This window comes from Pelecanus crispus, chromosome 8, assembly GCF_030463565.1.
Source record: "Pelecanus crispus isolate bPelCri1 chromosome 8, bPelCri1.pri, whole genome shotgun sequence".
Lineage (NCBI taxonomy): Eukaryota > Metazoa > Chordata > Aves > Pelecaniformes > Pelecanidae > Pelecanus > Pelecanus crispus.
The window spans coordinates 8,207,501-8,345,964 of NC_134650.1; the positions used below are offsets into that span (position 1 = coordinate 8,207,501).

The 138,464-nt window shown below is 49.9% G+C and overlaps 4 protein-coding genes across 7 annotated transcripts in view; 2 read left to right on the forward strand and 2 right to left on the reverse strand.

Annotated features, from left to right (window-relative positions):
- The window catches only part of GRIA1 (glutamate ionotropic receptor AMPA type subunit 1), a 132,628-nt gene extending 123,291 nt beyond the window's left edge, over positions 1-9,337 (forward strand). For all 4 annotated transcript variants that reach the window (XM_075715445.1, XM_075715446.1, XM_075715447.1 and 1 more), the window contains 2 exons: positions 6,681-6,815; positions 9,149-9,337. In XM_075715445.1, the coding sequence (XP_075571560.1) occupies positions 6,681-6,815; positions 9,149-9,337 (324 nt within the window). The remainder of the gene's footprint in view (positions 1-6,680; positions 6,816-9,148) is intronic.
- Positions 9,338-45,666: 36,329 nt separating this feature from the next.
- LOC142594222 (LON peptidase N-terminal domain and RING finger protein 1-like) lies at positions 45,667-59,086 on the reverse strand. The gene is made up of 12 exons (XM_075715753.1): positions 58,696-59,086; positions 54,881-54,999; positions 54,092-54,214; positions 53,193-53,324; positions 52,304-52,439; positions 51,421-51,514; positions 49,635-49,749; positions 48,880-49,001; positions 48,307-48,465; positions 47,231-47,393; positions 46,994-47,140; positions 45,667-45,864 (listed from the first exon to the last, which is right to left on the reverse strand). The coding sequence occupies exons 1-12, from the start codon at positions 59,084-59,086 to the stop codon at positions 45,667-45,669; spliced, it is 1,899 nt and encodes a 632-aa protein (XP_075571868.1).
- Positions 59,087-70,527: 11,441 nt separating this feature from the next.
- Positions 70,528-88,378, reverse strand: FAM114A2 (family with sequence similarity 114 member A2). The gene is given in 20 exon segments (XM_075715105.1): positions 70,528-70,629; positions 70,725-70,803; positions 72,953-72,968; positions 72,971-73,138; positions 73,141-73,179; positions 73,182-73,291; positions 77,655-77,748; positions 79,046-79,099; positions 79,681-79,753; positions 80,546-80,685; positions 80,904-81,029; positions 81,734-81,813; positions 83,378-83,501; positions 84,129-84,287; positions 84,453-84,587; positions 85,503-85,615; positions 85,903-85,998; positions 86,470-86,569; positions 86,786-86,997; positions 88,349-88,378. Coding segments are annotated over 18 exon segments (1,896 nt in total). The 5' UTR covers positions 86,996-86,997; positions 88,349-88,378; the 3' UTR covers positions 70,528-70,629; positions 70,725-70,744.
- Positions 88,379-89,766: 1,388 nt separating this feature from the next.
- Positions 89,767-96,615, forward strand: MFAP3 (microfibril associated protein 3). Its single transcript, XM_009493212.2, has 3 exons — positions 89,767-89,787; positions 93,104-93,565; positions 94,955-96,615. Exons 2-3 carry the CDS (start codon positions 93,286-93,288, stop codon positions 95,698-95,700), a joined length of 1,026 nt encoding a protein of 341 aa, XP_009491487.1. The 5' UTR covers positions 89,767-89,787; positions 93,104-93,285; the 3' UTR covers positions 95,701-96,615.
- The last annotated feature ends 41,849 nt before the right edge of the window (positions 96,616-138,464 follow it).

Below are 138,464 nucleotides of genomic sequence, written 5' to 3' on the forward strand. Positions count from 1 at the left end.
AAAGTATTAAAGATATTCAAATTTCATAAGAAGGACAAATTTTCTACAAACATTTTTTGGTAGGTTGTCATATTTTTTTCCACCTGGCCTAATTGTCTGAATTTCACCAACTGCTTTATCGCATTGTAAAGCATTCTGGGGCTGACAGATGCTATTTAAAATCAAATTCTGCTCTTCTCTGCAGCATTGTACATATCCAAGAATAACCCTTCTATAAGGCATGCTACACAATATGTCATTGGTCCCACTCAGGCAAAAATCTAATTGACTTGTATAGTGCATGCATTTTGCAAAGTAACCAACTGAGCAATAGTCACCATATGAATGAAAAGTAATTACTTCTGCTGGGAAACTGAAGCCAGGACACAGCTTCCACAATACCTTCACCACAAGCCTGCATGCCTCAGTGCTAGAGAAACCCCATAGCTGATAAAATGCCCATAAGGAAATGGATGTGAAATCAGTTTAGTTTAAAACAAAATCCCTACAGTACTGTACTTTATCACTATTCTGGTGGGAAAAAAAAAGAAGAAGTAGATGTAGTGCTTCATTCCACACAATAGGATAACCAATAGGGGCAGAAACAGAAGGTTTGGGACACATGGGTTTATGTGGATCATATGACCTCAATATTGATCACATGTTATTTGCATGTGCTTGAAAAACTCGATCACACACATGTGAATCACATGTGAATAAATGAGATTGGATCCTACAGTCATGAGAGCTGCTTGAAACTCCATGTGTGAAATCAGTAGGCACAAGCCTTAAAACCACATAAGCTTTTAATGGGAGTGGAAGATCGCAGTGAAGAGTCTCGGCTGTTACACTAAAGGGTCGCATCTCTTTTCCTTGCTCAGTGTCCCCACCGTGTCTGCAACAGCAGTGCAATATGAAACAACAGTAAGCGAAATCAACATTAGTATCACCAGACCCCCTCTCACACCTACAGAAAGACCAAGCAATTGCATTGCTCCCTTGCTCTCATGAATGCAGCCAGGCAAACATACCCACTTGTTGCCCACCTGTTTTTTATCCAGAGCTTCTTGGGCTCTTTTGCACCTACCACAAACAAGCCAAGCTGCTCAGCTGCTGCATGAGCAGTTCTTCCCCCTTTCCCCATGGTGCCCTCAGTGCCGGGGAAGAGGCAGGCCAGGCAGGGCTGAGCACCAGGCACAGCTTTCCCCATCCTGTCCATGGTGGGCACAAAACCCACGTGCACTTTGGGGGCACAAGCTGGACCGTGCACGTCTCCTCTAATAGCCAAGGTTCAGAGCAAAGCTTGAGAGGTTGGAGGCCATTTCATATCTTTCCTCCCACAGGCATGACAAAACCTTCCCATGTCTGTGTATTGCCGAGCTTAGCTTAGTTTGCAGTTAGAGGACTTTCAGAAGCATAAATGAATGCTAATGAAGAGGGGTGAGGGGCTAGTTGGATATAAGGTTGGTACCCAAGGTTTCTAGCCAGAGCCAAGTAAAACCTCTTGTGTTTCCCAGGCTTATGTTCATTGGCCCCAGATGATGTTCCATGCCTGTAGCTGACTTCTGTGCATCCTACTTTTAATCTGACTGTTTTACCCATCTATTGCCCACCTAGTTCTCTATCCAGAGAAATCCCTATAAAGAAACAGTAGCTACATTACTGTATCTGAACTAAAACTCCAGAGGCAAACACTCCTGCTTTGCTGAATATTTGGATATGTTATGCCATCCCAGGAGGTGCTGGGCAGCTGCATGCAGGGGCTGTTGATCCAGGACCACCGCAGCCCCAGCTGCATTGCCAGACAGTGGAAAATCCCAGGCAGTGTCCTGCACCGGGCAGCAATGTCCCTGCTGCTCTTCTCCCTACAGTAAACCCGTGGCAGCCACCCCTTCCCACAGACTCAAGGTTTCCCCATGCACACACACCTCCAGCACTTCACATAGCTAGAAACCATCCACTAGTTCCTGGTCCTGTCTCCCAGCCTTCCTGCACTCCCTCTCTACTTGCCACAGCAGAAATAATCCCAGAAGAGAGACAGACACTGTGCAACTAGGCAGTTCCCTATAAGGACCACATTTTATGAACAAGCACGGGATGGACAGCTTATTTTGCCGGCTATGAAATGTGCTGTGGGCTTGAAAGGGATGCCTTGGGTTGTGGAGGGTGATGACAAGGTGGACACTAAATGCCAGGCCAGATGGATGTGAGTCTCCTCTTTCCTCGGGCTTTTGCAAGGCAATGGGAGAAAGGAAGTTTTTTTCCAGACCAGGATGGCAAGGTGCAACCTGCTTGTAGGGGCAGCCAGATCACTTCATGCAATTAAAGGACCTTCATCAAAGCCACAGGGATCTCCCAATCCTCTTCTCCAGTTGCAAGAATTGTGCTTTTCTTTAAAAAAAACAATAAAAAATAGGGAACAAATCCTGCTACCTCCTTGCCCTGCCTTTGCAGGGAATTGGCTGGTTCTCAAGCTGAAGGTGTCTTTTCATGCTGGACACCCTCATCCCTGCAGCCAGCCATCCATGTGCTCCTACCCATTCCCTGGCAGATCCACAGCAGCGCTCAGAGTCCATGGCCAACATTACGTCCTTCATTGCTGAGCTTCAGGCCTTGCCCCAATAAAGTCAGCCCAGCGTTTGGTGTAAAAGCTCAACTTCTGAAGCTACCACCTGCTCTAAGGACAGTTCATCTTCTATGGAGACCGCAACAACTTGAGGTGCCATCACCCTGTGCTGCCAATGAGCTCTGTCATGCAGGATAAAAGAAAGGACCATCCCTGCTGGGAAACTGGGCAAATTTGGCCTCAATGCCTTTCAGCCAAGGAGGATAAATAATGACAAAGAGGATGATGGACATGGTGCCACGTTTGAGAGGAACAGACGGGAAGGTGCCTGGTTGCTGCAGCAACAAGGCCGCGCTTTCGGAAAGATGGGTTTTTCTTTCTCTTTTCACCTGCCAATCTTCCCCCCACGTCAGCGCTCTGCTGCTGCGGGAGACGAGCAGTGACATTTACACTCCCACTAACAAGCTGGTTCAGTGATGGGCAGCTCTGCAGGAGAGCATCTGGTGTCACAGAGCCCGAGCGGAGAGGAGGGGAGGGTCTTCTCAAGCAGTTAGCATAATTTGGGACTTTTTAGTATTATTATGAGCATTATTAGGGCAGGAGCATGCACAGAAACAGCAGGCAAAGCCTCGGTGGGGCATGCAGTGTTCCCTGCCCTTCGTGTGGGTCTGGTTCTGCAGCTGATGGGAGCAATGAGATGCCACTCCTGCTCGGAGAACGTCTCTGCATGTCCTGCTGGGAGAGGGAAGAAAACAAAAAGGAAAAGAAAAAGGAGAGGATGAGCAAGAAGTCAAGCGACAACAGAGGAGCAATTTCATTTCTGAGCCTGGCTCATGAAAGCAGGCTGTGTCATCAGCCATGCCCCGGCAGTTTGGTGTTCCTCAGTGCCCTGCTGAAGCTGCCCATGTCTCTGGCTGCTTGGGAGAAACCTTGTTATGGTGACAGAGGTGAAACTCATGCTGCTCTGTCCCTCCCGGCAGGTTTGCGCACCGCTGTGCCTCACTATGTTTTCCTTTGCCTTCTGATATGACAACTTTCAGTTCACTCAAATTGTCCCAATAATAATAGTAATAGTAGTAATAACAGTAATAATAATAACAATGCTACTGCAAAGTAAATGCAAGAAAAATACAACAGCTCTGAAATTAATTGTATGAAATAGTGGTGCAGGAAAATGTTTTGGGTCATCTCCTCTCTCTTACTGGTCAATTTGCTACTGGCATCAGGAGGAAAGTGGAAGTTAAAACCCAGCAGCCCTTCCTGGCTGCCAGACTGCTCTGACATTGCAGCTGGCTGAGAAGGTGCCCTGTTGGACCATGACCCCCAAACTTGGGGTGGAAATACAAGAATATCGTGGCCAATAAAACTTGAAACTTGTGTATTTCCATGCCCGGCAGAGCCAAGGAAGCCAGGTTTCCTAACGATCTATGGCTGCAAGCCAAAGACCCATGTGGAGCCTCTGATGCCTAGTATGGATTGCACAGATACGTTTATGTGAGTGAGAGCATTAATAGGTTTTCTCTTCTCTACAGTGTCATTCTTTTTCACAAACCTGGAGGTTCCTGATAGCTTGGAGATCTTCACCCTTCTGTCAAATCAAGGTGGAAGTATGGGCTGAAAATTATTAGTAAGACATAGACAAATAGGCTGCTCCACATCCTTGCCTGTCCCCATCCTTCCCTCTTAGCACAGAACGTGCTAATCAGACACTTTTCATTAAGGAGTCAGGCTAAAAGATTAGGATGTCAAGGAGGGCAGCCCACCTCTAGTGTCTTTGTCCTTCCCTGAAGCTGGTGCAGCCCCCTCAGACTGAATTTGAAGAGGCAAAGTACCTGATGTGTCGTAACCCAGTTTTCTCAGAGTAATTGCTCTGCTTTTCTAAATCTTCACTAAAAAACTCCCTACATTTTTCACCTGGTGCTTAAAAGTATACCCAGTAATCTGCAGAGAAGAGATGACTGAACGTACAGTCAAGCTTGGGGAAAAAAATGGATGAAGGCAGGTTATAAAAGACCAGATAAATAATCCTTCAAATATGGAAACTGCAGAAATTAAGAGGGTATTTGCAGAAATCTCATTACAGAGAGCACACAGGAAGTATCAGCAAGATTACAAACTGACCAGTGTATGAAGGTTATACAAGGGAGAAACCAAACCTGTCTGCCAGCAGCAACCGTCACATCTGCAGCAGTGCAACGCACACAGTGACAGCAGCGAATCTCTTGGCAGCAATGTCAATCAGAAAGCATGGAAAATGAGATCACTTGTGCAGTTTTTTCCAGTGATCAAAACTCTTCAGGGGTTTACCCCTAACAAAACCTCAGTATCTTTCAGCAGAGGGTTCAGGATGGCAAGTTGCTCCCCGTGGCACAGGAGTCTGTGGCGAGAGCTCCAGCTGGGCAGAAGCTTTGCAGCTCACATGGGCAGTGGGGCCAGATGAAGGAGCAGTAGAAAAAACCCTTTTTTTTTTTTTAGTGTTCTTGACTGGAACCCTCTTTTCTTCCTATTAAAAAAAAAAAAAGTTAAATTCTCTCTGTTACAGGAGGGTTTTTTTAATTTTGAAAATTGAAATGGTTTCATGCTTTGTGGGTTAACTTTTTTGTCATCAAACCCTAATACTGCAAAAGAGAGAATCCTTTTCAAAATGTACTTGCCTGAAAGACAGTGCCAGTGCCAGGCAGACTGCTCTTGAATCAAAACCTTCCATGCTCATGTTGCTGTTTGGTTTTGGTCCCTTTCAACATTCATTCCAATATAGTTTTCTGCTTCCTGAATCCTTTCCCTTCCTGAAAAGTGTGGGTTGCTTATTGTAAAACCTGCCAAGCAAAGGAAGTGAGTCAACTGTCCTACAAGGGCAAGGAACAAGCTATGCCACCCACCAGTCCACGTGTCCATGGAGTAGCAGGGAACACCAGGAACCATGCAGAGGCTTCATTCCTGACTGCAGACACTTCTACAGGCATAAATATTATCCTTTAACTGTGTGGCTGCATCTCAAATGATCCATATGCAATTTTCCTCCCATGTCCAGGGAGCAGGGCTGTCAATGCTGGTTAGACCCTGGTTGCTCCAACAGATTGGCACTGACCAGTTGTGCTTGCCCTGGGGAATTGGTACCAGCAAATAGGTATCAAGACGATATTGCAGAGCAGCGACAAGCATGGAGCAGGGGACCTCTGTCTTGTTGCACTACAGAGAAAGCGTGTCCTAGAAAAAGGAGCCTGGTACATGGAGCTGAGCCAAGCTTTTGGGTCCTGCTGCTGCCCAGATTATCCCAACACCCCAACTCCACCTGGTCAGCATGGAGGAGAAGGCTTTGAGAGCTGCACTGAGTGACATCAGGGTTAGATGTTGGAGCTCGGTTTCCCTAGCAGTGAAATGAGTCTTTCTGAGACTTGTCTCTTTCCCAGAGAGCCGGGACAATTCATTAGGCAATTGTAAAATCAGAATGTAGCTGCTGACTGTGAGTTGCAGTCCATTAATAGCCCTATTTATTGCCAACCAAATAATTAGCTTAGACATGCATCAACGGATCTTGATTGCATATGAAATAAGTGCCTTATTACACAGAAATCAAATGAGTTTCTGAGGACAGCTCAGGTGTCACCTCAACTTCAGTATTGAAGAGGAAAAGGAAAAAAAAAAGAAAAAAACACAGCCATTTCGATGTGTTGCTCAGCAACAAAATTTGCGGGGGAAACAATCTAGGAATGAAGGAATGAGCATTTCCAAGAGAATGGGTTATTTCAGGCAAGACATCAGGGACAAGCAAATGTCACAGAGGCGGAGAACTTTTTTTTTTTTTCCTCCTTTAATCAATAATTTAAACCAGGCATTTTGGGTAAAATAAGCATTTAAGTTAGCTGATTGAAAAATGGAGATCCCAAACCTTTACAAAGAGTCACATTGCTGAAGAAATGTTTATTTGTTTGTGTGAGGGAAACATTAGATTTACTAGACACAATTAAAAATTGAAAATGCTCTTAGAAATGTCACCTGTTCATTTAAAGAAGGAGATGATGTAATGCCAACATTGCTATATTGTGCAGCATCCCTTCCGGAGCACTCTCATGTTAATTTTGTTGTTCTCCTTCCCACGTGCCCTCCCCTCCCTCCCTTCTCCTTTCTCTTCTAGGACAAGACAAGTGCGCTGAGTCTCAGCAATGTGGCAGGGGTTTTCTATATCCTCATCGGTGGGCTCGGACTAGCCATGCTGGTTGCCTTAATCGAGTTTTGTTACAAGTCCAGAAGTGAATCAAAGCGGATGAAGGTGGCAACCCATTCCCCGGCCTTTCACACCTTCTCTCTGATCCTACCCCGGCTCCAAAGCTGCCTTCAGAGACGGATGCAGCCCAGATCATGGGTGGAAAGCCAAGACATAGGGATAATGAAGTGACCTTGTCACTCAACTAGAAAGGAATAGGAGCGTCAGAGGAAGCTAAAAGAGGGTCAAGTGGGCCATAGCAGGGAGCTGATGCAAGATCAGACATGTTGCATAATGCTAGTTCAAAATCCAGATATAGAGCAAAATCATAGCACAAACGATAATGGGAACACATTGCCATTCCTTAAAATTAAAGCAAGCAGACTATGGCAATGCATGTGCAGCATGGATGAAGTATGCCAGGGTTGGTGTGATACAGCCATTACTGCAATAAAAAAAAAAAAAATCCCCCAACTCAAGCAGTTGACAGCAAGATAAAACTGGGGTAGTGCAGTAATGAAACAGATCCTGTTGTTTCCTTTGTTGGCACCATTTGCAGGTTGGCAACAGTAATCCATGCTCAGAACGTTGTTGCCCTGGAATGTACTGATGTGGGTCTCCAAATTCAGAATTAGGGGTCCTCTTAGAGAGCAACTGGCCTCTAATGTCTCCTGTAAGACTTTTTTTTTCCTCTGCCCTGTCATGGTCTTGCAGAAGTGTACTTCCTATGACCCAAGAGATTTGTTTCAGGCCTAAATTCTGGTGTGCCTAAATTTCAGAGTGTCATGTCAAGAGCGGATTAGATTTGAGAGCCTTGAGGATACCCATTTAATGCAGCATCTGTGGAACAAGTGCATCTTGACTCAGATGACTAGCAGAGGCCATCCCTTATACAGATACCGTTGTGTACAAGGGTGCAGCAGGATCTGTGCTCTAAGAGTAACACATCCCTTTTCTTCCTCATCTTGGTCAAGATGCTCCCATGAGCATGGAAGTCAGAATGAGTATATGAAGTATGCAGTGAGTTTCATAAAATTTAGAGAGATTTTCACTTCTCTGAGCACTGAAACTTACCCAGAATCAAAAGGAAAATAAGCAATTGTTTCTTTGGTTTTTATGTCACCATTTCACAACATGCTTAATGTTTTGTCAGCAATAATAACATTCCTAATTCAGTGAAAATGTGCAGTAGCTCTTTTCCCACTGAGGTTCAGAAAATTCTACAGGCAATGAGAGGTACATTGAGCACAGGGATAAGATAATGCAAGCAATTAATGTCCCTCAATATACAAAAATTCAATTATAATTGCTGTCTACACTGTAAAGCTAGGTATGTCACAAATGCACTGCAAAAGAGTGTCAGAATGCAATAGCTTCATAGTTTTAGTCTTAAGGAGATTCTGCCCTGGTATTGGCTTCCCTGTGTTTCTAGAAATGACCCACTAATTCTCATCAGTGTTAGTTTGCAGTGCTCTTGCCATGTTAAAACCAGCCACTATGGGAAGGAATCATTGCTCTCAATGTTAACATCAGCTGGCTCCCACCATCAGTGGCCACCCCACAAGGCCATTCAGCGGAGCCCAGGCAAGTGCCCAGAAAGATGGGTCAGATCCCCCTCTAAACCCAACCTCTGCTCAGCAAGCCCTGACAGACCCCCTGGGCGAGCTGCAGATCCCACCAGCACAGGAGGCTCCTCCATGCCTGGCAAGGCACTAAGTTGACTGTTTCTGAATAGCTGTTCCAGATTTATCTGGTTTGGATAATTCTTCACCTGGATATCCGAGTCCAGAAAAGATGATGGTGCCGTTAGAGATAGCTTAAATGCCAAGAAACCAAATGAACTTCATCTCTTAGTTTAATTGTTCTAAACAGGTGGTTTCCTTAGATCTCTGAAAGCAAACATTTTGGGCAGTATCTGGAACAGGAAAATGAGATTTGGGTTCCTGAATTAGGTTTGCATTTCCTGGTTACCTCAGTTGTCACTGTAGACAAAAACATAGGCACATGCTCAATTTCTCACATGAGGAGAGTTAACCATATGCTTGCAGTGAGTCAGAGTCCACCACACATAACAGTACTGAAGTAGTAATAGCATATCTATGGGGGAAGTGTGTATAATACCTCTGCTCAGATCCAGGATGTTCTTATGTTGTAGAGTTTGAATAGTTTTTGCATATGGCATGTATGCTTTGTACCCCAAAATACTGCTGAAACATTTAATGTTGAATGTAGAAGAGGTGCGAATTAACAGCAGATGCATTAGGGACATGCGGAAAGTGAGAGTCTGAATGAAGACAAGGAGGGAGAGAACAGTGACAGAAAGACAACACTGGTTTATATTGTAATTTCTCCAACATTGCTAAGGACAGGGGGAGACCCCCCCCGTCCTTCCTAAAAAGGGCTTTTGTTTAATCCCACAGCAATCAATCAATGAAGCCATACGGACATCAACCCTTCCCAGGCCAGCTGCAGCAGGAGGCAGTGGAGAAAACGGACGTGTGGTCAGCCACGATTTCCCCAAATCCATGCAGACGATCCCGTGCATGAGCCACAGCACCGGCATGTCCCTGGGAGCTACAGGATTATAATTGGCCTTTTGACCCATTGCCTGGGTGAGAGCCGGGGCAGCCCAACTCCACCCCCTCCAGAGCCAAAAACAAACCCAACACCAACAAGACAATGACGATGGCAGAAGGGACAATTGGATGGATCTTCTCAAGGAAATCAAATCTATTTCCCTTTTTATTTGCAAACAGATCCACCGGCAGGAGAACAGAAACAGGTCTGTACTGCAATAAGGAGAGTGTAATGGGATTTAACAGACTCGTGAACCGTCTGATCAAAGAACCAGTGGAACACTAATGAGGACTATGCCATTTTGTTTTAACTTGGTTGTTAATAAGTCTTAGTGTGTGCAATATATATATTTTTTCTTACTAATTCCTGTGGTGTCAGGGTAACATCAGCCCTTTCCCCCTTCCCTGCTCAGTCCTTCAATCTGGTTTAGTTTGGGATGCAAACCATAATGTCTGAGCTACTAACAGCAAAAAAGAAAATACGATAAATGGCAAGTTGAATTCCCTGCAGGGCATCAGCATTGGCCTCTTTTGTCCATCGTGATTCTGCCTTCCATTGTTCTGTTGTGAACTCGGGCTGTGGAGTTATTGCAACAAGGCAGACAGAGCTGCGAGCGTCTCTCCCTGCACCTGGAAGGACTTGATGCAAGAAAGAACCTGAACAGGGGCAAAGTTATGAGTGAGTTTGGAAACCCCAGGTAACCTGAGGACAAAGTGATAATTCTTGCAGAGATGACGACTGGCAGTTCAAGAGAAGAATCATGAGCCTGGAGTGGAGAGCGTCATGTGTGGCAGACTAGGGCAGATGGTTGGTCTAAGATCATGGTCAGCTGCTGTTTATGGAAGAGAGAAAGTAAATGCTGCATTCCCCTCACGTGCGACTCTCCTGCCTAGGTTATTGGGGGCTAATAAACAATTGTGAACCATTTCTTCATTGCTTAGCTTCTGTGTGTGCTCCTTTTCTGGTGGTCACATAAGGGAACCACCCTGAGCCGGGAATAGACCATCTCAAGACATCCAGTTCTAGATGGCTGCCTATTAACCAGTAAAACATGCTAGAAGTCATGGGGCTGCAATGGGAATATCCCTGCCTTTTCGCTCTGAAGTCCCTTTATGGCCATTTTTCTAAATTAGAGGGACATTTTGTAGACAGTTGGCCAGAATGGCTTCCTGGAAGGAACTGCTGAAGCAAAACAAGGAGGAGACCCTACAAGAACTTCATTCAAGCATCCATGACATTCGACAGCATCAGGGCTGGTCAAACTCAGCCTTCCCGTCAAGTTGTGGCCTCTCTGGGTACAAAGCCAAAAGTAGCAGATTCCCAGTCATGCATCCTTAGGGAGGGGGAAGCATCCACAAGCCAGGAGAGCAGGTTGCTGACCCCAAACTCAGTATTGCAGAATCCCACATTGCCAGACAGGCAGCTGGGAGTCCAGCCAGAGGCATGGAGATCAAAGGGGCAAGGATGGTTTTCCAGAACTGCACAAAAGGTTCGTTCTGTGAATCACTGGCATGGACAGACAAATGCTTCCCACCCTGGTGGGCCTGAGACACCTCCCCAGAACTGAAGGATTCCCAGGGGAGCATCTGGAGAGAGAGAAGATCTGTGGGGCAGAGACCACAGTGAACCCACGTAGCCTTGTCCCATCTCACAGGTCCATCACTGATGGCAAATGAAGTTCAAAGCTTCTCACAGGACCCAGCAAAAAACTATCTGGGGACTGAGCTGCTATTGGAGTGTTCTGAGCTGCTTTTTCTCTTTTTTTTTTTTTTTTCTTTTTTTTTTTTCTGCAACGTAGCAAGAGAGGAACAGGAAAAGAAGGGAGGCAGGTGAAGGGAAAGTGATGCAGGCAAATGACTGGCACAGGTCTATGAGGAGGATCTGTCTATGCAGCTGTCCATAAGTACAGCTGGAAGCTGCCTGAATACCAGTTTCCATTAGTGTACAAATGTGCAGAGCAATACATTTACCACCTTTAACACCAGCCTGGTCTGAAGTATCTGTTTCATTTACCCACTTGTCATGCAACACTTTGGAGACCAGCAAGTCAGAGTCAAGGTCCTAAGCTCGGGCACAGCATGTCTTGTGCCAATATGTTTTCCTCTCTCCACCACTGGAAACCCTTGTGATCTTCATCTTTCATCACCGAACATGAACTCTGTTCTCAGCCACTCCAAACACCTCTTCAGGTCACTTTGTGTTGGTTATCATTATTTTTAATCTGCTTTTCTTAATTTTAACTTAAGTTTTGAGTAAGTGCTAGCACAGTGGAGGCATCCAACAAGCTAGCCTGTTTCCATGCCCAGAGCCCTCGGATGCATCTCCTGACCCAGCTCTTGCCGCGTCCCAGACATTGCCACAGCAGTGCACTGCCGGGTGCTGCGGTGGGAGCAGGCTGCCGAGACACATCAGTGCCCCGTCCTCCTCCAAAGACAGGACCGCGTGGCAGCAGGTCGCGGGGAGCCCAACCGGGCAGTTAGACGGTCTCATGAGAAGCAGCGAATCTGTGCTAGGACTGGCCACCTGTGACATGAAGATGTGAGATGCAGTTTTCAAAGGCTTTTGATCAGTGGAGGAGTTTAAAAAAAAAAAAAAAAAAGATGAATAGGACAAAAGCGTGGAAAATGTTAACTTGTAATATGTATTTTTACTACACTTTTCTTAAAAATAGAGTAATGGTAAAACTCTTAAAGACATTGACATTTTTTCTCAACAGGAATCCACATTTAACAGTTTTGGCTTTCATTAAATTTTGCTCTTTGGTACCTGGATCTTTTATTTAACAGCTATATTTGTTTTAACTCTCTTTTGGTTTTTCTTTCTTTTTTTTTCTTTTTGGCAGTACTGCAAAGGATTTTGCTTTATCAAACACAACAGTGTTTTTCTTTTCGCATTTTCTTTTTTTCAAGCAACATTTTTATTGGTAATTATTATTTACACAAAAATGAAACTATCAGCTGGAATTTTAGCACCAAGGATTCATGATCCATTTTTCATACTTGTCCATGCCATTTTGTGCCAGTGCTGGATGTGTGGAAATGAAAATGATGTTACCCCTCAGGCAATATTACCCAACCTGAACCAAACGAGATTTCCTTGATTATTGCTGTGTCTGACTTGTGAACAGCAGCCAAATAAACTGCTTCAGGTTGAAATTGGGAATCTATCTAATATTTACCCAAGAGTCAGGAAACTAAACATTCATTGGGCTCAAAGTTAATGATTTTGCTTCATTTGGACTTTCGTGGGGTTATTTTTTGAGGAGGGCTATTAGAGGACTTCAGTTTGTTTTTACAGAGAGAGAAGACATGGTCAGCTCGGAGATAATTCAGAACCAGCACTGGTCCAAAAATCCTCACCAGGATCAGCTTTCCTGGAAGCTCCCATGCTGTTTCAGAGGCTTGGACACTTTGTCATGTTTCTCACTCAGTTTTCACACAATTAACCTGCTAAATTACTCATCCAAAAGTCTGTTGAAGGGGGAAAGAGAGTAGGATTTTAAGGGCCTTGGACATTTATGCAGGTGCTGACAGCTGCTGAGGTTAACTGTAATCATTAATGTCATGCTCTCACATAGCGCTTGGTGTCACAGATCTTGAAGAACTTCCCTTCCCCATATCGTCATTCCCATTTATTGGCTGGGGAAGCTGAGACACAAGAGTGCCTTGGACCAGGCGTCCCAGCTCACCCTACAGGGCCATGGTTATAGATTCAAGGTCTCCAACATTCACAAGGGTTTTTTTTTACCCGCTGGTAAGTTTTAAAAGTAGAGTCAGCAAGGGGCAGAATTAATACGTTTTGAAAGGGGCTGTGAACCCTCAGGCTTCAAAGCACAAAAGACTCTAAATCAATGGGGCCTGAAGGAGAGGTTTCCCATGGGCAGGCTATGCTGGAACATCCTATTTTGGTCTTCCACAATTGCTTAGGCATCCAGTACTGTACTGTGGGCTTGGATCCTGTCTCAAAATGCTCTTACTTGCTGAGTGGTTCACTCTTGGTTCCCAGTGAGGTTGCAGAAATGCACAAGAAATGTTCCGTTATATCTTGGCATAAACAGGACAAAACTCCCTAAAAGCAAATACTACTTGTAAGAAAGTCTCCAGCAAGAATTCAGAACCATCTTCAGCAGTTGTTGAAACAAAAAAAAACCACCAAACATTGAACTGCAGCAGGTGAGGAACAGGTGCATCACTCAGTCCATTCCTTTGCTATGGGATGATAACCCTGGCATCAGGACACAAAGCTGGGATGCTCCAAAAAGATTTGGCTGGTCTTGTTTTTCCATGTGCCTACCTACCATCAAATACAAGGAGAATTTACTCATCTAAGTTCAGTGAAAGGAGAGGCAGGGGCGCATCTACCTGAAAGGAAGTTGTAGTGAGGTGGGTGTTGGTCTCTTCTCCCAAGTAGCTAGCGATAGGACAAGAGGAAATGGGCTCAAGTTGCGTCAGGGGAGGTTTAGTTTGGATATTAGAAAAAATTTCTTCACGGAAAGGGTGGTCAAGCATTGGAACAGGCTGCCCAGAGAGGTGGTGGAGTCATCATCCCTGGAGGTATTCAAAAAACGTGTAGACATGGCACTTTGGGACATGGTTTAGTCTAGTCTACCCTTAATTGGTTTAGTGGCGGGCTTGGTAATGTTAGGTTAATGGTTGGACTGGATGATCTTAAAGGTCTTTTCCAACCTAAACAATTCTATGATTCTATCAATGTTTGCTGTAACCCAGTGGGTACCACTAACCTGTTCAGCTCCAGCAACTCAGCCACATATCTCCATCAAAAGTTTTGGGAGACATGGGGAAGTTTTCACTGTGAACACAGGCTTATGTTCAGTTTTCAGTGATGTGGTCTGTCACCCAAGTCTCACACATGGCTCTGGGTCCCCAGGAGAACATTTTTGTGCACGTTTCTAACTAATGTGTCGGTCCCCCATGGAGGCACATGTCAGAGCTTAGATGACCCATCACAGTGGTGTGTGGTACCCTTAGGACACTGCTGGTACTCTTCACTGCCATGGCACGAGAAGTAACAGCTCAGATTGGGGCTTAGCTAGTGGAGGTTGCTCTGTAGCACCACCTCGGAGACTGGAGGAGATGGGTTCAGGCCCTTCCCATCAGCAAAGGTGCCAGATTAACCCCAAATACCTTTTAGAGTCCTGTGTGGCCTGCCATCTGATGGCTTTTGTAGCTGCTGACCTCTCTTAAATATAGATTCCCCAGTTGCCTTCATGTTACCTATGGGCACAAATCAATTTGTCAGCGACCAGTGCTGGTTTTGTGTCTTGGCAGCCCACTGCTGGCTGAAAGCCCCATGCTTGCATCTCTGCTACCCAGTTAATTAATTATTTAACAGAAATACAGGCATGCCACTGTGCCATGCACAGCTGCCCACCAGCTTGCAGGAGGGCAGGGCTTTTGGGGCAAAACCCACATGCAAACCACAGCCCAAAAGATGTCAGACAGTGGCAGACAAAACTGCTTGGGCTCTATGTTGCTCCAGCTTCATTATGAAGATGACACCCCTCCCAGCTTCCTTCTTACACAGAGCTGCTCTGTTCTTTTCCAGGCACTTGGTCCTGATGGTTTGAGTGTATGAGGGATGAATTTAGTGTGCAAGGACCTGGAAAATGTCCTCCTAGGCATGGAGGGGTAGCTTGAAACTGATCTCTCCATCAAAATCCTGACCATTCCCACTCTGGGATTCTCCACTCAGCCCGGACCTGCAGCATCACCTCCCATTTCCCTTCTGTCCATCCCCATCTCTCTCTCATCTGTACATCAATCCCACACTCAGCACTGCCAGCTACTCCTCTCCAGGACCTGGAATAGGCTCTGGATATGTACATGGTGGTTGTCTTATTGCAGATAAGTCTATATCACCATATAGCTCTAGAAAGCAAACGAACTCATCTTCCTTTGGGATGGGGGCAGAGATGTGAATCCAGCTCCACACTGGGCAGAAGTGATCCCATAACCCATCATACTGTACTCAGGCCGCAAGGAGCTTTTCTGAAAATGGGGTGTTACATGGAGCCACAGTCTTGCAAAGTGCTAAGTTATCTGGCTGTTCCCAGAGTACTTAGACTAATCTCCCTTTTGCTGGTGCGCACTTATCCTGAGGAGGCATCGCTGTCTGGCTGCCAGGAGGTGCACCTGGCCCAGGGATGGAGAGAGGCAGGGTGCTGGGCATCATCTCCTCCTACCTGGTACCTGAGTGAAGTCACCTGCCAAACATGTGCAAGGGGAGAGCTGTCTCTAGAGTGGTGAAACACAGTAATCCTCACTCCTGGAAGGGGTATTGAGAAGTGTAATTAGCCAATGTTTGCATATCCCTTTCTCATGCACTTATTATACAGTACACACACACACATGCATACACAGATATTAGGAGATGCTTTTGATGGCCCAAATTAGCTGTCAAGGTACCTTTTCGTTCCTAAGGATCAATATGGTATAATGTAACAGCCACAAAGTATGTTCATTACACTGCAGGGCTGGTTTAACATGCTCTCTGGATCCCTTTGGCAGTAATTCCTCCTCTGGTCGAGCTGGCATCAAAATTAATGGCATGTCGTGTTCTATAAGTCCTGACTTTTTAGATGAAAGGTACACGGTGTTGTTCGCATCAGTATTACAGTGTAATAAATCAATGCTTTCCCATTGGAAGGATTTCAGATGATGTCACAACTTGCTCTCAGGAACTCAAAAGACAACCGGTCTGCGAGGCCATGGGCCAATTAAAAAAAAAAAAAAAAAAAGCCATAAAAGCAGAAAAAAGAGAGGGGAAAAAAAATTTAATTGCAGTATTGTTACCTGCTTTGTGTAGGACGCTGGAGCCAGGGCAGCAATGCGAGAGTTTCATCAGGCCCCATCACACAAGGTGCACAGCTCAAGGGAGCATTTTCCCTGCACTGAGGAGGTTATGGACAAAGCTGACAGAGGATGGGCAGGGGAACACAGCCTAATTTCACTTGGCCAAATAGGAGTGGAGACAAAAGTAGAGTTTGCTTTCTGATTGCCAGACTCTAGAACAAACTGCTCCCGATTTTCAGAAAAGCAGCGGGAAAGGGGAAGAAGAGTAAAGACTGAGCATGCCAGGACAGAGCACCCAGCAACCCCCCGAAAGGTGCCCACAGAGTTGTTGTCCCAGCTTCTCTGGTAGCAGTTGCCCAGAGTGCAGTTCACTTAATGACATCTTTACAAAGTAAAACTTAAATTCCCCTGCTCCCAGGAGCACATGCGCAAGACGGGAAGAGGCTGAACTTGAAAGGGGAGCCGTTTTGCTGCTTCAGATTAGCTCAATCTGTGTGACAAGTTTTCCTCACTTCAAAACCAATGTTGCTGACCTTGAAATCTGCATTATTAATATTTCAACATGAGTCCCATCAGGAGCTGCTGAAAGAGCTCTCCTGGACTTGTGACAGCTCGTCCTGTTTGATTCTAATCATATATGAATGCATGAGTTAAGAAGACATCATTAAAAGTACATTAAGTTTAATTATGCTAGCAGCCACAGACAGTGGGAGCATTGGCTTAATGCAGAATGCATAATTAGATCAGACCTAATCCATTAGATTCATATTTGTTAAAGAAAATGTTCCTTGTCTACAAGTGTCACTACAAAGTGATCCATAGGGTTTGGAGGAATGGCACCATTTTCTGGGGACTACTGCCCTCCTGCCCCCTCTCCCTGCCTCGCTGCCCATCACCCCTGTGCACGCTGCGGAGCCATCACTCAGCTCATTGCACAGCCAGCTTAACACAAAAAACAGAGCAAGAAGATCCTCCACTCTGGCAGCCAAGCCCTGGGGAGGTGCTGCGGTGGTTTAAGCTTAGGGACCCAGATCTCTTTTGCAAGGAGCTGGCAGCGCCAGAGCAGTCTGTAGATGCAGCAGTGCACTGAGTCCTGGGTGGGTGGATGGCCTCACAACCCAGTTAGACCAGTGCAGCCGTGCTCAGGGATGGGAATGGGTGGTTCCAGCATGGCTGATGCCCTTTCACAGACTCCAGACGCTGTTGGCTGCAGAGTGTGTTGGAACAACTTTCCAAACAAAACAAAAAAAAAAAGACAAAACTAAACCAAAATAATGAAAACAAAAGTGTTTCAGCCGCTTCCAGGGCTGGTCCAGCCCTCTCCACTATCACCAGGAGGGCAGTGGCAGGGGCCTGTGGCTGTGGCAGCAGGGAAGGTGGCATGCCCCTTTTCCCAGCAGCACAGCATTACGAACCACCCACCGCATTGCTCTGCAAAGCCATGGCATTCGAGGGAAACCACCATCGCTGGTGGGCTTGAGCTAAGCCCCGAGATGAGCAGCTGTGGGTTGCCACCCCCATCTTCACCCCACAGCAGGGTCACAGGGATAACTGGTACCAACAACCTCTCAGACCCCCAAGCAGCATCACCACACTAGGGATGGCAAATCTGCCAACTCCTGAGCCCCCCGCGTAATCAGGTTGCTGTGGCTCAGTGCTTCTCAGCTGGGATACAGGGGATCTTGTAGCCACATGCTTGTCCCATGGAGCAGTTTCAGCAGCATCTCCCAGCCCAGACCCCGCAGCAGTGGCCATTGCCTTGCCGGGGCATTTCCCAGCTCCTGGGGGCAGCCCAGAGGTGACGCACCTCACCAGCATGCTGCTAAACCGCAGTGCTCATGGGTCCACATGCTCACTGCCATCCTTGCTACAGAGAGTAGTGAATTTGTTGTGAGCCTTTACCTGCCACGGATTATTCACACCCATCGTCCCACAGACCAGCTCAGCTCAGCGCTGGACATGGAGAGGGTCTGCACAAAGCTGAGGTCCAAGTCCCACCTGAGAGTGATTTCAGCTGATGTCCCCTCCAGCCTGGAGTCAGAGTGGGCTGGAAAGCGAAGGAAGTCGAGGCCACCACTCAACACATGCCTGGCAGCTGTGAGCAAGCAATTGCAGTTCAGGAGGGAACCCGAGAGCCCCGCGCTCACTGGCACTCATTGGAAGCAGGCGCCGCTTACACTTAACGGCTCAACTGAGCCCTCTAACACCTGCCTAAGTGCTGAATATTATTGCTGTTAAAATATAATAGCCTCTTGCTGCCTCTCCTCTGTGGAGCTGGGTAAGGGCTATGATTGGGAAGCCACAGCACAGAGGCACAACCCCACAGGCAGGGAAGATGGGCAGGATTAAAACCTTTCTGAAGGCACCTTTCGCAGCCAAGGGCCAGCTCCAAATGGACCACCATTACTGGTTAGACAATAACTGAGATTTTCAGTAAGTTTTCTGAATAAAGCATCTGCTAACTTAGGTTTGGGGAGGCCTTTTTGGGTTGGCATTTTTTTCTTTCTTTTTTTTTTTTTTTTTTTAAAGAGGGAGAAAATCACTGTCAGTCAGCCCATTTTGTCCATATTTCATTTTCATCCTCACCACCTGCACCCCCTCTCTGCCCTGCTCACGTAGGCAAGGGTGACACGGGCGCAGGCACGCAGGCAGGTTAGGCTGCGCCACGGGGTCCGGGAGGGGATGGGATGGGGGTCAGCAGCCCGGGGCCCCCTTCTGCCCCCCATTTTGCAGTGCTGTGGGACACCAGCCCTGTCCTGCCCACAGGGTCTCGCAAAGGGTGTTGGATGACCCCATGGCTATTTACTTGCCATAGAGGCGGTTTCCGTGTTCTCTGTTTTTCAGGGTTTTTAACTGACAATGGTCATCAGCATTTCTAATTTCAATCTAATAAACATGGGGAAAGACCAGCTAAAGGCTGTTGTGATTTCCTTTCCCATCTGTGTGCTGAAGTGTGTCTGTTTGCCAAGAGCCATCATAAGCCAGAGTCCTGGTTCAGCTGAGAAGTAGAAAGAGACATGGCAAGGACTTGGTAAAACTTTCTTCTTCTAAGGAAGCAGATGATTTATAGTGAATTGTATGTACTCTTAGCTGATGAGGTACTTTTTGGCTGGGGGATATTTGGGGAGATACTTGGATACAATCTAACCTCATAAGGCCTTTTAGAGAAACCCTTGATCTTTCTAAATGGGCAGCAATTGATATGTTCAAATGAGCATCATGTGCATGTGTATTTGCACACGTGTGTATTTGTGTGTCATTTAAAAATAAAACTGCGACCCCACAAAAAAATCAAAGATGAGCACAAACAGCAGCTCTTTGGAGAAAGAAATGTGAGGACCTTTATATCCTCACTATCAATTCCCTTTAGTGTGGTAATCCATGTGGCAAGATGAAAGGGCAATCAATGGTGCTGCTAATTGTTTTTTCCAAAGGAAAACAACTAAACTATTGCATTCACTGAGCAATCAAAGGGAAATCTAAGTCAACTCCTCTGTGGCCAGTTTGCCTCCAGCCGACCACTGGCACCCCTGATGGGAGATGGGCTATAGCTGCAACCCTGGCAGCTACAAGCCATATATTCCCAGAGACCCATAAGCAAATTTTAGGCTCTAACAACCCTCTCTGAGACCCCACCAGACATCTGGCAGAATTCAGCAAGATGTCAAATATTTCTCTCTACGCTGCAATATATTTTGACAGGATCTTGACACGGCTACATGACCACAGTGTGATCAGTTCTTAGGTTTCATTTGAAGAAGTGTTTTTGCTCTGGTGTAAGAGAATCTACCCACCCCTCATGGACCATATGCCATCTTTTTGGTACATTTGCTGATTATCCAAAAAGCACTAAGAGAGCCTGAACACTGTCCCAGTGACTCCCGGATCCTCTTTCACAGTAATTGGCACAGAAAGGGCTGCAAAGTCCCTTTCTGAAAAGGGAAAACGGAGGCACAGAAAGATTCCCATGGGATTGGGGCTACACAAGAAGCCCGGGCAGAGGGACAGGTCACTGCCTGGTCTCCTGGCTCCCAGAGGGCTTCCCTCTTCTGCAGTCAGCAGGTCACCCCACCAAGACTGTCCTGACCTTTTCATGGAGCCCAGAGCTCAGTATTTCCAGAAACACAGGGGCATGCCCACATTGCCAATCCTCATGCTTTTTTAAAAGGATTTTGTGATGCCATGAGTTTGTGCCAGGTCAGTGGGGAAGGGAATAGCCTGTGGTTTGATGCCATAAGGCAAGAGAAACTCCACTTTAGCCTCCCTCTTTCTGTTGTGTTTCTTGAAGGGACCAAACTGTTAATTCAGAAAGATATTTTCAGGCTTAAGGGAAGCAAAGCCCAGATTTGTAGCTTTGCAGTAAAAGCTCTGAGTCCAGCCTGCTAGGTCCTATAATTAGCTAGGACTTCACAACAGCGGCACTACCTCTCTCCACAGCTTTCCAGGACAGCGTTTTCATCCCAGGTGTTCCCAGTGTCACCTGATGCACACAGAGGACCACACCTGTGCTACACAGTGGGGTGTAAAGGTCTGTGTCTGGAGGTGGGTGGAGAAAGGGTTAACCCCACCCCCAGCTATTAGCTGCAAAGCTGGGCCGGACTGGGATATTACCAGGAGCTATAAAGGTGTGCTGGGAGGGCTTTGCTGGGAGAGCTGTGCTGGGGGCATGGCTGAGATTTAGGAAGGGATGAGGCAGGCAGTTTGCTGCCCTAATATCGGGAGGCTTCTGTAATCAATCACTGCCTGCATGCTCTTAGACCTATGGAGGAGGTGGGAGAAAAGGCACTTGCTTGCTTTTAATACCACAGGTAGGAGGGGAAACTCTGTCAATGCCTTCCTCCTTCTGGCTCCTGAGCTGGTCTTGAAGCAGGTGTGTAGGAAAGAAAGATTCTTTATCCTGGGCTGTGGGACTCGTGGTTAATCCCTTCAATAGCAATTTCTTCAGCTGTTGACAGAGACAGGAGGCTGGTGTGCAGGAATAATGGGAGGGAGATTAAAAGGGGTCAAGACAGAGCCTGAAAACTTCTAAATAATGTGTCTGGGGCTTCACAGGAGACTGGTGCAAAGGGTGGGGAATGGCATTAACATTAAAGGGAATCAGGACACAGCAAGGGAGAATTTCTATACACTAAGCAGAGGCAAAACTCAGAAATGCATGCCCTCAAGTGAGAGAAACCAACTACTTCCCACACCAGGAAATACTTGTAGTGCTATGTGCCAGGAAGAGCAAATAGCCTATCCCCAGGCCAGAGAGGAATAACCAAACTCGTGCAAGCACTCTGCAAACAAGAGAAAAAGCCCTGTGTGCTTTCCCAAAGATAGATCATGACAAACTGCTATGATTTGTTTTGTTTGTCTGTTTTTATCCTGAAGATGCTTGTATTTCTAAGTGAGGGAGGTGTGGTAGGTTTAATGTAAATGAGTTTCACAAAAACATTTGATTTTGTGGGGGAGCTCATTAGCTAAAATGAAGACTATAAAAGAAGAGTTGTCAAAGTGAGACATCTAAAGAGAAGATAATGAGTTGTACTGCAAAGCATAACTGGGTGGAAGGAAAGGTACATATATAGTTTCTCTGGAGGATTTATCTTGCAACCACAGTTATTCACATGAAGAACTGACAGACTTCAAATTTGGGGGATAGAAAGACAGGATGAAAGGCAGTGGTTCAACATTATGACTGAGGAGCTGACTGCAAGACTACCTAGTACTGGAAAGAGCAGATGAAGATCTGGGTATGCTTACTGATTGCTGCATGGGTGTTTGCCACCAATGGGACAACATGCTGCAGTCATTAAAAAAGGGAAGGGAGAGGGAAGCAAACACATTCAAGGGTCACATCAAGAGAGTTGCAGCTGGCAGAAACCTTTGGTGACACCAAAAATGTTATGCATAATCCTGGCCAGCCACCATTGAAAAAGACGACCTGAAACTGGAATAACTGGGAATTCAATGGTGCAGGAAATCCTTTCCAGCCTCATTTATGTTCCCGCCTACCAGCAGTGTGGTGGCCACTGTCACCTAAACAGCCTCTATCTATGAAATGCCTTCTCTGCGGTGTCCCAGGGGTTTGTAATCCTACTCATGAGGTTACTGGGCCATGGACTTGCCAAAGGCAAGATGAATCTCCCCTCCCTGGGCTAGATAGTCCCAAATTGTCTCTCCAAAAAGTTTTTCAACCTGCCTGGGAAATCTGTCCTGAAATTTAAGCAGGCAGGAAAGCAAGATGGAGAAGGGGCCAAGAACACAGTGAGCTGGTAGACAGGAGAAAATGAGAAAGGGGAGGATGATAAAACAGACGCTGGTGCATAATGAGTACCTTGTAATGAGCTGTGATGGAGCTTGTCCCCAACCAGCCGGTTTACAAGGCGCAGTAAGGCTGCGAGCACAGCGCCACGCCAAGTGAGATGGGAGGGAGCGGAAAGCGCCGTGACACTCCGTAGGTGTTACTTTCCTGATTTAATAAGCTTTGGCTGCTCCCTGTGAACGTGCCAGCTCCCTTCAGAGGTGCCAGCTATGTAACTGGGGCATCACTCCGGCCCCCGTTGTCAGTATCTCTTGAAGGTGAGAGAAAATTCGTACGAGCACCAGGTTTGCTGGCTTTGAAAGGCACTGGGCTGAGAACAGCCCGCCTTGGAAATACTACCAAGCCAACACGTGGGGCTCCTCCTACACGAGGCAGAGAGGGAGAGGCTTAAAAGCATAATTTGTACAGGAATAAAAAAGCAACGTCTTTGTGCCAGTTGGCTCGGAGGCAGCGAGGTGCAGCAGGGAAAACATAATTTTTTTTGGTGGGTTTATCATCTCTCTGGTAGAGACTAGCTCATAATTACTGCTTTTTACCACTTCTAGGTGGATTGCATGTTAAAGAGTGGGTTGTTTCCTACAGTGCCCTGATATGTAAATTGTGGAGCAGTAAGTTTTTAGCGAGGTGTTTCTGAAGAGCTGTGGGATGACGGCAGCGAGGCCGGGGATGACCCCATGGGGTGAGGTGGTATCTCCTCACTGCTCAGATCTGGCTTACCAGGGGTCCAGGTGCTGCACATCCCAAATGCACCCCTCGCCGTGGTCATGAAGCCCTGAGCAGTCCTTTGTCACTGGCAATGAAGGAGAGGAGATGCCCAAAGTGCAAGTTACCCTGGAAGTATTTGGAGACCTGGGTGCTCCTCCATGGCTCAGGTCAGCGTTTGGATAATTCCTGAGGTTGTCCCATTTCCACCCATTTTAGGAGAGAAAACATCCCGAGGTTTTTCCCTGACACTATAAGAATGGGGAGATGTGTCCCCCTGGGTGATGGGAGGGGGCAAGCCCAGCTCACGAGGGATCTGGTGGTGCAGAAGCTGCAGTGGCTCCCTCAGCAATCAGCGACTGCTGGGCAAGAGCAAGGCCAAAAGCATTTGGAACTTAAAAGCCACGGAAGATCTTTCTTATAATGGGATATTTCTTTCACTGACGGATTGCTTTGCCCTCCTCCCCTCTGCTATTTGTCGTGTGTAAACATATTTTAAGGAAAAATGAATTCCCAAGGTCCCAGATCCCACCACGTGTCCATAAATGGTTGTTCTGGTAAGCACTGCAAAGGGCAGGGAATCCAGATGGCTGGTGAATATTGCACTGATCCTGTTTTCACATGGTAGCAAAAGCCCTCCATGAGGCAGAAAGGAGTGAGGAGGAAGATGTCATCATGTCTGACCACTTGTTTAGAAACCAACTTTGGGTCCCATCAGTGCCAAAGTCCCAGGACAGATCCTCTCACTCTAATTTACAGTTACAGCCACAGAGAGCTTTCTCTTGCAAGACAAAAGTGGGATAAAAGCAGCTGAGGGAGGAACTTCAGAAAAGACGACAGCAATGCGAGCTTCTCCTGCTCGCGCAGTTCAGCACAGCCCAACTGCGGCACCGCAGACACTGCCTGCCGCCTTGCATGGCAAGGGCCAAATGATTGGGATAATTGCTCTCCCAGCAATACACCGACTATGTACATCTAGGTTTCAATTAATTTGCTGGCTCTAAATGAACTGCCTCCTATTGCTTTCAGCAATCAAGTCTTGTTAATTGAAAATAGCGTTTATCTTATCTCTAGGAGAAGGCTGGACAAAAGTAGGGCAACAAAATCCAGTGTGAAGGTAGCACCAGGTGAAAGAAGGAGGGTAAAATTGAAGCTCAGGGAGGATGGCAGCCAAGGGAAAAAGTTCAGGGATTTGTCTTTCTCTCTTTTTTCATGATTTCAGGGTGTCCTGGTTTGGAGGGTTGGTTGTTTTTTTTTTTTTCACATGGTCTCACATGGTCCCACTTCCAGATGGTTGTGTGCTGTCAGTGGGGTTATGTGCGCTTGGGGGGGGCACATGGCTCATGTTGCCAGGGCTTGTGAACACTGCTCCCTCTGATGTCTTCGTGCTGGTAGGGGCTACTGGAGCACAGGATGAGTAGTAGCTCACACCTCAGTAAAACAGAGCACAGTTGTGTTTAATGCATTTCCTCACTGAGTAGTTGTTCATCTTTGTTTTCACAGGGGTAGCCATGTTCCTGGAGAAACTGGCTGAAATGTCAAAAGTGTCTTGAAAGTCAAACAACGCCAAAAGCCCACCTCCTGTCCCATTTCCAAAGGAAAGCCCTTTCAGAAGGAGATCGCCGGCCATGCTGTAATGTTTGAAGAATGATCCCAGTTTCTTACCTTTAAATTAAGTTGCAAATTAAGTCCTTAAGACATGAGATCTAGCACAGGTTTGAGTTTCATTTTTTCTCTTTCTTGGTCTGATTGATTAAAATCCCTCTGTGAGTTTCCCACCAATTTAACTTAATGTTATCTCATACACACAGTTGTCATCTCATTAAAGGGAAATCAGAGAAACTGACTTTAATAAATTTTAACTCCCTGTGTGAAAAATCCAGCAATTAAAGCTTCCTGGCCCTGGACCTTTGAAAGTGACACGTGGCAAATCCCCTTCAGTCTTTAATAAGTGCAGCTCATCAAAGGATGGTGGTATGTGGGGGTAGGAGAGGAGGCAGGGGAAGGAAAGAAATAGGAGCATCAAGACTTAAAGAGACTGAAAGACAAAAGATGACACTGCATTTTTCACCCTACTTCTAGAAACCAAGGAGAGAATGAGCATCATTAGAAGAAGACTGATAAGCCCAGCTTGCTCTGGAGGGGAGGGAGGCAGGATGGAGGTGGGTCCTACTAGGCAGCACCAGGAATGCACCATTACACAAAGACACTCAGAGAACAGTGTTTACCCACCAAGTACAGCTCTGTGATGATTTCTGTTGTTGGTAATCTCAAAAGGCAAAATGTTCTAGAGAAGAGCAAGCACACGGATATCAAGCAAGGCCATGGACCAAGTTGGCTGCTCCTCTGTAGACCTTCTGGGAAAGCATCCTTTATCATCACGATAAATTCATCCTCCTCACCACCCATTGATAGCAACCACTTGAGGGACAACCACTCCTAGTATTGTCTTTCTGGAGAAAGGGTTTGGGGTTTTTTTATGGATGGGGAGAAACAGATGGATTTTATCACTGCTGAAGCTTAGCCAGTGGGAAAGAGATGTACTAACCAGGTGTTCAACTTCCCTGTAATCAGATGGGAACCTCTCAAGATATCTTGGTCCTTTTAGCTCCTTCTGAAATCTTGAGCAGGTTTTCTGAGCTCTCGATCACCTGATATTCCTGGGCAGATGCACAACAGAGATGATGATCTTCATTCCCTTATGGCTCATCTCAAAAGTGCATAAAGTAGCACAAACCTCTTGGAAGAAAGGCACAAAGTATGTCTGTTGGTTTTATGACTTAGACTCTGATATCTCTTGATCTGGGGCTAAAATCTTTCTTTTTTCTTTTCATTCCACTCCTTTGTTACCTGGTCCTTCCAGATAGCAGGAGATGGTGAATGAAAGAGATCTTACAAGAGAAACCACTGATTTTGTGCACAGACAGGTGAAACACAAGCAGTGAGGAACTGATGATGGACTGGAACTCATTGGCATGGAAATCCTCAGTTGCCTCATAAGGTTTCTCCCCTGAGTCTGCTGAAGTGATGACACCATTGGAAGTGGCTTTTCCAGAAAAGAAATAGCCAACCAGGGACTATTGGTTTGATTGGATTGCAGTGAAGCTTCACATCAGGCCTGAAATACAATCTGTGGAGCCAACAGTTTGCTAGAAGACAAGACCAAGACAGAAGACTGTGTGATGCAGCTTGGCTTTTGTCCAGCATGAGAGCCAGGTGAGGTGACCTGTAAGCTGAAAATGAACAGTGCAGCAGGTGGATGGACATGAGGAACTTGCTCTGGGCAGGCTGGGGAACCCAAAACAATGCGGAGCAATTGAAAAAAAGTGAGCTTAAAGTAGGTTCTGGATAGGTAACTGAGACAGCATTGCCTCTTCCCCTCCAGAGGGAAGGAAAGGTGCTCAGCCTTCATAGGCAAAGCTTGGTAGCCATGTGAAGAGGCATTACTGCCTCTGTTTGCCTCCATGGAGCACAGAAATGCTACAGGAAGACTTTTGTATTGAGGGCTGTTGATCCAGCCTTCTTGGAGTACCCAGACTTCTCCTTCTCTTGTCTTTATATAGTTCCTGTGACCATTTCTTCCACCCCTGTCTTTCTTGTTATGTGTTTCCCTGCCTGGAGACCTGATCTCACTGGGGTAGGCTGTGATTCTATGTCAAAAGGAGAGGTCTCCCAGCCAGTCCCTGGTGTGATCGGCACACAGCCAGCTGGCAGCTCACCCTGTCTCCCTGTGGTGTTTCCTGCCAGATCTCTAGTTCTCTCCTTGCCACCTAGTGTCCGCTTGTGTTTAGGATTCTGGTTTATCCCTAAGATTCAAGCAATATTTGTGCCTCTTGCTCTTTAGGGAAAATATTCCTTTTATTCTGTTGGCCTTTGTTGACGCTAGGGTCAAAGAGGATAGACCATTTTTGCTGACACCAGCCCTGCTCCATGTGCTTGCAGAAGCAAAGCACTGTGCATGCATATTTGTGAAAGGGATGAGAGGGCACATTGCTCCTGCGGGATCTTTGAGCGCTTACAAAAATAGAGGAGAACACAGCTGCCCTGCAGCCCAGCTTCACCCAAAGCTTGAGCAAACCAGTCAGCCATGTCCCAGCTACGAGCTCTGCACTGGGAAAAAAGCCCGGGACAGGAGCCCACGCAGGGCAGCACAATGCACTGTCCTCCCTCTGCCTAGTCCCAGCCCCTTGTATCGCATTTGTGACCCCCATTCCCAGTGTTCCCCAGCAAATGCTGTCCTGCAGCAGCAGCTCATCCAAGGAGAGTCTTTGCCTCCCCTGCCTGCTTGGTGGCTGTCACTGGGTGGCCTGAGCCCTTCTCATGCCAAAAAAGACTATTTTAGGCAGAGATTTTGTTCTGGCTTTGCAGTTTCAGCAGTTACTCATCAGTCCACGTTAGCAGGCACGAGGGGATGCTCAGCACCAGTCACACCATGTCCTGCACTGTCATTGCCTTTGGCTTCAGACCCAGAGCGGTCCGAGCACCTCAGGTCTCCTATCCTCCAGCCTTCTCTCAGCACAAGCCTTTCCTTATCAGGGAAAAGTAGTCCATGGGCCTTATATTACACTGACAGGCCCGGCTCTGGCCCCCAGGACTCCAGTTCTTCTGTAACTGCAAAAGCATTTAATTTCCAAGACAATTTAGTTTTGGGCAAAAAGCAATCTCAGCACCCCCAGCCGCTGCCTGCTGCCGCCTGCCTGCAGCATCCCACGTCAGAGCAGCCACTCTACTAATCAGCTGCTGGGGGGCAACGCGGCTGGGAGCCCCTGGCAGGCACATGGGCCAGGGACTGCAGGAAGTCGAGGTGTTTGATGTTTGCCTTATTTATTTATTTAGCAGCCACTGTCTCTGCGAGACTCCCTTTCTGCAGGGAAGCGATAAGCCGCTCTCAGCTCCTGCTTGCCCACCCCTGCTGACTCCATTTTCTGCCAGGCACCATCTCATTAGCATGCACCAAAAAGCCCCTGCTCACATTCCTACCAGGCTGCCCTCCCTGCCCTGCCTCCGAAACACCACCAGCATGCCATGGAAACAGCCGACCGTGCTGCCAGGCTCAGCAGAGCCCGAGTGTGCAAGGGAGAGGGGAGAGGGACAAGGGGTGGCTCCAGAGGTGCCCCAGGAACCAGCAAAACAGCGATGCAGCTCCAAAATTAAATCCCCACTGCCCTTCTCACAGCTGGGCTGGGTATGGTATGGTATGGTATGGAAAGCAATTTAAAGTTGTATAATTACTTGTCAGCTTGCTTGCACGGCACTGATTTGCAGCTAAAGGTCAATGCAATGTGTCTGGAGCTGCACCAGGGGTGACCAAGAGCTGAGCCCAACAGGCCCCATGCTTGGATCCCCTTTCCTCGTGTCACTGATGGGGGCACATCCCTTGGCATGGGCTCTGCGTGGGAGCTTGCACCTCTCCATGTTGGTGCAGCTTGTCCCCAGGTGTGCCCAGCTCCTGCCCTGCCACGCTCTCCTGCCCACCAATGCTTGCAAGTGCCCCGGTCCCCCTGCTGTTCCAGTCCACACCAAAACCTCATTGCTTTTCCAGGGTTTGGGCAGCAGCAGTGGCGTGCTCCCCTCAGGGCAGAGCTCTGCCAGGTGATGCTCCTGCATCCCACATGACGGGTTCCTCCATGCCGCAATGCTCCCGGTCATCCCACTCCGTCTCCCAGCCCATGACAGCTGAGCAGCTTGGGGGAGAGACACACCACCAGGGAGGATCATTTTTAAAAAGCAAAAAGGTTTGGTAGCACTTCCCATCACAGCAGCAGGCTCAGTGTGCCACAAGCTGAGGAGAAGGGGGAAGCTGTTTATCCAGCGGTACCTAGCAGGGCAGGAGGATGCTATTGCCCAGACAACTGCTTTGTTTGTCTCATCAAATACAAGAGAGGCAAGTTACAGCAGAGCCTTCCCCATGGGTCAGGCCACCACTGAGGGGACATTTGTTAACATGCACGGGCTAGTCACTTGTGAGCACTGAGCACAGGGACACTGGACCTATAGAAACATCACTCCAGTCACTGAATTAACAACAACCCTCTCATGTAATTGGGAGCTCATGGCTGTGTGCACAAGCCCTGTGCTGGCAGCACTTGGGGTCCCATCCTGGCTTGGCCACAGATCTGCTAGTTGACCCTGGGTGCGGCGCATTGGAAAGGGCTGGAGAGGACAGAGCTCCTCCTCAGAGAGCTATATTTAATATTTGGAAACTGCTGGCTGCTCTGGCAGTCCCAAGCTATCCACATTGTGTCTGTGCGATTCACATCTCTTCTCTCCTCCTGCTTTGTGGAGGATATTTATTATTATCTTTATTAATTACATACTACAGTGCACTTAAACTAGGGAGGAGGGTGAAGGAATGGCCAGTGCGTTCCCACCACAGAAAAGCAAAATGTTACATTTTGTACTTGTTGAAAGTAAAAAATCTTTCATTTCATTTCACAAAGTGTGAGATGCATTACTAATTGCACAATTATTTTGTTCCATGGTGCTCGCAAAACAGAACTTGGAGTGCTTTCAGCAAATTCTGGTGTTGAGGAAATAATTACTTGGTTTTTTTAAAAAGTACTAAATTAAGTGCTCTTCCTTTATGAGAAGAATTTCTTGGGCTTCTAGGATATTTCTTCCCTAACCCTTCTTAAGATAAAAGAAGCAAAGCTTTGCTGCAGTCAGTGTGGACCATGAGAAACAGGGACTGCTCCCTGCCCACCTCCCACCACCCCATGCAGCATTTGAGCCCCTTTCTGGCAGAGGGCTAGGCTGCAGCAGGTCACTTGCTTCCCCATGAAGGATGGTCCCATGAAGGCGAGATGACACCTTACATGAAAATTCATCCTAGAAGATGCCAACAAATGTCATGAATGCATACAGCTGGAGCAGCTCCCGCTCCCCAAGGACAGAGTGGGGTGATACAGGTGCTCCAGCAGTCCAGTGTGAAGCTTGAGCAGTGGAAAGGAGAAAGGCAATATGTGTTTGCACTCAGCGAGAGGGACAGTGGCAGAGCTGGAATACGGCAGCTTTCCTTTTCACAAAATGTGCGCAGACTACAATATTCAAATGCTCCCAGGGAGATAGATTTTGCACGTCTTTAAATCTGGTGGTCCCAAAAGTTCTCCTGGGGTGAGAGGTGGGATAGCCCCGCCTCTGCGGTGCTGGGCTGCCACGTGTCTTTCCATGGCTGCTCTGTGCAACCCCACCCTGTGTCCCTCTTCCGCCACATCTTGGCCAGCCAAACTCAATTTAATACAACTAATGACATTGAAAATAGCTCTATGGACGTTTTCTGTGTGTTTCTACTTTGCCACTCTCCCACCAGTACCACCACACACATAAAATTCCAACCGTTGGGCCAGACTCAGGTCTCTCTTCCAGCTCTGCCCAGGGCGTGCCTGGCAGCACGCAAGCGCAGCATGAATGAGCGAGAGCAATCTTGCTCAACTCAGCAGGTAAGCGCAGATGTTTGGAAAACTAACCTCTTCAAGACCAGAAGAAAAATAAGTCTGTTTCTGAGAGATTGATCTGTTGGCACCAACAGAGTGATCAGCTGGAATTCTAGGAGAGTGGCAACAAACAGCAAATTAGAAGGTGTCAGCCCGCTGAGATTTCAGACAAATTAGAAAATGAACCAGCGATGTTGCCATGCTGTGCCTTTCAGCAGCTGCTGGCTAGGCTAAGCCAGGTCCTTGCTTTCATGCAAGCTGGCTTACAAGGCCCGTGACTCTTCTGCAGTGGCCAGTGGCCGCGTGCTAAGGCGAGGGAGCCGGTGGCCAGGTGGGAGCTGCCGCTGGAGTGCTCCATGGGGATGCCGCATCCGCTTCCCGTGGCGCTGGGCTAGCAGTGGCCATCAGGCAACTTCAGGCTGAGCTGTTCCTCCAGCCTCCAGCCAGCCAAAACTTTGACTTCCCATCAACTATCTATATTCTTAAAGCAATCTTAAAGATCTTTCTGCTTCTCTTAGAGGGCTTTCAAATACAACTATCCAAAACCCAAAATGCCAATGCCCTGTGTGCAGCAGGAGCACTGGGCAGGCTCTGCAGGGTGCTTTGACCAGTGTGAGCATGTGCAATGAATCACCCTTCTGCAACAACCTGCTTTGAAAATAAAATTTCTGCATCCACTAAGCAGCATCCCTGAGCAGCACCCTGTTAACCTGTGCAGCCCAAAGACAGATCTGGATTTTCCTTAAGCCCCCCCCCCAATTCTACCTAATCATGATGTTTCTAAATCGCTCTTCTGACAGCAAGATATTCCTCACTGTGCAACTGAAGAAGAAAGTGAATCGTGTTCAGAAACAACCATTCCCACAGGAGGTCAGTGGGTCAAACAACTCAAGTTGCCTTCACAGGCTATGATGGTCTGATGACAGATGTTTCCACCAATGCACAATATTTCAGTAACCCTTGTTTGGCTGCACTAAGGAGGATCTGAGGACTGGGTGAGCACCCCACGGAAACTGTCTTTATCCCCAGATGCTAACCTAACATATAGTTTAAACTCTGATCCCAAGGTGATGATGCTTCCGATGTTTTCATCCACCAAAACTGATATTGCTCCAAATGAGATGGATAATTGAACATCTCTGCCGACCCTGAAAGTCCTCAGAATAAAAAATCATGGATTACAACAGCACAGAAGCACATTGCTGAGGAGTGCAGATTGACAGCCAAATTTTGTTCAAGTAGAAGCACTTACATGTGTGGTTTTGTCTTTTTCTGAAGTCACAGGATTTTAAAGAAATTTTTGTCCTTGGTTCTAAGGAGACCAAAACTTCACCTGCTATTTTTGAATTTAGATTAATGAAGTCTGCTTTCATTCCTTCTCCCATTGCCGTTGCAGAAAGGCAAACACTTGCATTTTCTCCTGTCACTTTTGTCATAGCAATGAATGTTCCTTTTTGGATGAAATGTCTGGAATGAGTTAAACTACCCCCGAGAAATTATTGCAATAGCTGGATGTGCAAGACAGGCAGAATGAAGAGTCTGCAAACAAAGTGGGGGAGGGAGAATGCTTTCAAGTATTTTATAATTACTAAGTTTTTTTTTTTAAATTCTGTTTACATTTAACTTTGCACATTAAATTCATAACTGTGGTGTGCAACCAGGTGCAGTAGCAATATACAAAATCTTATTAAAAGGAGAAAATGAAGAAGATGGGAGGATTTGGGATGGGAAAGGAGGGGCGTTGTGATGGAATTAGCACCTGCTGATTTTCATTCTTTCTAACAATAAATTGCTTGTCAAGAAACTCAATGGGGACCAACTACCGTCAGTTAACTACGCACTAGAGAAAAATAATTGGAATGCAAAACGCAACAGCTCACAGCAGTCTCCAAAATGTCCTGGCTCCTCAGATTTCCATCCAGTGGGCTCTGCCTTGCTGCAGCTTGGCATCATTCAACGTCCTTTCCACTCCTCTCTTTTTCTCCCTGATGCTAATTGCTGTGGTTTTTTACAAACCCTTGTTCAAACTTAAATACAAGGGTCTTAAGCAGTCTGGCTGGATTGAACTATTGTGTCTGCATCTTTTCAGCCCTGCCAGTGATGCTCAAAATAAGAGTTAGTTAGATTTTAACCAGGTTTGCTATTAGAACAGAAACAAGGATCATTGTTTACTGGTGTCACTTAAGGAAGTCTCTCAGCTGACACTGGTACTTAAGCGTTATCGGCCACTTCATATTAATAGCTGTAGAAATGAAAGTTAAGTGTCATCATCCTTCTTATACAGAGGCAGAAGTTCCAGACCCAGTGAGAGGTGACTTGTTAAGATTGCTCAGAAAAATAAGTGCCGAACCAGAAATTTAATCTGCACCTGGGGATTATTTAAAATTCTCATTGCTGCCACAGAAACAGGAGAAGGATCCGTACAGAGAAAAACAATGGAGATGTAGGTATACTTCAGGATTTCTATTTCTATTACTTTTCTATGGTCAATAGACATACCTGCTCCCACGGGTTGGGCTGCATCCTGTACCCTACCTTGAACAGCAAGTCATGAGAACTCTCCTTGGATCCCAACACCACTCATCTTTGGAAAGGGAGGTAAGGTGCCAAATCAAGAACTGAACCCAGGTCTGAATCTGGGTTAAAAACTCTTATCAGGGATCCAATGAGTTATAGTTGGTCAGTTGAAGGATCCCAAAATCTTTGCTGAGCATCCCTGGGGCTACCTGAATGCATCACCCCATTCCCAGCAAAGCTCTGGAGACTCTCAGACTGGGCAAAGGCACTGAAGCAGGGATGCACCATGCCCCCGCGGGAATCCGTGCCTCCGTGAACCCACACCTGCAAACCCAGGGCTGAGACAGCCCAAGCTCCCCACGAGGACCTGGGAAACCTGCGCTCAGTCTAGCACAAGCCCAGAAGCCTGGCCAGCCTGAGCCTGCTCAGCAGCAGGATCTTTTCCATCACGTAAGAAAACATCTCCTGCAGAAAACAGAGGAATGAGAGCTTATCTCCAAGATATGTCATCTCCCCATGCCACCTTCAGCTCAGTGTTATCATGGAGCTGCCAGGGGACTCTGACCTTTGTGGGAAATGTTAAATCATTGCCGCTTTCATATTGTTTAATATTCCTCATTGATTAGTTTCCACCTCCCTGAAGGCAAGAGGATTTGACTGAGAGCCAGAGCTCAGCAGTACCCAGTGCTGTGGGTGGTATTGAGCTTTCAAGAAAGCTGACAAAATAAAAGGCAGCAAATGACTTTGAAAAATAAAGACAAGAAAATGAATGACTTTCAGAATGGATATTTTTCCCGACCTGGACTAAAATCCCACTACCGTTTCCATAAAGCTTTAACTCCCAGAGACAGATGAACGTTGACAGATTATTTCAGCTCCAAACCACGGATTTCATTTGTTGCAGCTACAGAAATGTCCTGTGGGCCTGGTTTAGTTTTTTTACCTTGCCTAGAATTGGCTGTATTTGCTGTGCCCACCCAAGGGTAGGCTTGTGGGTGCACCAGTCGTGTCCTTGCCAGTGATCCAGGATGCCAGCGGCACAACACTGTGTGCCGGCTCACACCTCGCCACCCTCTCGTGGACAGGAATTCCAAGTCCAGCCTCGAGCAGGCAGGAGGAGGAAGAGCTGCCTGTTCAGCTGGCAAAAGCAGAGCTGCTGCCAGGGAAAGGGCCGGCAGAAGCAGGGCGCAGAGCTCAGGGGAGGCAGTTTTTCACTGAGTGGGGGCCAGCGCCGCTCCCACGAGGATGTCCTGCTTCTTTGGACCCAGAGCATCCATCCTCCATAAATCCACCCCTGTGCCAGACATGCTGAATGAAGCAGAGCTGCTGAGTAAGGAAGCGACCTGTCGTTACAGCCTGTTTAATTGCCTCGAAGCTCATTTGGAGGAACCATAAGCAGTAATCTCCCTCCTAATAGAATAGCTGAGAATAGCCATGTCTGGGCAGCTCTTGCTACTTGATTAATATCGTCTCGGGCCCAGCCTCCCTCTCCCAAAGCTTCTTCCACAAAGCCCTGACTCACCTCTTTCCACTGAGTCATGCACAGAACAGATCCCTCAACTCCCAGGCTGTTTCTTCAGCTTCATTATATTTTTAAAGCCTGGGTTTGTTCTTTTCTTCCCCCTGTGTCCAGACACGTGTATGTTGGGATCTGGTTTATGAAGTCAGGTTTTGCATCTCCTGCCAGGAATCCCAGTAACAGCCTCCAAAGGGGAGCTGGTGCTCAGCACATCCCATGCCATGCTGGCCATGCCACAGCTTTTGGCATCGGCAGAGGAGGAGCACCATTGCAGCAGCCGGTGCGGGGAAACACACCACTCTCTTCTGCCCCGTCATTCCCTCCCTGGTCCCAAGCTTTTGGGGTTCCCGGCTTTTTCAAATGCTTGTTACACCTCCCCAGACTGCCTCCCTCCCGCTGTCCCCACCAGCCTGCTCCTCTGCTGCGGTGTTCGTTAATAGTGACCACCCGCCCGTGAGGCGGCAAAACAGCCGCCCTTGCTTCTGCCAACAAGTGTCAGAGACACGGAGAGAAAAAAGAAGAAAATCAAGAGGAAAACATAGACCTGAAGAGCTGTCATTGCTTTTGTTGTTTTAAGGGTTTTGTGCTATCCCATGTCAGCTTAGGCAAGGTCAATATAATAGCGGTAGATAATGGAGAAATACCGAATATTAAGAAGTAGCTTTGAATTAATCTCAGCTTTATTTATTTATTTATTTATTTATTTTTAACTACAGCAGTGCACCTCTTAGCTCCCTTATCTTTTTGGGTGCACCTGGAACTGTGAAAGCTTTAAACTTGCAAATCCAAAGCTTAAACGGGGTAAATAGTTTTGCTTCAAACACTCCAGAATGGTAAAAAAAAAAAAAAAAAAAAAGGAGAAAAATCATGCTCTATATTTAGCCTTTGGATTTGTTGCGTGTGCAAAGAGGAAGGTTTGGGGGAGCTTATGGATTTGTACAGGAGCTGGAAAGCTCGTGCCTGCTTAGCAGCCTTCATTGCAACTCACGCAGAGAGGAGAGAGCTGCTTTTCTTCTTGCGTGCCTCTGTAAGCCCCAGCACTGCCCATCCATACATGCTGAAGGGTCCTGCTGCAACGTGGGCACTGGGGATGGATTTCACCCAAGTCTACTCATTGCCTTTAAAAACTGCTTTTTAAGCATTTCTTTTCCCATCTCAGAATAAAACTTGCTTTCCTCATACTGCAGTTATTTGTGGAAGCTTTATAAAGTGACCAGGAAGGAGAATAATTTTCCCCCTTCACTCCTGGGCCCTTTGAAATTCTAAAAAAATGTTAATCATCCTCCTAGAAAAACAATAGTGATGTCAGTGTGTCACAGTGATGTCAGGGGTGGTCATGGAGACAGCCCAGTAACTAAGCCCTGAATGATCCCCACAGGTCTCTGCTCCCAAGGAGCCTGCAAGGGGCAGAGCACGGAGCTGTGCCCTGCCAGCGGTGCTGGAGGTGACTGTCAGCGGAGGATGCTCCGCCAGCACGGATTTTCATCCCGCCACTAAAGAGCTCTGACAGCACATGCCAGATGAAGCCGGGTGTCTGCATCAGCCTGACAACACTGGGTGCATCCCTTGCTGCAGGAATACACTCCAGCTGCACCGTCTGCGGCATTTCTGCGCTGCAGAATGTGCAGCCAGGACCACTAGCGAAGGTGCTGTGACCTTGAGGCAAAGACTGGCCAGAGGGATGAGGACGGCTTAAGCCATTTCCCAGAGGCAGACAGGCCAAATCCCGTCTCTCTGATATAAATAAGTTTTCCAACCCATTGGGAGCACGACAGAGTGAGCCTGTCAGCAGCAGGGCATGTCCCACTGCCTGGGGCTGTCCACCATGAGATGTTACAACCCCTCCGGCTGAGCTGGGACCTAGGAACCAAGAATAGGACTTTCCCAGCGTTTGGGGTATGTCATGCCTGACTCCTCGAGGTTTAATTTTTGACCAGGATCTTGCAAGCTCTCCAGGGTTTTAAAGAGGATTTGTGCTACATGGTCCATCTTTTAGCTATTTGCAGCAAAATGGGGCACTGCCTATAAGAAAAAGAAAAGCCTCAGCAGCAATTCACTGCCCCGTGAATAAAATTTGATGAGGAAATGCCTCATTCAGTCCTGGCTACTTTTTCCATTTACACCATGCTCCCCAAAGTACTCCATGGTTGGTCGTGAACAGTGAGCGAATCTGTCCAGAGGACAGAGCTCAGGTGGACTTGAGTTTGATGTAAGAAACCCTAATGTAAGGGGTTTTAAGGTTAAAACCCCTGTTTTTAAGGTATTTTTTGGAGTTCAAGAGCAAATTAATGTGCCAGTGGAGTCAGATTCATTTCCCAGCTTTTCTTCGGGAAGAAAACACAAGGGTCCATGTGCTTTCTGCAGGCTCAAAAAGCAAGGAGCTGGAGAGGGCTTCCAATCTATTCATATTAATTATATTTCTTTCCAGTCTTTACTTTTACACCAGTCCCTAGTTTGAGCTCCTCATTTTTCAGTGTTTGGGGCTAGCTGGCAGGTTTTCAGTTTCCATCAGTGGAGTAAAGTGGATGGTTACCCCCAAGTGCCTGAGAGCACCCAGAAGAGCCAGGGGAAGTCTGGAGGAGGGAGCAGGACGGCACCGTCCTCGCAGCAGAGAGAATGAAGAGGGACAGCCACGCCACAATGCAGCCCTACCTGCTGCTTTTCAGTAATCACCCAATTCAGCTGGTGGGTTTTTTTTTTTTCCCTCTCTCTCCTTTTTCACTATTAAGATTTATGGGGAGGAAGGTGCCCAGCTGCATCTGAGTGCAATAAACCTCTTGCGGCTGGTAAAAACCGACGAGCTATTCTTCCAGCTTGTTAGCAGTCAGGAAGATGGAAAGAAGTGGGAGGAATCCAGAGGGTGAGGTTTTCTAATGCCTCACTCGTCACTGCCGAACCCAGCGCTATTTATGGTGCAATTATCACCGCAGACAGACTCCTTTATCATCCAGCCAATATTCTGGGTAGAAATCCTATTGCAGCCCAGCCACTCCATATATCATCTGGGCACAGGCAACGGCCAGGTGAAGAGGTTCGCTTGCGGAGAATGCATTTGCCAGACACTGCTTGTCCCTGGCATCCCTGCCCGCTCTGTATTTATGACCAGGGAAGAGGCTGCCGTCCTTCTGCCCTCCCAGCAGTGCCCAGCGCAGCGGGAGGAGGCGAGGACAGTGTAGGGCTGTTCTGCACAGCTGTGCCAATGGGGGCTTCCCGCAGGAATCTACTCCTGTTGGGGCATGAGGGATGGGGTTTTTTACTAGTAACATGAACACAGAGCCAGCAACAAATCTGCTGGACTGAGGATGGCTCAGGGCAGCAGGGAAGAGAGAAGGATCTGCAGAGAAGTGAAAGGAGCTGAGTTTTGAATTTTCCTGTGGTTTCATAAATGAGCCACAAAGCAGGAGAGGGAGAATCAAGCACCTTACACCCTTACACACCAGCCCCTGCCTGGCCCCATCGCCCAAGCCGGCACTGCAAGCATCGTCCTCGAGGAGTCACCTTGGGTGGGCAGCACAGCTCTGCAGACCAAAATTTGGCATTTTTTTTCTTTTTTCTCTTCCCCAAATTCTTTTTTTTCTCCAGAGGAGCCTGCACCTTTCTCCTTACTTTGTGCTGAAATCCCTCCCGAAGTTTGGCTGCGCTTCTCCACAGGGCTAGAGGGTCACAGAGCAAACTCCCACGCAGCCCACTCCTCTGGCTGGTTTGGGACAAGACTGGAACAGATTGTCTCATGGACAATTCCAGTGATGCAAGGTTTCCTCCTAAATACCTATCTGGAAGAAGACTGTGGTGTAGATTCTCTGGCATCTAATAAGGGCTGAGCATCCCCTTCCCCTCCCCATTGGCAGATGCATTTCTCTTCTCTATTTCATAGCCCGTTTTCAGACCTTGTCAGGACCTTGATATATCTGGAAGCCTCTTCTCCTGTGTCAAACGTGGGTGATACTGGGCAGCTGCTAGTGGGAAACAGCAAGAAGTCACGCAAGGCTGCTGAGTCACGCAGCCTAGTTTTCCTGGCGAATCGGACTAAACTCCCACCCATGTCACTGTTTCCACTGCCAGGGCAGAGCTGAGATGTGCCCTGGTCTCCACTCCATCATCTCCCCTTTATCTTTCATTGCACAGAGCTGGGCTGCATCGATTAAGGAATGAGCCTTAGTACTTGCAAGGAGTGAAATTCTTGAGGCAGAGGAGCTAAAATAACCATTGCTCGCACTGCCTGTTTACCTTCTAATTGTCGCTGACTCCTGCCTTTTCACATTCCTGGTGCTTGAAAAGGGAAGAACAGATCTAGGCAATGTAATTTAATACCCCAAACATACTGGCTTAATTGCAATCCCCATAAGCCAGCCACACAAAACTCTAAACAAATTCGATTAATTTATTTCAATTTGCACAAGTCTCCCTCTCAGACTGTAATTAATGGAGGGAAACAATTAAGGTAAACACAGCACAGCTGAGAGAGCTGTCCTTGATAAAAGTCACATTTTATTTTAATAATGGTGTATTTATATAAGGTCCATGCTTTTAACAAGTTTCCCATTTCCTCAGTGTTTAATCAGTCCTGTAAATATTTTGCCTGGGCTGAAACGTTTTTGGGAAATCAGAAATCAACAGGGAGGACACAGGGCAGGGAGAGACGGAATCACCAACAGGCGACGGGGGCGGGGAACGTGGGCTGGGGGCAGAGACTCAGGCAAGGGGCCAGTATACATATGTAGGGCCCTATATAATCTCCCTCTCTCCACAAGCTGGCGCGCTCCAGCTGAGTGTTGGCGATGGCTTGCTTTGCTGAGGTTTGCTGTGGCTGCATGGTGATGCCCTGCACCAAGAGAGACCTCACCGAGTGGGCAGCGCCCATCATTCCCACCCCCTGCAGCAAATGTCTCCCCGTTCCCAGCTGCCAGCTCTGACTCTTACAATCCTACACATCCGGACTGAAGCTAGTTGGTGTTCATTAAGACTTTGATAGCCCCCAAGAGAGCTGTTAGCCTCAGTGGTTGCTCTCTGCATTACTGTGCCATCCAGGGACACGGGCCCACCTGGACCCTGTCGTGGCACAGGCTGGACAGAGCCGTGCTGGGGGGAATGCTGCACCTCCCGCCCCGTGCTCAGCCTCAGATGAGTCGCTGTCATGGGACTGGGGACAGTCACACACTGGGGGGTTAATTCCTCCTCCAGATGCTCCCCGAGGGGCTGAAAGGTGGCTCTGAACCAACTGGTGTGGGAGGGCTGGGAGGCAGCCCCATGCAGCTGCCCCAAATCCAGGGCTCCCCAGCTGCAGGTTGGCGGAATCGCTGGTGGGATTGGCCAAAATGACTTTTATAAAGCCTGTAGGAAAAGCCTGTCCCAGTAAATCTGTTTACTAAAGGTGTAAATGACCCATGGTCACGCTGAGGCAGCTCCGCCTAATGTATCTTCCCAGGTTTCCTGCTTTCCTGCTCCTGCTTGGATCAGGGCTTGGCTTTGCATGGCTCCCGTGTGCAGCGCAGCCTGGGGACGTGCCAGCAAGGCACCTCCACAATGCCACCGAATGGGAGGCAAAGGCATTTGTCCAGCTGCCACTTGATCTCTGCTCCGGGTCGCCTTCAGAATATGTCCATGATCACCCTGCTCTCCTCCATGCAGGACAGAGATTGATTTCGTGCCAGGCACAGCCTGGCCAGAAGAAGCAATGGGGCCGTTTCTTCAGGAGGACAGGCAGGTCCCACTCCAACTACTCTGGCAGCAGCTTTGAGTCTCTTTTTTCATCACTTGTCATTTTCCATCTTTGAATACATCCCGTGGGTGAGTTTTCTTGAAAGAGATGGCACATCTGTCTTCATTGCTTTCCTTTATTTTTTTTTGAAAAAACACGAACAATACAATCTGTCTTTCATTGCACCAACTGGTATTGCTAAAGGATGGGAAAAAAATTAGGTGCTGGTTTTCTCCCTTTTCTTCCTACCTTCATTAACCTTAACATGTACTGTACTCCTCTTCCAGCATGAGCATGGCCTCGCTAGAGAAGATTTTAGCTCGAACAATCTTGTGTTGATTTTCTGCTATCTCAAGTACTGGCTGGTCTAATTAATTTGGAAATGCGCCATTTGTTAAAGAAAGACGAAGCACAGCCTGACACCTGCTGTATTAATTACTTGCCTCTTTAGCTAATTGCTTGCCCACACTATTAGATGAGGCAAGTTGTCACCAATGTCTCAAGCTGAAGGTGCCAAACAGGAGGAGAGGAAATGGTGCTATTGGAGAGGAGGTCAGGGGACCTGGAAGATGCGTTTTGGGATGGTGGGAGTGGTGCCAGTGTTAGTTCTGGTTTACACCTCCCTAGGGATGTAAAATCCCAGTGCAGGATATATCCCAGCATCCACAGAGGTGGGGGCTGGATGCAGTGGAAAGAGGGACCCATTTGGACTATCAGGGACCTTGTTGGGTGACCCTGGGCAACATGTTGCCTCTTCCCACCTCCGGTTCCTGCCTGTAAAATCCAAAGAAGGATACAGATGTCCATTTGAAAAGCCCTGATGATGATTGTTATATAAAGGCCAGAAATTATTACCAGTTATTGTTGGGATGCACAGGGGAGGAGCGCATGCGGAGATGGAAAAATACAGGGAGGAAACAAATCCGAGCAGTAGCAAGCAAAGCGCAGCGGTGCAGGCAGGATGGAGCTCCTGTGCTGCGGGGTCAGGTGGCTCGTCTCCCCTCAGTCCCTGAATGCCTCTGAGGAGCCTATGCAGAGACAGACCCATCTCCCCACGGCTCTGGCTGCTGATCTGGGGGTGAAGCTGCTGTGCATGCTACCACTGAGCCTGGGGCAGAGAGGCCGGAGGTGCCTGTAGCTGCCAGCCCCAGTCATGCCAGGCAGGACCAGATCTGGCCTCTCCACAGACTCGTGACATAGGATGAGGTGAAGCAGGAGTCCTCGGAGCTGGGGAAGGAGCCTCTACTGGCCGCCCTGTGTCCACTGTGTCCCCACAGACAGTCAGGCCATAACAGCCTGGGTAAAAAGCTGCACAAAATGGACCTTGAAGAGCAGGAAGGGATGGTTTGGTGGGAGCCAGTAATAAGCCCAACATCCACCTCACAGTCCCACCTGATATCCCCTTGCCCAGACATTTGGCGCAGGGTTAGGGAAGTGGCAGCATGGATGCATCCAGGTCCCTCCCAACTGCCCCCATCCAGATCCCAGCTGCTCAGTGACGCAACCCATCATCCCAGTGGGGCTGAAAGATGCCGGGTCTGCTTTTGCAAGGGGTTGTGGGACACCATTATGTCCCAGCTCTGTGTTGGGACAAGAAGTTGTCTCATGGAATCATAGAATGCTTTGGGTTGGAAGGGACCTTTAGAGGTCATCCAGCCCAACGCCCCTGCAGTGAGCAGGGACAGCTTTAACCAGATCAGGTTGCTCAGAGCCCCGTCCAACCTGACCTGGCATGTTTCTCCCACCTTTGAGGTGGGGCCATGACTAGCAGGGTGGCCAGAGGAGGATAGGGATGAGGACACCCCCCAACTGCCCCAGTCCCCTGCTCCAGTCCCAGGAGGGCAAATGAGACCTTGCTGGCCGTAGTGAAGGAAGGATCTGCCAGGACAAACCCTGTGCACCTGAGAAAGAGGAGGTGGCCTCAGGTGATGCACTGCACTGGTCCCCAGCTTCACTTCTGTGCTGATGGAGAGCTCGGGGCAGCCCAGCCCTACTCACTGTGTGGGGCCAGGGCTGAGAGCAGGGCTGCTTTTGGGGCTGGGGGTGAGAAAAGCATGGCCAAGGCTGTGGCAGCAGCTGATGCTGCACATCCCCTTCACTGAGCCTTCCTCCTCGCCCGCACTCAGCCTCTTCCTGACATCTAGTGGGAGCAGGGCAACATGGCAAAGGGATCCAGTGCCAGCTCCAGACTCCCAGACGCACAGACACGTGCTAGCTGCCCAGCCAGGCACAAGGCCCAGGTTGCCAGAGCCACCAAAGGGGCTGGCATCAGCTGCAGCACGCAGCTGGGCTTCAGCAGGGCACAGCTGTTTCTGTAGAGAATGGCTGGCGGTGAAATTCAAGGTGTAGTTCCTCATTGAGCCAGTTATTAACAGCCTAGCAGAGACCCTGCTCTGAGGCATGGGACCTTTTTAGGGTTACCTACCATTTCGGACCACTTGAGCCGTCTCCCTCTCTTCTACAGTTGTTCCAGGTCCCCAGGCAGGGTGCAAAGCAGAACTGGGCAAAGGAAATTCCCTTCTTGCCCTTGGTTTTGGATGGCACTTTTGGGAGGTAGAGGGAAGAGGTGTGGTGGGAGCAAGAGACAGGTGAGAGTTGTTCCGACAGGACATACCTGTGCTCAGGGTTGAAGACCATCCCCTCTCCATCCAGGGCCACCCTCTCATTTTAGATCCCGTGCGTGTCTCCCTGGATTGTCACTCATCCCTAATGCCAGCTGCCAAAACCAAACCTGTTCCCAGCTTGCAGCACTCTGCCCACGGTTGCAAAAGCAGGACAGGGACGGATGCTCTCCACAGCATTCGAGGGACAGACACCCTCCAGGGTCATCCCACACTGGTCAGCATCTCTACCAGACTGGTCTCCCAGTTCCCATCCTTCCCCAAAGCCTTTAGCTGCAATGACGGGCAGGAGCTAGTCCTTCCTGCCTTGTTTCACGTGCTCACTTTCTGCAAGAAAACACACCTCATTTTTTAACCTTGTTGCCATCTACCTTTGCTGGACTGTGTTCACTGTGTCTATCTAACTTGCTGTCTGAAGGCCAGGGTGTCACCTCTCCATGCGTCCCCAAATCTCCCTGGTGATGCCCAAGCGTTTTCATGAATGAGCAGCTAAAAGTTAAACACCAGCAACAAAACAACAAAAAAAGATCTTTATTTCAATGAGCAGAAAAAAAAATTACTTCAAAGAGCAAATATACTAATAAAAACCCCAAAGGCACTCCAAGCAAACCAGAATGATTTGCACGAGTCCCTTCCCAAAGCAACCAGGCAGATGTGGCTCTGGTCTCCTGCTCCCAGGGTGGACACGGTGCAGACCCACGCTTCTCCCCTGCATCCTCCCAGGCCACCCCCTTGCTGGAGGGACCTGCAGCAGCCCAGGAAGCTCCCACACCTGGGGAACAGGCAACTCAGGGCATAGGTGAGGGGCTTGGGACGGAGGGGGGGCATCACTGGGTGAGTTCACATTGACCCTGCGGAAAAGAAAGGCACTTCCCAAACTTCAGTGGCATCCTCCCACCTGCACGCACCTGCCCCGGGAATGCAAGGCATCCCTCCATCACCTACCCCTGCCCAGCCCATCCAACATCCCCAAGGATATAAACTCCCTTGGGAGAGTCACGGTGCCCCAGAGACAGCAGCAAAGTGGGGGAGGACATGGCTCAAAGGTAGAGAAGCAAATCCAGCTTTGAGTTGTCCTCAGCTGCCCTGCACTCGCTATGAACCCTGGTGAGCAAGCCCTCAGCTCCCCCTAACTGCAGCTCTGGGGAGGCACTTTGCCGGAGAGGAGACAGAGACATCTCGCTCCCGGAGCAGGACAGGGAAAGGGGGTGGCCCTGGGCAGGGACCTCTCCGGAGCTGTGTCCAGAGCCTCCCGCCCCGGGCTCAGCCCAGCAACACGTAGAGTAAGGAGCACTGTAGCCCCAGCCTGATTTTCTCTCCCATGCACATGTCCAACAGCCCACTGAGCCCCGAGATGGGGTGTGGAGCCTCTGAGAAAAGCAGGAATAAAATTCTGAAAGCAATGTTAATCCGATGACTAAGTGGACGTCACTCCTAAAATTCAACCCAAAGCCACTGAAATTATGCATGGGAGACAAAAATCCCAAACGTTCAGGACTTCCATGGAGGAAAGCCCGGCCTGTCCAGGGGGATAGTCTTTCCCCTGCGTTTAGGGACAAGCAGCAGCCAGGCACTTGCAGACAGGCACTTGCTCCCCTGACACGGCCTCGGTCACCAGGCCTAACCCCTCCCTGCCTCTCCAAAGGTTCGGCTCCCTTTGACCTCACTCTGTGCTCTTTTGGGGGATCCTGAACTATTCTGGGTCCCAAGTGCAAGGATCCAGCCTCAGCTCAGATCCTGATTTTCTCCTGAGGAGGCAGAAAGTTCACAAGAAACACTGAACATGGGAAAATTGCACTAGTCAAGGAGCAGAAAGTCTCACAAAACCACTTCCAGGCTTAACTCCCTCGTGCCATTGTCTCCTTCCAGCCCCCCAGGGTCCGACCCTGCAACCCGAACCCAGCCAGGCTTGGGAAAAGCAGCCTTTGGGTGGGGGGAAAAGCACCAATGCTGCCAAATCCCCCTCTTCCCACGGCACTTCATGGCAGTGGAGCCAGCCGTCGGGGAAGTGGCTGGCAGCCTCCAGCATGGCTCCGGCCCAGGGAAGTGGCCGGCAAGCACGGCAGACACTGAGCAGAGCAGTGGGAAGGGGACATCCAGACCCAGGCGCATTCGGAGAGCAGCTTCTCCTCACCGTGTGGCCATGGAGGTGGTTAGAGCAGGACCACGAGTTTCAGATTGTTAATTTAACCTTCTCGTTCAAATAGAAATTCAGTCAAAGTCATAAGCAGAGGCAGAACCGTCAGCTCCCAAGGCTGGGGGAAACTGTTGGGACCTCTCTGCCTCCCAGTGCCACTTCTCCAAAGCCTTTAAATCTGCTGCACGGAGCAGGACCATCTACCGAAAACCCCACGTTGTCCTTCAAAGCGGAAGAGCCAAGACCGAGGCGATCCCGGCATTCGGTCCTATGCCCTAAGGAGAATCCTCCTTAGCACTGAAGCAGCTCAGAAAGCGATTCGGTTTCTGAGATGCAACCCAGCTTTCCATCCTGGTCCCCCCTTCGGCAGCACGGCACGGCCGTGTCACTGAGCAGCTCCCGGAGGCAGCGTGGACGGCATAGTGTCGCTGCCGGTGCGGCGCCGGCCCCACCGAGCCAGGCAGAGGGTGCCCAGCTCATCACTGAGGTCACTTGCGGGGGGGCTCAAACCACACGCAAAACCATGAAGCAACACATAGAGAAACCCAAGGGGAGTGGAGGTCTCCCCTGCAGAGAGGCTGGGGGCCGGGGGGCTCAGATGCGGCCCCGGGGGCTGCGCTCGGGCAGCGGGTGCCCGGCAGGGGGATGCTGCAGCAGGGCGGCGAGGATGCGCTGCAGCTGGGTGAGGCGGGCACGCAGGGAGGTGCTGGAGAAGAGGTTCAGCTGGTAGGACGGGTCAAGGGGCAGGATGGAGATGAGCCACCAGCACCATGTCGGGCCGTCTGCCGAAGCCTGGAGGGGAGAGAGGGAAGAGACCCCCACGTCAGAAACTGCAAGGTGAATGCATGGAATTTTGCTGATGGGAAACATTTGCTCTTGTCAGGATAGCAATGCTAGCTTTGGCTACGGTATTCCTCTGAAAGGCCCTTTTGTCTGTCCAGGCTCAAAATTGCTGGATAAACTAATTTAATTTCCAGACAAGCATTCCCCAGGGAGTCTCCAGAAACAGATGTAATTGGGAAAAAGTCTATACTAGACAGACAAATATCTCGTGCGTTTCCTTGTTTAAGGCAACACTTTTAGTACACAGGGGCCAAATCCTGTGTGGTCGGTGTCTTTCGGGACATTTGCCTTATCATCACTCAAAGAGGCGAGGTGCAGGCCAGGCAGGCACAACCGCTGGGCAGTGCTTTTGTAAATCGGCTTTTTTAAAACCTGAGCCAAACTAAGAGGGAAATGCTCGATTCAGCTGAAGGAGGATGAATTGTTTTGTAATTTTGAGCACAGCATTGATGCAACCGCTGGCCAGGACAGCCCTAGCCTGGGACAAGCCAGCAAGAGCATATTTGTAACAACCCAGGCAGGAAATACTCTCTTAAAGGAGTGAAAACTAAATTTCAGGCTTTTTTTGTTTTTTCCCCCAGAATCTGAATTTGTCAGAGCAACTTCATAAGCAAACTAGATCCTGCCCTCTTAGCTCCTCTGGCCAACTATGGCTGTCTCAAAGCAACATAATGAGAAAGGAGACCGCAGACTTGCTGGGCTGTGGGGTTCATTTTTTTGCCCGTTTGGTTGGTTGTTTTTTTTTTTTTTGCACAAGTGTTTTCAAATCCAGGCAGTTCAGTTTCTTGGTTGTCATTTAGTAAAAGAGTCCAGGAAAGCTTTTAAAACTCAGTGCTCAGTTTCCAAGAACAGTTTAAAACCATAAAGAAACGTTAAACAGTTTTAACAAACAAGCCCTACCATATTTCTGAGCAAGAAATGTCATAACCAGTAACGGGAGTGAAAAACAGGGTTTGTTTTGCTCATTGTGGTGGGGAGCTGAGCAGGGAAGCAGGGCGGTCAGTGCAGGAACGGCGCTGCTTCAGAGGCTCTCTTGGTACCCTCTCTATTTAGAGCATCCCTTCCCTTGGGGCATTACCTGGATGTCCTCTTCCTTCTCCGGCAGCGGTCCATGCTGCATCAAAACATGCCTGGAGGCAAGGTCCCCGTGCTCACAAAACCGCTGAGCCAAGCGGTAGGTGCTTTCATGCAGGCACTGCAGCTCCTGCAGCTCCTCCCCGCCCACCTGCGTGGAGGGAAGAGGAACGCAGAAGGTGTCCATGGGGAGGCTCTGTCCCACCACAGCGGGGACTTTTTGCCCAGGCCCTGTCCTTACCTTCTTGTCCTCCAGGTACTCGATGTCGGCAGTGTTGTAGCCATCCCTGTGTCCGCGTCTCAGCACCCGGAACCGCCTCCTGCCAATGGTGTCCACCAAGGACCGCCCGTCCGCCAGCAGCTCGATCTGCCGAATCTCCAGCATGCAGCCGTAGTCAGCAAAACTGGAGGGAGCCAGGGAGAGGAAAGAGGAGCTGAGCTGGGATACCAGTGGTGGGAGAGCTGCTTCTCCTGAAGGTACCACCTCCAAGGAGGAAAAGGCCCAGGGACAAGCTGGCTGGGAGGGGGCAATTTCGGGGATTCACTCAACTCTGTTGAGTTACCACTTGCTGCTAAGAGGGCAGGGAATAGTGAGCTCACTGTCCACACTCGCTTGGATTTGCCTTACACCAAAATGACTTGGGTCCTTATACTGCCCTGATGTCCAGTGGTCCTGAAGACACCATCCATTGCAGACACATCCTCCCAAAGCCCAGAAAATGCTATTTATGTCATTTCACTTGAGCAGGACTGGAGCACAGGGAGGATATGTCATGTAAATACAGGTACTTAACAGAGTGCTTGGGTTAGGAGCCTGGAGACTGAGCCCACCTGAGATCTGGAGGTACCACCAGGAACATAAGGATGGCTACGCTGCACCAAACAAAAGCCCATTTAGCCCAGTGTCCTCTCATAGCTTGTTAAGGACAAAGTATGAGAGATACAGCAATTTTAAAGTGCTTACTAAGAGGAGCTGGAGGACATGGCCAGTGAACCACGCAGCTCAGAGACGTCCTGAGCCAGAAGCTGTTCCCAGCCTGTGGTATTTAACAGCCAACACTGGCTCAGCCCAGCTCCAGCCCTGGCCCCATTCCTCGCCTGGACAGTGCGATGCCAGAGGCGGCAAGATCCCATTTCACTCTGTTGTGTGGGGAATGCACCACCTCCCTGCTGATTTTATCTGCGGAGTGCAGTGGGGTAGGAAATTGCACCTTGTTCCTCCCCTCTGAACTACTCGGGATTTTAGACATTTGGGGCTGGGGCAGAGAGGGGCAAACCAGCCGGGGCAGAGGGAAGCCGCCTTGCGCAGGAGCTCACCTTTTCCCATTCTCGTATATACACATGCCAAACCTCCTCGTGCCGGTCTCCTGGCACCGCCGGATCATGAGGCGGTAGCGAGGTTCAAAGACATGCAGAGGGCAGGCAATGCCTGGGAAGGACATCGTGCATACGAAGATTGGGATGTTCCTGGTCAGGCTGAGAGACAGGAGGAGAGACCACTATGAAACCTCCCGGAGCAAATCCCATCCCAAGGGCTCTGCATCAGCTGCTCCCCCAAACCAGATGTGTCCTTTACCCCAAGAAGTGATGCTCCAGTGCAGAGCAACACCAAAGCTTCCACTTGGCTCACCAAGAGCCCAAGGACAGCCTCTGCCCACAAAACAGCTCCTTGAAGAGATGCCCCCTCACCCCAAGGTGCCCCATGGGGCACGTCCACACCCACCTGGCACTGCTGTGACGACGTCCTAGAAGTGGGACAGACATCACTTGAGCAGAACCAAGCCAGAGCAATGGTATGTGGTACGGACAGCCCCCTTGGAGCCCCTCCCGGCCCCCGTGCACACACACACGCATGCGTGCACACATATGCTGGAGCAGCTCCCTGCTTACTTGGAGAGCTCTGCCATCTCAGCCTGGTGCAGCTCCCGGCGCTCAGCCACCTGCACGGGGAAGGTGGCCAGCATGATGTCCTGCAGCAGCACGGTGGAGCTGTAGTTTCCAGCCTTCAGGTACTGAAAGAAATAAGACCCAGAAATAGGTTGGAGAAGAGCAGGGAGGGCCTGCCAGGCTCTGAATCACACTCACTTTTACTGGAGCTGAGGGTAATTTTAGATCAGAGAAAGTCAGGGATAAAACCTATCAGGGGATGTCGAGCCATCTAACAGGACGGGATGTCAGCTCCACCGAGACCTCCAGCCGCGGCTCAGACCCAGGGCCCATCCAACGCAGCATCCTGTCTCTGACAGTGACGCAGTCCTTGTATGACAACCTAATTTCCCTGACGGTCTCATCCGAATCCCTTTTCATTAAAGATTAAATCAAATCTCCAGGCTAGCAGGTTTTCCATCTATTTCCATTTTTAAAAGTAATTAGCATTCGCTTCTTTCTTTCTCTCTCTCTCCCTCTCTCTCAGTCCTGTTTACAATCTCACTAAATCACTGTGGCATCCTGTGGAAATGAATCTCTTGGTCTTAATTATCAACCGCCTGGTCATTCCCGCGTGAGTGGAGCCGACACTGCTGTGCCAGGGAGCTGCTAACACGCGAGCATCACACCCTCCCACCCCATCCCTGGGCACGCTGCTGGCAGCGCAGCTGGTCCCCATCTCTCCCTTGGGCTCCCTCCCATGGAACGCGTGCCCTCACCTCTCTCAGGCTCTGTTTGCAGAGGGGGCAGTTGGGCCGGTGGTCCAGGCAGCGTTCAAGGCACTCCTTGCAGAACGTGTGCCCGCACGGCGTCGTCACCGGCTCGAAGAACATCCTGCAAAGGGACCAAAGTCAACGGACCGCAGATAGCAACGCAGGGGAAGGAGCACAGGTAAATCCAGCAGAGAGAGACTTAACAGAGTCTCTGTTCACACGGCTGGGTGCCCTCAAAACTGTCATTCCCCAGGCCTGGCTCAGCACCCTGCTTTGGAAACCCCAGCTGGTCTCAGCCCCACAGCAGTGGGGTCCCACAAAGCGCTCAGGGACTTGCAGAGGCCCAGGCTGGTGTTGCAAGGGTCAGGCAGGTCAGGGTGGGCAAAGCCGTGGGTGCAGCTTCTGGCTATCCCCACCTTGTACCTGCACCTTCCTTGAATCACCTTGCTGAGAGCAAGTGATTTTGCTTCCAGCAGGAACAAGGCATTCCCCATGTCCCCTCCCACCATTTCAAGGGAAATCTGCTGCCTTCACCAGCCTTCTGCACCGAACACAGGGATGCTGCAGGGATGCGATACCACAGAAAGCTATCTCATGCCACGTCTTCCAAGCCCTGACAGCCCATGGCTGTGAAGCTCACCTTCACTAAAGCTGCATTGGCTAAGCTTTGCTCATAACTCCTGTTAATTAAATGTAAGGGTTCCTAACTGGCTTATTCCTTTAATTAGAAGTCTGGGCTCAGACTCTTGGACTTGCACAATGATGTAAGCTGAAAACTGTCCCAGGCCTGAGCACTGCTCCCCATCGCCGCAGGGTGACCCCATCAGTACACACATGGCACCCCATGGTCCTGGCAGGGCTGCGGTTCCCCAGACACCCACAGTGGTGTGTAGCCCAAAAGGCAGCGATGGGCAAGTGCCGCCTTCTCCCCTGCTCCAAGAGCAGAGCCAGCAGCAAGCACTTGGGTTGCTCACAGGTAGCTCCAGGATCAGAAATGAAATGAAGGTCTCAGGAAAGCCCTGCTCAGCACTGAGCCCTGAGTCCTCCAGAACATTATGTTTCCCTGCTCTCAGAAGAGACCTAAATTCACCTCATTCAGACCAGATACAGCCTTGGTCTCTCCCTCCCCTGTGTCATACCCTCATGCCACGCCCAGACCTGGAAAAAGCTGCCGTACAGGAGACCTTGACCGTCTTGCACATCCGGCGGTGCAACACCCAGCCCTCTGCCAGCAGCCGCTTGCACAACTGCTCCAGGTCGGGGGACACGCCAGAAATAACAGCCTGGTTTCAGCATGCCCTGTGGCAGCACCCAGCCCTTCCCCAGCCCTGAGTCAGAAGATGGACATGGGCTCTACCTGGTCCCCTCTTCCATCTCCAGGCACAGAGCTCAGAACTGCTCCCCAGAGCAGACCCAGAGGTTTGCAATACCCCTGTTACTGATGGTATTTCCCTGGGGCAACACCTCCCTCTTCCAGCCTGCAGTTACAAAGGGCAACCACCACTTTCAGTCTTTGACCCTGCTGAACACCCCCACCTCTGCTCCGAAGTCCCAAGCGATACAGCCCTACAACGCTGTGCCTTGCAACAGGGCAATCTGAGCTCTTACAGCCTGGCAGGGCAAAGTATGCCCCTGTCCTCCCCTCTTATCTGTTATCTCTACCGAAACCTGCGTTTCAGCAGTACTGGGGACTGAGTTTGCTATTAAGATGTGAAGAAAGATCCACACCAAGAAAGAAAACCCAGCAGGTGCCAACTCTTCATCCTAAAAGCTCTCCCGCCGGAGAACTCACCGTATGCAGAGGGAACACTCCAAGTCAGATACACTCAGCAGCTCCCCGAGGCATGCCTGGGTACACTTTGCTGCTGCTGTTTCTTCTTCATTATCTAGTGGCAACAGAGAAAGAGAAGATGACCCCCCATTTCAATACTGAAAATTAATCTTTGCTTTCTGACCTTGTTCTGAGGTGTAAATAGCTAACTGCTACACAAAGTACTTTGAAGGTTAAAACAAAACAGCTAGGAAATGTGACATAAATGCCCCCATTAACCCATCTGTGTTCATCCATAGTTTTTCCATCAGTGGGTCTCATGGTACATGGTAGAGGAAGGTGGTATCTTCCTACCTCCTTTTGCAGGCATGGAAACTGAGGCACTGGGAAGTGAAATGACCTAAGAAGCTCCCAGATGAAGGTCTTTGGAGACCCGCCACAAGGCATCATCACTGCTTTATGCAAACCCACATACGTGGAAGCTGCCTGGCTGGACGCTGATGGCAAGTTAATGCCAACAGAGGTGCCACTTCCCCCAACGCATAACACGTTGTGTCCCTCGCAAGGGAATTTAAGTTCCAATCTAAACCCCATGGGAACCAAAGGAAGCCTCTCCCTGGCTCCACACAGGGAACAAGTGATGTCTGGCTTTAGCAAGAACTTTTCACCAAGTGACACCCAAAAGTTTGGTGCACGTTCACCAGCTCAACAGAGGAAGATCGGATACTCCTCACATGCATGAGAAGCAGCAAATGTGCTGGCCAGAGCTGCCCCATCAGGTGCCCCTGGGATCTCTGCTCACTGAGCTGGCACACAGCACAAACACTAAGTTTTCAGTGCTAAAATGGATTTTAAACAAGTATTTTGCATGAGATGAGATTTTCGTACCTTTGACCACACTCACCTACCAACCGCCAGCCCCGCCCCTCTGCCGAAGTCTCCGGTTCCTGCCGTCGCCCCCGCTGGGAAAGGGTGGCTGTCCCCTGGCCGTGCTCAGACCCAGCGTCCCCTCTGCCATCCGCCGGCTCTCCCTCCTGATCCTAGACACAGCAAAGATTAAATCAAGCCCCAAACCTCTTCTCCCTTTGAATACACTGCCGTATCCACCCCACTGAGCCTGATGGCATCGGGAGTATTTCCTGTGTGTTGGTGTATATTGACATCTTGCATCTGCAGGACAGCAGGAGAGCATGGCCTTCACAGACATCCCTGCTCATCTCATGGTTAAAACGTGGGTTTACTCCGTCCAGAGGTACCACCTGGTATTTGGGTGTATCTGAGCCCATATTCTCTGATTTCCCCCTCTCCAACCTGCCAAATTCACCTATAGAAGGCAAAGAGCAAAAGATGAGCTTTCTTTAATAGCTGCTAATGGTCTGAACTGTTCTCAAATGTGGGTTTTGGATGAAAAAATACCTTAAACCTGACGTTTTCTTTTTTTCCTTTTTTTTTTTTTTCCTGAATGGAGTGTGACTTGGGTGTTTCAAACACAATGAGAGTCTAAAATCTTACCAGAAGTATTGCAGAATAAAGCTGGGAGAGGAATGGAGACAGAAAGAGCCTCTTCTGTTTTGCCAGTCTCCACAGCATCAGCTCCGATGGTGGTGTTGCTCTCCCACCCTCCACTACCTGCAGCTTCTCATCCCAGCTTGCAGCCTCGTGCACGTGGCTATGGTCCTGCACAGCCTCCCCTTATCACACCTCCCTTCCCATCATTGGAAAACCCCAATTTGGGATGTCCCAGAGGGACATTAAGTCCCATCGCAGACTCAGATCATTGCAGGCTCTCTCACCTGAGCTTGTGCAGAAGACGATGGGAGCGCAGGGCTCCCTCCATCGACATGGGGATCAGTCAAGCCCTGGTGAGCATCACCTGAGTGTGCAGGAGCAGTGCGTGGCTGAGAAGCATCCTCCTGCGTAAGGATCTGCAAGGAGAAAGTGGGGATCAGGGGGGGCTGGGAGAAGGAAGCAGAGAGGTGGGTGGGTGGCCAGGCTCCTTCCTTCTCCAAAGCAGCTTCCTGCTCGCTGCAGGGCATGTCAGGGTTACTTGTTTCTGTGCTGGCTGAGCTCTCTGTCAAACAAATGCCTTAGCAGTGTGTAAGGAAGAAAGCAGCATGACGCAGTGAACAAAATGGTGTATTTCAAGGGGTGGGACCCATGTTCTCCATCACCCACAAAGAGCAGGAAGGGAGTGAGCTGTGGAGGGTACGAGGTCATTTGCCATTCCCCTGCCCTCTCCCTCCTGGAGGGCAAGTGTCCATTCATGGCTTGAAGTCCCCATGCCGGGGACACTGCTGGAGGCCCCACCGGTGATGGTGATTTTGGTACCTAGGTGGGTGCTGGCCTGACATCATCTGCAGAAAACACATTGACTCTCCAGTGGCAGCTTTCAGCTGGCTGCTTTGCCTTGGGTGACTACTGATGCTGCCTCAAAGCCCACCTCATGCCATGTCAGCATCTAAACCCTGCAAAACCTGAGACTTGAAGATACGGACTGAGGAAGGGGAGTTTTCTTCATGGGTGAACCTGCATCGGAGCGATGGGAAGGCTCTTGGACCAGGACCCGACTTCACTTGATCCCAATGCTGGCCAGAGCAGCACAATCGTGATGGACTTGAGTCCTTCAGAGAACAAGGGCATCTCCCTGTGTGATGCAAGGGCACAGGACCCTGCCACGGTATGGCCCACACACCTTCTCCATCTCTCTCTGAGCAGGGTGGAAATGGGGACTGAGCGTCAGGCAGTGCTCCCATGCCAGCAGGGCTTCAGCTCTCTGTCCCATCTCCAGAAGCACCTTCCCTTTCCTGAAGAAGCCCTGCAGAGCAGAAAAACCTGCGGTGACTATGAGACAGCGACCAGCTGAGCACATGCCCCTTCAGCTCCCATGCGAGCCCCAAGGGAATCTCCCTCCAGCCTCCTGCCTGCTCCCATCCCAGGCCAAAGCACCCGGACATGTCGTTGCTCCCATGCTCAGACTTGTCCTGTTTGCCCACCAGGTCCACCTGCAGCCAGGCACCCATAAAACAGGACTCTTCCAAAACACAGCAGTTGCAAAAGCCAAGCAAACAAACCCTACGGAGACCTAGAGCAGGAGTCAAGGGCTTCTGCCTTTGAAGCTGCAAAACTATTGCCAACAAGTGTTTCACAAATTAGCAAGTGAGGCCCCAGGGCTGATTTCTCCAAGGGCAGCTCAGCCTCCGGCCAACACCTCCCCAAGCCCCCAGCTGCAATCCTGTGCACCAGCGTGGCTACATGCCCTCACCGCCTGCGCACCAGCGAGGACAGACGCGGCACCGGACCTCTCCCATTAGTGCAATGCAGTGCTTGCAGCCTGGATTTGCAACTTAATGGGTTTGACAAGTCTATTTCTGAGCAGGATGAATCCAGTGACTAGAATAATTCAGGAAAGGGGGAAACTGCTCCCATAAAGCAAGATTTGGCTCCAAGCACAGCTGGCCGACGGGGCCTCCCCTCCACTCACCTCGTGCTCTCCAGGCTCTGCCCTGCACACGGCGTCCAGGTCCTCCAGCGCCTGCGGGTGCTGCCCCAGCGCCATGAACACCTCTGCCCGGCACAGCCGCAGGGAGCTAGCATCCGGGGCTGGAAAGAGAAATGTCATCACTTGTGTGATGAGTTCATGCACGGTGAGGCAGCGGGGCTGGATGAGGCCAGGGAGACCCCGCCATGGTGGGACAGCCCCTGCGCCACTGCCTCGTGTTGAGCACAGCCAGCTCCTGTGCTCCTCTTCGGCAGCAGTCGCTGGCCCCTTAAGTCTCAGCAAGGAGGTTATTTTCCCTAAATATCTGATTTTAAACTCTTTGAGGCTCTTCCCTTCGTTTTTTCCCCATCTCTTCCGGATGCCCTCAGCCAAGGGGCACCACCACTGCCTTGGGGCTCAGCCACGCGGGGATCTGGGTTCTCATCCATCCTGCTGGGATGCAGCAAAAAGGCTGTACCATACACATACTCCCTACAGGTGCTGCTGTTGCCACGAGAGGCTCTGCGATGTGATTCACCCAGAGGAGCCACAATAACACGTTACCAAACAAGCCTGCAGCTGCAGAGACCTGCGATCCCAAAACAGCAGGGAGCCTCCAGACCCACCTGGCTGCCACCACTCTCCCAGAGCAGAGGGGAAACCAGAGGGAGTGCAAGGATCTGCCCCCACCTCATGACTTGGGGTTTCCAAGTATGAGAAAAGGCTGAGATAACCCAAAACAGAGGAAGGGAACTGAGTATCCAGTTCCTTGTCAGTGAGATATCACTGATGGGATCTCACTGGCGGGGTTGGGGGGGGCACAGCTCCCACAGGCGCTGCTGGCTGTGACACCCCAAGCATCACGGTGCTGCGTGCCCCGCACTCTCCTGCCTGCTCCTAAATAATAGACAGTGAGACCCTCTTCTCTCCTGCCTCAGGGAAACCCCAGGAAGACCTTCCTTTCTGCCAGCATTGCCAGGAGGGGAATCAGGGTGGTGGATGTCGGGGAGAATGAGCAAGCAGCACCCCAACACAGTGCGGCTCATGGAGTAACCAGGTGTGGTTGCGTTTGTGGGTTTGAACTGTGGAGGATTTCCAGACCCACCCCGTTATGTCACAGCTTGCTGTGAAGGTGACCTACATCCATCACACTGCTGGCTTTCCAGCTAAGGCAACGGGTCCGTGCATCCAGCCCTGTGTCCCACCCCCAGTGCTGACCATCACCAGCAGGTTGCTGGCTCTGAGGCTAAACCTGCATCATAGATTAGGCACCATTTGCAGGCACCGGTGCTGCATTTACTGTGGCAAAGAGAGGTTGGCGGCACCACCTTGCTGAAGGGCCAGCAGCTCCAACCGGGGCGAGCCAGGTCCAGGGGGCTGGGCAGCAGCCGACCAGCAGTCATCGGGACACTTCATTGCTGATGATGTCTCCTGCACTCCCAACCCCGGCAGCCTTTCCTCCTGCCCCAGTTCAAGCACAGTGCTGATGAAGCTCTGCCAGCGAACTGCAGGTCTGGACTAGGAGCCCCATGACAGCAGGGTGCAGGAAGCCAGCGTCTGCCCGCGCTCCTGCCTACCTCCACTGCCACCATGCCCAGGCACCTAGCGATCTGCCCAGGTGCCCACCACGTCTTGCCATGGCTATCACCTCCTTTTGTCCCCACGCCCAGCACAGAGTACAGGGTGACCTTGCTCTCTGCCTGGGGCTCAAGGTGCCACCGCAACCCAGAGAGCAACAGAGACCCCGGCCCCAGCCGCTCCTGCACCAAGGCTGCACTGGCCATGCCGACCTGTGCAGCAGAGCAACACCTGATCCCCCGGAGCTTATTTTAATTTATAATGTTAGCCGTGACCTTAGGGTTCAAGTCAGGAAACGTGGGAACTTACTGCTTGGTACCCGTCCTGCAAGCATGCATCCAGAGACAAAATATTCCAGCCCCTAACAACAGCTAGAGATGAACAAATGGGTACAAAGTCTAGAGGCTTATTTTCCATTTGGGCAAACCCATTTGAACATTTGCACAGCCCAGCAATAAAGCAACTGATTTGGTGAAAACAAGATGTGTAAAATGGGGCTATGAATTCTGCATTTCTCTTCTGCTGCAGCTATTTTTGATCTTGATCTATGATATCATTAGACATTAGGGATGTAAGCCAGCTGGCGGCCCCGGCAGCTGATGAGTGACTGACAGTGCTCCCCAGCCTCCAGGCTCCAGGCATGTCAAGAGGCCTCCTGTGTTACACGTTACGGTGCATTTTTTTTGTTCACTTAGAAAAACAGAAGATAAAAAGTTGACAATTTGTTTTCTCCCAAGCGAAGACAGCTGCTCCGTGAGCCGCGCTGAGCAAACTGGCCCATTGCGCGACGCTGAACCACAAAAAAAAAAAACATTCTCGTGGATAGAACATTTATCAGTGGTTATGTTTGAAAGCAAAGGGGAGTCCGTAACAAATTGTGCAGCCTGAAAGCGGTCTGCAGGCTGCAGGAGTTGGAAAACACGTCCCAAAAGCACCACCCACATGGCTGAGCCTGAGCAGCAGCAGCAGCAAGCACAGGTTTACAGGAGCTGCGGCTCCCGTTGCAATTTCCTCATTGCCCTGAGCCGGACTTCCCCTGTCCTTCAGGGAATGGAGTGCGCAGGGAAGACCAAGCTTGCGACGTTTCCTCTTTATACTCACAGAGGCTTTTTAAAAAGAGATATATATGTAACTGCACACCCCAATCAGACAAAGTCTGGCAAGAAGGCAAACGGCACTAGAGAACCGTGCACATGTGTTTGCATTGAAGGACGGGCGTGCAGGGTATGAGACAGACGCCTTGGGAGGTTGCATAAAGGAACCTGCTTTCTGCTGCCAACGCCGGGATGGGCTGGCCCACTCAGTGCTTTGGTTCCAGGCGTACCCTGAACCTCTGGCACTTGTCTCGCAGCGGGAGATGAATAAGTGTCTGCGCCGCGGGAGGAGAGCTGACTGCTGTCATAGAAACGCCGCTGGAGAAAGGACCTTCTGCCTCCACCGCCCCAACCCCCTGCTCCAATCACATTGTATAACTCCCTTTTATTTAAGCATTACTCTCCAAGAAATCCACTTACAGCCACACATTAAAGCAGATCAACACCTCTGGACCCGATCCTGGCCCTGCAGGCAAACGTCTCGCCGGAGCCAGCTGCAGAAGGGGGCTGGGGCGGGGGGGGCACACGACACCCTGCCCTGCACCGTAGGGCTGGCGCAGGAGCTCTGCCAAGGCTGTGTCCCTGCCAGGTTCTGCGGGCGAGGACGTATCTGTCCCAGACTGGAAAAGTCCCAACCACTTCGCATAACGGCCACCCCCCCAAGCAGAGCTCTTCCTCTGACCCTGAAATATTGCCGGGCGGCGAGATGCGAGAAGGTGTTTGCAGCTCTTTCCTCTCCAGCCGCTCGCTAACGCCAGAAGCATGTGGCCGAAGGGATGCAGGCTCTGCACCCTGCCCTGCCCGCGGCCCGGGCAGCCGGGATGAGCCACGGGGCTTGCCTGGCCACCCGCCTGCTCCCATCACCCCGGGACACCGGCGGCCATGGGAGAAACGCCCAGCAGCTGGATCCCCCATCGCCACCAGCCCTGCCCTTCCAACACTTCCAGCTTCCCAGGTCTCCCAGCTCTGGACCGTGCAGGCTCGCAGGGCACTGCAGTGCTGGGACAAAGTGACCCACGCTGGCACCCACCGGCTCCCACAGCACAGCCCGCGCACCCCCGTCTCAGCCGCAGCGCCGGCCCCTCGCACCCGGCATCCGCACCCCCCAACCCGCCCCGCCAGCCCCTCGGGCCCGGCGATGCTCACCCAGCTCGAGCCCTTTCTGAGCCATCCTCAGCGCTTCCCGCGTCTCCCCACGGGTGAGACAGTCCCGGACGCGGGCCGCCAGCCAGGCCAGCCGGCTCTCCCGCTCCACGCATTTCTCCAGGAGGCCGCAGAGCACCACGTTGCACCTCGCCGCCCCGACGCCCAGCAGCTTCAGCCTCTCCTGGCACAGGGGGCAGCGGGAGGGCACGGCCTCCCCGAGGCACGGCTTGCAGAACGAGTGACCGCAGGACACGGTCACCGGCTCCCACAGGAGGAGGAGGCAGGAGGGGCAGCGCAGCACGTCCAAGCCCCCGCTCCCGGGGCCGAGGGGCTGCCGGGCGGGGCTGCCCCCCCGGGGTGGGGGGGACGGGCTGGGGGGGCCGCGGCTCATGGCAGCACTTGCGGCCGACGCGGGGGGGGCTGCCCCTAGGGCCGCCGGTGCCCGCACGGCTCCCCGCGCATTGCCCGGCTCGGCTCCGCCCGGCTCAGCCCATCCTCCCGCCGGCTCCGGGCCCGGCTGCGGCTGCGGCTCCGGCACGGCCCGGCGCGCCCCGTCCCGCCGGGGCAGGACCCCCCCGCGCCGCAGCGGCGGGGGGCGCCGGTGGCGGAGCTGCCGGGGCCGCCATTGGCTGCCGCCGCCGCCGCGCTGCACCGCCCCGCCCCGCCCCGGCCGCGTTTCGTAACGGAGCCGGCGGTACCGGGGGCGCCGCGGAGCCCGCTCGGGCGGGGGCCGCTCCCGCACCCGCACCCGCTCCCGCACCCGTACCCGCACCGGGCGGGGTGCGGGGGGGGCCCGGGGTAGGGTCGGGGAGGGGCTGCTGAGCAGCGCCCCGGGGGTGTTGGGGGGCTCCGGTGCCCCGGAGCCGGGACGCGGGGGTGTTGGGGGGCTCTGGAGCAGCCGGGCTGCGGGGTACAAGTGACACTCGAGTGTGAGGCCATGCGGGGGGTGCTGGAGAGCCCTCCAGACCAGCTGGGGCGCAGGGTCCCCCGGGGGGATCGGGGGTGCTCTGAAGCAGGACTGGGGTGCTCTGAAGGAGGACCGGGGTGCAAAGTGCTGGGGGATGTTTTGGGGTGCCCCGCAGTAGGGCACTTGGAGGTGCGGGCTGCCTGGGGTACCTGGGGTGCTGCGGAACAGGGCTGGGGCACCAGTCCCGGGGGGCACAGGGTGCTCTGGGATGGAGCCAGGAGGGGTGGGGTGCTCCAGAGTGGCTGGGGCGCAGGATACCCGTGGCGTTTGGGGTGCTGAGGAGCAGCCCAGGTCGCAGGGTGCCTGAGCTAGCTGAGGGTCTCCAGAGCAGGACCGGGGTGCAGCGTGTTGCGGTGCTCCAGAGCAGCCAGGGCCAGTGAGGCTGGGGCACACCAAGGCCCCTTTGGAGACCCCACCATGCAGACCTCATGGCAGTATGTTTTGGGGGAGAGGGGTGTCCCTCCAGTGTAGATGGGAAACTGCATCTCCCCCAGATGCTCTGCTTACCCAGAACTGAACCAGTTCAGACCCTGTTTGGGGAGGGTCTCCTTCCCACTCACGGACCCCCCAGCATGGGCTCTGTGTCCCAAGGGAGATGCATCCCCCCGCCACGCAGCCATACAGCGAGGAGCCAGCGGCTCTTGCACAGCAGGTGCTGGGAAAAACAGCTGAAATCTGGCAACCCTGGAGCTTAGTAGATCAGACTTTATATAAGGATGATGCACATTCCCCAAGGGCTCTGTTGTGTGTCTCCAAAAACAAACCAAACCCATGCACGCAGGGGAAGGGATGCTCAGGGAGAGAGATCACCAGTAGGATGTGAGCACTGGTGAAACCCATGTGCCACTAAGGGAGCGGCTGGCAGAGGTTTGGGCTGTGGAGCAGGTTTTGTTTCAAAATCTACCATGATTACATTAAACAGCTCATGAGTGGTTTTAAAAGCTCAACAACTAATTTATGTGGGCTTGGAAGGCTTTGCGGCTTGCTCCGTTATCTTTTTAAGTGATCCCCTCAAGACAGGTGAATTCTCAGGCCCTCTAGCAGCACAGCCCCAAACACCTCCTGAGCGTGGCATTAGGGACAGCGGTCGCCCTGGGAGTGTCGTGGGGCTGTCAGGGACCTTGCCCCACAGGGGACATTTTCCAAGTTCCCCATCCACAGGATCAGTCTTTGGTTGCCCTCCCAGAGGGGCCTGCCACATCACTTCCCCCAGCAGTTCTCCCGTGGGCATTTCTCAGATGGGCAAGGCTCATTCACACCAGACACTCTCCTCTCATGACTTAGTTCTCACCATGGCTAGTTTTTCCACCAAAACCTGCATACTCATTAAAAAGATTGCCACCCAGGAGTCCTCACCAGTCTTACCTCCAGATCAGCCCTCAAGAAGGACACGTTCATGGCTCCTGAGCCACAAAATGAGGGTGATTTTAGCTACGGCAGCCAACTTTGCAGTGATGTGCTTGAAGAGTTCTCCCAGAACCTGTTTGTGTGGCTCAGCTTGGGAGCAGCAGCCCTGCGCCACGGGGAGCCAGTGCCAGGTGAGGAGTGCAGCATCTTTCATCACCCCAGCCAGCTCCTCCAACAGACACCGGGCTGTCTCGTGGGACCTGCCTTGTTCTTTTCCTCACCTCCTGATTCACTCCACAACCATTCTGATGCATGTGGGCTTTCCAGTGCCTTGTAAGTGGTGAGGACATGCTGCTGCCTTTGCATAATGCAGTTAAAAATCAACCAACCACAACACACAAGTCCATTGGAAACCAGGCTTCATTAGTGCCAGCGCAAGAACAATTTGTTTTCTTCATTCCATCCAGAGCTGAGCTGGTTCTGAACTCCAAATGCTTTCGCTTGTCACTGGTGCATTTGTGCTGACTCAGTACATAACTGCAAGAAAAAAAAATTAAAAAAGCTTTAAATGCTTAATGCTAACCATTCTGCTGGCCAGATGAGGACTTCACGTTTTGTATAATGCAGACCAGATCACACTGTGTTTAGGAACTATTTGCAAAGCAGAATAGGATTTATTTTAGAATTTTTTTTTTCCACTTTAAAGGTGGGAAACAGCCCAGGGTCAGCACAGGGTGAGGAGTTTCAGGTGTTGCTGCAGGAGAAACCAGCTCCTCCTCTGGATCCCAGCCACATGTGCCGCTTGTGCTTCGGCTTGAGTACAGCCTCATCAATGCAGTCCAGATTGTTGACAGGGCGATATGAGGATCAGGGATTTCACACCAGCTATGTTTGCTTGGGTTTAGTGCATAAATATTTGTTGCAAATGTTGACATTTGATTTTGACACATTAGGGATTAAGGAGTGGCTCAGAGGTGACGGCACCTACCCGGTGGTGCCTTTTTTTTGCACAGAGAGAAGACACCTATGTGCTCCTTAGGGTGTCTTCAAAGGCACATAAACATGAATATGCACTGGGAATGGCACAACCCCTTTTACACACAGCTATCCCCACTCTGTCCACCAACCTCCTCCTGCACAGATGAGGCTGTCACCATCAGACCTGAGAGTCCTGTTGCACAGAGGTAAAACCAGTTTCCCTGTTTCAAAAGCATGGGAAGAAGGGAAGTGTCGGCATCCCAACTGAGGAAGAGGAGTGTTGCCATCAGCAAGGGCCATGCAGGGCTGATGTGGCACAGATGCGTAAGAGCCAGTGCAGCCTGCACAGGATCAGGCCCCGGGTGGTTTTTTTCTGCTTGGGTGATCAAGCCAAGAGCCAGGGCCAAATGCAGCCTCAGCATCTGTGCAGATCCACTCCTGCCCACTTGATTTACAGCACCCTTTCAGCATGGCTGTGCCTGGATCTCGGCTTGTCTGCAAGCCTTAAGAGTTGGTCTAAGGAATTATTTTTACACACCAGTACGTGCAAATAACATGCGGGGAGTTATTTGCATGATACCCCACCCAGCCTGTCAACAAACATATCAGCTTCCTGGAATTTTTGCTTTCTTTGTGTCATAGTATTTCTAGATCCAGGATGTTTCTCCATTTGCCACACACAGTTCAAAGCTGGTCCTGGTAAGCAAAGCAAAAGGAAATGGAAGCAGGTGGTGTGGGAGGTTCTTCATCTGCAGTCACAGCTCGCCTTTTATAACAAGCACCTTTTCTTTCAGGTCTCTGTGTAATAAGGGGAGCTGCTCCATGCCTGGTTTCCTCTCGGGCAGAGGCAAGCATATTGCCACACTGCTCCTTGATGTTTGGTATTCGAGGTCTGTACTATGCTGACTAGGCATTGGGCAGGGAGCAATCTTCTAAATAACCTGGTATTGTTCCTGGGTCCTGAAACTCTGCTGCTTGAGAGCTCAGAGAGGCCCTGACTCTCTCCGTAAGGAGGATCAGATGTAAGCAGGGTTGGGGAATTAAAGAAAATATTTTCCTTTAAAGAAAACTTTAATATTTTCCCTTCTGAGTCATACAGGCTTTGCCTGAGGCATCATCATTTCTAGAGAGATGGGTTATTACATGGATTGGCAGGATGCAGAGCTGCAATGTAACGTTATCTCATTGCTCATGTAACTGGGCTTATGCTTGAACTCCTGGAAACTGGAGAGTAAACAGGGAGAGCCCAGATCGGTATCTGGCTCATTTTACTCTCTTGGGCCGAACATCTTGGCAAAGAGGCTGGCAGAACATTATCATTTGGTCTTGGAAGCAAGTCCCACATAAAATGCATGGAGATGTCTTTTTCCATGGGCAGTCATGTGCAAGCCACACACTCCTGAGAAAGGGAGTACAACTAAAAGCGAAGTCAGAATTATCCTCGTTATGCAGGGGGAAGCGTTAGGATGGTTTGTGGTGCAGGGTGCTATAAGCTTGCCTTGATGTGTTGCAATTGTTTCATTGGTGTTTCAAGGGCAGCTGAGGATCTTCCATCTGTAGGAGATCCCATGGAGGGGCCCAAAGTCAGCACGGCTCATTTAGCACCATCTAATCCTAGGGTACATAAGGGCATGGATAATATAACCAAGTGATTAGAGGAGGAAAAGCCATAAGGAACCCACTCTCTGAGACATGACACCACCTTCACATTGCAGCATGCTCCACCACTTTCAAGGGGGTTGGTATCTACAGGGAGCTGCATCCTAGCAGGCCAGATCTGGAGGTCACATCACCCACTTTGTCTTCTGGATGGGAAGAGCTGATTTGTAATCAGTCGTTACTACAGGGCCAGACAAAAGTTACTAGCTTCACAAGCTGCTGTGTGTCCATGTGCCTGACCTGGGACGTGTGGCTGGGGGTGACGCTGTGGTGACCCATCACTGCAGCTGGAGGACTCGCCAGGCTGCCCTGCCCCACTCATTCACCAGCCATGTGGCCTTGGCTCCTTGCCCCAGCAAGGAGCGAGTACGTGCCGCCTCTCTCATTTCTTCCTTTTTTTACTTTTCCTGTTTAGCTCCCGCCCACCTGACAAAGATGCCAGCAGGGCTGGCAGGGACCCAGCGCTGCCTTCTCACTTTGTCGAAGGAGGCTGCAGTGATGCCTCTATCCTGCCCTGGTCAGGTCAGGGCCAGGGTCCAGCTTGTCCCACTCATCCAGTGCCTTAATGGGTGGCAGGAGGGTGCTAACTGGCAGAGGAGCCTGGCTCCCCTTCACCAGGGCACTGACTGGGAGTGAATCTGCTGGTGCCAGCGAGGTTGTCTGGGGCATCCCAGCGTGACGGTGCAGGGCGAGCATGGGCAAGCTGCGAGGTCCTGCAGCTGAGCATCCTCTCCATGAATACTCCTTCCCCAGCGGCCAAGAGCTGCTGGGTGAGTGCTTGCCCCAGCTGCACTGCCCCGGGGGCTGCAGATCTTTCCCCCTCTCTCTGCTCTTGGTGTTGGCTCCTGTACAGATGTTTTTTCTAGATAAACTTTTGTGTGTAGCTTCCTCATCCTCTGCCCTGGTCTTTATTCCTTCAGCTCCAGTATCTCCACCACTACGAGCCTGATAATCCAGTGCTCTTCTTCGTGAGGACAAAAGATCTCTTGCAAAGCCAGTGGCTCAAATTCCAGCTAAGACCATGGAGGAGATCCAAGCACCTTGAAGACTCAGGGAGCAATGCTTAGGGTCTTCCTGCAGCCCCCCTTCCCCACAGCCAGCCGGTGTGAAGCCCTAAACACAGGCACTGGGCTGGATTTCGGGCAGAATGAGCAGGGCCGTGTCTCTACCACAATTATAAATAGCTGCTTGCGGGCTTCCTGGCTGGCTGCAGCAGCGGTGGCCTGGGCAGAGCTTCCTGCTCGGAGAGCAGACGATTATTTCAGGCTGTGCCATTCTTTTTCACGGGCTGTTTTGCCTGCACCTTTCGCTGAACTTTAGGCAGCAGGTGAATCGTGTTTGCGTGAGTCATCGCCCCGCCACCAGCGCGCACTTTCATAACGCGCGGACATCGCGGCTTTTAAAGAGGTCAAGTTGTTAGTACTCAGTGGAAGATCTGTCACCCAGAAACCTGTCCTGGTGGATCTGCCGGACCAAATTGCAGGTTTTCCTTCGCAAGAAGCCTGGCACCATTTCTGTGTGGGTTTTAGGAATGTATTGCAGTGAGGTTTGGGTAGTAAAGAGCCTGCTCTGCTCTTCTGAAGGAGCAAATGCAGGAGTCCTAGAAGGGTTTGCAGGGCAGAGAAAGATGCTGTGAAAGTTGTGTATCCTTTGAGTAATTTTTATGAAAATGAATCCCAAGCACTTCAGTGAATAAAGTTCTGCTATAACTTTTAGCTGCTAATTAACATAACAAAAAGTCTTAATTTACAGATTTTCAGAATGAGGGGACAAGTTGCAGAAGGACGCAGGCCAGAGAAGTGTGTGAGTGCTCTGTGGGAAGCAGGAGCAGATGTAGGGATTTGACCTTCCAAAACACCCTTCACTTCCAAGACTCAAGTTCTGTTTGGGTTTTGCTTTTCTTATTATTCAGCACAAAAACTGAAGAGTCGTTTCATAGGAAACCTCTGCCTGGTGCTCTGCAGAGTTTAGCAGATCATAAGCAGGGCTGCAGGAATCAGCTTTTCTGGGAAAGTCAGGATTTCTAACTGTTTCCATTTTTTACTGGAATGAAAAAGCAGCTTGAATTTTTCCATGAAGGAGGTCACTTGGGAACAGAGGAAAGATTTCTTTTTGATCTCTACCTTAGGGGGGCTCGTTGCCCTAATAGGACACTTTATTCAGTAAAGCGCCTAGATGCAAGATGAAAAATTTCATTGTAAAATAAAGGTCCGACCTTTCTGTTCTGAAATTGTTGGCATTTATAGAAAAATGTCTTAATTTGGGGACATCTCTGCATGAAATGGTATGGAAATCAATTCCTTCTCCATGCCTAAGTTCTCTTGGCATCTCTGCTGCTGTGAGGCCCTGGACGGCCGTGTGCCGTGCGGGATCACTGCAGGTACCCTCAGATGCTGTGAGCAGGGGCAGCACAACCCCTCCTGCTCCCCAGGGACCAGCTGAGGTTATTATATAAAGAAGAGTAAATGTGTGTAAACAAGGCTTGCTTAAGTAACTCCACGGCTGCCAGTTTCTCTTGCTGGTCTTTTCCTACTCCACCCCTCCAGAGCCTGACACGATGGGTATTCGGCACGGCTCTGTCCTCGCTCCTCTCCCTGCCAGCTGAAGACACATCAGCTCCAACGAACCCATAGTTGAACCTTGCAGACACTTCAAGCAAATGAGGTGGTTAAACATCCCGATGAAGTCAGACCTCACGCCTAGCAGCGCTTGGGAAGCTGCAGGCTGTCACGTCAGCGGGCAAGCACCCATCTCGGCACACCGAGGTCGTGCTGGGGGACATGTCCCACTGTCACTGTCCCCCTGCGGCTAAGGGTCCTCAGCATCGCCAAAAACCAAATGTTCCATCTGCTTTTTGCTTCCTCCACGAAGTGTTTTTAGAACCCTAATCCACGTGGCTGGCACGAATACTTGCGCTATACACCCGTTCACGTTGCCTGGCTTCAAGCCAGGGCTGAGATGCAACGAGGACTTAGGGATGCCAGATAACTTCAGATGGTTTCCACCCTTGCAACTTTCCGGGGAAACTTAAGCGGTTCAAATCAAGGCAGCACAGGGGCGCAGAGGGGAGCGAGCTGTGGGCCGGCTGAGGTGCCAAAGGCAGGACAGAGAACCTCTCGGCTGCCGGAGGAGACGCCTGCATGTTCGCACAGCTGGTCTGTGGGTGTGTTTTGCTTTTTGCTCTTGTGCCACAGGAATCTGGCTGCACATGTTATATTTGCAGAGAGCTTAGCGCAGTGGCCTGAAGCAGGGACTGTAAAACACAAACAGCAAACAGTAAAACTTTGCCTGGCTCGGCGCTTGCCATCACCCAGCAGCACAGGGTGTACCCACACGGGCTCCAAGGGCATTGAAGGTGCTAGGATTTGGGCACTGTGAGGACACGTTGGTGGAGTCAGCTGCAGACAGCCACCTGTGAGCTTCACCCACTTTGGGAGCTGGGGCACAAGGTGCAGAGGACAATTTTAGGGCTTTTAGCTTGTTAGGTGAGGCATCTGCCATCAGCTGAAAAGCAGAATCTCACTTCAGTGAGATGCAACACCTCTCAGCTCCAACTGAGCATCTACAGGCATGCTTGACCTTAGAAAATAGAGTCTGGCACAGCATGCTTGAAAAGTTTCCAACCTTTAACTTCAAAAGCAAAGGCAGGACCTCCCCTTTTCGTGTCCAGATGCAGAGAATTTATTCCAAGAGATTCCCATCCTGTGGGAGTATGGCCTGAGGGGACTATAAAATGCCACAACTCCATATACTATTTGGAAGTAGGTTGTGTCTTGTGCAAGAGTCCTGTGTACTTGCACAGAGGGGAAAGTAAAATATCTAAAATAACTCCACACAGGATTATTTTACATTAAGGTGGCCTTGTTCACACAGCAATAAGGCACTTGAACATGGCCTGTCCGTGCTGAAGCCAAACCAGTGCATTGAAACCCAGTTTAGCTTTTGGGGTTGTTTGTTTTTCCCGTCTTCATCTTTTCCCTTTAATCTTTGTGCTGGATAATTAAGACAACATTCCTCACCGTCTTTCCTGCTGTTGTGATTATACAAGAGCCAGCTGCATTTGTTCCATGAAAACAACATCTAAAGCCACATTCTATGGTTTCAAGTAAAATCCTTCACGGTGTTGACTCTTAAACTTAAGTTTGTCTGAAATCGGCATTACTCAAGAAAATCCTGTCCTGGTTTCAGCTGGGATAGAGTTAATTTTCTTCCTAGCTTGCTTCCTAGAAAGCTGTCTAGCTTCCTAGCTGGTATAGTGCTGTGTTTTGGACTTAGCATGACAATAATGTTGATAACACGCTGATGGTTTAGTTGTTGCTGAGTACTGCTTATGCTAGTCAAGGACTTTTCAGCTTCCTGTGCTCTGCCAGGTGCACAAGAAGCTGGGAGGGGGCACAGCCAGGACAGCTGACCCAACCTGGCCAAAAGGCTATTCCATACCATATGGCATCATGCTCAGTATAGAAACTGGGGGGAGTTGGCCGGGGGGCAGCGATCGCTGCTCGGGAACTGGCTGGGCATCGGTCAGCGGGTGGTGGGCAGTCACATCACTTGTTTTTCCTGCGTTTTGTTTCTCTCTCTCTCGTTCTCCTTCTCATTACAATATTATTATTGTTGTTGTTGTTTTATTTCAAGTATTAAACTGTTCTTATCTCAACCCACGAGTTTTCTTCCTTTTGCTCCTCCGATTCTCTCCCCCATCCCATCGGCGACGGGCTGTGTGGTTCTTGGTTGCCGCCTGGGGCTAAACCACAACCTACCCTTAAAAACAGACTCCTTAAGGAAAACAAATCAAGGCAGCGACGCAGCGGGGAGAGCTTGTGCTCAAGTTTGCATTGAAGTTTTTTTTTATTGATGGTGAGACTTCTGGGCCTAATACCACCCGCAGCAGCGGGGTGCAGGCACTGCTCTTAAGGGCACACTCTCCTCCTCCGAGCTCCCTGGTCGCTGCAGGGGACGGACCCGCTGCAGGAGCCTTACAAAACAGCCCGCCCGTTATGAAACCCGGGAACCCGCTGCCGCACGTCCCATCCCCGGTAGATGGCGATGCCAGCTCATTTTTCCCAATTTTTGCCTCCCGTTTTTTTTTTTTTTCCCCTGGCGCTGCGCCCGGTTCCAGCCCCAGGCGGGCTGCGGGCACGCTCAGCCCCCCGCGCTGGGGGCAGCACTGCGGAAAGGGAGGGGTTTTGGGGGGGCTTTTTTTTTTTCGCCTGTAACTGCTTTTCCTATGTTTTTGGTAAATTTGAAATCACAGTCAGTTGTAACAGCTCAGCACAGCCCCAGGCGTCTGGAGCCACCTTTTGCACAGCCTGTCTGTCCCAGCTCAGGCAGCTCCATCCCACAGCAAGCAGCATGGAGGGGACATGGAGGATATTGAGGCTACCCTCATTTTGGGGGACAATAGTTCCAGGCAGCCAGAGCCCCTGGGTTTCTCTCCAGATTCTTTCATGGTCTTGAACAAAACCTCTTTGTGCTCACCCAGATCCCAGCTCACCGCCCACTGCCTTTCCTTGGTTGTTTCCTTCTTGGCAGGGACAGAAAGCACTGGGTAGGCAGCACGACTGGATAAATAAAGAGCATTTCTGTTTGGAGCCCACAAACACCTTTATTTGGCTAAAAGTGGCCCAGGCCCTCCACAGCGCGTGCTGCCGTTTGCATCCCCACCTCCTCGGTGTGCACACACTGCTGCTCCGGCATGCAGAGGCTAATCTTTGTCTTCCTTCTCATCGTCCTTGTCGCTGCTCTGGTCCTGGGACAGGAACAAAAAGAAAAAGGACACCATGTGAGAGGAGTGCTGTGTCGTTTGTTTTCCATCCTCTGGTACCTGTGGCTATTCAGTAGCACCCGCACCCAGCACCCACACAGGGGTTTGCAGGTGCAAATCCCTTGGGCCAGCCAGGCCCCAGCACGGTCACCTCCTCTGAGCCGCTGTCGGAGCTGCTGCTGCTCCTCCTGTCCTCTTCCCTGTCTCCCCACGGGGGTGAAGAGAGAAGGACAAGCATCACTGGGGACCCTGACACCGGTTTGCTGTTCGAGCTAGAGCCTCCAGTCAGGTGTCTGGTGTTGTGGGTATCTCGAGCCAGGCTTTGCAGTGCTAGTGCTGCTGTGGACCTGTGTGTGCCCACGGCCCTGCAGAGACCTCCAGAGCCAGGAGCAAGGATACGGTGATGTGTGCGGCGCAGACAGCCTTGCTGTCTGCAGCAGCATCTCATCTGGGTTTAAATAGGAGGAAAAGGAGGGAGAACTAACTAGGAATATTGGGAGCAAAGAGAGAGCTGTCTCTCAATGGAAAAGCCACAAAGACAGTGTGATTTCTAGGCTGCGGACGGCATAGCTCCATCTGCCAGAGGTGTGGGGCTGCCAAGGGTCAGACACAGCTTCCCTTCAGAGCCAAGATGTAAATCATTTGGGGATGGTGCTTTCTAACACCGTACGAACCCTGGCTGCTGCCCGTGCCTGCCTGCGCCAAGCATCCTTCCCCACGGGGCTCAGTGTTAACCTGGGAGCTCTGCATCATTCACGTCCCCACTGCGCCATGCTCACCTGCAGAGGTGGCCCTACTCTGTAGGTGTCTGCCTCCCCTGGGACACCGATCCTCCTCGCAAGAGCTGGCCCCATCCCACCACACGCTGGGCAGTGGGTGCTCAGGGTGCTGGGTGCCCCACAGATAGCACACAGCCAGTGGCACAGTTGGGCCAGGGGGTCCCCAGCGTAGCCCATGGTATCAGATGGTTTGGGAAGTGCTGGGCTCACCCTGAGCACCGCGCTGGGGACTTTGGGGCTGGAAACCCTCTGGCAAACGCTTCAGCAGCTGATCTGCAGAAAAGTCCATCATCCCCCTACCTTTTCCTTTTCCTCTTCCTCCTTCTTCCTCTTCTTGTCCTTCTCTTTTTCTCCCTCAGTCTTTTCCTCCTCCTCTTCTTCCTTCTCCTCTTCCTTGTCCTTTTCCTTCTCCTCTGTCTCCTTATCTTCCCGCCCAAACCCTACAACAAGGCACAGAGGGAGGTTCTTTGCCAGCGTGCAGCATCCAGCGCACGCAAACCCAACAGGTCCCCCTGGGTTCACACCAAACACTCACATTTCAGGATTGTCGACATTTCACCGCAGCCAAAGAGCTCTGGGGCACGAAGCCGTCACACCTACAGCACAGAGAGGACCTGAAGGAGCAACTGGAGGGTGGAGTAAGGTGAGCTTTTCAGGGATGAAAACACCTCCCTGGACCCCAGCGTTTGGTTTTCTCTTCTCCACACCCTGTGCACTTCCAACCCCCAAAAACAACAGGGAAAGGGGTAAGGCAGTCAGTGGCCTCCTGAAAAAAATGAATCAGACCTTGTGCCCACCCAGACAGCACCCATTGCCCTCCACCCGGGGAAGCAGCAAGGGGAGAGTGACAGAGGCAGACAGAGAAACCTGAGGGCAGGGAGATGCCTTAAGCCGCCCGTGAGCAGGTGCAAATTACAGAAATGTTTTAAAGGAAATGCGGGTGAATCAACAGAGAGTCGGTGTTGGGGCTTCCAGGAAGCCCTGGCAGAAAGGAGACCTCCCTTGGGGACAGGGCGATGGCACGGAGGGAGATGGAGGCAGAGCAAGCAGAAGAGAAGCAGAGAGCAATGGCAAGAAAACTCTGAGCGTTGATCAGGTGCCTGAAAGGTGACAGATGAAAAGAAAGACGACAGCTTACTCTAAAAATAGCAGGACCAAACAAAGTCCATGAAATAGCCCAGGCAGGTCAAACCCTCCCTCTCGTACGCAAATGGCAAAATGGGGCAGAGGGAAGGCAGCAGGGGCAAGGGATCAGGCCCCGTCTGCTCACAGGGAAGAGCAAGGTTGCTGCCGCAGCAGGTAATTAGGAAACAGTTTCTCTTCCAGCCTCTGATGGAGGGAGGCAGGATATTAATGCTTTCTTTCAATGTTTTTTTTGGCCACAAAATGACATCATCTGGTTGTTATTTGGGCTTTTAAAAGAGATGGCTGCAGCCTCTGAGCCGATAACATTGATTTGTATTTGTTAAACAGGTTTTTAAAACCCCAGGATGCTGCAGGGCAGCGGGAAGCAGTGGGGTTTGGGGCAGCAACGGGGGAGAGGCAGGTTGGACGGGGAGGCAGGAGTGTGGGAGGTGGCTGATAAAAGGTGTAATCAGTGCAAAGTTACAAACTAATTAATAATGAAGGGTAATCTAATTCATCTCCATAATTACAAAGTGCGAGTACTAATTGAAAATAATTACATTTTAATCTAAAATCATTAAAAATAATCAAACATTAACAAAAGAAAAGGCAGCCCCTGGGAAGCCGCAGGAGAAGGTGTAGCTGATGCTCTGACCCGCACACCAAAGTTGCTCCGCAGCTCCCGCAGCATGTGCCCAGCCCCAAAAATCCATGGGGATGTCCCTACCTTGTGCCTTCACTGCCGGGCGGGTGAGCAGATAGGAAAGGCGCAAGGTACACAGAGGTGGACCTCAAGCTTTGCTCTAGGAAATGGGCAACCAGACCAAAGCCCAGCAGCCAGGGCTGGGAAGCAGTAGTGCTGCCCCAACGCGTGCTAAGAAATACCACTGGGGGGGATTACAATCCTTTAATTCCCCACCTCACCGCTAACCCTGTCCCTGGGGACCAACCCAGCCAATTTCCAAGAGGTGTGGGGGGCTCCCCCACCCCAGGACTCTGCCGTTCTCCTGTTCTGGGGATGCTAACCCTCGCCCTGCGCAGCCCCCCGCCGTGGGTGGTGGCTCAGATGATGGCTGCCAACGCTCTGCTCTTTTTCGCATCCCAGACCAGCAGATCCAGTTCTGCCTGTTCCTTCAGAGCCTCAACCATCCCACATTTCAGGCAGGCCTCTCTGTGCCCCAGATGAGCTGGTTCCCTAAAGCCAGGGCAGGCAAACCAGCAAAACCGAGCGATCGGCTCTATGGTCCCCACTGACAAGCTCCAGTTGCTCCCCATGGCTGAGCAAAGCACGAGGTGCGCGTGGACCAGACCTCTGGCTAACGAAGCAAACCTGCGTATTCATACCCGGCCAGGTGCAACAGCCCGGGTGGCCTTACCCCCCCAGGCACCACGGGCGTGCAGGTCGCAGTGTTTGCACCAGCTCCAGTCTCACCCAGAGGACTGAAGTCTCCTCGCGAGGCTCAGGCGTGACGCCCGATTCCCATCCCCAAGACTGCACGGAATGTGACCCATCTCAGGGATGCTCCTACTACACCCTTTGCTTCACCCTGCCCTCCCGCTCTGCTTCTTCAGCCTGTAAAATTGATAAGAGACTGTAAATCCCATCGATGACATGAGGAAGCCAGGAAAGCACCTTACCTGGAGCTGAAAAAGCCAAGTGGCTTCCTCGACGCCTGGCTGGCAGCTACCAGGGACCTGGGTATTTGAGTGTTGCGGTCTCCTCCCCAGTCCCACTTTCAGAGCAGAAAAACTGGCTCTGCCACCCGCCACGGCCAGCACATGACACTGGGAACATGACCAGTCCCATTCGTACCCACAGGAGCCTCACTAACATTGCCTCCAGTGTGGGCAGGAGCAGAAAGACCTCTTGACCCTTTTTAGGCAAGCCAGGGCAGCTCTGGAGGCTGTAGACGTCCACGGGGACCAGCCCTGGGACCAGGGATTTAATCTGGGAATATGCTGTGGTCAGGACCCTGTCTGAAGCAGAGAATATGGGATTTGGGGGTGTCCTTAAAACCACAGTGGGAGGAACCTTCAGCAGGTCCTTGCTTCCCTCTTGGTGGGAGGTGTCAGGCTGCTCCAGGAGGTCCAGGCAAGGCTGGACCAGGCAGAGCTCAGCACTCCCAGCTCCCTCTGATGTTTGTCCTTGCTGCTGGCTTTCACTCCAACATATCATTAAGCAAATACCTGTCAGCAGAGAGCAGTTACCAGCAGGTCTACACACTTGCATAATGTGCTTCCCCTCTAATGCAATGCCCTCATTTCTAATAGCACCAATATGGGATAATAACAGTAACAATAATGTCAAGAAGGGCTTGTGTACCTGAAAGCTAATTTGTTTTCTCCACCTAATAAAAGGTATTACCTCTCCCACAAGATTTACCCCATTTAAAGCCCTCAACTCTACAACAAAGTTGCTCCCGCAGTCATTTTACTTTAATTTACAGTAATTGTAGCATGCGTGGAGCCCCCTCCAACCAAGCAAGACTAACCCTGGATAACTCCTGTACAGCTGCTTGCTCCCTGCATTAAGTCACTCATCCCAAAAACGTGGCCATGCCTGCCCCAGGCCTCCTCCACCAGAGCCTGCACTGGTCCCAAATGCAGAGCAAGAGTCCCCTCAGCAGGTTTAGATCAGAAATAAGGGATGGGTTTTAACAGTAAGGGTGGATAAACCCCAGAGCAGCTCAGCAAAGCTGGTGAGAGTCCCCATTGCCAATTTTACCATTAATAGCGGTGGTGCTTTCTAGCAAAGATGCTTCAGCTCACACACAAATCATTTGGGGAACTCCCGGCAATCAGCACTGTCTTGGCACAAACGATAGCAGCAATCGTGCCTGTCCCGGCGCGACGCAGCCACCAGGTCGATGCAGCTGGGGAGCTTGGGGTACAGTACGAGAGCTCAGTGGAGACACGCACGGGGAGCACAGCGCGGGACCCTGGGCCAGATCCAGGGAGGCTCTTTGGTGCTGGGACCAGCTGGCATCCAACCTCACTCCTCTGAGCAGCTCCTGCCGCCTTACGAGGATCCTCCCCCACAAAGACTGCGCTCCACCTTATTTTTAACTGGTGACCTCACTGCTCGCTCCCAGCCAGGCTCTCAGTACTCTGATGCGAGGGACCTAAAGCCTGCAGCATCCTCCAGTTAGAGCAGCCCAGGGGACAGCCCTGCCATCGCTCCCTGGACACGGGGACACAAAGGGAAGCAGCTCTCAGGGACTGCCCTGGCCATCGGGCCAGGCTGCGGCCACCAGCACCTTACAGCACAGGGCTGGCTGCCACCACACAGCAGGACAGCGGAGGGTGGCAGCCGTGCCTAGGTCCCAGCCCGCAAGCCACGCAGGCTCTGCTCTCTCCCTGCGGTGGGCACGAGGCTGCCCTCGAAGGAAGGAAAGCAACCGGCCAGCCAGCACCCAAAGCACCGGCGCATGACCACCTCCGCACTGCCGACAAAGAGCAGAGCTGTGAGGGACTAGCAAAACTCCCAGAAAACGTTAATTAGCACAGTACTGGGCACTTACATCCTCCATTTCTGTGCCAAGGAGCCTTTGGCTACAGAAGACCGATCTCTCTGCTTAAATCACATTATCATAGACCGCTGTTTATTTAGGATCCAGTGTGCACACCTGGGAAGGAAATGCCAGAGCTCTCCTCCTGTCATTTCTCCCCTTCCTGGCTCTGAGTCAGGCCATTTAATTTGTGCTGCAGATGACCTGGGACAGCTGTCCTCTTGCTTGGGGCCACCAGTGGCAACATAGCTGCCGCTTCTTCCAAATGAGGACAACTGCTCATCCCGCCTGTGTCAGAGGTTTTGCTGCTGCTGAACGTGCATGTTTTAATAATGAAAAACGAGTCTCTGGGAAGCTGGTTGGGCAAGGGCTGGGAGCAAGTCCCGATGCCCCATCAGAAGGACCAAGCCTTTTTTATGTTTTAAACCTTTCCACGGCAGCTGCCAGGAAGCAGCTTTTACAGCTGCAAGTAACAGAATCTCTCCCAAGGAAAGAAAATAATTGTGGAAGGGTTTTTCCCCTCCAAGTCACTGCCAGCATCTTAGCTAACTCTTATCTATTCTCAGCCACCTCTCACCTCCCCAAACACTACCAGAAGTGCTCAAAGTACTGCCAGCTCTCATTAGGTTCATGTGCAAGGCAAGGCAGAGCAATAAGACCTCCAGACAGTTGGATGCTGAATTCTGATGAATCCTTTGGGTAGGAAGATTTCAGCAACTGTGGAAGTGTTTTTGTTGGCCATCTATTGCAGTCCTTGCACTGGCACACAAGTGAAGCTCATGCACGTTTGATTATTGGCTGCTATAACAAAATCCAGGTGGGCATATGACTGAAAGAAGTACTGCATGCATCTTCAAAAAAAAAAAAATCACCTCACTTCCTTTAATTATTAAACTACAGCACTGCAGGTCAGTAGAATTTATCTGCAAGAAAAGCAGCTGCTGCTTCATAAAACCCCATTATCTTTATTTCTTCTCTTCTGACATTTCTGTAAATTTTGGCTTTGCGGCAGAAGCAAAGCTGCTATTTTGCACTGAGGCCGGAATGGGGAGCTCGGCTGCGGGAGCTCTCACTGCCCAGCCTAGGTTCTGAGCCCTCTTTCCTATGAGACGGTACCCTGCCATGAGAAAGGCCCCGGCTCTCCTGGCCCCAGAGCAGCACCCAGCCCTGCCCTGCAAACCACCGTCACGGCTGAGAAGACAACCACCAACACTGTTCTTTCGTCTCATTTCATTCGTGCCCACTGCTATCTTGATAGCTTTTAACTGAAATGGTTGTCAAAACAAATCCTTTCTTTAATAATGTTATCAACCAAAAGAAGAAAAAAAATAGTTCATTGTAGTGCAATTTTTTTACCCCAGACACACTCCTTTCAAGTCTAGTTTTAAGATGCAAAAAAAGGGCTCTCCCTTTAGAGATCTGATCAGCCTAACCATGAGTAGGCTAACCAAGCCTAACCAAGGCTTTTTCCATATATATAGAAAATCAGAAGAGCCTTAGCCAAAACGTTTTCTAATAATAAACCCACTTCTCTACTGCACAAATAGAGCAGAGGGATGTTAAGCCTTCAGTACTGCAGAAATGTGCAAGACCTGCTAAAACCCAGAGGATTTTCAAAATGGGATTTGAGCATCATTGTTACCAATGAGCAAGAAGAAAGGCAGGTGTGACACTCGGTCACCTCTGGTTAGCTATTCTGGACTTCTTGGAAGTTCCATTTTAGCTGTGCATTTCTGCTCCTGTGATTCCAACACAGGCTGCTCCTTCCCAATGGGCAGGCTCAAAAGATAGAAATTGCAAAAAGGAACAAAGCAGGGAACTTTCACAGCACAAAGAAACAGATACCGTATGTGGAGCAGCTTCTGAGACAAATTAGGACTCCTGCTAACAGAACCAAATTGCTTCCTCTCCCCCTACTTTAATATACCTTCCAAGAAGGAGCACATTACAGTGTTTTTACACAGAAACAGAAGAAAACCAGTATCTGACTTTGTGAACAGTCTGTGGCTGACATGTCGAGCTGCACTGAAAAAGGGGGGGGAGTCCTGCTAAATTCTCTCATTAAATTATCCAAACACAAATGAATCCCTTTTAGCCAGTTCTCATTTATTGCTACAAAGAAAAGTACCCACATTCTTAGGGCCAGATCAGCATTTGCCCAGCTCATGCTGAAGCAAGCACTCTGCAAGGGAACAAGAAAACAGCACCCTAGTCAGAGTCCCCGTCCCACATCCCTGAGTCATTAATGGACATCTTCAGGAAGCTGGGGCTTCTCTTCAGCAACAACAGCTTGATAAGGAATCTCCTCTGCTTTCCAGCCTAGGAACTGCAAGGTCCATAATCATAAATATTTGCCTTTTCTTGCACCTCCTATCCAATATTCACTTCAACACCAGCGCAGTTATCAGGAACCTAATTATGTCTCTCTGACTTAAAAATCACACCATGATTTTATCTAACACTTTTAACTAGCCAGCTGCTACTCTTTTCTCCAGCATTGTCTTCACAGTCCAGAGAGCTTCTCCAAAGAGCTTGTTAACACATACAGCAGAGGGATTTCAGTGAAAAGGTATAGACAGTCCATGCAAACAGAGAAGCAATCTGCACTTTAAGTCTGTCACGTTGTCCACCAGCCTGGACTATGCTAATCACATTTCACAATGTGCTGTAAGAGCTGTCATTGCCAGACTGCATTTAATCACCGTTCTTGCAGCAGCAGCGATCAGAGTTAATCTTTTTCCCTTTAATAACAGCCATTACATCATTCTCCAGCATGGAAACTACGAAGTGGGAAGGTCAGAAAGTTCTTAATTAGAAGGATTTTTATTGCTGTGATAGTTCTGTTCTAGCCTCAATAAGAGAGATCTGCAGTACAGGCAGCAAGAGCTGGAAGGCGTCTTGGATATATGAAGCACTGTTTGAAGCCTATGAAAACAAAAATCAAAATACACAAAATGAATAATTATGCTACCACTCAGCTTTACTAACCACATACTCATTTCAAACAGCATTGATTAATGCACATAAACAGAAGCCTAGTGCTTGTAGGATTTGTAAGGCTTCATTCTAGAAATCAATTTAATGTTAAGTTTTTGAGGGGCTTTATGCCACTAGGCAAAAAAGCAACTGGCTTAAAAACCACAAAATAGTATCAGGTGCGATCCAAATGGTCTTCAATAATAGATGAGAATTTATTCCAAAGCGAAGCATAAGCATGTTGTGGCAGGAAGGAAGAACACACCAACAGGAAACACCTGTTTCCTACCATACCTCAGAAGTTTACAAGCATTGAGAACCAACTTAACAGCTGGAAAGTGTTGGGACTCTTGCAGGCTAATTTATGAGCTTGTCTAAGGTTTGACTTCGGACATTTAAATTCTAGAAATCCAGACTGCTGTATTTAATATGTGTCTTCTGACCCATCATAACTGTCAGCTGAGATCACATAAGGCTCACTCTTCACTAAGCACCTCATCTCTTGTGCAAATCTACAAACATTTATTAACACTTTTAAGTTATTAGATAGCGTCCTGGTTTCAGCTGGGATAAGAGTTAATTTTCTTCCTAGTAGCTGGTATAGTGCTGTGTTTTGGGTTTAGGATGAGAATACTGTTGATAACACACCGATGGTTAAGTTGCTGCTGAGCAGCCCTTACACTATGTCAAGGACTTTTCAGCTTCTCATACTGCCCCGCCAGCGAGGAGGCTGGGGGTGCACAAGAAGCTGGGAGGGGGCACAGCCAGAACAGCTGCCCCCAACTGACCCAAGGGATATCCCATCCCATATGACATCATGCTGAACAAAAAACTGGGGGGACTTGGCTGGGGGGCAGGGGGGGCGTGCAGCCACTGCTCAGGAACTGGCTGGGCATCAGTCAGCTGGTGGTGAGCAACTGCACTGTGCATCACTTGTTTTGTATCTTCTTTTAATCATTGATTACTATTATTTTCCCTTCCTTTTCTGTCCTATTAAATTGTCTTTATCTCAACCCACGAGTTTTACTTTTTTTCCGATTCTCTCCCCCACCCCACTGCAGGGGGAGCGAGCAAACGGCTGTGCGGGGTTTAGCTGCCTGCCAGGTTAAACCACGACAGATAGGTAAGCAGACTCTTAGACCATGGGTTAGAGAACTTGGCATGCGTAAGGATAAAGAAGTGGAAAAAAACAGCATATGTGTTTTTTTAAGTATTAGCTTAAAGTTTTAACTTTAGTATAACTGACCTCCAAAAACACTCCAGTGATTAAGGGATTAAGCACATCTGCTTTCTCTTTGACCTGTAGAGATCAGACATATATTATACTGATTGAAAATTTGATCACATTTCTTCAAGCAAGATAAAGCTAAATCCTCAGTAAGTTTAAAATCACCATTGCTCCCTTGACTATAGGAAAGCTAAGTCACAAGCTGCAGAGGACCTACCCTGTAGCATGCAAATAAGAACAAAGTAACCTGCATATGCCCAACGCAAGTCGTATATGAATACCCACATTACATCTTCAAATGAACTGTGGACAACTGGAGAATTTAGAGATAATGATATTATCTTCAGTAACACCTGAGTGTTTTGGAAAATCCACAACAGAATCACAAACCTTATTTTCTTCTATCTCCTTATTACTGTCAGCACCAATTCCCACCCCCACTCCGTGCCTGGCTGAATGCAGCAGGAGGCATTCAAAAGCTCAGCACACATTCAGCTGCCACAGTTGGGGAACACTGACCTAGAAGATCAGTTCACAGGGCAAAAAACTGCACCTATAAATGTGCAAACACAAAAAGCGCTTTGTGGTGAGGATCCCAAGGCTGTAATCAACTAACCACATCTCATTCCCAAGAACTATGGTGTAACTCTTACCCCTGCAGTTGTTAAGCACGTAGTAAACTCTTTAGAGAAAGCTGACAGTTCTTTACAAAGCACAATTGTCATTCTGTGGAAGAAGAGTGGGAAAACCATGTAGTAAATACAGTCTACAAGAATAACTTACTTTTAGCATTCCTGTAAAACGCAAATACCTTGTCTCATTGCATATAAAGCTAAATTAAACCAAAATTGATATAGAGCATATAAACAGTGCATGAAAATCCAGAAGTTCCCCAAATAAATTAGGGAGGGGAAGATGGAAAAATATATGATTAAAGCTGAAGATCTGAAACAGCATTCAGAGGACACACAGATCCATTCGAAGAAGGAACAGTACTAACTTGCTTTTTTTTTTTTACTGACAAGCGTCATTTTCTGAATTAGAAAGTACGGCATATTTCATACACTTGCCAAGTATCTCCCAACATAAAAGAAAAATCTTGTGTTACGCATTATTGGTAACACCAATCTACTAATTAGTTGCAGTAATTTTACAATATCATGTACCTAACATACTACATGATTAAAAAAAAGAGGTAATTCAGAATCACTTTTATACAACTGCTTTGTCATATTTTAAATGTCTATCTACTAACTAGCACAAGCTAAGGGCAAACATTCTTTTTGGCTATATAAAAGCTTTCAAGCAGGGTTTCCTCTTTCTTATCAAGAAATTTCTTTAAGCTGGAAAAAGAGACAGCTGAATTCTGCTGGAGACAGCGATGCCACTCATTGCAACTTTGAATACACATGCAGAATTCAAGAGCCCTGCATCCTATGGATTTGCAAAGAATTATTAGACAGTTTAATCAGTATGTAAGTAATTATATGCTACACATTTACTAAGAGATGAACTTACTGCGAAAGGGACTTGGCTCTGTCTGTGGCCGTCACCTCTTGTTTCTGACCATGTAGAAACAAAGCTGCACTTTTGTGAAACATTTCAATGGAGCATGCTGTCAGTTCAGCCAGACTTCTTATGGCAAACGCATGAATATCCTGCAAGAGTTAGAAAGACTCCCCATACCATACAAAAACTAGCACCTTTTACTATTTAAAACAAGTGAATCACACAATGCACTATCACTAGACTGCCCTTTCAGACCTCAGAATATGCGCAGAAATAGAAACCCATAAACTCAGGGAATCCAACTGTAATTTAGCAGCCAGATAAACACTCTGCGGTCAGATATTCTCTTCCTTCATTACTCAGTTACCTCTACTGATTTTTTCGCATCGTGGTCACCATCTCTGGATTCTACTTGGTTTTCTTCACTCTCTTTTTCTTCTTCAGGAAGACTACTGTTGAATTGTGCTATCCATTCATGAGCAGATGTCCTCACCTGTATGAAGATGTGCCACAGTATTTACTGACTGGAATGAAGCCCCCCTGCACACCACAAAACATGGAGTATTGGATCCCTCTAGACAAAGCAAACAGCTACGACTCCTGAGCTAGTGAGAATAACCAGGATAAATGATCCTAGTGCCTTCAGGACTTTGTAGAGGGCTGGCTGCACTGATGTAGTTGAGGGCAGTCATTTCTCTAGCACGGGGTGCTGGAGTTTACCAGCAAGACCACAGCTAACAGAGGTGCTTCAAAAACATGTCTGCAGAATTCTGCTGCCACTTGGTGGATCTGAAGGGTAGTGAAATGAAGGCAAGAAAGGCAATTCTACCTCATACCAACTTCTGAATGTAGTAAAACCAGCTCCTTTGTACCAAGAGTTCAATTCATGATTGTAGGTTGATCTCACTGTGGTGGCTGAACGCTTACTGCTCCCGGTTATCTTTGCTACCACTTATTATTGCCCAGTGACAGGGCAAAGACACATTGGCGTCTACTGATTCAGAGCCAAAGACATTACAGAACATGATTTTGCCCCATAAAGCAAAGCAAAAGGCCCATCTCTTTTGCCTACCATCATCAAAGGACCTAAAACATGGCTAGTTTTTATGCATTTGATATTTTCACAAGCAAAGCAGGACTGAGAAGCAGTTCCTGTGAGGAATCTCTCCAGCTCTTAGAAAATGGGAAATAACTTACCATGATCAGTTTGTCCGGCTTTGAGGAGATACGCAATTCTGAAAACAACTCTGTTACTTCTTTTGTGAACTCCTCATCTCCTAAAAAACAGGAAAGGTTAAAGAATCCACACAAAGGACAGTGTCCTCGTTTTGGCTGGGATAGAGTTAATTTTCTTCCTAGTAGCAGGCACAGTGCTGTGTTTTGGATTTAGTAGGAGAATGTTGATAACACGCTGATGTTTTTAGTTGTTGCTGAGTACTGCTTATGCTAGTCAAGGACTTTTCAGCTTCCCATGCTCTGCCAGGTACACAAGAAACTGAGAGGGGGCACAGCCAGAACAGTTGATCCAAACTGACCAAAGGGCTATTCCATACCATATGATGTCATGCTCAGTATAGAAACTGGGGGGGGTTGGCCGGGGAGCAGCGATCGCTGCTCGGGAACTGGCTGGGTATCGGTCGGCGGGTGGTGAGCAATTGCATTGTGCATCACTTGCTTCGTATATCATTATTATTATTATCATTATTATACTGTTACTATTAGCATTACTATTTTACTTTATTTCAATGATTAAACTGCTCTTATCTCAACCCAGGAGTGTTTCTCACTCTTACTCCTCCGATTCTCTCCCTCATCCCATCGGGGTAGGGGGAGTGAGCAAGCGGCTGCGTGGTGCTTCGTTGCTGGCTGGGGCTAAACCACGACAGACACAGGAATAAGAAGTACTTCAATGCACAACTAGCTCTGTACAAGTCTGTCAACTGTTTCCTTTATTTCTCTTTGAATCATCATCTCAGGCAACAATGTATCAAACCTGGTCTTTTTTTTTAAAATATGATTTCTAAGGTAAGTTCTGAAAAGGTGGAGACACCAGCGCCAGAAGGTTAGCTTTTGCATTCTCAATTCTGGTTTTGTAGCTAAGGTAATTTTTTTTTTTTTTTCCAGACAGCATTTTATAATGCACTAACTTGCACATCACCTTGGAGAGTCTGAAATATCACTTAAAGTCTATGGTTCTCCTACTATATATGGCAGGGCAGATGTTAACAGTGGGGGGAAGGCTGTGAGATCCATCACGTGCAAATATAAAAGATACATTAAATGTTAAATGATAGCAAGTGCAGGTGTGTAAGCCCTCCCTGATGAGCCATTTAGGTAAAAGCAATGCAAGAAATTTACATTTAAATCTGTGTAATCCTTAAGAATCAGATGGCTCTTGTGTATGGAGGCACCTCTGAGTCTTTCGGTCTGTGTGGCTAATTCTCATTTAAAAAAAAAATAAAAAGCCTTTTTGCTTTCCCACAGGTTGGACAACTCTATTCACAGTCTTACCCTCATGGTCAGGGAAACCCAGTATCTCTTTGAATTTGCATCTTGGCCCAAGGTCAGTTGTATGAACTCCCCAGGAGTCAAGCAACTCTAAGCCTGCTCTGGCAAGAAATCGTTCCTGCTACAGAATTCATGCACAGCAGCTTTTCAGAGATAAAAGGTATTGCTACCTGTCATGCTTCTGGCCACAGACAGCTTTGGGATTAAGCATCCAGCTAAAGAATAACTTAACTTTGGCATCATGCCCATTGCTAGTGATCAGGGCTGGTTGGTTCTACACTGAGAATTTCATTGAGAACCAGCTTCTCCTCCCAGAACCTGGGGCTCTCTTACCCTTCTTTTCTTCCTCTTCTTCTTCAAAGAATTCAGGTAAAGAAAATGCTTCTTTGAGTTGTTCTATTTCCTCCTTCAGTGTGTCCAACTCTTCTCCAGAGAGCGCACTTAGAACCGATTTCACCTAGTTAGGGGCAGCACAGCCAAAGAGAGAATCATAAATCCAACAAGAGAAAGAAACAGCATGGAAGATGCAGCACTGGTTTACATTGCATGTAAAAACATCACAGACTGATGTTAATGAGAAAGTGGTATTTTCCTACAGGAAGAAGGAAAGGGAAAATGACCTATTTGTGAAGCCCCGTTAGGTAATAATGGATTCTTACGGAGTTATTCAAATTTCTTTCATAAAAAAAAAGTGAATAACTTCTGAAATTGCATGCTGATCTGCCCTCCTCCCTGCCCCAAGACTGAGAGCACAATCTCTACTGTGCTTACAATACTCTCCTCTTCTCCAGACCAAGGCAGCAAACAAGTGGGTATGAGGAGAGAGTAACTTGTGAAAAGCTGTTGAAGACATGCAGGAACTGAGGCTAGCTGGGTAAAGAGAATGGCTCTAGGAGCTGAGGACAGGCCGTAACGCTCCCAAGGTAAACACCACATCGTAATGCAATGGTCAAAGTGAAGTTGTGTAATCATTTTATAGCAAGTTCTGAACACTTCATTTTACATGTATATACATATATTTCTAATCTTCTTTCCCCTGCTCAGCTGAACTCAAAATAGAAGGCAAATTGCTCAAGGCCATTACCTTTGATTCACTCTCTCTGGAAAGCATCTCTAAGGCCTCCAGATGCGAAAGACCCTGAAACTCATCAAACAGTAACCCATAATGGGCTTTCTTCTCCGTAGCCATGGTAACCTCAGTAGCTGTCTGCTGCTCTTCTTTCTCCTTTGCCTCTCGCAAGACCTGAAAAAGAAAAGCAGAGGACTCAGGTCTGTGCCAATGGATGCAGAATACAGGAGAAGGCGGCTTTTGGTTCAATAGTAAAAATGGTTGCTTAATGACAGGACCACAAAAGAAGGGAGAAGAAATGAGAGAAACCAATGAGGAGCTGATATAGAACTGCCATACCTGAGATAACGTAGAGTTTCTGTTCATTAGGCCCTTTGTTTTTTTGAATCCAGGGTCTCCCTCAGCTATTACATCCATTGTCTTTTTCCCGATGAATTCCAAGGCATCCAGACCTCCACTAATAACACTTTTTCCCTAGGAATCAGATTTTGGAAATTGAATTGGGGGATTTATATCAGCAATGTTATGCCGAACACGCACATAAAAGCCAAATTGGTCCTCGCCACCCTAAAATTCAACCCTAATCACCACAAAGACAGCAGGAGGACACGGAAGGAGCCAGAACCCACTACCATCCAACAGTTTAACATACCACTCAGACAGCTGCAGCAATCTGATAGGAAATACATTTTTATTTTGTGAACAAGCTGGTTCTCAGCACATTAAAGTATTTAGTTCTCATCCTTCTAATCAGAAAACATTAGACCTGTGGGTTCTGGTTGCTAACTCTTGTTCAAGCCTTAAAAGCAGAAGCAAGCTTTCCATCTGCAGCTCTTTCAGATTCACAGGCAAATTGACAAGACAGCAGATCACAAAAGCACAGTTTCTAAGGGTAATGGGTTCCTTTGAAGTGCATTTCTCATGGTCACAGGAGCAAGCTGATTTTCAAGCAATTTGGGCTAGTTTCACAGAAGTTTTTGAAGAAGAGAATGGATTTCATCTCTAGACAGTTCTGTGGAAACCAGTGGAAATATTCCAGGAATGAGTCTGACCCTGCATTTACCTAAATACTCTAAAGGAAGGGAGCAGAGATAACAGAGTACAGAGGTGATATGCATGGGAATGCACGCATCACACAGTCCACCATTAGGTTTTTTTGTTACGTATCGGCATTTAATACAGAACTCAAAATTCGAGACAACTTATGCATTAAGCGCCACTTAGAAGCAAGGCACAGGATAAAGATTGTCTGAAGGCTGAAACAGTTTCTCACCATTCATCCCACAAAAGTCAAAATTAAAAGCTTCCTCTTACGATGGTTCAGACGAAAGGCAAAAACCCCCAATGCTCTCTTAAACCCATTGTCTCCTGCATTCCCAACTCACTCACTGTGCTTTGGACAGCAGTAGAGATGGTTGATAAAACTCCAAGAGCCCCAGCAATAGGGAAGGAACTGCCATCATCAACTGCATCTGTGCTGTTAGCACCCAGATTCTCGTTTCCTGCATTAGAAGGCAGAAAATTAACTTCCTCACTCCCAAAAAGAAAGATCCTGTCAGCTGCAGAGTGGAGAAAATCAACAAACACCAAGTGTCAGCCAGGAGCAGGGCTAGAATTAGGATTCTTTTCCTATCTACTTTTCAGAGCTAATAGAAGTAAGCAATAGAGTATTATTTTAGCACAGAGATATCTACCTCAATATGCAAGATGCAGAGTAAGGTGATGTTATTTTGGGGCTGATTATGTTAGAGAAACGTTTCAGTGCTGTTCTTATGCAGTAAAAACTGACCTCTTGTAGCACTTCTAGTCTCTGAGGAGATTTCACTAGGACTGGGGATCCCAAGGGTTGTTTCTGCTTTTTCTATGACATTTGAAATACCTTGACCTAGAGAAGACAGCAGTATTACTTTAACCATGAGATACAACAGATATCAGAACAGAAACAGGATTAGAGCTGCATATTGTTTTTTATTATTCTGGATTCTTCCTGCTCAAGACAGCTTACCCAGCACTACAGCCTACTACTATCCAGCTTGCTTACCAATGTAATGAACTCAGGTTTCATGTCAGCTTTTAAATCAAGGTGTAAATACCAGCTGAATACCAGTTTAAAATACCAGCTGAAAATTATGCAAACACCTTAAAAACTTGAAAGTAATTTTGGCTGTGCATATCTCCTTAATCTCACTGTACCTTTTGGTACAAGTTTTCCCCATTACTTAAACAATTCTCTTGACATTTTTCCAATAATTGGTGCTATAACAGAAATTCCCTTCTCTAGAAACAAGCTCAAAAGCACTAGCTTGAGATATGAAGCATGGTTAAAATATTTATCAAATACCAGAAAGAGCCTTACCTACAGTAGCTACAGTAGCGGACGCAGTTGACAGAAGAGATTTCCCCCAGCTTCCCCAGTACCCCCATCCTGTCTGAACTGCAGCAGGAGAATCTGAAACCTTAATGAAGAAAAGTGGGAGAGAGTGATGCGGGTATTATGGTGAGGAGAGGAACACAAGCAGCCTGTGACGTGTAACTTCTGTGCAGCTTTTTCTTTTCAGATAAACAGCAATGTGAATTTTCAGAAAAGGAGTGGGGTTTATGCTCAGAATTCTTCTGTGCTCAAAGCCATGAAACATGAAGTCACATTATTCACAGCTAGCACAGGAACGTACCTTGAGGGTTTCAGCTGCGGGCTCTTCTGTGGCAGCAGGCTGGCTTGGTGGTTTAGGTTCAGGTCTTCTCCGAGTCATAGGCACAGGCTCAAGCTCTTGCTCTCTCTCTTCATTGCTCTCAGTGCAGCCAAGTTCCTCTGCTTTCTGTTCATTTTCATCTTCGTAAGAGGTTTCTTCTTTCAGATTTTCACCGCTGTCTTTCTCAGACATGACTATGAACATCCACAGAAAGAAAAGCAGATAAAATAATTAGTCCCTTGTACCCTTTGACATTAGTTCAGAAGCATCACATTTGGGTTTTAAATAATTAAACACAATTAAGACAGAAATCCCTTCATGTTGCCACACATGCCCGAACAAACAGATTATGTTTTTAAGCAAGCATGTACGCCAAATTACATCTGACTGGAAGAAATGTCATGCTTGGAAGTTTAAAGTCCCACAGAAACACGTGGCTTTATCTGACACACCCTCTCCACAGGAAAGAAACAGGTTGCTAACTCCAAAAAGCATATGAAAGATACAAAAGGTCCTCAGATAATTAAATACATGACTTGCTTCACTAAACAAAAGCGAAACCAAATTGCTTTGGATGGCTGCTTTGATGGGTGTCAGATACAAATGGGGATAGCTGTCAGAAAGCCAGGCAGGTAGAGAGGCAGCAACCGGTTTGCTTCTGTATTTAGGACTGAGCTTCTCACCAGGGCGTTAACACCACCCAGAATTTGAAATATGCTCCAGCTGCCACAGCAACCGGCTCCAACATTGCACATTGGCAGTGCTGGTGCCCGTGAACAGGGGCTGCCATGCCGCGGCCTGCTCAGGAGGCAGAGGTTTCTCTCTCCTCCTGGCTTCCCTGGCAGCACGTCAACAGCTCCAGGGCAGTAACTTGAAGGCAGCAGCAGCAGCAGGCAGAGCCAGGCAGGGCCACGCTGAGCACCCCCCAGCATCGCCGCCAGCGTGAAGCTGCGTCCCCGGAGAGGCGGTCGCTGATGCAATCAGGGCAGCTACCCCCAGCCACGGGATTTTGTTGGCTTTAGGCAAAGGCAGCGGACAGCACTACAGCAAGGGCGGCTCGGGGTGACGGGCTGGGGACCCTCACCCCATTTCCCCATGACCCCCCCAGCAGCGGCTAGCGGGACCCCGCAGCAACCCCAGCACCCCCGGGCCTGGCCGGCCGCGGTCGGCTCCCACCGGCACCGGGGTCACCCCACCGGGCCCGTCCCCTCCCGGGGCACCCCAGCGCTCCCAGCCCTGGGGGCCTCCCTGCGCCTCCGCTTCCCCGGGAGACCCCCAGGGTCCCTTAACTCCCACAGGGGGCTGCCTGACCCCCAGGTTACCTAAAGCCCCCCCATGGGACTCCTGCCCCACAAGGGGACCCCCAGGTGCCCACAACTCCCCCACGGTACCGCCTGCTCACAGGGGACCCCCAAGTGCCCAAAGGCCCCCTCCCCTTGGGACTCCCCGTCCCACAGAAGGCCCCTTCGAGCCCCTTGTGCCCCCGGCCCTCCGAAGGCCCGCTCCGCCGCCCCGGTGCCGGTGCCGGTGCCGCCCCCGCCTCACCCGCCGGGCTGGGCCGGGCCGGGCCGCCAGCCCCGCGCTCGCCGCACTGGGCCGCCCGTCACCATCGAGGCGCGGCGCAGAGCGGCCCCCGCCTGCTGACCCCGGAAGTGCGGCCCAGCCCGGAAGGGGGCGCGGGGAAGCACATCCGGGCGGCGGCACCGGCACCGGCAGCGGCAGCGGCAGCGGCGGAGGTGCGCGGCGGGACGGGACGGGACGGGACGGGACGGGACGGGACGGGGCGGGACGGGGCGGGGCGCGGGGGCGGGGGCCGGCGCCGGCGCCGGCGCCGGCCACCCTCCCGCCGGTGAGGGCAGCGTGCCGCCACCTCACTGCCTTACGGTGACGCTAGGTTTTACCTGGCGACGTCGGCGTTGGGGGAGACGGCGCAGCGGCGCCCAGGCCCTCCGCGCCCCGCCCGCCGCTGCGGGAGAAGTCTGGGGCCCGTGTCTTGCCTCGCTGTTTTGGCATAGCAGTGCTGTCGGCGGGGGGGGGGGGGGGGGGGGGGCGGTCTTCTGGCGTGACGTCAGGCCCCTGTGACGTCAGGCCGCGTGACGTCAGGCCGGCGTGGCCTGGGTTCCCTCGGCTGCAGTGTGGGGAGTGTGGATGTAGGTCGCGTTTCCCGCTGCCTCGAGCAGCCCAGCTGGAGCGGGGTTTTTTCACGAGTGAACGCGGGCGCGTCCGGGGCCGGGGCTGCTGGGGACAGGGCTTCTGTTTTGTGGAGTTTTGTGCCTGATCGTTTTTAGCTGACAGAGAAAAAAAAACCCTGGTTGTGTGCAGCCGATCCCGTGTCCTTCGCGAGTTACCCCGTGACACGCGTCAGGCAGCCGAGGCACCGCGTACGCGGCAGAACCCCGCGTCCCGTAAGGCAGCCGCACCTGAGTGGGATCTGCTCTGATCCCCCGCAGATTTGCTCCTTACGTTGGTTTTTGAGCTGTGGGTGCGGTTGCTCCCCTGCAGAGCCTTCGCTGGTGCCAGCAGAGTGTGAACCGTCCCTGCGGCCCCTCCCGTGCTGGGAACACCGGTGATGTCTCTCATCCAGACCCCCTGTCTATTTTCACAAACTTCCCAGCAGTTAATGTCTTCAGGGCTCTGTCAAATGCGGCTCCCAGATTTGAAAGAGGGTCACAGGGGCCTCGCGGGATGGTGACAGCAGCCTTATTTTTCTGCAAGACATCGCACTGCGAGTGGGAGGGCGTGCTCTGTGCGAAAGCGATCTATTTAGTACGCCTTATTACCAATTACCTTGTTGTAAATGCCAAAACATGTTTCCACATTGCATGCCAGAAGTGGCAGTCAGTTAGAGCAGTCTGTGGTCTGTCAGGTGTGTCTCAGTTTATTGCTTCACTTTCCTCCAGGTGTGAAATGATGTTATGAGCAGTGAATGTGAAGCCATATAACTTGCAACCTCTTGGGCCCCAATTTTGCAGCGCCTTATAAATGTGTGTAATTTTAAGTACTATCAGTACTTCCATTGACCTCAGTGTGACTACTTATAGTGCTCTAAGTTAAACACGCGTACATTTTTTCAGGATAAGAGCCAAAGATGACTCATACGAGCATATGCATCGTGGATTTTTATCTTTCCACCACTATTTGTTGTTACAACTTACGGTTTAACAAAGGTTAAATATGTTGAGCTCAACTTCAGGTTCATCTGTAAAATAGCCAGTTTCTATTCAGCACATTTCAGCTTCCTTGAGCTTAATGCTTTCTTGAAGAATTGTGGTGTTGGCACTGTTCACGCTTTATCCTTTTTGGATCCTTTATCAGCTCCAGCAGCTGTTTTGCATAAGTGTGACGGTTGAAGAATATGGATTTCACAAATCATTTTATTTTTCCCAGAATTCAGCAGTGGGAGATCATTGTCTGCTTAGCAATAATGGCTTTTCCAAAAGTGAAATGTGACAAACAATTTCTAATAAATCAGACCTCGAAGAATTTAATAGTAAAATTCAATGACCCATCACCAATGTTTTATACATTATGCAAGCTCAGTGCAAATGCAGCAGAGAGCATATGCAATTACTGAAGATAATTATCTTATTCTTATCAGGGAAAATGTTGCCGAGTATTTCTTGTGTTAAATAATTGACTGAGGTTCCTAACGTCATTTCAGGAGGACTATCACAGGCACTTGGAATTCTAACTATTTAAATTTAATAATTTAAAATTACAATAACACAAGCAAAGTACAGGAGGTACTAGAATTATTCTCTGATAAATCTAAAACATTATTAGTTGGGAGGTTATTGTTTTGGAAGACTGGAAGTTATTCTGTGCCTTTGATCCAATAATGAAGAGGAGGGTTTGTCTTCACTGCACAACTATCCTCAGTTGTAACCACATCAAATGCTGAGAAGTCAAGTCCCAGTGCATGCAAAAGCCATTAAGTGCAGTGGCATTTTTAACTGAAGGCACCTGGGTCGTGGAGTGATATATGTTGAAGATCTGTGACCGCAGCACCTCACTTGCTAGCACAAGCTGTGACAGGCTCTCAAATGGCAGCTCCAGCAATCCAAATGTCAGCAGCCCGCAAACTACTAAGAGTCCACAGCTTGACTTTAAGAAATCTGCACAAGGTTACCAAAATAAGCAGGTCAGTTGTCAGCAGCCTTCTGAAGGCTCTGAAACACTCTGAAAATAGTAGGGGTCTAAAAAAGGAAGGTTAAATCCACCCCTTCAAACAGAAGAATAGTTGTTGATCAGCAACAACCTTAGTATTGGGTTTTTTTCAGACCTGTGCAGTTGAAGAGGCTGGGATGCTCTGCTCCAGAGGCAGCAGGACTCAGTAGCAGTTCCCCTAAAGTGTAACTGGTGGAAAACAGGAACGAAAGATGCCTTGGTACTGTTTTTAATCATTTAGCCGTGGGAAAGTAACTTCTTCAGCGCAGTGGTATAATTGAGTTCTCAGCACTGGTCTCATCTTAAATGAATGGACAAGAGGCATGGTAGAAAACAGTGGGGCCAGTAAAAAAAGAAAAGAGGGCAGATGAAGGGATTTCTGTTTACAGAGAAACAAGTGGAGGGCCTGTTTTCCAGTTTCTCTTGCAGGATTCAGTGGGTGAGTTGGTTAGTCGAGCTTGAAGGAGAGTTGGGCACAGCTGTCGTCTTTGCCTTCTTTGTTAAACTGGTTTTGGCAATAGCCGCAACAGAAATGGGTCAGATAACACATTTCTCAGCAGATGTCAGGTCTGGAATCTGGTTTGACCTTAGACAAATTAACTTTAACTGAAAAAAATTCCTTGCCTGGGTAGTGCGTTACCAGCAAATTTTCCCATTCTTCAATAAGCTTAATTTTTTCCTGCTGAAAAGACAATTAGTACAAATCACTTTTATTTATTTACATTACATTATTTTTCATAAGTGATAGGATTTCTGTCTGCTTTAGGCAGTGTTAACTAGTGATTCTGGAAGGATGAGAAGTGTCTGCATTATTTATTAAGAAAATTTATTCCTTTGTATTGCGATACTTATAAAATTCAACTCTACTAGCATTTGTTACTGGTAGAAGAAAAGGTGATAAATTTGGAGTCACACAGTCAGTGGGATGAAGTGAGATATTCTTTAAGATAACATTTTGCCTTGTGGCTTCTGTACTTTGTAAATTGTTTTTTAGGGCTCTGGAGCAGTCTAGATGGAATCATAAATTCAGGGAATGTGTATTTCTTTAGAAATTTTCTTGAATCAGGCTTCCAGGAAAATTGATTACAGATTTTCTCTTATCAGTGTCATCTTATTTTGTTACAAGTGGGTTTTATTCTGGCTTTTAAAAAAGGAAAATCCTTGTGTGCAAAGAACATAAAATTAAAGGCTGTATCTTAATGTCTTAAAATATCTTCTGTGCACATTAATTTGAAGAGTGTGAATTCTGTCTCTAGACAAAATAATTTTTCAAATTGCTGTGAAATATGGGGCAACATTTGGGTAGAGAAGATGATAAACAAGATATGACCACTGAGATATAGCAGTGTAAAGTAGAAGACTTTCAGCAGGAGTTTATTGTAAAACAAACAAGAAAAAAAGAGGCAGAGTTAGAAAATGCAGCAGCAGCAGCAGCAAGAGAGATTGCAAAAAGGGAAGTATGTTTAGACATCAGTGTCCTGATGTTCAGAAAGGGACTTCCTCTCTGTGGCTGTAGAAAACTGCTAAGAGAATTTTCCCAACGCAAGAAACTATAAGCATGTTTTGTAGTGTTTAGACATCTAACAACAATTGTGCCTCTAAAATCAAGTAAGTAGATGTATAAATGCTAAAAATCGGATGTATGTGTGCTTTGGTTTTTCTCTAGATGCTAAACGAAAGACTGGCTTTAGAAAACCAGGGCTTAAAAGCATTTTGATTTGGTGGGGAGGGGGGCAGAAATTACATCGTCTTTCTTGCTTTTCTTCCTCTATTAAAGCGCTTTCTCTCGGTTAACAAATGCAGGATCCACTTTCTGACCCTAAAGATAGTTATGCATTTCGAGTAGTCTGAACAATTTGTTCTTTTTTTAAAACCTTTTTACCCGTAATGATTATTGTTCCTGAGATTATTTATGTGGATGGGAAGATGAACATCTAAAGGACTGAAGGTTGTGCTAATGCCTTCTTACCCTCGTTTCATTACTGTATTCTGAGCAAAGCTCTGATTTGGAACCTCTCAGCTGACAGTTTATATTACTCTAATCGAAATCTGTTTACTGGAAATGAAATTTGAATATGCCGTAAGCTTGCTATCATTAATAAGCTTAATTCTTTTCTTTTTTTTTTTTTTCAGTTGGATTTGCAGTTTCCATTTCTAATATTGATGGTCTTGAAAGTGCATTTGGATCCAAGACGTTTTCTATCACTGAACAAATCAAGAGCCTCCTCTCCTATCTCAGAGCAATACAGACAGCTTAATATCATATGACCTCATTTCTCCAAATTAAATGAAAAAAGAATTTTCTCTAGCTTTCCATGAAGCTCAGCTATTGCCTGTTAATTTTGACTATTAGTGCTGATCTTTCAATTGGATTTACACTGAAAAATGTAGCTTTTAACAGGACAGTTGCTTTTGGGTCTTTCAATACATCACTTCATACAGTGTCTCAAGCTTTAGTAAGTTCTCCAGCACACCATGATATCATAGCCAAAGAGGGGACCAGTATTTTAATTGAATGTAAACTGAACGTCAGCCAGTATGAATATATTCTTTGGTATAACTCCAGAGGACACCTGCTTGAACAGAAAGATGAAGGTGAGCTTTCCTGCTGGTTTCTATCCTTCAGTATTCCCCTTTTATACAGTATCTGAAAACCTCTGGGACTTTATTATCATTTTCTGTTCCTATCCTCCTGTTTTTATAGTTGGGAGATACAGAGAGAGCAAGGCAAAGCCCTTTGCCCTCTGGCATGTGAATTATACCTGAGGTCCCCATCCAGCTATGGTGCCCCACAGAATCGTTTTGTTCAAGAGGCACTGCAGTATTGAATACAGAAGAAAGTAATCTGCGTCCTACCAGATCCTAAGTGATGTTTTTATTTATTATTGCTCTGGTTTGGATTATATTTTTCCAAACACATGAATTAAACACAGTTCTCCACAACTTGTGACCTTTTCCAGCTGGCAATCAGTGCTTTAATTTTTTACAGGATTTTTTAAAGCATGGGGTAACTTACTGCATTTATTTTCTGGTTTATGTGGCAGAGAGACCATGGAAACTAATGCAATTTGTAATGGCCAATGATGAAATACATGCTATTTAACCCTTTTGTACAGAGGGAGAATATATTTTCCTAGCCATTGGCTCTTATAGTTCTTATAGTTCTCTTATAGTCCCTGTAGTTTTTAATTTTCAAAAAATAATGTCTTTTAGAGATGCATGTGGTTTTCTCTACTCTATTAGTATTAATGAAGGTCATCGAGCTAATTGATAGGATCTTCTCAGAGGCCATCTTTCTGCCTTAAGTATTCAGTAACCTCTTTGTAGTCAGAATGCCATCTGGATATTAGTTCAAAGTAGAGTAATTAGAAGAATGAGTTATGAAAACAGTTTTTGCCCTAAGTTATAAACGCATAGGAAATACTGTATAAAGCTAGCTTTTTTTATTGATTTCTTTTTACATGGGTTTTGTGTGCCAGCACTGCATGCTCAGCAGAAAACGGTCTCAAGAAAATCCTGTGTTCTTTTGCCAGCGGAGCCATTTATAGACTCTAATGTTTTTCATGGGTCACTTGACTTTTGAATCCGAACATATGGAAAATTAGACTTTATAGAGGACAGTCTTTCAACATAGTGGTACACAGTGGGTGAGAAGCACTGGTTAAGAATTAGGTTCCTTGTCAGAAAGAGTCCAAAGCACACAAGAAACTGCGGATGAGAGAAACCAGTAGAACCAGCGTAGCAAGTGCACAAAATAATTTACCATTAAGCAGTAAGATTGGTACCTGGTTTATGGCTTTCTGTATCAGAAGCATGGAAAGGAAATTTCCATCCTTGGTGTGCTATTTGTATTATTATGCTAGAAATGGACTGCTTGCTTCCAAGCTCTGTCTCCTCTTGATGGAGCAAACAGCGTATGTCTAGTTTACCAAGTGATTTTCGTTTCATTCACTCAGTTTGGTTTTTTTTTTTTTCAATCTCCAGGTGGACGGTGGAGGATTGCTGATAATTCCCTTAACATCACAAAGGTCAACTTTGCTGACCGGGGGCGATACACGTGTGCAGCTGTTAATCGTAATGACACCTTGTATTACACAGTCACCCTGAGGGTTACCTTCACCTCAGGAGACATGAGTATCTACTACATGATTGTGTGCCTCGTTGCCTTTGCTATCACCCTCATTTTAAACATAACCCGTCTGTGCATGATGAGCAGTCACCTCCGCAAAACAGAGAAGGCTATCAATGAGTTCTTCAGGACGGAAGGGGCTGAGAAGCTTCAGAAGGCTTTTGAGATAGCCAAGCGTATCCCTATCATTACATCTGCCAAAACGCTAGAGTTGGCCAAAGTCACTCAGTTTAAGACCATGGAGTTTGCTCGGTACATTGAAGAGCTTGCCAGAAGCATTCCCCTTCCACCACTGATCCTTAACTGCAGGGCGTTCATGGAGGAGATCTTTGAGGCTGTGCGAGTTGACGATCCCGATGAAGTTGGTGAGGAGGAAAAACAGACCCAAGCCTGCGGTACCCAGGCTGCGATATACCCCATCAACCCAGAGATCAAGCGCAGCGATTCACCAGCCGGGGATTCAGACGACGGGTCCATGAATGAGCAAGGTCAAGAGATAGCCGTACAGGTGTCCATTCACCCGCAGTCAGAAGTGCAGAGCATTGACACTGTTTCTCATGACAGCTGCCAGTTCGCGCCTTCTGAGGAAGGCACCTGCTGATCGCAGTGATCCACTGTTGTGGAAGAAGCACAGGTGACCGTAGGATACTGCGAGAAAGGGGTCTGCAAACAAGCTGCCTCAGTCCCATATGCACAAGAGTTTTCCAAATCGCAAAGTGCCAGAACTGCTACTGAAATCTGTATTTTCCGTCAGTGTTGATCTAACGATTTCAAGTCTGTTAGAGAAGGTCATTTGGAATATTGTGCAGTGGCTTTTTCTTTTTAAAGCAAGCTTACTATACTTAAAATATTTACAAAACAGGAATTCTTTGTCCTTGGCTCCTCAGTAGCTTCTGATACTTCTGATCTGTATTAGAACTGGCCAAGCTGAGTAGCACAACTTGCAATAAGATCTTTTCCTTTGTGAACTCCTCCTTCTTTCACAAAGTGAGCTGGAATTCCTTTGAGTCAATGTTGTTGTCCTGCTGAATTGAGTTGTGTGCTCTTTTTGAATTGCCTCTTGGTGCGTGTAGCCCATCAGAACCACGGTGAGCTTGTACAAATCTGTTTTGTGTTGTGTGCTTCTGTGTTGCTATTAAAATGTACTGTACTTAGGAAAAGAATAGTACCAGGATCTGCTGCTGGATTACATGAATTGTAGTTTCAAAGCAGCTTAGAGAACAACCAGGGGGTCTCAGTTTTCCATGCTTCTGCAGAAAACTTGTGTGTACTCTAGTATGTGGAGAGCGAATTGTTGTTACACAGCTTGTCACTTAAACTTGGTGCTGATTGCCAAAGCGCCTTACCCTGGTTCTGTCTTACAGAGTGGAGCAGTAACCGCACTGCCAGCACTGTCTTTTGACTTTGCTGATTTCACTCACTAATCCAAAGTTTTATATTGTAGTTGACATTGTTGTGAGAAAAGAATGACAGTAATTGCGTTGTGGCATAATTTAAAAATGAATTTGTCTACAGATCAGGTAGGCTTAGGTGTCTCAGGCACTTCTTTCTGAACAACGTTACAATAAAGGAGGTGAAAAGTAGTGACACTTGCTTTGCTCTGGCTAGTACTTTCAGAAAGCAGTGGAAGAGAGAATGGTTAGCGGAGGGGCTGGCTGAGCTGTTTGCCAGCCACTGTTTACAGGAGCGGAGTACCTCACGGAACATGCCCTGTCTCATCTGCTGAAGAGGGGTGGCAGAAGGGAGAGGTGGAGGTGCTGACATACGTATACACGTAAGTACTTCACTGAGGATCTCCCGCATGCCTTCCTCAGCTGTAGAGATCCAGCCTCAAGGAATCAAGAGTGCAGACAAGAATATAGTTTCTTCTTTCACTCTTTGGTGCTGATTTTTTTTCTCGTTAACATTTGTAAGTTGTATCACTTAAATAGCATTTTATATCCTGTTGAGATTTAGTAGATGTAAGGCTTGTAAGCACTCCACAAATTAATTTCTTACAACTACTGGAAGCATATTGTCGTATAATTTTAACAGCTTGGCAACAGGAGCACCATTTAATTTCCCACAACTCTTTTTTTCTTTCCTTATTATTACGGAAATGTCAGTTGAACAAGTGATTCTGGACGGCTGCTCAGGATTCTTAAGAGGATTTGACATTACATTTACATGAGTAGAGATGGAAAACAAGCAGGCAGTGGTAGTAACAGGGTGGGGCCGTCTGTTGTAATGCATGCTTGTAAAAAAGGGTCTGAACAAATTATATTTATCATATCAGAGAGTGGGAAACTGAAGCATCTGTTACTATTTTAAACTGCCTTCTGGGGAAAGTTCTGCAGTCAGCCACCAGTAAACGCAGCCTAGTTGGCTTTGGCATGTCGGACAAGAGCCGTGTTTGTCAGGAAGGAAGAAAATTGCTAGCCTTGGTTATAGTAGTGTTCTCCCCAGCTTGATACCATTTCCAAGACTGTAGCAAACATTATCTGCTTCGGGGGAATAAAGCCTGCTGTAGACACTTAACAATAGCTACTGCCCTCAACAGTAACTTCTTTTTAGCTTCCATACTTTGATGGCACTTTATGTCCAGGTGAAAAGTTTGTATAGTTTGTGTAACCTGTCTGGTTTCTTTTCCGAGTGATCAGTGTTAAAAGATACTCTTGTGGATAAACACCTAGTTCTCTTAGAAGCCCTGCTAAGATGCTGCTGCCTTCGCTTCTGTACTACAACGAGCTCTGCAGGTTTGTTGCCCATGCATGAGTGGAGATTTGGGGGTTTGCACCATTTTGGATGTCCTAGTTGAAAGAAGAGAAGGCCACAGGAGAGGATGATCTGTTTTAATCTCCTTTGTGCCACAGGCCATCAAGATTGTACCCGCACCTGCCTTTTTTCCCCCGTAAAGAGCTCTCCTTGCTTCTGTGAAACTGTTGCATTGTATGCAGCAGTAGCATCTTGGACATTTTGCCCCAAACTACATACACAATGTAGAGATGCAGCTACAAAATCAAAGCTCCATTTAATTGCTTCCTAAGAAGCAGTTATGCAATCGTGATTGACAGATGTGTCATCAGAAGTGGCAGCTTACAGGCAGCAGAATGACACTAGAGGTGTGTCGGATGGGTGCCAGGAGAGCAGTTTCTAGATTAATTCAATCTGTTCTTTGATTTTTATACCTTATTTACATAGCTCCAAGTTCTTACTAAGCACAGTTACTTGGTGTCTTCGTGTGTCCTGTTGCTGGTGGAAAGAATGATCGTGCATAAAAGTCCTCACAAATGCAGTTGCAGTGTCAATTGCTGGATAGTAAAGGTAAGAGTTTTGCTGAATTATTACAGTATTTTGTTCACTAAATTAATTTCTGTAAGGATTTCAGTAAATCAGGAGTACTTATTAAACGTAGGAACTGATCCTACTCCCACTGAATTCAATTAGAGCAGGTTTGAAGCTCTAGTGTATTTTACAAATGATATTACGGGATTTTTTTATGCATCTGAAAGCAAGGGTGATGATGTTATCCTGTCAATGTAATTTCCAGAGAATGAAACCTGACACTGATTTCCAAACAACTTGTGAACTATTCTTGTTATCCTGAGTAGATGTGTGCGCTTAAATTTGTTTGATGCGTCTAATTGAACATTAACATTGAAAGATGATGTAAACATCAGCGTTTCTTAACTTTTTGTAGGACAAGGAGAGTCTACAGTGGTTTCCTTGCTTTAAACTAAATTCTTTGACAATCACAAGGGTATTTTTCTCTTCTTTGTGACTTATTTTTATTGTAAATAATGCTAAATCTACTTATTATCCAAGAGTACCTAAAACTAACTTTGTAGTTGTTATTTGTATTACCTGGATTGTAATGTAACTGTTTAATGTAACCACATAGGATTTCCTACTTTCATAAAATGAATTGATAGATTTGCAAAATAAATTAAAAACAAAAGCCTCGTTTTGTTAAGAGTTTTCTTTTTTATCAGTAAGGGGTGACGAGTAGCTGTCTATCCAAGGTTAAATAGGAGCTGTATTCAGCTAAGCAGAATGTTGTTAGCCAGCCTGACAAAGGTTGCTGGGATATTCAGTCATCTGATAGACTGTTCCTGCTATGACATCTTTGGGTCCGTCATTTGTTTATGTCTCAAAGACCCCAGCAACATCTGTAATAATTGTTACCAGCTGCATAAGCAAATGGTTCCAGACTTGAAATGGTTTCAAGAAGGCCCATGCGTTCTCCTTGATTTCACTTTTGCAAGGGCGATTGTGAAGTGCAGTGACCTTCAGCCACAAACCTGTTTTTTCTGTTCTTACCTTTTTCACAAGATTTTACTCTTCTATACTGTAATCACGTCTTTCTTTTTAATCCTCTTCAAACCCCAGTATATTTGGACACAACTTATTTCCTAAAAGGCAACACAGCAAAAATGTGGAGTATCTAAAGCCTTCCAGTGACTGAGTCTGTGTTGCTGAGTTGCTGAGATGGCATAAAGAAATTTCCACTCCTGCGCCAGGGGAAGGATATGGGCTGCTCTCACTGCATCCCTAGAGCTGGAGGAGATGTAGGCCTGACTTAACTCTTGCCCTTTTCTAGCCAGCAGTTTATTAAATTACGTGGGGAAGAAATAACATCCCCTGGAGTGCTGTGCTAAGCATACTGAGAGTGGGAAGGAGGGAGCCATCACACCTCGTTTTGGTGACCAGGCTTGGGTTCCTGATCCCTTCGCAATCAATTCAGAGCATTAAACTCTGCCAGGGGATGATCCCAAGCCCCTAAGCGAGGCACTTGCCTATCGCCACTGGTTACACCGGGAGCCGTGTGTCCCATGCGAGTGCCTGATTCTGCATGGTAATGGATGTATTCTGTATGGGCATGTCATGCAGCTCTGGGTGCCAGCCTGGGGCACAGAGTAAAAGAGCCCCTAGTTAAGTTTAAACTGCAGTCCTCCCCACCCCAAACACCAAAAATCCAGCTAGCTGAGAAGCCCTCTATAATATAGTCAGTGGGGCTGTGCAGGTGTGAATGAGAGCAGACTTCACCCATATTGTTTTTAAAGAATAGTCTCTGGTTGCTGGTCTCTGCCCAAGGCAGATAATCGAATTAAAGCTGAATCTTGGGGGTTTTCCCATGAGAATCAGCTCCTTAAAGGAGGAATTACTGGACCCATGCTCCTCAGGCTAGGTCAATGTTCAGTCAGCATCTGCTTTCTATCTCCATGTTACAAGATATGCATGAACGATAATGGTTCTGTTTTTTAAAGCTCCTGTAACCTGACTCTTCATGATCCTATCCACAGTGAACAAATTCATCTGCATGAATTTAAAGCACTTTTCCATTTGGATAACAACAGATCATTGAAAAGGGAGCTGCACTAAGCATGACTGTACTTTATTTTTAGGTGTGCTCCTTAAAAAATACAATTCTTCTTAATGTTGCAGCACTCTGGTCTTGTGAGTCAAGTCTCCTGCCAGAGGCACGCAGTGGAGATACCACTATGTCATTCAACTCAGGCAAGTTACAGCTTTATCGACTTCCGTTCAAACAGGTCATTTCACACCAGCTGGGTCTCTCTCCTCTTCATTTTTTTAATTGTATAGCAGTTCATTCAGCTGTCTCCAAATACTGCCAGCTTTTTTGCATGTGGAAGGGAGAATTACACCATCACTCCAAAAACAAAAGAAAAAAAAATTGTTTTGCTAGATGTTCAAATATCAAAAAAGTCCAAAAAGCTGGAAAGTTGCACTTTATCCCTGGTAAGACAGTGCCTATTCTTTGGTCACGCCTGGCTGCCAATGATCGTAATAATGCTGAGCAATTAGGCCTTTCATTTTCATTAGGCTAATTAATTGTTTGCACAGTGCCCTGAATATGGAATCATTTTCCTTTGGAAAGAATAAAAGGATTAGAATGGCTTCATCCCAAGATGCTCAGAACGTATTTTATTTATTTTATGGGAGAAAAATTCTCTCACGCCCCAAATGCAAACCATATACTTGAGTGTTAATGCCTGCGCTGGGACGTTTACATCAGCAGAGAGGCACACAGATTATACATATGTCCATCCATCTGCCTCCACGCTCCATATGGTACCTGGGTTTTCTGCTGCATGTCAATGAGCCTGCAAAGAGGCTGGAGTCGCCGTCGCGTGTGTGCCGCCGGGTTTGTATGTCAGCCGTTGTCAGAGGCTGGAAGAGCGATGAACGCGTCCCCTCGGAGATCAGCTGTCCGCAGCGCAGACGTGTGCCGAAGGCAGCGCCGCTATAGTTATGAGCGCTGTATTGCGATAGCACTCAGAGGGCAGAGCACTGGGGTGGATAAATGTACTGAAGACTGTCTCAAGAGGTTTGTACTTTAAGTAAATCAAAGGCAAATGAAACCCCGGCTAGGATTTCATGAAGAAGGGTACCCCGTGGATACAATATTGCAGGGGCTATTGCTAGCTCTGGTGGTTTTTTATGTTTGTCCTATTCAGTGCCTCTTGGTGCTACCGTATTATTAAATATATATTTCATATTAAATCATTCCAAGTGTAATACGAGCTTGCAGAAAGCCATTTCATCACCCATCTTGTCCTATCCGTGCCTACTGCTGCTACGTCTGCAGCCCAAATCAGGGCCACCCCAAACACACAGGAAAGGAATCAGGTGGTGACATGGAGCGGGACCGTACTTGGCTTTATGTGCCTGCTGGGTCTGATGAGCTCATTCTGTGTTCAGGCTAAGCCTGCAGAATTTAATTGAAAGTCAAACTCCTTTTGTTTATTTAATGCCTGGTTGTCTGAGTGTTGCTTCTTGGGCTTTGGACCTTCCGGCTGCCTAACTGTGCTGGGTCGTGCAGGTGTCCCTGACATTAGTGCTGGCAGCCAACAGTCCCTGCCCCTTATCATGTCAAATGAGTAAATCCAGTACTTTGGGCACAGCGTTCTTGTGATAGTTTTGTATGCATATGTGGTAGGGGATGGAAAGCAGCCACTGCAAAGAACACGAGAATGTCCCACCATTATCTTGAGAGCTTTTCAGCATTTCACTTACTTCCCCACTTCGGTGCCTTCTCTTCACTTTCCTTCATGGTAAATATTCTGAGTATCTTGCCTGGTCAATCCCAAGTTTTCTTTTTTCTTTATTTTTTTTTTCTTTTGCGAGTTTTTCTCAAGCATAACTCTCCTAAATAATGACTAGGGAGGAAGAAAATGGACCAGAAGAGACATGAGGGAGTTTGGACAACTGTCCTAAATTAGAGGATGGGTTTGCTTTGGAAATCCTATATGCATCACACTCTGTTACAGAGCGTTGGCTTTAACAGCAAATCTCTTGCAGCAGGGTGTCACTTCACTTCCATACATTACTTGAAATGCTTTATTAATTTGATGACCTCGTGGGCTCTCAGAAAAAGCCATTTATCAGTGTTTTGAGGAAAGAGAACTCCTCTGAGCTAAAGGGACTGTTTTGTTGCTCAGATTTATTGCCTGGCTGACTTAATTCACCATTCAAACATGATGATTTTTAGCTGCTGGGCAGTGGCCCTTTCAATGTTGGAACTAATTAACTGCTAGAACTCGTCTTAGTAAGGCTGTTTTCTTACTTTATTTTTTTTTTAATCCACAGAAATAAGCAAACACAATCCTTGAAACAGGTTGCATGGATACGGTATCAGTGCAGACACAGCACCGTGTGGAATGACTTTGCGTTACAAAGAAAGTAAGGCTGCCGGTTGTCCCTGCTGTCGACATGACACTAAACAAAGGTAAGATGAGAAAAGAGACAACATCTGAAGACAGAAGAAAGGAGGGACGCCAGAATCATGCCAAAGCAAGAGCTCGGAGAATAGCAAGAGAGGTCTCCAATACACAGCAAGGGATCCACAGCCATCGGAGATCTGAGCTATGGACCTTGCTGGCAGGTCAAGGTCAATGGCTATGCAGCTGCGGAGTCCTTGCACCTCTCCCTTCATCCCCGCCGCTGCTGTTGCAGCCTGTACTTCTGAAGGAACCATATACTTCATAGCTCGGATAGATCATAAGGACTGCAGTGCCGGCTGTCAGGACCTTGTCACAACCTTGTGTGGGAGGAGAAGGAAGGGAAACGGGGGGTCGCTGGTTGTCAGGATGCATCCGACTGCGGGAAGTTGAGCTACTGGTTGTTACCTCATCAGGGAATTCTGCTCATCAAAATATTTTCTGTGAAAAGTTTATAACTGCAACACTATTTCATAGTAATGTCTAAAGAAGGCATAAACAGGTCTAGAAGCTCAAGCGCAGATAAATTCAGTGTCTGTTGTACCCCTCCCTACAGTGTTTCTGTAAAGCGCTGCTGCCCTGCTCCTTGCTCCGAGTCGGTAGGTGCGAATGAAATATAAATCACGGCTGCTAACTGAAAGCAGGGAATCCCTCGCTGACTCGAGCGAGCTCCCCATCTGTCTTTGTTCCTGACAGTTTGATTACCTTTATCATCATCTTTAAATGCAGAGCTGCAAATACCATTAGTGGTCATAAAGAATGGCAATTCTTCCTGACACGCCTCAACCACAGTGTCCTCCTCAACTGGCAGCAGGGAGCACAGGCCAGCCGTCTTTCCCTTGAGAGTTTGGGCTGGGAGTCTCAGCCCCGGCTATCAGTTCACCTCCAACTGATTGTCTTCTTCCCTGCATTTAATTTCAGATGTCTCCAGGATTTCCAGCCGCCTTCTGAAGCTTCACAATCTAGTTGCTCATCCCTGGAGCACAGGAGTATAGAGGAGCATCCCTGGGTGCGTGATCAAGGAAATCTTATGTCACTCGACTTGCTCTGAACAAGGGGGAAGTGCAGACAACCAGCTGCATCCAGGAGAGGAGAGACCTCTGCTTCCCATGGTTGCCAGTGGAGCTCACCTGTCTTTGGCCAACTAGGGGGAAGCTGCAAAAGGATTTCTGTCTGCTAGTTCTCTAGGAGAAGTAAGAGGACAATTGGTGAAGGTTTGTCATGGAGGGGAGTTGAATAAAAGAAAACAGAATTTGGTGGTCGGGAGAGTCCAAAATAGCATCTTGGGCTATGTTGTACCCAACAGCTGCCCCATCTCCCAGCTCTCAGCCAGAGCATGTTCCAGCATCCCCTAGCCTGGAAAGGTGACATCAGAGGCAGGACAGGACTAGGTCAGGGTGTGAGGGGGACAGTGCTGAGGGCTGAGCATGACCCCCAAGGATGTGCCATGCATGGGGCCAATGGGACAGACCTCTTCAGTCCCTGACATTTCTCTGTGCACCACTTAAGCCACCCCTGGACAGAAGCACACATCTGATCCACGTGTCTTATCATTTGCCAGCCATCCCTGATGATCTCTCCTTGCCTGTGAGCACCCGCGCTTTGCTTCCCATCAAACTGTCCTTGGAGGGACGCAGCAAAGTGCAGGGTGCGTCTTTGCTGCCGCTCTCGTCTCGGCAGCCCAAGGCTTTCGGCTTGTTTAGCTGAAAGGGACCCTGGGTCAAGGTTTTTATGAGCCAGGCTGAATCCAAACAGCAAGAACACGCAGGTGAGCTCAGAGCCAGGATTTGGACTGACAGCGGCACTGGCAGGAGCGGCAGCACCACGCTGGGGACCAGAGCAACGTGGCAGAGAGAGGGGGATGCTGGTGGTGGATGGGATGGGAAGCCGTGGGGTCCCGCTTGTGCAGCCCCAGCCGGTTGTTGGGTGGCGGGGGCACATCACAGCCAGCCAGCAGACCCCAAGGCAGGGCGGGGAAGGAGCTCCTTGCCTGGAGCCCCACGCAAGCCCCGAGGCGGCTCCGGTACCGCTAGAGGCAGCTCTTGTTTTGAGCATGGAGAAAGCAGCCGGGCGCTCGCAGGCACCGAGCTGCAGCCCAGGGACTACGCTGCAGGCGGGAGGGATGGGGCTGCTCCTGCCTGCCCTGAGCAACAGCCCTTCCTCCACTGATGACCCGCAGCCCCTCGCCACAACCCACCCGGGGTCCCACAGCCCGTTCAGCAGTGGCTTTTCTCCATGGTGGCAAATACAGTGGGTTAAAGCCTGGGTGGGCAAGGGGAGCCCCAGCACAGTGCTGGCCAGCCCGAACCTAGGCAAGAAGGGGTTGTAGGGGGCATGGGAGGCTCAGGGGGCTGAAGCCGGCACCTGGGAGCAGTGATGTCCAAGGGAGGAGGCTGGAGTGAGAGCCGTGTTTCCCCCCTGTCCTCCCCGCATCCGGGCCACTGCCCGGCAAAGAGTGATTCCCTGCCACTGGCATCCTGCAGCAGGAGGGCAGGAGATAAAAGCCAACCAGGAAAGGATTTGGTTTGTCCTTCTTTCTTTGTAGATTAACAGATCCAGCTCTGACTGAGGGATTTAGTGATTACAGCGACTTAATTGCACGGGGGAAACATTTCCTAGCAATTACCTATGTGTCCAGCTTGGCTCGCTGGGTGTTTCCCATCGCATGGTGAACAGTGGGGACAGCCCTCCTGTGGCACGCTGCCCCAGCGCTGGGGGACACAGCCGGCCCCAGGGAAGGGCAGTCGCAGCCTGGGTGGCACACACGGCTGCGCCCGTGCTCCGGCCAGGCCTTCAGGACAAGCCCTGCCAGATGGATGCTGCCTGCAGTTGTGTGCCTGCCTGCTGCGTGCCTTGGGGAGCCCTGGAGAGGCTGGATCCACTCGCCCACCCTCCACTTGGCGCAGGCAGCATAGGCAGCGCAGGCAGCCAGGCAAGTCCTTGGTGGCCGAGGAGGTCCTCAGCAGCCACCCACCCCTCTCTGTCACACTGGGGCTCAGCCTGGGTGATTTCCAGCATTGCTCTTTTCATTTCAGTGCAGCAGGAGAAGAGGCTTACAGTCGCCTTAAAGGAATAAACGGTGCATAAAAATATTTGATCAATTAAGCCGAACGATTTGGCAAGCGCAGGCTCCCGCTGTACCCATCCTCCTCACAATTGCCTCATTATCCAGCTCTAAATCAAGTTGTCACCACTTTTTTTGGCTTGGGGGGGAGAGGGAGGGAGGGAAGGAGGGAGCTGCTTTCCAGCGTTCACCTCCAAAACAGAAAACCCTCTCCCCAAGCAAGGAGCGGGGCGGTGAGTCACAGAGAGCATCCCTCCCTCCCTCCCTCCCTCCCGCCTTCCCCCGCCGCCCCCTCGCCGCTCGCTCGAGATCTGCCTGCACTGCTGCTCCTCATTAATTTGATTGCAGAGCAGGGAGCAGAGACGTGATCGCAGCGGCTGGAGCAAGGGCTGCGTTAGCCGGCAAGGGCTGCGTTAGCTGGCATGGGCTGGTGCGGAGGCTGCTGGGGCTCCACGCCGGCCCTGCCTGGGACAGGAGGTGCCTTTTCAGTGCCGTCCCCCAAACCGCTGGCTCAGTTGCTCGCTGCTGTCCGGGAAGTATCCCAGCAAGGGGACACATGTCTTATCAATGGGGTGGGAAGGTCTGAGGGTGACCCAGGGAGCGGGTCTCAACTCTCCTCAGGTGCCAAAATGGAGATGGGTCAGATCCTGCTCGCTTCTGTCCATACCACATGTGACAAGTGTCTGGAGAGCCTCCTCTTGCCTTAGCTGGGACAAGGAGCCCCTGGAGCCCCATAGCATTGGACACACCTGCACTGTAGTATCAGATCAGCCTCTTTCCAGTAGGAAACCATGAGGGAATTGCACCAAGAGGCTCTTGATATGAGCAGGTCCCAGCAGGACTCTGTGTTTGTGCATGAGCCCCAGACACCAGACACGGAGTCTTCCAGTGTTCATTAGTCAAGAAAGAAGCAAAATCTGTCTCTCTGGGAGCCTTAGTGTTTCACAGGCGCTGGAGAAATTGCCTGAGGACCTGTTTCTTGCATCCTCAGGACAATGGAGCATCCCTCACCCTGCACGCAGGGAATCCCTTCCCCAGGTGGAAGCGTTCACCCTCCCTTGGGAAGGACCTCCCTCGCCTTCTGCCCTGCCTTGGCTGCGCCCTGGATGCCATGCCAGGTCTGTCTGACTCTCCAAAGACCAAGTCTGCTAAATTAATTTGGAGCCAGACCCATCGATTCACCCTGCTGGGAGAGTGAAACAGCTGCAAACTCATCTGTTCAGGGGAGCAGAGCCAGGCAGCCAGAGCATCCCTGCTATGCTGGCCCCCTCTGCAGCAGAGACAGCCCAAACCAGACCCTTCCACCCAAGAAAACCTGCAACCCAAGAAGAAAAATAGGGGACCGTGTTGTTTAAACACAGATCCTTGCATACAACATTGCTCCGGCTGGAGTTAACAAGAATGTGTGGTTTTCTCCTGCCAGCACCACCCCAGCAGGCAAGGCAGGGCAGGGGTGCTGGCTCTGGCAGGCAGGCTGGGGCCCCGCCGGTCCCCAGGACCTGCCACGCTGCTGGGGCTGCTGGCAGATCTGCTCGGCGCTGGGTAACTGATGCTGAAGTGACAGCTCGCATGGGTGGCATGTTCAATCTGCACTGTTTAGTTTCTGTGCCTTTTTAATGCTTTCAAAACATGAGATGCTCCCACTGCTTTCACAGCCTTGCTAATTGGCTGCAAAGAGTAGATTTCTGTTCAGATTGCAGCTACTTTTGAACTTCGGACTTGCCTTTAAAATCCAATTCCTACGAGGTTCCCTCCCGCCCTCGCCCCCTTCCAAACACAGCTCTGCTCCGGCTCGCAGAGCTGCCAAGCAGCACAAGCAGCAACCTGCTCCTGCAGCCCTCCTTGGAGGACTTGAGGACAGGTTGCACACCCCGCAGGGATCCCACAAGGGCTTTTCTGCTCCTGTGCTGGTCACCCCAGGCTCCCCCAGCCTCCGGGACCTCTGGAAATAGAGGACCGGAGAGCCCATGCCGACCCATCACCTGGAGCCTGCAAGTGAGACCCTCCCTGGGGAGCATCTCTTGGGCTGAACCTCCAGCAGATGCTGCGGTTTCTCCAGCCCTTCCTGCACCATCCTCATGGCTCTCCCTTCTCCCTTCTCCAGTGGCTGTTTATTCCCCTAGACAAGCCTCTTTGATCACACAGGTGCAGGATAACGCCGCGCGTTGGGTGCTGAGTGAAGTACGTGCATGAGTCACAGCAATAACTGCGCTCTCTGCCTGGCCTCCACCCACGCCCCAGCTCAGTCACCTCTGCAATTCGGGCTTTTTCAGTCTGTTTTCCAGCTCTGCCAAAGCCAGTAACAGTCTGAATTGCACAGCGGGGCCAGAGCCTTCCTGACAGCGCATGCCTGGCAGGCTCTGGTTTTCCTTAGATGAGGCCAGACAGAAGCTCTGGAAAAGCCCAACTGAATTCAGTGGCAGCCAGAGAAGGGCTGGTGAGCTGGGACATCTCCAAGCTCAAACTGCAATCTTCTCCAGGAAGACTGGGAAAATCACATTGCAAGACTGGCCCAGGCCCTTGGCAGAAGGGATGCAAGGAGGAACAGGGGAGCTGGGCAACACCCCCTGATCCTTCTCTGGTCACCCCCCAGCCTGTGCTAATGAAAACCCAGGCAATGTCCATGTGTGCAATGCCAGGGGGGACTTGTGAGCTGAAGGCCAGCAGGGAGGACAAGCCCACAGGGGTGGCACCTACACTAACACTCGCACACAGCCATGAAGCGCTTGCCAAGAACCTGTTGCTCAGAAAAACAGCCTGAGGCTCACACGGAGCTACTTGCCAGAGCAGAAAGGGTTCATCTCCAGCACATCCTTCGCCCAACAGATGGGTCTCAGGTCCTGCTAAGCTGTAAAGAGACCGGCCAAGAGTCCTTGATGGGTGCAGATGAGCTCAGCTCCATTAGCCACGTTAACTAGCCAAAATGCACTGACCATCATGAGCAACAAAACCAACCCACTGCTGGCCAAGAGGCATGGCTGGAGGCAGCGCGGCTGGATCCAGCACTGGAGGCTGCTGGGTACAGGGAAGGAGAAGCTGGACTTGCGTGAAAACTCATGGCAAAACCACACTTAATGGGAGTATTTTGAGCAACAATTCAGGGTTTCTACATTACTTGATAATTTCAGATCACAGATGGAACTATCCAAGAGAAGCATCTTGTAAATCACACGGTCTGTGGTTTTTCCCTTTTTCCCTGCTGCGTTATGATGGAAAATTGCAGCTGGTGTTTCCAAAAGCCATGAAATACCATGCAGGCCCTGGAAAAGTTCACATCCAGCTGAAGAAAACTCCGTTCCAGCTTGCAGCTCACCTTCGAAAAGGTCACTGAACCCAAGAGCTGCATTTTGCTGAGTGTAATTTGCACTTTCCCCCAGCTCATTTGGCTGCTCTGACGCCTTTTGCATCAGCATTGATTCAGCGTTGTTCTCATGCCATCCTTGCACCCCTTGAACACAACTGCAACCAGTGGATTTCTGATAAGAAACATGGAAAGGACATGGGCAGGCAGCTGTGAGAGAAACAAAACGGGATTTTTTTTCATATGATACTCCAATAAAAAGAGAAAAGATGGGGACTTCGCAAAAAGTTAGCATGCTGTACCCAATAAGAGAAGATGCTTGGGCCCAGAAGATGTTCCCTGCTGCTTCCCTCCATGGCCGAGCGAAAGCACAGCGGACGCTGCGGCAGAGACACCTCATAGCACTTGGTGCTGCGGCTCTGCCTTCAAAACCACGTTCTCCATCTGTGCTCAGTCTCAGCAGCGCAGCAGTAAATTGTCACCACCGTTTCCCTGATGCTGCCCCGGCTGCCCTCGCACCCCTCCCCATGCCCGGGGGCTGCCCCGGTTTCCCCGCAGGGCTCGGGGAGAGCATCGTGCCACACCAACTGGGAGCAGTGGCATCTTCGTGCTGCAGCCCGGGACACGCTGCGGTCCAGGATGTGCACCCCGGTTACCCTGGAGCTATGCTAATGGGTTTCTGTTTTAATTACAAGGAAGTCTAAATGTGCTGCAGGGTATGGGTAATTCTGCACAGCACAGAGGAAGGCCTGTTCATCACCCAGCGGCTTATTTTTTTGCATAATAAAGGTAAAGTGACACCAGGGATGTGTGTCTTCTACAGTCCAACATCAGCTGCCTGCAGGTCCGGAGAGCCGCGAGCGGGAGGGGAGAGGGAGGGAAGGCAGGCAAAATAAACAGATAAATCCCTCGAACATATGGCTTGTGCTCGGTATCTTTACGCATGAGGCACCCCACTTAATAAAAGTTTAGGATGGAAAAGCCAAATAAAATTGATAATCTGCTCAGGGAGGGTGATTCAGATGAAGTAAGCACATTACAAGGGGGTGACTGATTTACAGTTTTCTTCTATTTGCAGTTTTATGACTATTACAGTTATTCTTGTGAATATAATTCATTACCGTGCTATTATTCCCAGAAGTGAAAATCAAAGGTTTATCAGCCGACACCAGTAAGCATGAAATACTGCCCCAACACGCAGCTCTATATGTGCCGGAATCAAAGCCTCAAACCAACCGAGGAGGCAGGAGCCGAGCACTCGCCTCTCCCCATGCCCAGGTCCCCTGCCAGGATGCAGGCAGGGGCAGGCAGCCCAAAGGCAGCAGCATCTCCCAGCTGGGCAGGGAGGAGACGATGAACCATACAGGCATCTGCAGAGCCGGGCTGTCATCCTCCAAAAGATGACAGACACGGGAGTGGGAAAGCGAGGCTGGCTCGGTTATTTGGAAAAAAGTAATACAGGGACGTGTGCTGGCAGGCAGCCCTGGGTCGGGCGCAGGCAGGGGAGAGCTATGGGAGCCCAGCACTAAAGGGGGGCCAGGCACGCTGCCTCTGCTGGGGCCACAGCACGCTCCCAGGTGTGGGTTTGGGCACAGCAGCACAGTGAGGTGCCAGTGGGGCAGGGTGATGGGCTCGAAACCAGGACATCGTGACCTGGAGCCAGAAAAAATGAGTTCAGGGGAGGGTTTTATTTTGACTAACAGCTATAGCTGGGAGGACTGGACTAAACCAGGGTTTTATTCAACCTAAAAAGCAATGAAGAGAAGACTGAAATGGACTTCAGGTTGCTGCTTGGTGGATACCTGATCCTATAGGCCACGTTTAACACAAAAGCCGTCGTTCCTGTGGCAAGGTTTCCTGGTGGCTGCTGAAGCCCAGCCCCAGCCCCAGCCCCAGCCAGCCACTGGTGCAGCTGGTGCAGCCTGATGGCACAGCCGTCCCCGGCTGCATCCTGTGGGCTTTCAGGCTTTGTCACTCCTGCAGGCCAGCCTCAGCTGTGAAAAACAAGAGAAATCTCTTCCAGCCTCCCTTTGCTCCTCTTTTTAACAAGTTTTTGTCCGAAGAGCCACCCTTTGCTTTCCCCTGTTCGGCTCCATGGCAGATACTCATCCCAAAGGCTTCTTTGCAGCTCTCCAGATACTCCTGTCATCCTGCTCCAATGCTGACAGGTATCAGCTCTTGATTAAAAAAAAAAACAAAAAAACCTCCAGAAGCTAATGGCAATGAGAGCCCTGCACAGCATGGAGACCCTGCACTAACCCCCTGTGAATGCAGAGAGGAGAGGAGAGGAGAGGAGAGGAGAGGAGAGGAGAGGAGAGGAGAGGAGAGGAGAGGAGAGGAGAGGAGAGGAGAGGAGAGGAGAGGAGAGGAGAGGAGAGGAGAGGAGAGGAGAGGAGAGGAGAGGAGAGGAGAGGGGAGGGGAGGGGAGGGGAGGGGAGGGGAGGGGAGGGGAGGGGAGGGGAGGGGAGGGGAGGAGAGGAGAGGAGAGGAGAGGAGAGGAGAGGAGAGGAGAGGAGAGGAGAGGAGAGGAGAGGAGAGGAGAGGAGAGGAGAGGAGAGGAGAGGAGAGGAGAGGAGAGGAGAGGAGAGGAGAGGAGAGGAGAGGAGAGGAGAGGAGAGGAGAGGAGAGGAGAGGAGAGGAGAGGAGAGGAGAGGAGAGGAGAGGAGAGGAGAGGAGAGGAGAGGAGAGGAGAGGAGAGGAGAGGAGAGGAGAGGAGAGGAGGCCCAAGATCAACATGTCTGGGTCAGAGCAAGGGCCCCTTCAGCCCAGCATCCGGGTCTGGTCCTGGCTGGTCCTGGCCAAGAGCGGGTGTGATGGAGAGAGCAGGAGGGATCAGGCAGACTTGAGGGACGCTTCCCTGGCATCCACCCATCTGGGGTCCCAGAGCTTGTCTCGGTGCTTAATAGCTCTTGATGGATTTTTGTCTTCCTAGATTTTGTCTAATCACTTTCTGAAGGCTTGCAAAGTTTTGGCATTCGCAGTACCTTCTGGTAATAAGTCTCTGGCTGAAGCGCGCGCTGCAGGAGGAGGTTTGCGTGCTTTCAAAGCCTCGGTCTGCAGTGCTGGGGTCTAAGTCACATATGAGGATGGGAAACAAACACAGAGGCAAAGAGTTTACTCCTCATCACTACAAAGTGCCACAGTGGGAGCAGAGCCTCTGAAGTCTCAATGGCTTAAAAGGAAATAAAACTGTCACCAGCTGTGTTGTCAGAGTCTGTCCTCAGCCCTCTGCGCTCTCTGGGGCTCTAGAAATGGCACATCCCAGAGCAGCTGAAAACAAGCCACCAGGACAAGCCGCAATTGCTGTTTAACAGCTTTAGATGAGGAAAAAAAACCCCAAACCCCACACTTAAACAAATGTGCCCATGGCAGTGGAGCGAGCTGAGCCTCTGCCAGCATTCAAAGAGAAGCACGTCAAGTGCTCTGTCGAGAAGGGGCAGTTTGGTGGAGCCAAGAGCCATGACAGAAACATGTGATCAAGCTAGCAAAGGCTCAGCCTAATGACAGCCCCTCAGACCGGCAGTGCCAGCTCAGGCCACTCGTCCCCGTCCCACTGCCATGGCCAGGCGCCAGGCTGGGGCTGTCCTCGGCTTCCCCAGCACCACTGGCACGGTGGCTTCCAGCCAGCCTTCCGTGCAGCAAGCAGCTCCAACTGGACATGCGCAAAATAAATCCCATTAAGCCGCAAACGGCATGAACTAAAGGCAAATCGGCTGCAGCAATAACCATGTAGTTTCCCTGGCAGAGGCTGGGGACAGGGTGCAGTGGGGCCCCAAAAGTGCCCGGTGAGGACACAGCTCCAGACTGAGCTAACGGCACATGTGCGGCTGAGAGACTTCAGCATCACGGTTAATTGTGATGAGCAATAAAATTCCAGCTGGGGATGAAGGGTCCCAGCGCCTGCCAATTAGTCCTGGCATCCTGAAGACAGACTGTAATGGGATTATTGAACCAGTCCTATTATGCACTAAAAGGTTCGGGGAACCTCGCCACCGTGCCACCGCTGAGCTGATGAGAGCAACGTGCACACCAGCACATGCCGAGAAGGGCTGTGTGGGGAGCCGGGATGGGAACCAGGCACCCTCCCACCCTTCCCACAAAAAAATAAGAGGTTTTCTCACTCCCTGGCTAAAGCACTCATCATGCCAAAGGTGTTTGAGTCAACAAGCAAGCAGTAAAACTGGGCAGTGACCAAGATTTTGCTGTTTAAGATAAAAATGGATTTGTTTTCTCTCTCAAAAGACAAACCCAGAGAAGCTGCATCAGCCCCCAGCTGAGAATATTTAAAAGGCAGCGCTGATGCAAGAAGCTGTTTGCTTGGCCATCTTACTATAATGGCAGGTATTTGTGATTTGAAGCTTTTTTCCTTGGCAGCCCTGACGAGATTTCGTGTTTATAACACCGCAATTAAGGGCGGGAGGATGGGCTCAGCCTGCCAAAGGAGCCGCCGCTCTCTCCAGCTCATGGGTGACATTTGAAGCTGGCAGGTTCACCATGGCAGACGATGGAGGGAGCATCCTGCACACTCCTCATCTCAGCAGCTGCCGAAAATACGTAACCCTCAGGCTCTGCTCGCTGCAAACGTTGCTGGAGGGCTCTCTTTGATGGGGGAGAGACCAAAACTGCTATTTAGATGACAGCAATGCTGGCAAACCCTGGCCACGGAAAGGTGCAGACATTTGTGTTGTGAGTGCTGCACCCTCTGCTCTCCTGTGCCTCCCCGGAGGGTTCCCATGGTAGTTGGTAGCTCAAAGGCAAGGACCATGCCCAGGTGTGTGCCCACACTGTAGCCTGTGTGCTGCCACCCTGACCCCTTCCTGGAGCTCTGAAGCCACTAATCACCCTCCAGAGCTGAGGTCCCCCAAACTGTTGTACAGTGCCCGTGGCCCCTGTCCCCCTTGGTGCCCGTCACTCACTGGTTTTGGCCGCATGGCCAAAAAGCGGCTTCATTTATTTCAATATATATTTATTTATCTCAATGAAGTAATCTCGTGCTGAGAAAGGTCATCTCCTGCTCATGGCTCACTCCAAAACTTCTCCTCCCTCTCTGGCACAAGGACCTGGCCATCGAAGGGCTCTCCCAGCTCCTCGATGGAGCGACCCGGGAGCTTTCTGCTGGGGCTCCAGCCCCTCCGCTCGGCCCCATTCCCCCTCGGCAGCGCTGCTCCTGCAGGACTCAGGGGAGCGGGAGCCCAGGCAAGCCGGCGACAGTCCCTGTCCCGGGAGAGGACCACAGCCACGGCAGGTTCACAGGCAGATGACAGAATTGAATCAGGCACCATTTATTAGGCAATAAAGGGGCAGACTAAGCGGAAAACAAGTGAGGTGGGAGAGGATGGCTTCTGGGCTGTGTCTGCAGGAAGCAGTAGCAGGAGGTGCTTTACAGGGATGAAAAGCCATCTGATTATTAGGGCACCATTTAGTGCCTGTGGCTGCAGGAGAAGAAATGCTGCTGCTTTTCCCCCTGCTCAGGGCAGCGCAGAGCCAGGACTCATCCAGCCATGCCCAAGGGCTGCAGCACTGGGGAGGGGCGCAGCTATCACGGCCGAGGCTGTGCCCGGGTGTTGGGAAAGGTCAGCAAGGGTCCTGGCTGCCAGAGCAAGGCTGCTCTGCCCGCACTGGGCTGCAGCCAGTTGCTCCTAACAAAGCATTAAGAGAGTCTGAATTTTATCTCCAACCCATAAGAGGCTTTGCTTTTCTGCCTGGGAGCCTGGTGCGAGGTGCCTTGAGGTGGGGATTCATGTCACCTTTATCATCCTGGGCAGACGCCCCCAGGCTCCTGGGAAGGCTCAGCCAAGATAATGTGCACTTCTCAGAGGCCAGGGAGGTGCAAGGAGATGCCCTGGGAGCTGCCTGTGACCCAGGACCTGCCCTGCTGTCCCCACGAGGCCAAGCGACACTGACAGCCCACAGCCATGCTCTGAACTGACTCTGAATCTATTGTTTCCAGTGCATTAATTTCTACGCATTATTGATCACCTTGTAACATGCTAGGACTGTGCTGCACTCCACAGCCATGAGTTATGAACGCATCAATATTTGGCTGCAGTAAATGATGTGCCCTTAGGAGCCACCCTCCCCTTGTGGTGTGGGGAGGAGAGGAGAGGAGAGGAGAGGAGAGGAGAGGAGAGGACAGGAGAGGAGAGGAGAGGAGAGGAGAGGAGAGGAGAGGAGAGGAGAGGAGAGGAGAGGAGAGGAGAGGAGAGGAGAGGAGAGGAGAGGAGAGGAGAGGAGAGGAGAGGAGAGGAGAGGAGAGGAGAGGAGAGGAGAGGGCTCCCTGTGCTCCTGCTCTGCATGCTGCCACCCAGGGCAGCAGCCATCGGGTTGCAAATCCTAATGAGGCCACTGAAAGTACTTACCTGCTCCTAACAGAGCGTAATGTGCTAATCACAGAGCTAATCACTATGGCAAATTCTGCTATAGGTAGAGCACAGCCCTTTGCTCTTGCGCTCCTGAGGTATTTGGGAGCCAGAGAAGAGAGGAAGACTGGGGATATCAGTTGTTTATGTTTTTAAAGACTTCAGGGTCAGTAGCCAGGATTTATCCTGAGCTAGAGGAGAGCACCAATGTGGTGTGTTCAGTTTGCCCGGGGCCGATTTCCCACTGGTGGGATCCAGACCCACATGCCAGAGTTGCTTCTCAGCCCACATTTGTGTCCCAGCACCTCCTCCAATGCTGGTATCACCCTGGCTGCACGAGTGCCTGCTGGGAGACCTCAAGTTCTATCTAGAAGAGGACTAAAAAGTACACAAAAACCTCCGGAGCTCCTTTTGTAGATTGGTGCTGTGACCTCCTCCCAAGGACAAGTTTGAGTTATTTAATCTGCAAATTGTCCTGAAGTCCCCAAGGCAGGAGAAGGCTCCAGCTAGGCTGAGGCAGGAGCAGGAGTTTTTCTGGGAGCAGCGGCTACAGGGCAGGGGTGTGACGAGCTATGAGCAAGTGCCAGGCTGGTCACGATGAGCATCAGCATAAAACCCACTGCTCAACTATCCCATGGGTGAAGCAGGGGCTTATGAAATCTGGGAGCACCCCCCAGACCCCCTTTGGCACCAGGCAGCTACCTCCAGCCCTGCTCACCCACCCCAGCGCCCCGTGGTGTCTACCCAGTAGTCTCGGCAGCCTTCACACCCGCTGCCTAAGGAAATGTGCAGGCAGTGAGGGGAGACAGGGGTGGCTTGGTTCTGCAGGATCTCCCAAAAGCAAACACTACTTTGATTTATTAAAAATGAGATGCTCAAGGGCTCAGCTCACACTTGGGACTCAGGTACAAGAGCCACACACGTGCTGCAAATGAGTGGGCACCCGTGGCTGGGGATCAGGGCAGCGTCTGCGGATACTGGAGGTAGGAGAAATATCAGAGGGGGTTTGCTCCTCGTGTTGCAGGGCAGGAGGTGGGCAGCAGCAGGAATCGTGCCCTTTGGCAGCACTTCATGTGATTAGGCACATTAAAGAACAGAGCAGCTGCAACATCGGCTGCTTTGGAGATGCAGGTAGGGAGGGAGCATTGATCTCTTCCCTGTTGACAGTTTCTGTGACCAGCAGCAGCAATTAGAGCATCCCTGAGGAGGACGTGGAGCCATCATGGCCACAGAGCACTAAGGACTGTGGCAGAGGTGAGGAGAGGACTCAGTCCAGGTTGTGCCTGTGGTGTTGCACGCTCATAGCTTCACACCCTCAAGTGGGCTGTGGAGCAGTGTGTGCTGAGAGCCCCAGGGCTGTCGCTTGTGTTCCACGGCTCCATGATAGCTCCTCACGCTGAGGAGAGCACACCAGCCTGTCCCCAACCCACTAACGGGGTCCCTGTGCCAGGGAGAGAGAGGGAGAGCTAGTGGCCTCCCCTGGGACAGGCAGGAGAGGAGTTGACATTGGGCTCAGGACAAGGGCAAGATTGAATTGTTCAAGCAGGCCATGAGCAGCAGCATTTCCCCCCATTGAATTCCCCCTCATTTGGCTTTACCTTTCCTCTTACCCCTTCTCCTACCCTGAAGGGCTTTCTGCACACAGCAGGGAGCTCTTCCCAAAGGCCTCACCTTGAAATATTGTGTTATTGATCGTCTTGGCATGTCAAGACACCACCTCCCTGCCATCCCCCTGCTAATTGCAAGATAAACCTGGATTTGAAGAGGGATGGCACCCAATGTTTAAGTGCGTGAGGGAGGGAAGGGATGCCAAACATGGACAGCCAGGACAGGGACACCCGGTGAGACAAAGGGCTTGCGGTGAGGTTCCCAGCAAGTATTGGGAATTGCAATGTTCACTGCATTGGTTTGAGAGGGGTGATGGGTTTCTTTACGTTACAAGACATGCCTTCCCATGACCTGCCGCAAGCTGAGACATGAGGGAGAGCACAAGGATGGCTGGCTCTCCTCGCTCTGGGACAAGCCCACCCCTGTCACGCTGCTTCTCCTGGCAGATCTCACAGCCGGCTCAGCGGCTGCTACATCACCGGGCAAAACTGCTCTTGCCTCGAGTAGCTGCTCAGCTCTGGACACCTGAGCTTACCCTCCAAGACAGCAGAAATCCCCCGGCATGGGACACCATGCTGATGGCACAGTCGCACGCACCAGCTTCCTATAGGTTATATTAATCATTTTTGTTGTAGGTAATTTTTGTTGTTGTGAGCTGCAGACTCAGAAATACTAGTTTCTTGCATTTGTCAAAAACCAGAGCAGCTCTACATATGCATTAAAACCCAGCACACGCAATTTATCTCAAACCACCTGAAGTTCTTGTTCTGGTACATTATCTGCCAGCGCTCGCCCTGGGAGGCATTACGTGGCATGTCTCTGCATGGAGCCCCAGTCCATCAGAGCCTCGGTATTTTAGATCATGTTTCCTCAGTAAGACATAAGATGTTGGAAAAAAAGAGCAAGCATGCCTCAAAAATGACAGGGAGCCTGTGAGCATGTATGGACAAATGGCAAAACATGTTTTGGGTTTCCCATCAACACTCTCTTGAGTGTCCTATTAAATTTGCAAACTGACCGGAGGCAGAACGGTCCAAAGCCCAGCTGTTCCACAGCTGTGCAGCAGGAATTGCTCTTGGCTCCACGCTGCAGTTTGTCAAATGACGTTTTTATCTTTAGAAGCTGTTAATTAGCCCCTTCACCATTTGCCAAAACCCTCTTTGGTTTTGCAGCCTGCATGTTGGGATGGGGCAACCCTGAGTGCAGGATCCCAACATCCCAGATGATGCTGCCCTATTCCCACAGGACTGTTCCAGTTCCCTCTATAACATCTGTGAAAATACACAGCAGCACTTCCTTCCAGCCCCCCAATATTTTTTCCAAGTTATTTATTTCTAAGAAACTTAAAACCAGGCTTAAAACTCTCCTTTTCAGTTCCATTAGTCTAAAGCACCAATGCTACAAACAAATGGCCACAGCCCCAAACCTCTGGGCAGAGGCTCCTCCTTTGGGGGTCACCCCCTCCCAAGCCAGGCTGTTCCTTGGGGCTGTGATTCCACTCCCCCAAAAGAGCATGGGGCACCTGCAGAGCTCTGGAAGGGCTCACAGATGGTTGCATCATGCCTGCAGCCCCTGCCAGCCTGTGCAAGAGGAGGGACGGTGATGTCCCCTTCCCACTAACCTCCAACCGAGGAGGGAAAGTGCAGGGATGAAGCAGGACCTAAAGCATCGCGGGACTCCTAAGTGACTCAGAGGAGGAGCAGCCAAACAGTGCTCCCTTTATTGATTTATTTATAGAGAATGAGATATTAATGCAAGACCTGTTGTTTGAACTGATTTCTTCTTGCTGCGCCAAGAGAGAAGCCCTGCCGCGCCCCGGTGTGTGTGCGTGCGTGCGTGCAGGCGTGTGCAGAGTGCTAATCCCTGCCCGGTCCCTTCCTCGCTCCATCTGTTCCTTTGGATGACTCGCTTCAACTCTCAACTTCCTATTCCCCTTTCCCCACCCTGAGCAGGGAGCGGCTGGCAATTAAAGTATTAGCAGGGGGGAAACATTTCATAGTGCACATGATTATTCCTTAGTCCGAGGAATTTTAATTAGCTGAAAATACAGAAGATCGAGAAGAACCCTGCAGCCTGGTGGTGAGACCTTGCTGGCTGCCTTCTCCTGCCCGCAATGTGCCTTGGATGGTCCGTTATCGCTCAGTCAGAGCTTGTGCCTCCAGATTTTCCTGCAGCTTTATTATTATTTTTATGTCTTGAGTTTTATAATATATAGGCTTTACAGCAGGGTATTTTCTGTGATTCTTTTTTATCTTGGTTTTGGTTTTTGCTCAGTAGCATAATGCAGTGCTGGGGTTTATGGGCAGCTCTGGGTTTTCTGTTACAGCTTTTCTTAGCAAGATCATCACTTTTGTCACTACCCTTGCTGGCCTTTCTGTCTGGTTTGGGTGGTCCCCAAGAGACACAGCCCACATTAGTCTCCAGCTGGCATTCAAGCAACCCAAGCAGTGATCACACAGGAGCTGTTGTAGCTAAATAAAAGTTTCAAGAACAGCAGGGTTTTAAAGTCTTCTGAGATATTTCTACTGTCATCCATTAACACCGGCTTGGGCAAAGCCCTGCTTACAGAGGACAACAGCAAAAAGCATCCTCAGTTGGAAGGCTAAGGACTAACGCAGCAGCCTTGAATGACCAGCTGGGGACTGCGAAACCAGCTGAGAGCTGCAGCAAAGCCAGGAGCTATAAACTGGCAAAAGGATAAAAAGAACTGGGGTGTTATTTCTTAATGATGCCAGACTCAGGACCAAGGTGGGGAAGGGGATGGGCCAGCTTTGGCTTGTGCCCGAGCTGCTCTCGGAGGAGCTGCCCCACAGCTGAGGAAGCAAAGGCTCTGCCCAGCCATGAATTTGGGGCTGTGATTTTGGGGGCAGCAGCCGTGAAGGCTGAGGAATCCCCAGAGGCCAGCAGGGATGAACCTTCCCATGGTTTTGTGATGAAGGAAGAGCAAAGAGCATCCTTCAGCTGAGATCATGGTGAAAATTTGGGAAAACACCCTGCTGGGCAGCCAGCAGCCTTTCCAGGCTGATTTCTGATCCAGCCCCATCTCAGAAGCAGGGCACTCAAAACAGCATCAAACGTGTTTTACCTTAAGCGGGCTAATGAGATTCACTCGTTAAAAACCTCACCAGCCCACTCATCCACCCAGCAAGACTGTGAGGATAAAGATCCAGCAAACATCTGCTCTCCCTTGATTTTGTGGAGTTAACACTTGAGTCTTGTGATTTCCTTCAGCCGGAGCCCCAGAGCGGGGCACCAAAGAGCAAAGGGATGCCAGTACCACAGACTTGCTCCTTCAGCATCTCTCAAGGAAGGACAAGGGCCAACAGCTCCCTTTTCACACCCTCATCTCTGACAATTTGCAGAGGACAAGGCCATTTCAATGCTTCTGCATACACTTTGCAAATACTGCCCCGCACGTTTGGCCAAATACTGGATTTTTTTCTCCTCAAGAGAAAAATCCCAGTTGCAATGCGGCCCACGACAGTGCTAAGTGCAGAGACTGGAGGTGTCCCTTACAAGGGTGCAATTCCTAGATCTGTGGTTTAGCTTAGCGATTACAAGATCATTATCTTGCAAACCCTTCCCTGGAAAAGACTCCGGAGGAATCACTGGAGGGTTTACAGCAGTGGCACAGCCAGCTGCAGGCAGCATGTGGGCAGGGCTGACCCTGTACAGCATGGGGCTGCTTTGCCCAGCCTCCTCATGGGCTTCCCCGAGCTCTGCTCTCTCCAGTGCCACTTCTCACACCAACATCCCCCTCCTTGCCACTCAAAAAAAAAAAAAAAAAAGAAAAAGGGAAGGAGGAATTTGTAGAGGATCCAACTGCCTCGGTGTAGAAAGCCTTCCCCACAGCAGGAGCTCTCCTCCCTGCAGCAGCCAGGGCATGGCAGGGCTGAATCTACCCTCCGGCAGGATGAAAAATTGCTCACTGGGCAGTGTAAATATTTCAGAGTCATTATCTCTCACATTTAAGTGCCCTGTCTACTCCTGTGGACTCACTGCTAATTCCCCAGTGTCCCATGCAGAAGCAAAACCAATGCAAAACAATGTATCTGAATTGTTGCCAGTCTTCAAGGAAAAGTAAAAAAAAAAAGGTGAGTTTGTTCACACTTTATGTGCTCCTAAAGCTCAGCCGGGCTGTGAATCACTTAGCTCTGCATGGCGCTGGGGCCAAGCTGGGACAAGCTGAAGCGAACACAAGCCAGGATGAAGTGACCGGCGGAGCGGCACTGTGCTCCGAAGCCAGCCCCAGAGGCACGGCCGAGGTGGTCTGTTCAGACCCTTCATCTTTGCATCACCAGAGACCTGGACCTTTGGGAGATTATAGACCCAGGTCCCTGGGGATGGTCACCATGGACTCTCGTGGCCATCCGTCATTGGAAGCTGTCCGGGCTGGCAGCAGGGCACAGCATCGCCCATGCGCTGACCTCCAGGGCTTCCCAGGGGCCAAGGGGCTGCTAGAAACCACTGCAGGGACACACATGGCCTCAGTAGGCTGGAGACACTTGCCCACAGCCCCTGGGCAAGGGAAAAACAAAAGGGCTCAGCCTGGAGCAGAGGAGGTTGAGGGGAAATGCTGGGATGTGCATCCCAGCTCCAAGGGTGGGGTAGATGGAAGGGATTAGGAGCCAGGGAGACAAATATCAATCAGAAATGGCATTGGTAGAGCTGGTCCTGCCCCAGAGCTGAGAGGGCTGATCTCTAGTGATCCCTTCCTATGAAATATGCCTGTGGAAAAAAAAAATAATAGTACTCATCCAAGATTCACCGGCGACACATAACCTATATCAACAAGGAATTATCATCGCATTAGCAAAGCCTCCCTCCCTGGCATTGCAACCAGCTGAGACATCCCATTATATTTGGGAACGAGATGAGAAATCTTGTATGGTTTCCCTGCTAGGGACAAAGCAAATAGGGCTGGTTTCTTTGGCAGAGCCACAATAAATGTCAGAGTGGGAGGGGGCTGGCCTTTGCCAGCACTGGGAGATGCGGGGCAGCAGCAAGGGATGCTGATGGAGCACAGCCGAGGCCGTCTCCTCCCCAAGCTGGGCATCTGCAGGACACAGCTGCTGCAGGATCAGAGCCAGGCTGGGCTGCTGCAACGCAACCCAAACCCAATCTGTTAAGCAGGGAGAAATGATATCAGCAAAATGACATTTTCAGCTGTAGCAGAGAGAGTGTACTTGACGGGAGGAGTTAGCAGAGAGATGAGGTGCTCAAAGGGGTGCCTGCTATCAGCAATCAAAAAAGGGGCAATCAAAAGAAAAAGGGGCAAGGATGTGGGGTAAAAGCAGAGCTGCAGATGCTAGTAAAAGAAATCTTTGATGGAGGCACAGCTCAGCATTCATCTTTCCCAAACTGCTGGTGGACTCAGGCTGACCTGGGCATCTCTATCCTTCATCTCACAGGAGACTGATAGCAGCTCCAGGAGGAACAACACCTGTCCTCAGCAGCCTGTGGTCAAAATAATAATAATAAAAAAAAAAAAAGGAGGCAGAAAGCAATCGAAGCCCAGGAGAGTGAGGTGAATTTAAAACCAGGTAGGTATTTCCCAGGAGACCAGTTTGCTGGCTGAAAATGCCATTCTCATAAAAGTGAAAAGTTTTCCTTTGGGAAAATTTCAAGATTGATGAAAAATTATGAGTTTCCTCTGGGAGAAGGGGTGGGAGAACTGGAGACATTCACCTAGTCCCATTTCTGCCTTCAGGGAGGAAACAAAATTAATGGGCACCGGTTGAGCAGTCACGCGTCGAGCCAAGAAACCCCACTGAGCTCTCCTAAAGCTTTTTCCACACGCTCTGAATATCTTCTCCCATTAAAAAAAAAAAAAACCCTGATATTACATTTTTCCCCAATTCAGGTCAAAACATGGTTTCAAAATCACATTCTTGAGCATCGGATGGGATTTTCCAGCTGGCAGTGGCTACCTTGCGTCAGTAAAACCTGTGCTCTCTGTGGCATGCCCTGCCCAGCCTGCCCCAGTGTCACCAGTTTAATTATCTGCCATTCCCAGTGTCTGTGGCTCAGCTTAACTTAATGTGAACAAACCCCACTGTGTTGGCCAAGCTGGAATCCTGCTTGCACCAGGGAGAAATCAGTGCCTTTCTCCCCAGTTTTTCCCCCAAGACTTCATGCCTGGCAGAAATTAAAACTCAGAAGATGGCCGCAGGTGGATTCACACCTGCCTCAGCCACTCAATCTTGTCTTTTATCTAAGGAGGAAAACAGGAAAAAGAGGACCTACGGGAAATGAATCCTCCACCGAGCCTTGATGCATGGCTTTCCAGGCTGCCGGTGTTTGCCTGGGAATGGGGTTAATACCCACCATGGGCACTCATGGAGGTGAAGAGCATCCTCGCCAAATGCAGGAGGGTGCAGAGAAGGGCAGGAAGGGCCATGTGGGGGTAGAAAACACAAAGACGGGCTGGGAAAACTGGGCTTTAGGCTCAAAAAGAGCAGATTGTAACAAAATGATAATGGGAAAAGTGATGGCAAGGAAGGGAGGTGTCAGTTCTTCATCCTCTGCTGGTTAGGACAAGGTGGGATGGACCGAAACAGCAGCAAGATCATTTGGGGTTAGACATCAGGGAAACCCTTTAAGGACAGCAATGAAACATAGGGCGGGTTGGTCGGGGAGAAGACAGACACGCTGTCACGGTGAAGAACAGGCCAGATGCAGGCGGAGCTGGTCCTGCCTGGACGCAGGGCTCTGGGCTAGACAAATTGCTGAGGTTTCTGCTGCTCCATTTTCTGCTGGTCCAGCCCAGGGTCCGACCCTGCCTGACTCCCTGGAGGGATCAGTTCACAGCCGCTTTTGTCACTTTAGCAGTGGTTTTCCCAAATGACAGCAGCACCCACCGAAGGCTTCGGCACCCAGGTAGGACCCCGTGGAGGGAACTGGATTTACTGAGCTGCAAGGCAAACCTGCACATCCCTGTGTGAGCCGAGGGGGCTGGCAGCATGCACAGCTGGACGCAGCGAGTCGGGACAAGGACATCCGCTTGCAAATTGTGCATGGGCTCAGACAGCAGAGGGGACTTTGAAAATACCTCGGAGAGGTTTGTTGAAGCAAGGTTTTTCTTGCTTGGCTCCGTCGACTGGCTCAGGAATCTGCAACTGGTATCTCAAAGCACTAAAGCGATTACTTCCCCTTTGGATACATGATCAGGGACTTCTCCAAAAAGATAGCAGAAGACAGCTGGGATATTTTCTCCCAAGAAGAGAGGCAGCACCAATGGGCAGGACTGCATCTACCAGGCAGACCTGCATTTCCCTGCAGCCCGCAGCTGTGTTCTGCTCCTTCCCCCATGGCTCAGACACCAGCTAAACCTGCCCCATCCATGCCAAAACCACCTCCCCATGGCAATGAGCAGCAGCGCACTCAGGGGCAGGGTTTCATCTCGCTCTCGGGGTAGAGGAGGGGAGCGGGAGGGATGCGCAGGAGGGGTTAACCGTGCTGCTACGGAGTTTACCAGCCTTTTATGGTGCCTGATTTTTGTCATCTGCAAAGCTATCAGCTGAAAACGTCAAATTAGTGCTGTTAGTCCACTGTGCGGCTCTTATCTGCGTCTCTCAGGATGGAAGACACTTCAAGATGATTATTGTTCCCCACTGCTCCTGAAATGAAATCGGCCCTCCCAGAGTGCTAAAAGGGAACCGAGAAATTGTTTGCCTGAATTTGCATGAAAAGCCTTGGAGACGTAATGAAAGGGGGTGACAGGCCCAGTGTCACCTTCTGCCAGCTAAATGACAGAAGAAAAATTTTTCTCTGTGTTTCTGCTTCATTTTAGGGCCTCGATTGCCTCTCTGCCCCTTTCCTCCACCTGCCTCCAAGCCCTGCACATCCACCTGCCCTGTGACTGCCATGGGGACTGTCTGCTTTGGAGCCTGGATGATATTTTGCCATTTTGAAGGATGGCCTGTCCCTCACGGAGATGTGGACCCTATTTCCAGCACCACAACAGTGTCTGTGTGACCAGGGACCACCCCAGGGGCAAAGTGAGGTCCCCCCTGCTTTGGTACATCCCATCCTGCTGTAGCTTTTCCCCAATTTAGGAAGTCCTCTACACTGGAAAGGGGTGTAGTGCCACAAATTCAAGTCCCAGCCCCTCCATCATTGCAGCTTGATATTTTCCTTTTGATCCACTCACTTGGCTGCAAGTAAGCAAGTCTAATGTGGTCTCACGGGACAGATGGACGGCCGTGTGCTTACCAGGCTCCTCCTGATTGCCATGGGATCATCAACCCAAACCTGCAACACCCTGTATGGGGCAGGAACTTAATGGCAGGGCTTTGTCGGTGAACCCACAGCATCAAGGCAGGCACTGCTGGGGTTTGGCTGGGGAGAGGTTCCTTACTGGGCTGACACTGCAACATTTCAGCAGCCAGCTCCTGCAGTGCCCACATGGGACTCCAAATCCAAGTCCTGCTTCACCCAAGCGTGCTTGTACGTGCATGTGTGCTTCCCCGTGCCGGGCAGCAGGTAGGCTGTGCAGGCAGCTGGCTCAGGGCGAGCTGCAGCTGGCTTCCAGCAGTGAATTTGCTCACAAGTCGTGTTTTGTGAAATTACTAATTCTCACCAGTCTTGTGGTATTTGCTGCCTTCCTCCAGTGTTGGTTATCCCCAGCTTGCGGCTTTCCTTCAGAAAGGGAGCACCTTTCTAGATTTCACACTTGTGGAGAAGGCCTGGAAATCATGATGCAAACAAGCCCGAAAGCTCAGAAACCTGAAGGCAAATACTGAGATCACAGAAAACATGATTAAAACATAGAAACTCATGATCTGTTTGGTTTGGGTCTGAGAGAGGAGACAAGATGCTCTGCCTTGCTTTGTTGGGGCAGTGCTGCGCCATCTCCTCCCTGCTGATTGTGGATGCTGCTTTTGGAGAGCCCGTCTCCATCGGCTCCTCTGTTCCCAAAAAACTTCATCCCACATGGGTCCTCCCTCTCCTGTCTCCCCAAAGGGCTGCTCAAGCACCAGCACAAGCACTCTGCATGTCTGTAAATGCCTCCAGCTGGAGGTACAGGGACCTTAATCCACTTTGTTCCTCTTTTAATCCATACACAGGGAAACATCCCAGAGGCAGGACCAGCTCTGCTGGGATCACTTCCTCCGTCTTGACTTTTATCCCTAAGCCGATTCCTGCAATTGTCCTTGCGCGGCATCTTCTGCTGCCAATTACCCAGCACAGGGCTTACAGATTGCAGCCCATTTAATAAGAAAATGTTGCTCCCCCGCACTGACGCCAGCGATGAAGGGCAAAGGGAGGGAGAGTGTAAGGGCTGGCGAGTTGTGCAAGTACCCACTGTGTCAGAGAGGGAGGTTCAAAGCAGCAGTAACTCATTGCCTGGAGATTTCTTCCCCTCTCATCATCGGCAGGGAGGCGGATGTAAGCCCCCCTCAGCAGATGGGTGGAAACAGCCATTCCAAAGACAGAGACTCCAGCAGCGAGCCCTGAAACCAGCCCCAGTGCAAAGCCAGGGGCACCGGTGCTTCATGAGCAATTAGCTCTGACTCGCCAGGTCCATCCCACGGGACCCACTGCCTTGCCACACTGCCATGGCCTCAAAACTCACTTCCTTCTTGATCGGTAAATTGGTCCCAACCGGGCGCAGCCCTGGGGCTGCCAGAGCCACTGTCACTTGGCTGAACTGAGCAGACATCCTCAGGTTCATGCTGCAAATGAAAAAACCCAAGTTTTGGGGCCCTGTGGTTTAATTAGCGCAGCAGGAGGTGGGGTTGGGAGATCAGCCCAGGTAATGAGCGCAGGTGGGGAGGGATGCATGCATGATGCTCTGCCTGTTGCAATTCATTTTCTCTGCTTTAATGGCAGGCTCAGGAGAAGGCAGGAGAGCTGGCCGCTGCTGCCAGCTGCAGCAGGGCTTTTGGGGGAGATGCAGCAGTATGCACATGGAGGATGCAAATCTGCCCTGCCGCAGGGCTGTGTTCAGTGTTTAATCCTGGCACCTCGCTGGCTGCAGCTCTGCGAGGGACACAGCCGGGTCTGCCAGCCCACAAACATTCCCATTTCCCCATCACCCTGCTCAGCTGGTATTTTTGCCTCAAGCTCCACATTGGTTTGGGGAGGTCTGGAAGGGCTTTAAAGCACAGCAGCAGACGGTGCTGAGGAGGGGCAGTTTTGCAGGGCTGGTCTGTAGATGCATCGTGGCAGTGAGAGGCATGGGTGAGCACTCGGAATGCAATGTGCTGTTCCTGGGGAAGGGATTCCTGTCCACAGCAGGGCTCTGGGTGATGAAACACGATGGAGCAGCCAGCACATGCTGGGGCATCCCTGTAGGAGGACAGCTGATACAGGGCTCCTACCATGGGCACCCTGTGGGACAACACCATGTCCATCACTCTCCCATACCCTGACACATCTGCCCCAGCCCCAGCAGAGCAGCACCATCCCCTTTCCCAGCCAAACATCTCCTGGGTGCAACATGGGCAGCATCTGCAGCAGACACGAGGTCCCAAGGCATGTTTGCTCCAGGTCTCTGCCTGCTTTTGACTCCCTGCAACAGTTTCTGCCTCCCCTCACAGGGACCGGGAGCCCACAGCCCATCTGTGCCAGCAGCATCCCACCCCACGCAGGGTCACAGGCAGGTTGCGGAGCATCTTGCACGCGGGAGAAAATACAACTGGAGTCACATGAGTGTCTTCACGCTGCTGCTCGGAGAAACTGCGCTGACACATTCTCCCTCTTCCCCATTTTTCCCACCTCCAGCAGCACAGTGGGAGTCTTCTTGCTGCTTCACCTCCCACAGCCAAGCAAAGGTGGGTTGTTGTGTAACGTGCATCCTTGGGAAGGGAAACTGAGTCACGATACGGGGGTGTTCAGGGGGCTACGTGGCCAGAGGAGCCCCCTCCAAGCTGGGGCTTGGGCGCAGTGGGGTGCCTCCCTGCAGCAGACCTCGTTGCCATGGCGGGGAATAAACCTGCCTGGAGCAAGAGAGAGAGAGGAGAATGTGTAAACAGCCATCGCATCCCTGGGAAGGCTCATATGCTGCGGCTGGCTGTGAGGGGAGAAAATCCGATGGAAAAATATATGGCTGGGAATTAGGAGGGAGCTTTCAAAGTCAAACAGAGGGACCAAAAAGCCTGGCTACAGAGTCAAAGAACGAAATGATTAAAACTCTTGTGGTTTGGTGGTGAAATGAAAGCAGCAATTACAATAGGAAAATGTATATATAGCCAAGGAAAACTACATAGTAGTTGTTACGTTATGGAAGATGTGAAATGTTAAGAATGAAAAAAACAAGATGAAAATGCCAGGGAAAAACCATGCCTGGAAGGGCTAAGGGCATTAAGAAAGGAGTTTTTAAAATTATCTTTGTATTATTACAGGCAAATGCTTAATAGAGATGGCAAAATTGCTAATGATGATACATGACAGGCAGAAACAGGCAGCAAATATTTCTGTTTGGTATTTGGAAATGAGCAGGCAGCTATATTTGTCTCACATTGGGCTGCTGAAGTGCTTTCTAGTTCATCAATGATGTGGCCTTATTAAATATCATCTGCCAGGAATAAACACTGGAGAAGTGGTAGGCCAGGGTGCCTCGGCTCCGTGCCCTGCCTGAGCCATGATCACGGGTCCTGGAGCGGAGCCCGGAGCCGAGGATGCTGCAGGAGGTAAAGGTGAGTTGGCTCCTGGAGAGGGGATGTGGGATGACCCAGATCGGTGCTGCCTGCTCAGCCTGGCTTTAATCCTAGGCAAAATAAAAGAGAAGCTGATGTAAGATTCAGTTAATAAAGAATTAAAGGATAGAAATCTAATTAATGCCAGTCCACGTGGTTTATGGAAAACAACGTCTTGTCAAACAAACTGGTTCATTCCGTGATGGGGTGATGAGTCGGATTAGCAGAGGTGACCATGTGCTGCACTAGCACATGTTTTGCGGGGCCCCAGCTCTGAATTGGAGGGTGTCCTGGTCCCCCAAAACTCATGCGATGCCTGTTAGCAAAGGGCACACGGCTGGGATGAAATACGGGCTACGAGCAGCTCACAGCATCGCAGGGACTCTCGCCCTGCACAGCCCCGGCTCACCCGGGCTCCTGGCCCTGCGGGCAACCTGCGGCTGTGGCATGCACACGGTGACACGCACGGGGACCGCTGCTCTGCCAGCCCATAGGCTCTAAAGGGTTGGAGTTTCCCATGTTAACTGAGCCAGAAGAAGACCCTTGGCAGCTGCCTCACCCGGCAGGAGGTACGCTTGCTGTCCCCCTTGACAATGTGTGAGCCGAAATGACCTCAGCTCAGCTCCTGCTTTTTGCACAGTCAGCCCACCAGCTCATTTCCCCCTTTTTCTTCTTTTTTTATGATTCCCTTATTGCTTTCACCCTTCTTTTTTCCCCTTTGGTTTAATCAGTAGCTTCTTGGGGTCAGATTTTGGAGGCAAACTAAATACTGCAGGCGCCTGTCCCAGGGGAAGGAGCTGCGTGTTTATTGAGGCCAGAAGAATGCTTCCCTGCACTTGCTGGGGCGTGCAGGAGGATTTTGGGTGCCAGAGGGGAGTGCTCTCTCTCTGCATGGAGAGCTGCGGTGCAAATGGGTGCTGTCTGCAAAGATGAGGGCTGTGACACTGGTGGCAGAGGATGTCTGTCCATGAGCAGCTGCTCTCCCTGGCCCACCAGCACACACAGAGCCAAATTACAGACCCGCAGACGAGGTAGAGCAACGGGGATGGGCATCTGTGTCATGTCCAGTAGTGCCATGCACATCTGGTAATCATCCCAGAAAGTTAATGCTGTAGAGCTGGGCTGCTCCCTCACACCCAGCACAGCGGGAAGGTGCACAGGGTGCCAGTGGGCACCAGGTGGGCATTGCTCACACACCTCCTCCGTGGGCAGGGGGTTTGCCAGGGACTGCACATTTCTGGCATGCTGCACATCACTCTGCTCTGCCCCAGAGGAGGAATTATCCTTACAGGAAAATGCAAAGGTGTGCTACACCGGCTGGTCCCAATGCAGCTGGCGCGTCACCTTGAGGTGCAGCACTGGAGGGGGCCTGTGGGAGCTGCTGCAGGGCAATGCAGGCCAGAAAAGTCCCTTTATCCATGGGAAGGGAATGGAGAGAATAGCTTCTGTTCAAGGCACGTGAGCAGAGGAGAAGAGGGAAACGTCGTGGAGGTCCCAGCACATGCAGGAGCACCCTGGTGCCACGAGTCCAACCGGCTGCAAGCCCCTGCAAGGCCCCATCCCCACACGGTTGCCCCCTCCCCGGAGAGCGCGTCCCCAGGTGGGGAGCAGAGGCACAGCTGCGTCGGTTTTATCCGCGCTCTGAGGCTCAGCCCGTTTCAGACTCATTGCGATTCCACGTCCTCATGGCGTCTCCTGACACTGGATCATTTACAATGCCCAGGAGGCAAATACAATGACTCATTATTATTAGTTAATGAAGCATCCAAGCACTAAACCCACAGTCTGCCGAACGGATAAAAAGCTCAGGCTGAATCCGATTTACCACGTACCTCACTGGCTCCTCTGGCAGCAATGGAGCTGCTGCCTGCCGCAGCTCCCCAGCCCCTTCCCCGCTGCTGTGGATGCAGGCAGCAGCCAGGCGCTGGCAGGGAGCAGGGCCGGGAGCATCCATCCCACTGCCGGAGCTGGTGAGCGATGCTGGCTGTTCCCGCTGTGTCACCTTGCAGACCGGAGACCACCAGTGAGGCACAAGTATCTCCCCTCCTGCAGTGTCATGGGCTTGCAGGGGCACAGAGGCTGGTGGCTTCGAAGCCACTGGCCCCGGGGGACGAAGGACCTCGCTCTGCATTTTGCACCGGGGGGGACAGGGGCAGGGGGAGGTGGAAAGGACATGGCACGTCCTTGGCAGGCAGCACAGATAACGCAGAATCTCTCAGGCTGCATCTCCCTTCCCAGAAGGATAAATATTTGATAACAGATTACTTTGAAGATAATCCACTTAATCCTTTGCCATGTCTCCAGGTTTCACTGTAATTAAAGTGTGATTAATTTTCTAAAGAAAAGCTAAAACCCCATGCCTCTACTCTCCCCCTCTCCCCAGGGTGCAAGGGATGGGCTCAGCCACGTGACAGGGACGATGGGGTCCTGCTGAGCCCACTGCCGGTGGCCGAGCAAAGCCCAGAATTGGACCCACACACATCCTGCATGGCTCAAGCCACCAAGCTTGGAGCAAGGACATGAAAGCCAGACACACCTCGGGCACCGGGAAGGGCTGACTCAGGCATGCAGCCCCTGGGAGCTCCTCACCCAGATGTGTCTGTGGACTGGGAAGGGGCTTTTGACCCCATGTCAACTCCCCCCAAAGTCTTCCACCAGACCCTCACCCCCCTTAGCCCTTTTCCATTGCCCAGAGCAGCTGATGTCCCACTGGGGTCCAAGTTTTAGGGCTGGGGTCTGCAGAGCTGGTAGGATGCCCGCTCTGTGCTCTTCTGCATCTCCCAAGGGCTGGTGCAGCTCCACACTGGGGGTTTCAGATGCTCAGCCCTTTAACCCCCACCTTCATGGAGGCAAAAATGTATTATAGTGGTTTTGCTTGTGGTGGGGAGCTGCTGGTGCAGAGCCAGGGTGGGCCAGGGAGCGGTGCAGAGGGGAGGTGCGTGGGCTGCGCTCCGCTGACAGAGTGGGATCACCTTTCCGTTCCCCGAGCACCAAACCCAGGGTTGACTCAGTTGATCAAAAATAGAGTGTGAGGGGAGGTGTGAAAGCCAGCAAGAAAAAGAAAAGAAAAAGGGGAAAAAATAAAGAAAACCCAACCAACCTGACTAAGGCAATCTGCACCCGCCTCTGCCTCCCGTGAGGTCCTGGAGCCCGGGGAGGGGGGACCCGACTCATGTCGGGGTATTGCAGAGCTGAGCGATTCCTCTGGGGAGCCCTGCTGACATCTCCCATGGTCCCAGCCATGGCAGCACGGGTCCCCGCAGGGCTGGTGGCAGCTCTGACTCGGTGTCACCCCTCGCAGTGCACCAGGAGGGAAGCCGTGGGGTGGGGATGGGGGTGCTGGCAGCAGGTGACACCGTTGGAAGTGGAGGACAGGACCCTCCCTCTGCTCCTCACTTCCCAGCACGGCTATCGGGGACTCAGACACTCAAAGACACCGTGAGGTGCATCCCTCATTCCCAGCTGTGTCCCTTGTCCCGGAGCTGTTTGCAGCAAAACCAGGTTGGATTTTCTGGCTTTTTGCTGGTCGGTGTTGAGTGGAGTGACCCAGGAAGCCCCAGCTTCCCTACAGACCATCACTGCCCCAGATTCAGGCAGTGTCCCTAGGGAAGCACAGGCTGAGCGTGCCCCAGTCCCATGTGTGACCCACAGTCCCGCTGTCCCCTGCCACTGGGGCGGAGCAGAGGAGAAGACAGAGGCAGGCCTGGCTGTTGGCACTTAAATATTCCCCTTCCCTCATGGCAGAGCAGCTTCCCGGCCAACACTGGGAGAATGGACCTTGCTGCAGGCAACTCTGACTCTTGGTCCTGCATGACCAATGTCACCACCTTGCTGTCCCCAGGGAATTTCCCAGGACTGAGCCAACTCCTTTCCACCCAGATTTCAAGGCTGGACACCCTGAAGAGTTCCCAACTCCAGCCAGCACAGGCCAAGAGGAGACAGCCAAGCAGCCAGGGTGGCAAAGCTGCAGGGGTTTCTGATGGGAGCTGCCCCTGCTTGGGGACATCGCATCACATTTTAGGCATGAAGCCACCACACTTGATGCCAGGCAAGCCAAGCTGTCCGTGCCAGCCAGGGGAATGTTAATTTGCTTTGCCCACATCTAATGAGGACATGAATCCTGGCTAAAATTAACACCATGCTGTCACTGCACCAGTCCTGGCAGGGCTGTCCTTATTTGTCCCAGGATAGTTGTGTCTTCAGGTCAACCCGGTTAAGAGAAGCTTTGGAGGTCGGGACCATTCGTTGTAGGGTAAAACCCCCCTGAGTGCAGGGAACATGGGAGAACTGCAAAGAGCCGCACTTATCAGACAGTTCAAGCCAGATTCAGCTCTAAGGACGCAGATGAAGCTGCATTATTCAGAATATCAGGTTTTGCTATTGAATCCCAATAGTCGGCCAGTGCTTTTGAAGAGGCAAACAGAGCAGGCACCTCGCTGCAAGTCAGGATGCTGCCTGGAGCTCTTTCTGCAGCAGGCACGTGTGCACGGGCATGAAAATTTGCTGAAGAGGGGGAGCCAGTTGGCAAAGGCTGCCAAATTGTCAATGGAAAAAGAGTTACACTGCTGAAGGATCAGTTATTCAACAGAGATGACAGCTTCATTGCTGGGATGAATCAAAGAGCCATGTCTGCCCGTGGCAGGGGGACTCTCTGCCCGCACAGCCGGCAGAGGCTGCGCAGCCATCAGGGTATGTGCTGCTGCAAGCTGTCAGCGTGATGCTGCGCTCTAACAGCAGCAAGTTTTTCCACTAAAATGCCAATAGCTTTTGCATCACGAGTTCTGGGGGTTTCATTAAATTATAATGTTAAGGAATAAAACTCAGCACATTCCCAGTTTTTTCTCTTGCAGGTGTTCACCACAGTGCAGTCTGCAAGGTAAGTGAGCGCTGCTCTGTGTACTTTGCTTTTGCTGTACCCCAGGGTAGCCCTGAGGAAGGGAAGAAACTTGCTTTCATAAGCCTTCCTCCCTTCCTCTTTCCTCCTCCTCTCCCCACCATTGAATTCAGATTCCCAAACAAAACCAAAACCAGGCAAAGAAACTCCCGTGATGGTCACCAACTGAGCCCACTCCCTTCACCTGGCTGCAGCAAGGAGCTGCGTTTTAGGAGCATCCCGTTGGGCTTTCTGCATTTCTCGCTCTCCTTACAGCACCTGGACGAGCCATACTGTGAAAGACCAGGGGAAAAGGGGTTGAAATCACCATCTGCCTTGGCCAGCACCTCCAAAAGCCACTCAGCAGCACAAGAACCCCAAAGGCCCTTCCCTGGCTCTGTGCCCTGGTCGGCAGTGACACTTGGGGGACCGGCTGAGCATCCCCGCTGTCCCCTGAGCCCCAGGACACCCCCAAGGGCTGTGACCACACTGAGGCTCGTGGGGGTCCACCTGGGCAATGCCAGCAGGCAAGTTTTGTATTTATTTCCCTTGAAAACATCTCCTTAACGGGCACTTAACATTATGCTTAAGTGACAATGAATTACACATTTTATTTAAGAGCAGGCACAAGGAACAGTGTAATTCCCTATAGACTAATGGTGCATTTCTCCTCACAGACAGCCAATTAAATATTTAATCAGCACAATAGCCGGTTAAGTATTGTATATGGGCATAAATACAAGCCAATACATTTCCACGCCACATTAAGCTGAAGCTTGTAGACACTTGTCTCCCCAGCATCAGGCATGACAGCTCGGTCAATGCATCCTTCGAAAGCAGATTCTATTTATTTTCTGTCGTATTAAGTAGGCATCATTTCTACTCTGCCCCAGCCAAGTATATTAACTCTTCAGCAGCACCATATGAATAATCTGCATCAAATTGTGGATTAGGAGAAGATCGCGGCCTTCCTGCTCAGCAGCTATCTGTGAGCTGACTGCAAATTTCCATGAATAATTTCTCTTTGGGTAGCATCCTGGAGCTGCAGCAGTGGCTGGAAGACCATTGCTCTCCGTGCTCCTTGGCTGCTTTGGAAGAGATGGAAGATTCAGCAATTAAAGACACAAGCTAGAGAAAAAGGGGGAAGAAAAGAATTCTGCTTCTCCTCATTTCATAGAGAGGGCTGAGGTTAAAAAGACATTGAAAATTAGGTTTTCAGACAGGGCATCACCACAGGGAAGGAGGGACGGGGCTTACGGCACCCTCCAGGGAGGCACCGGAGCACTCAGCATGGGCTCTCGGTGAGGGCGCAGCACGGGCTGTGGCTGTGGGCACAAGTGGGGTTTCCCATGGGCAAGAGGAGCCGGCCCCAAAGGAGGGCAGGGCTGGATCCATGCGTGCAGGGCCATGCCCAGTGCAGTGTACAGAGAGAGAAACATTCATTCTGTTTTCCCACCCTCTAGGAGATGTATTCATTCCATAGGTGTCTTCTTTTGGGTTTCATTTCTATTCAGCTTACTTTCAGTCTCCGCTTCCCAAGCTCTCATTGGCTCAATTATAACTGTAAGAGTAAATCTATTTACAGCGCGTTGTTGCAAAATGAATCAATAAACCCGAACCAAATACAAGGCCAAATCCTCAACAACTCGAGCAGGTGGCTTTGTGTCGGCTGCAGCGGGTGCTGCCTCCTGCACCCCCACTGTGTTTCTCAAGTAAGCGCTGTTTGCAAATGCAAAGACCCTTCCCAGTACTGAAAGTTAAGCACGATGGATTATTGACAGCTAATTTTCTTTTCTGGCTTCTGAGCGACTTCAGATACGAGTCAAAACCTTATTCTCAGTTTTGCAAGCCACAGCGATTGGTGCTAGTAAAGTAACGAGAGGAATATGAGCCCTTGCTTGCGGAGATAAGCTCCTCTTGGAAAAGGGGTCTTTGCTTGATTTCAAGACAAGCACGTAACACATGGCATGCTTCGATACAGCACCTGAACACGGCAGAGACTGAGCAAGGGTTGTAGTGCTCAAGGCATTTCTAGGACTTCGCAAAGCACCAAGCTAGCAGAATGCAGGCAGGGGGAAGCAGGTGCCAATCTGCCCCGCACCAAGATGGAGCTCCCGAACACCAGGGACCATTTAACTAGAGGGGCACCAGGGTAAATCCTGCAAAATGTCGCTGTAAAGAGGCTTTTCAAGGTCTGTGAGCCACCCTTTGGTGAGCTAGAGACTATGAAAGGGTGGTGTGTAGGAAAAGATCAAACTATGGGAGGGACATCAGGTTTTGGTTAATTTTATCTATCTTAGAATAGTTTCTATAGAAATCTGTTACATTGCATAAAGGTTTTGGGAAAGTGAAGGCTGCATGGCTCGCTGGAGACCAATGGACAGACCGGGCACTCCAGCACCATCCTGGCCCCATGACCAGTGCTGATGATGGGCTTGGCCAGGCTGAGCAGGTTCACACCTTCCGAGTGAGCTGCGGTGGCCAGCTGGGGCTGTGATAATGAGCTTCATGACCTCACGGTGCTTTAATCTAACGTGTTATTTCATCCTAGGCCAGGCCATGAGCATGCTTGTGCCGATTACATCACCTCGGCTGAAGCGCAGTGAGGCTTTAAGTGCCATGAATGCCCTCGGTTATGTGTCTGTTGCCTTAATTACAATCTGAATTTCATCGAATTTGATCGTAGAAACAGGGAGCTACAGAGCTGGGAATCTGCCTCCAAGTACCCCCAGCCACCCCCATCAGCTTCCTACTAATAAATCTCCTCCCATTAGGAAACAACAGGCAAGTGCTAAGGGTGATTTCCTCTTTTCTGTCTCTGTTGCTCTTAGTTCAACCTCTGCAACAGCTGCCAGGTACCATAAATCACCGAGCACAATCCTGGAGCTGGGGATCACTGTCTTGTAAAACAAATATCTTCCAGATTTTGTAGCGCCTGATGCTGGTTACAAACTGTTGGTTGCCGGGTTCTTCCCTCCTCTTTTCCATTTATTTCCCAGCCCCACGTCTCTGCTACTCCTTGCCTGCTATATATCTCCCGTTTATTGTTATTTCTTTCCCCCCTTTGTTTTAATAACTCTTTTACTGTGGATTCTTGTAAAAACAGCTGCTCTAGCCAGTAAAAAAAAATAGAATATCTGGAAACAGATGCCCTGGCATTGCTTCAGCTGTAATCTGCTAGATTTATAATTCCTCTTCAGTTCAATATTGATTCAGAATAAAGCAACTCAAAACACACTGGCAGCTCACAGCTTTTTGTAGTCTTCTTCTATCTTTCTTCTTCTCTGCCATGACATTTCTTTTCTCTTCATCCACACAACTAAAATGTACAGAGGAACAAACCAATGCAAGCTGATGAGAGACAGCCAGGTGCCTGCAGAGCAGAGGGTTTATGTCTGGGGAAGTCCAAAGGAATGTTGTCAGGTGCTTTTTTATTATTTGAATTTCTTTCCTCTTGTCCAGCATCATCTACCTCCTCTCAGCATCCCCCCTTAAGTCACTGCCCTGAGTTTCAGGGACTTACAAAGCCCCCGAGGCTCACAGGGAGGCGGTGGCAGCCCGGCAGCCCTGGGCCAGGACATGGTACCTGCTGTAGGATGCAGCTGTGGCCGTCCCCCTCGAGTTCTGGGGGGGGAGCCCGGGGGCCAGGCACCGCAGCTCACTCGCAGCCCGTCTACCACTGAATGGCTGCGCAGGGGTTAGCAAGTCCCTTGACACCATGTAGAAATGGAAAACATATAATTCCCCTTTGGTAAAGCGCCTCAAGAGCCCTCAAAGACAGGCAGGAGAAAGCCATTAGCACACTTATTTCAGGTCTATAAAAAAAAGCCCATTTAGGATGCATGTATGCCATACACAGCTTATATCCTCGCTAGCAAGCACAGGCACCAGGAGTCCCTGAAGCCTGCCTGTAAGTGGCTCAAGGGCCACACCATCCATCCACCAGCATACAGATTTCTTCTGACTTACGCCGTGCTGATGAGACCGTACCTAAGTGCAGAGCAGAAGGCTTGTTTGGAGCATAAAAGAGGAATCTGCTCTTTTGAACATTTTCCCGCACATCAGATGGTACCATCTCTCTCTTACATTTCAGTTTCACTCAGGGCTATTTGGTTTGAATGGTTGGGACTATTTATGCCTGACTCTTCCCTTCCAAGCCCAGTCCCCCCTTGCTTCCTCCTGACAAAGGCTCTGCCAGCCCTACAATCAGTGTCTTCCCAGCAGAGCTCTTATGTGGGTACCGTAAATTAGCCTATTGATTTCTTCTTCAGCAGAGGGGGTAGCCTGGGCTCTCTTTAGCTTGCAAACCCCCAGGTGGTCTCCAGTTATCACACTTCGCCCAGATACGGTACCATCTGTACTCTGCAAGCTCAGCGTAGCCCTTTGAGTTCCCCCTCAGGTTCCCCCCTGGGTTCTCCCTGCCTTTCTGGCTGCCTTTGCCTCTGAGGAGATGGGACCAGCTCAAGGGCAGCACGCAAAGCCCAGCAGCCACACATCTCTGTGTTTACCTAAAGCCAGGCATCAAGAGGCACAAATTTAGGAAGTGGAAGTAAAGGATCAGTTCTACAATAGGGTGACAAACATTGCTTCTAGCAGAGCTACACTGCTGCAGGACATTTGATTTGGGGAAACAAGCTCCAGCCCTCCCAGCTAACAGCCAGGCTGGCCATCTCAGTTGGGCAAGAAGTTCATCGATTCCCCGGGCTCTGCCACATGTCAGCCTGGGGCTGGGAATCCCTCAAGCAACCATTTACATCACTGTGCCTGGGATGGTGAAGATGCTCCTAGAGATGCTCC

Bases quoted from the DNA above. Each gene is read 5' to 3' on its own strand.
- LOC142594222 (XM_075715753.1), bottom strand. From the start codon at position 59,086: ATGAGCCGCGGCCCCCCCAGCCCGTCCCCCCCACCCCGGGGGGGCAGC. The intron at 55,000-58,695 runs GTGAGCATCGCC...TTCTCTTTCCAG, and splicing joins TCAGAAAGGGCTCGAGCTGG to CCCCGGATGCTAGCTCCCTG. The intron at 54,215-54,880 runs GTGAGTGGAGGG...TCTGCTCTGCAG, and splicing joins CAGAGCCTGGAGAGCACGAG to GGCTTCTTCAGGAAAGGGAA.
- MFAP3 (XM_009493212.2), top strand. From the start codon at position 93,286: ATGAAGCTCAGCTATTGCCTGTTAATTTTGACTATTAGTGCTGATCTT. The intron at 93,566-94,954 runs GTGAGCTTTCCT...TTCAATCTCCAG, and splicing joins GCTTGAACAGAAAGATGAAG to GTGGACGGTGGAGGATTGCT.